A 127,131-nucleotide genomic window follows, 5' to 3' on the forward strand; every position below is an offset into this window, starting at 1 on the left:
GCGACCGGTTAATACAGTGGGCATTCCGGTTTCCTCCACGGATAAACATATCCCTGATCTTTGTAACTGAAACGTTTTCGAGTTCAACCTTTTAAAACCACTCAAATAAATTAACAGTTTATTTTGCATGCACATCGCCTTGAGAGAATTATTATTAAATTATGGAAAAATGCTAGGACGTTTACTGTTTATATGATACCAGCAATTACATATTTGGAAGTAACGTGTTATATAATTATAAATGTTGTTTTCTTGATTAAAATAACCGCAGTACCGCCTGTAACCATCATGGTGAACATTTACTTTGTCTTCTATATCATGACCATGTGTAATATTTCCCTCATACACGCCAAAAGTTGTTTTGCTCTCTGAGTGGGCATTGGGTCGTGAGCCAGGGTTTGAGAATGGAATAGGATGGTTAAGGTTCCACGCATCGCCACCGGCTACTAGTCCTCTCCTTGGATGCCGCGCGATGTCTTCTCTTATCTTCAATATTTCCACCCGACTGATCAGCGCAGTATCGATCAACACTTGTGTAATAGCGATCCTCGGGGCCAATGTCATCATATCGCCAGACGCCTGCCATACTATCGCCATCGAGCTACGCTGGCTCTCTGCCGCAGACAACGTGCACCGGCTATGTATCCAGCCATCCAATTGGCTGTCCCTGTTATCGATTTTTCTTGCGGTCATAGATTCGTGTATAATAGAACAAGGCACGGTAGCGGTTGAATCAGTTTAGACGTATCTGACGGCGAGACAGAGTCTTCGATATGAGATTGTAAAACTCTAGTGTACGGCCAAGTCCGGCACTCCGTCCTGTAGCAAAGAGAAACCACCCGTCATCATGGCTGAGACTGTAGGGAAATCAGGCTGGGAAAACATGGGCGACGATAACCAATTCAGGGAAAACAACTATCCTGAAGTTCTGCGGACGTGGGCAGTGGCGATTCCGTTAATGTTCCTTGTTCTGGTAACTGTCACAGGTAACGGTACAGTTATCGTCATGTTCTTTCGGATGACGAAATTGCGTAATTTCAAGAACAGCTTCATCGCAAATTTGGCCATTGCCGATTTTCTGGTCGGGTGTACGGAACCCGTTTCCGTGTTGGAGACTGTGCGAGGAGAGTGGCCCAGTGGGATTGTCGGATGCCATGTTTTCTTGGTGGTTCGGTACTCGTTGTGTTACATGTCGCTGTGGAGCATCTTGTTCATTAGTCTCGATCGATGGTGGTCCATTCATCATCCATTCTCTTACCGCGTACGTCGCAGCAAGCGCCTAGCAATGTGGGCCATTGCCTGTGGATGGACATTAAGCTTCATTGTGCATATATTGCCCATCATTAGCTGGCATATACAAGGAAATCACAAAAACCTCAACCAGGACATTCCTACAAACTCCAACACTGACGCCCGAGAAGAGCTTGCCAGAGAGACTTTGTGTTTACATCCGTTCAGACAAGATTTTACATTCACTACCGTGGCTGTTAGCCTGGAATTCATTCTATTACTCCTAGCTCTAGTGTCTCTGAATGTGAGCGTTTTTGTGAAGATCCGAAGGCGAAAAGCTACCAAAATCCGGCGTTCTTTAAGCACATCGGAATATTGCTTTCACATGTCGAGAAAGTCATCTTCGGACTCCGAGAACACAATCGCCGAAGATGACCACGGTTTTTTCCGAAGACAGGAGAACAGGTTCCTCACGTATAAACAGTATAAGCCAATGGCTCGACGCCATACGTTGGCACAAGACATTCTCCACGCCGGCGTTTCGGCGTCACATTTGGCCCGCTTGGCATCGTCCAGGAAAGTGTCATTTGACGTCACTGTGTTGGCACAGCCGCTGGCGCTACGGAAATCGTCACACCACAGCGTGATTTCAAGGAACAGTCTTTCACCTTGCACAGGGTACACTCGACGGCAAAGCACGGGTGAAGAACTAGTTCGTGATTTGATGATTAGACAAGACAAGAAAGCAGCTTGCTCCCTGGGCCTTCTGGTATTTGTGTTGACAGTTTGTTGGGCTCCATTGTGTGTCTGTAGTATCATTTACTCTTTTGACAGCTCTTTCATACCTGCATGGGCTTTAGCCGTTACCCAGTGGCTCACCGCCTGTAATTCCGCTCTTAATCCGTTCCTGTATGCTATTGGGAACGCTGAGTTCCGGAAAGTGATCAAATCGTGGATAGGTTGTGTGGATACTGGCCCGTTTAAATACCATAAGGCGTTTCTGTATCATAGTATACAGTTACCTACCGACGGGGAAAACACTAGAGAACCTACAACGCCGAACTTGTCCAAAGACTGACTGTTTATCGCCTTTAAGTTAAAATTGAGGTCGAGCGAAAGACAATTGTACGGAAACAAATGTCATTTGATAGAGACTTTCAAGTCACTCAAAGACGACGACAACGCTTCGCGATGAAAGGTCCACGCTACACCAATGAACTCCAGTGTTAGACTGACTTAATATTAACCTGTATTATTTGCGATCATATTAATAACATTATGCACACACTGTATTTTCACAGTGTCTTGCATATTTTCTCAATGTGTTATTTTGAGTGTTGTATATCCGTGGTGAACGTATTACTGCTTTTGTTTCTATTTCTGATACATGAATTCATATTGATGCAGTTTGACTGAAATGATCACCAGTATTAAATGAGTATTAATCAATGGGTTTTATAACCAATGGATTTTAACAAAAAGGCTTTAAACAATGGGTTTTAAAACACACATCGAATCTCTTAAATGTAAATTTTAAGCATGGCGTTCTTCAAGTAATTCATTGTGTATGACAATAATTAGATACTGATTTTCTGTTATGACAGTATCATTCTGGGCTTATGAAACCTGATCTGCATAGTAGTCTGGCGGACTAAACCCCTCTATCCATTAATTCTTTGTTGTTCTACAGATCCTTAATGCTTTGGTATCATCAAAACATATCTGCGAAAAATTCGTGTCTACAATGTCAAATGTACTGGTTAATTTCTCGCTTTGAGCGTTGTTTTCTTTTCCTGAACTGTGCCAAAACAACTTGACATCATCAATATATTAGCGTTTAGATAAGATATCACGCATAAACTGGTGTCGGTTGAAACCATTTCCTGTCTGTGTGTATGTTACATTCTCACATTGTGATCCTTTTCACTGCCACCCAGCCATTTCTTTCCGGCCACCCTCAAACCACTGCCAATCACGTCATCAGTTATGTGTGTCTGAAGTTTAGAATGGCTGTGGTTTTGTTTGTTCACTGTGTATTCCAGGACACACGGCATTGCACTGAAATCGTTAATGTTGCAATACCATGATTGCTAAGCTCTCCGGGGATTCGCATAAAGCATAATGGCCATTATAGTTAATTGCCATCTATAGACTAAGGCGTTAAACCTGAGATAGAGGTGACTCTGTTGTAATATGTGTGTAAGCTCTAACAATGAATAATTATTTTATTGTAACAAAACTAATTATGTAAATAACTTGTCACAATTTTCGGATTTTTGGGGAGGGAGGCAGGTGGGGAATTCATGTTATTTGTAACATGTGAATATTGGATTTGCAGATGGAGCTGTAATTTAAAGACGGAACTGTGGTTGTTAAGGAAATGTGATAAAGGCCTGATAAATTGTCTCGTGTGATAAAACGAGATCTGCTTTGAAAGAATATACCCTAGTTTTTGTTGAAGTGTTCGGTGCAGTAGGGTCAATTTTATCTCAAGCACCTTGGAATGTGACGGTTTTGCTCATATTTTATGTGATTAAGTTTAACTATATATTACCTGTGTTATCTGTGACACTCAAATCTCTACTCATCTATACTTGTTGAAATGGTATTGAAATTATTGGCGTGATATTGATGTGATATTCATACATTCAACCTAATTTGTGCGATATCCTCTGTTTGCTAAAAACGAGAGGTGCTTGTGTCATGTTTTATATTGTAAGTGTGACCCGAAACTGTGATCTTAAACAGTGAATCAGTATTTATTGTAAAATTTGAGTTTTCCCACATTTTGCTGTTGTTATATAATGTCAAGGTTTTTTGGGGATTAATAACGCACCTGTGATCATCGATGACAAAGTGCTAAGCCCTATATCTATTTGCGATGCGCATTTTTTGTTGTATTATTTCCTCGTTTTGATGTTGCACCAAATAACATTTCCTGTTTGTAAACCCATTCGCACATTATTGCTATGAGTGATGATGTCTTTTGAAAGCTTCACCAATGAACTGACTTTGTACGATACCCACCCAGATGCTTATTTTGATAATAAAAATGAACACAATCGAGAATGTATGTCATTTGTTGGAATTTGTTTCGTTCGAATGAATGCCTCATCTCTATGTAGTATGCCAGAACCGTAGCCGTCGGCGGGTTTTGTTTGAAAAAAACTAAACAAAATGTACATTGTTTTTAATTGAGGTTTGAAATGTTCCATACAGTCGGAATAAGTAAATGACCAAGTGCACATGTTTCGACACGGGCTTACCGTTTGGATGAGCGCTACATATGAAAGAACACGAACTCTGAGGTTGCTGTTTTCCGGTTAAAATAGCACTTCCACAAAGAATGTCGCACCTAACTGGGTTCTCCAAAGAAAGGGAGTGTAATCAGATTTTTTAAAAGAAAACGCGAGCGTAAGCTGATTAAAATTTAAAATGTTTTCGCAGATACATCACGTGGGACGGTCATCAATAATCCTGAATATTGATGGGTTTTACTTTGATTGGAGTCATTTACCGATGGATTTTCATTTTATAATGATCTCTTCTGTTTTGTTTTAATATTATTATTATTTTCTTTTTTCTAATTATGTCTTTTCCCCCTTGTTTTAGTGAACTGAAGAATTGATTGAGTTTTTATGGTTTCCATTGCAAAGTTCAACTTAGTTTCACTCTTAAAGTGGCCACATCTGGCAGGAGACTCACTGGAAAGGAAACGTCTATGGAGGCGGTTAATGCCATAAAGCTCGAGACTACGATAGGGCGAAAAAAACGATGACGTCCTTAAATGGCTTCCATTAAACTGGCCCTATACTAGTGTAAAGAGAAGAAATTAAAAGTAGTGCTTCTTTAATAATAGCCTTTTAACTCTAACCTCAGGATGGCAATATTTACTTATCATCGTCAATACACATGTACATGTACTAACGTCGAAGAAGTGCACGCGTGTAACATAATGTTAAACTGGAAAGTAATACGTAATCGGCTTTCATGTTATCTTTATTTAATATGTTATGACAACACAGCATTTTGAGTAAATCTATACCAGTCATGTCTCCTGTACCGCTGTCAGAAATATTTTTTAACTAGTTCTGCTTACGACATGGTGCTATGGGTGATTATGTTAGAACTGTTTAGCAATGACATACATGAAAACCCCTCAGACTGACAGATGGGCCGGGTTACCACTGTAATGTTAATACAAATAAAAATTGCAGAAAGTTTACATTATGTCAAAAGGACAATAGCTTGAGAAACTTTGAATAAAGTTTGGAAAGAAATGCTTCAAAGAAAAACTATTACAACGTGAGCGACACGTTAATGTTTCTGTTACTGTTCTCAGTTTGAAAGTTTGAGATGAAATTAAATGTTTCTGTATTTTAAGCGGGATTAGAAAGATGTGGTACCACTGTGAACATTAACACTAGCCTGAAATTAGCACATAGGGATTTTTCGTCAAACACCATTCAAACGATTTGTTTGACCCCTATGACTTGCAAAACCTCTTCGTGAAGAGTGTCTGGCCCATTGCACTTAGGAGCTCTTCTCGTCTCAGACCATTAGTCCCTTGACCAGCACGGTCGCAAGTTCGAACCAACCACTTCCTCAGTTACCTGTAGCGTACAAAGTCAGAAAATAACTGCATCATTGACGAATATTGCTAGGTAGTTTACTTAAATTAGCCTGCTCCGGCTTCCTTCATGCCTTGCTGCCACCGTATACGTGAAAAATTCTTGCGATCAAGACATTGAACACCAGTCTAATAAATAATTAAATAAATAAAGCAGTCATTAATTTGAATTAAATGAATTAGTAAATAGGCATTTTATCTATTATTTCGTTGAAATTTAGCGCCACATTCAAAATTTTTTTCATTTATACCATAATAGAGATCAGATTATTGGATGTAGGTAGTGCCAGGCAAAAACCCGAAACCAATGGCAAATTACTAACGAACTTTCCTAGGTGTGACCCACAGCTATGCACGCCATACTGGTGGTAGGTATGTAAGGACGCCAAATGGCCGTACAAGCGTCGTCGACCGTTTATTGTCATCAAAGCCACCCCCGAACAGTGAGAGCTGGAATATGTAGAAATTCCCTGTCAAAGGCCAGAGATTGAATGAGTGAGTGAGTGCTTGGGGTTTAACGTCGTACTCAACAATTTTTCAGTCATATGACGACGAAGGAATCATTAGGGTGCATGTACGCGTAATGTGCCTCCTTGTTGCAGGACGGATTTCCACCGCTCTTTTATTTCGTCCTGCTTCACTGAGACGACTTACTGAAGGCAAGTAAGGCACCCCGCCCGAGCCATTATACTGATACGGGTCAACCAGTCGTTGTACTATCCCCTTCATGCTGAACGCCAAGCGAGGCAGTTACAACTTTTAAAGTCTTAGGTGTGACTCGATCAAGGATTGATCCTGGATCAACCGGTCCCGAAGCGGCCAGAGATTGAACCCGTACCGTGTGTTTCTTTTCGACTTAAACACAAGCGCCATTAACCTAAATAAAAAAATAAGCGACTGGGCCATTTTATTAGCATGTGATGACAACACAGCATTTTAGTTAACATAGATCAGCTGGGTCTACTGTTTTGCTAGATGTATTATTATTCTTTTACCTTATTGTGCTTACGCCATGGTGCAATGGTTTGCTACTGTTTAATTAACATGCACATAAAATCTCTTCGATATATTGACAAGAAGCAGAATTTCACCGGTAACCGGATTTGTGACCGTTTGCAAACTATCACGCTGATGTCGTTGCTATCTCACATGCGTAAAATAACACAACCCGGCAAGAATTACGTTCATATGAACCTGCATACGAGCTTTTCATTACGTGCATGTCTATATTTGAGTGAGCGATTGATAAGTGTAAAAGAGACCTAAGCGCCAGATAATTTATTTTTCCGCTCCTCTCGCTTCTTCTGGGGTAAAAGGCCAGCCAATTAAGGGCCTAATTACATGCCTTACAAGACTGTTAAACACTGTTGTCTTAATAGCTGTGTACGATCGCCTTCCTTGTGATGGTTAATGTAAAGATCACGCATTAAAGATACGTAGGTCAGTCGGATCTGCATGTGACAATGCCGGTGTTGTCGCGCAGAGTGGCTTGATGACATCATTGCGTCGATATCTGCGTTTATAGTGAGCCGTCAGAATTAATCCGCCAGGGCGCAGATGCACGTTAAGTCTAGTTTTGAAAGTAGTCCGTGCCAGTAGTCCTGGCACATTACTTAAGACAGTGGAGTGTTCCAGTGTTAACTTAAACCAGCTGGTAACGAGAAGGCAAGAAATGCTGTTTTTTTGTTTTATTTTCTTTTTTGCCTCAAAAAACAATCTTGTTCAACAGACCGAAAATTTTTTTTGGAAGTTTTCAATTCAAATCGCACTGGACGGCGAAAAAGCAAGAGATAACCAGCGCACTGCCTTGACCATTCATCGCGTTATAACAACGCACGTCCCCCGTCGCACGTCGCACTACACATCGCACAGAATATGTAGCCAACTCAAGTATTACCATTTAATACAACAGCAACGAGATGTAGACCCACGTCGTCATAGTTTGTATGAGCTTGACATCAAGAGTCGCCCGCCCGAAGGTGTGTACAACTGAGCTGTTGCTTATTATTAGTAAAGTGCATGACATATCTGTTACAGCTCATGAGATACCTGTTACAGCTCATGTTACATTTCGACAGTAATATCGAATTTATTGGAGACTTGAGCGTTAGCAAATTCGCAATGGCCATGATAGTTGCGGCATTCTCCAGGTGATCTTACAAACAACCTCAAAAGATCATGCAAAACCCCCAAATAAGCTTAAGTTATATTATCACAATTGCTTGTGTTATCTGCGGTAGGAGAGATAGGAGCAATGGCAAATTCGCAATGAAGTCATGTCCACTTGCCGAGGAGGTTGGCACTCCAGAACGGCGCAATGACTCAAATGCCTCCCACCAATGCAGTCTCTGTGAGTTCAACTCAACTTAGCTTCCCCTTGGCCTGACGTGGGAAGGTCTTCTAGCAACCTTCGGGTGGTCGTGGGTTTTCTTCTTGGCTCTGCCCGGTTTTCTCCCAACAAAATGCTGGCCGCCATCGTATAAGTGAAGTATTTTTGAGTACGGCGTAAAACACTGATTAAATAAATATACAAGTCAATGAATGGCTCATATTAAATGATAGGATAGTTGTTGGCTTGGCTGAAAACTGTCCAACTGACAGAAGGACAGACTTCTGTCGTGAAATCAATGTAAACCGAAATCTAGGTGTAGAGCGAGGTTTGCATATTATCAGATAGACTCATAATTACGTGTGGGTCCTATCATTTTAAACAAAAAATCATGCTGAGAAGCGAGATTTCGCAATACATAAACTAGCCCAGTACCCCGACATTTGTTACCTCCCCTGTTTCAACAACATAGGGTCTAGTACTGACTACCTCCATTGCTAAACTGTCCGATGTTTCATTGGCTGAGATATTCTCTCTTGTAACTCATACAAAGCAGTGCCCTCTACCTACCGGAGTACAATTTATGGTGGCATGTGTTATTGAATCACTGTTACTAGACACTGCTGTTTTATAAGATGCAAGATTTGCTTCCCTTTTTACAAACCAGGAAACCCCCATTCATTTGCCCCATATCAAGCCGCTTGTGGTCACTTCTAATGTCCCCATAACATTGTCAGCTTCTTAACGATATGCCATATGTTTGTATCGGCAGCACTGGTGAGTGAATAACATAGCCAATGTATATACTCCTGGGGCCTCCGTGGCTCAGTTGGTTAGCGCGCTAGCGCAGCGTAATGACCAAGGAGCCTCTCACCAATGTAGTCGCTGTGAGTTCAAGTCCAGCTCATGATGGCTTCCTCTCCGGCTCACGTGGAAATTTCTGTCAGCAACCTGTGGATTGTCGTGGGTTTCCCCCGGGCTGTGCCCGATTTCGTCCAATCATAATGCTGGCCGCCAAGATAAAAGTGAAATATACTATCCAAAAAAGAAACGCATAACCCGTTTTTTTGCGGAGGTGATGCAGTCTTTTTAATTATGCATAACTAAATAAGAATTGCTATCCTGCAAATATTTTTTACACAGATTAAGGAAGGGTCCATATCTAGACAACAAGGCCATCAACTTGAGGTAAGACACTCACAATGAGTCTCCCACTTGAGTGGAATGTCAGTATCTGTTGTGACCACCACGGGCACGAATAACAGTTCTGACACGCCTTGTCATGGACTGGATGAGACGCTGGATAGAGGCCTGGGGAATGTTCTGCCACTCCTCCTGCAAACATGCAACTTGCTCTTGAAGCGTTTGGGGTTGAGGTTGACGTTGGCGTAGACGTCGATCAAGTTCATCCCACAGATGCTCAACTGGGTTAAGATCCGGGGAACGGGACGGCCAGGGTAGCACATTTACATTGTTTTCGGCGAGGAAGTCCCTTGTGACACGTGCCGTGTGCAGTCTGGCGTTGTCCTGCTGGAACAACTCCCGCTGAACGTCAATGACAGGTAAGAGGTGTGGCTGCAGGATGGTGTCTCGGTAGCGTACGGTCGTAAGATTTCCCTGAACGTGGACAAGATTTGTACGACCAGTATACGATATTGCTGCCCACATCATCACACTCCCTCCACCAAATCTGTCCACTTGGCGTACGCAGTTAGGGGCATAACGTTCGTGAGCACGTCTGTAAACCCGGTTTGTACCATCACGCCTCTGCAATAGGAATCTGGACTCGTCACTGAACGAAATGCGTCGCCAGTTGCGTAGATTCCATGCAGTCACGTTGTTACACCATCGGAGGCGATTGGCGCGATGGTGAGGACGCAGCACGATCCCAACATAGGGCCTCCTGGCTCTCAGTCCATCTTCCCTCAGCCTGTTCCGCACTGCCTGACCTGATATCCTCCTCAGTCCTGGTATGCTGGCTGCTGTGCTTTCAGCTGTAGCACAACGGTCACGCAAATGGAGGACCCTTATGTAGCGATCTTGGGCTGCTGTAGTACACGTGGTCGACCTGAACGCCGACGGTCATTTGTTGTCCCAGTATTGTTGTAGCGGGCAGCAAGCCGTGAAATCGTGCTCTGGCTGACGTGTAGACGCCTAGAAATGGACGATTGGGCCTCTCCAGCTTGAAGTCTTCCAATGGCAATATTTCTTGTGACCGTGTCAAGACGTGGCATGTTGAATCAGCTTGAAAACACCACTTGAAAGACGCCGATTTCCGGCCCGAAGTTGCGGTTTTATAGTCACACACTGCATGCTTTCCATGCGTAAGTTCGGCGTGTAAGACTGCACGTGATGCAGTGTGGTGCTGTATTTTTTACTTCTTCCAAAAACAGCCTCCAAACTCAACATTTTCAACCAAGGAATGTTTTGAGGAATAAAATGTGTGCTAACTGTGACTATTAACAATATTAAAACACATTTTGCTCATGAAATGAAGACGACGTAAAACACCAATCAAATATATAAATAAATAAATATCTGTTTTTTTTTACAGGTACCTGTGTCTCTGTTGTCACTTGTACCTCTACCTGGGTTGTCACTTGCATCGGTTATAATTTCATGTGGACCTGTAGCTGTATTGTCACTTGCACATGACTTTCGCCTGGACCTGAATTGTCAATTGCACTTGTATGTATATTGTCACACATGTATATGCAACTTTATTGCCTTGCATTTGTAGCTGTAATGCCACTTACACCGGTAGTTCTGCAGTCATTTGCATCTGTTCCTATCCTATAGCCATTTGTAGCTATTTTGTCCTCTGTACATGTACCTGTATTGCTGTATGTAGCTGTACATGTATTGTCACTTTGACCTGTACATGTATTGTCACTTGGACCTGTGCCTGTATTGGTATTTGTACCAGTGCCTGTAATGACATCTACACCTGTAACTGCATTGTTATTTGTACCTGTAGCTGTACCTTTATTGCCATTTGCACCGGTAACTGTATTGGTTTTTTGTACCCGTATTTTCACTTGCACCTCTGTCTGTGTTGTCATTTTGCACTTGTACCTGTGTTTTTACTTTTACTTGTTGTTTGTATCTGTAGCTGTACCTTTATTGTCATTTGGACCTGTAGCTGTATTGTTACTTGTACCTGTACCTCTATTGTCCTTTGTACCTGTACCTGTATTGCCATACCGTGCTCGTGTGACCCTTTGCACAGGCTGACTTTCGTCGAATGCCACTCGTCTTCCAACAATACGGCGTGAGTATCTGAATGCCGCATATATGAAAGCCTGACAGTAACTTGACATAGGTCTGTGATTCAAAAAAACCCCACTCCCTCCCTTGTCACTTACACCTTTGCCAGTGTTGCCATTTGCACCTGTACCTGTACCTGTATTTTTACTTGCACCTTTGCCTGTGTTTTTATTTGCACCTGTACCTGTATTTTCACTTGCACCTATGCCCATGATGTAACTTGCACCTGTACCTGTACTTTCACTTGCACCTTTACCTGTGTTGTCGTTTGCACCTTAACATGTGTTGTCATTTGCACCTGTACATGTATTTTCACTTGTACCTTTGCCTATTTGCACACGTGCGTATACTTTCACTTGCACCTTTACCTGTGTTGTTTGCACCTTTATTGTCCTATGTACCTGTACCTGTATTGCTAAAAGGTGCTCGTGTGACCGTTTGCGCAGCCTGACTTTCGTCGAATGCCACTTGTCTTCCAACAATATGGCGTGGGTATCTGAACCCCACATATACGAAAGCCTGTCAGTAATTTAACAAAGGTTTGTGATTCAAATCGGGCACCCCACTCCCTCCCTAATCTCCCCCACTTCCACTCCCCCATAAAAAAATGACCGCCATCGTCTAAGTGAAAATTTGTCAGTGCGGCGTTAAACATGCAACAGTTAAATAATAAAAAAAAAATTCTGCATAGGATAAATGCGTCGAGTCATTGTTAGAAGAGCTAGAATAATACACATTGCCCTTACAAAGAAAAGACAACAAATAATACAATCTTAGTTATTTGGGAAAACAGGTGGGAACATATACATCGGGCTGCCGTCATTTTTTGCATTGTAACTGTATAAATTTACTTTTAATTTGGAATGTTTACGAGACCATGGGATATGACATGTTAGAGAAACTGGAAACATCATGATGCGTGATTCACGCCTCACACTGGTATGGTTCAAAAACGTGTTCACGTGAAGTCAGCAAAACCTAGCGGTTTCGACTGAGAAAATTTCGAATTTCTCAATGTACGCAATTTTCTCTTTTTGATCTCCAATATCTCCATTATGCAACATCACAAAAATATAATGGTATATGTGTTTTAACTTTTTTGTGGAATACTTTATCGATGAACATACTAATTTTCTCTAGCGTTGTCTTTTCTTCTAACCAAGAAAAACTAGCAGGTACTATTTGTACTCTCCAAAAGCAATTGTGAAGAAAAAAATATCCAAGGTGTGTATCATAGGCACACGAGAACTGTAACAAATTAGCACAGGAATTTTAATCTGAACTTCGCTTTCTGTACATCATCTTTATGTACGTACATGTTTAATGTTTACCGAATTGTGTACCTGTGATACACATCTTGCTTACAACGTGGGCTACAAACACATGAGTACAAAACTACACCGTGCACATTTGCTTTTTTAGATAATTTAAAAGCGCACATGACTCTGAACGCTTTGTCTAACAGCTGCCTAAACACATCGTAGAATATAGCCTTCCAAATGAGCGCAACTGCAGTCAAGCAAACGTTTTTCCGGTATTAGTTTCTATGTCTGCTTCTTGTTTATCTTTGGTTTCAACCTGTCACCTTATGGCTGATTGGTACCAACGTAAACATCTGTGCCGCCTTTCTGGAACCACGCTAGAGACACCAGGTTTGTCAGTCATAGTAATGGATTTTGGTATGTGATAGATGTTTGGCATTTTTTTATTACATTGTTATAAACGTGCTAATACAAGAATAACATTTTTACTCTGATTAACGTGGTGATAATATTTTAAAGCTAAGTCTTTTTAACTGCGTGTCGCCGGCTTATATCTGGCGTGATTGATTGAGTGATTGCATAAACTTGAACCTTTTGGTTCTTTTAGTTGTGTATCTATGCACACTTTGCCTGTATATTTACGGCCTGTTATATTTCTTTTTTGCTGCGTGTACGTAGTTATCTTGCTGTCTTTTTATTTAGCATTTTTTGTTTCATTCACGACCTTGTATTATTTGTGGTGCACATCACTGAGTTGAACCGATCAATCAACTAACCATCCAGACTGGTCGGTTTTATGCTAGCCTTAGAGAGGAAATTTACAGAAACGTGTACTCATACTGTTTGTAGAAGACATGGTGACAATTAGCCTCGATGGCTTTCGCACAGAACCGTTTCAATATGACTCCAAAATGGCAGTCTTCTCACATGCATAGGAAAAAGTTCGTCAGTATCTTCCACCAAGGACGGTGGTCTACCACGGCTACATTCATTCCCTTTAGATATTGTTGGCCGTGTAAGTGTGTCCTTCAGTTGCTAGGACACACGGGATGTCCCTGGCCCCCCCCCCTCCCCCACCCCCCATTTCAGTATGGTGTTGGAAGTTTCGTTTGTCTCACTTCGTTATATGTTATTGGCGCACATCGCGTTTTAATAAGTAAACCATATATATATATATATATATATATATATATATATATATATATATATATATATATATATATATATATATATATATTATATATATATATATATATATATACTATATATATATATATATATATATATATATATATATATATATATATATATATATATGGTTTACTTATTAAAACGCGATGTGCGCCAAGATTCTCATATCGATTGATGCCCCTAGGATTGACCTTTAATGATGGCGAAATGGCCTAGAAGATTTTATAAGCCTACACATGTCAAGCCGACCCTTGATATCCATGTAAGATGGCAATAAACCGTAGGGTTTACGTATGCAAGATTTTAAGCCTATATAATAAGGGTGCAATGGGGCAGAGTATTAGCGTAATCCACATTCATGACATCTCCCACTTTTGATCACTTCAGAAAACAAATCCATTTGTATTATTTCCAAAAGACTTAAAGGCACTTATTGCTACACACGTTGGAGATTGCTACGACACCCTGGGTGCCCATGGTATCCCTTACTGCATCTATTCTGCATCTACTTATGCATATGTCCAGAAAACTGCAATTCTTTTGTATGTATAAAATAAACGCTTATTGTTCCTATGTGACATCATTTTATGCAAATGAGAAATTCATTTGTACTTGTACATGTGTGGGAATCTTTTTGTACATGTGCGGGAATACTTTTGCACATGTGTGCAAATATTTTTTTACATGTGTACAAATATTTTTTCACATATGTGCAAATAAAAATGTATTACATAAGCGCAAAAGATTTTCATAGATATCCAGAGAGACTAATTACTGAGACGGCTTTCCATACATAACCTCTTTTGTGCAACCGAGTTTTGGTCTTTCGCCAATTATACTTATGTGCATTAGATCTGGCCAGTATATTTGATTGGTGTTTTAAACAGTTCTCAAGATATACACATTTGTACAAAAGTATAGCGAAAATGGACAATAAACAGAAATGTTTACACATGCTTTATGTACCAATGACAAACCAGCTGCACATATGTACTTGTTTTTGTACAATAATTAGAAAATACACACTTAAACAGCTTGTATTCGACTAATGGCCCAAATTAAGTAAGTACGGCAACGTGAAACTGTTGTATTCGATTTTGAACAGAATTTTGACTCAAGTGGAAACAAGGCGTTTAATATATGACGGATTTGCTCTGACATACCTTTTATCATGTCATCACAGACCTAAGGATGTAAATACAAACATTAAAACCTCGTTTCAAAATTTGACTTTGGCTTCACTAAATTTGACAACTGGCCTTGATGAATCTACTTTCCACTTCTCATACTTACATGTAAGTTGACTTTGCTCAAGCTGAGATAAAAGGTCGAATTTTTTTTTGTTACGGGCCGTCTCTGTTTTCACATTTCTGTTTAAATCCAAAAAATTCTTTGGTATGAAGTAGAAAAGAGGGGCAAAATAGCAAAAAGGGGATCATGGAATGTATGAGTACTGCTTATCCCTGTACGAATTTGTGCGATAAATGTGCTTATTTTGATATTTTTTGCATACCCCATGAGCATAGACACGTTTCTATACCTAAAAGTGTCTTTTGACCTATTATTTCCCCCCTTGATATACAATAACTAAAAAATGGCGCGTGTTGGCGCCTCACTTGAAGGCGTTAGATCAAGGAAACATGACTGGAATATTGTGACTGGGTGAGGTGTTTTCGGTCCAACGGTCATCAATCACACCTTTGGAAAGAATACTGTACGTCTTTGACAAGAACAAAATGCATTTTTGTAACGTGTCCATCTGATAGTCTCTCGGCTACATCTAGAAGTGGGGCTTATATTGTCTGATCACCACTATGCCGTTGTACGGCGTTCAACACCTTTCATCGACACCCAGGAGACAGAGTCATCACCAGAACGGTGACTTCAATGGCAGATTGATGTCTTCATGTATCCATCACTAGAATTTACATTAAAGGCCAAGAAAACGGAGACAAGACATACTTGTCTGATGAGGTACCACACGGGTACAAAAATACTAATTAGTAGCTAGATTTATTAATTTTTGTCAGATATTTTCCCATCCAGTGAAATGCCGTTGGGAGTTTGTATCGGTGAGGTCAAATCCATATGTTTCGCTTGAAGTAGCACATTTCAAGGTCTAATTGGAGAATATATTCATATGTTATCTTTCTATACATGCATCACTTATTTCAAAATGATCAAAACCGCCATTATGGCTATTGCAGAATGCAATATTTCGAACACATTTTACTCAGTTTTACTATTTCAGAACAGTGTTTAAAGGTGTCTGTTATAGACTTCACGTTAGTGTTTTGTTTGTCTTTGAATGCAATGTAGCCACTTACCCTTTGTGAAAAGTACTTGCTTGTGGGTTCAAAGCTTTTTTAGGATTCCTATCCTTCCTTTGTTATTGGAGCATGGTGTCAATGAGAAACAGTCGAAACAGACATTCATTTACCAGCCCACACCTAATTAGACGTTTCAGGTGAATAGTCCCAAAGCCAGTTCCCAAAATTACTTCTATCATATACCACCAAAGAACTCAGAGATTATATAAAGTACGAAACTAGCGAAGATGCAGTGAGCAGTTTTTAATGATGTTGGAAAGACGCAAGGAATGGTCTAGGCGAATGAGTGAAATCAGCATTCAAGTCGTGTACCATTCTAGTATGTAAGTTGTCGATAATCAAAAATGTATCTCAGTACCCCTTTGATTGCAACTGATGTGCTAATTCAGCCACAGGAATATACATCCACTCGACCCCGGTTAAGCACAATAAGACACAAATGTGAAGCAATTATTATGTCAAATATTCTGTCATTTCACACTGATGTTATTAATGAGGAATTCAAACAACTCGACAAACAGAGAAAACCCCCATGAGTTGTAGCCTTTGTATTTATTTATTTATTTATTTATTTATTTATTTATTTATTTTATTGTTGTTTTACTCCGAACTCAATAATATTCCACTTATACAACGGTGGCCAGCATTATGGCGGGAGGAAACCGGGTAGAGCTCGGGGAAACACACAACCTTGCTGGCAGACCTTCCCACGTACGGCCTGAGAGGAAGCCAGTGTGAGTTGGACTTGAACTCACAGCAAACGCATTGGTGGGAGGCTTCTGAGTTATTGCGCCGTGCTGGCGTGGTAACCCTCTCGGCCACAGAGGCCCCCTGTTACCCTTATATGTAGTGGAACTGACGAAGGCTTTGGTCGACGGTGTTCTGTCATGTTATTATGCATGAAATTCCCTGCTGACCACTTGTCTTCCATCAATATGGCATATGTCTGACGTAGAAAAGTTCCTCAGTGAACTTGACAAATGTATGTGGTTTATTCTGAGCACTTCTAAGGTTTCCTTTACCCATAACATACTGGTCACCATTGTATATGTCAAAATATATAAGGGTGAAAATAAAAAAAATAATAATAGGAGCCCACACTTGCTAAGTAAATTCTTAGCTGTGTCGAGAAGCTCCCAAACAATTTCTGGCTGCTGGTTTCTCAATCAGTAATGAATAGTCGAGAGTTCTGGGATTATAACCAAAACCCACTGCACAGGTTTCGCTCTTAGCTTTACGTAAGAATACACCAAATCGGTAATGTGCTACATAAAGGACGTTAGATGAACTGTTGCAGGAACTGGAACAAAACGTTGTCAGTAGTTAAAAGCATTTTGCACTTGTGGTAAGGGAAAAGCGCAGAAGAATTGAAGAGCCTGTTAATGGAAGAGCTTAAAAGCTGTGGGAAGAATTTAAAAGTGAAGGGAAGAGCTGAGTAGAAAACAGAAGAGCTCAAAAGTGAGAACACCTGGACCGACTCAATGTACCAATGTAGCAGTCAAACAGAAACACTCGTTCTTTTCCCTCATCAAAGAAGGGGCAGATAGTTTGTTTTTGTACCCTGGGATTTTTTGCTTGTTTCCTTGAACGTTTTCAGTATTATATCAGCCGTATCACGACGCTGTCTCCTTGAAGTAGGACGGGCTCAGTGTCGACATATATATAGTGCCGCTATTTCGAAAGTCATGCTAGTCTCATTAAATTGACACCAAGCCAGCCAGAATTTAGCCCGTTTCTCTTAAAATAAGCGCGATTACCACGATTACCATGTTAAAGATTTACGTAAAGCCCGATTAGGGACTGAACCCTGGAATACGAGATAGACGCTCTAGCCAGTGTGCTACTGCAGTAGGTCGTACTCATAGAAAATCAATACAAGTTGAATGGCACTTCGGTTTGGAAAACAACTGGCCGCTGTAGAGCTGCATTTTCGCCTCTTCCACAATTCTACTCTCGTTAGACTGACATTGTATTTCTAAATAATCATCTTACATGACTCCAATCTACAGAAGATAAAGATTTTTTCTGCTGTTGAACCGTTAAATGCAAAAATACCATAAATACACGTATAGGTGTTTCCAGGTGGTTGGCATGCTGACATTCATACGGTAATTCCAGGATGACTGTCTTGATCTCTCCGTACAACATACGTACGTTGAAGAGAATAAAAATCGCCTAGTTATAAATTAACATTTTCAAAGTTTCAAATGCACCCTTGTCGGAACGCTTTTCAATGTTATTCAACAACATGACATTATATTCTCTTTCAGACTTATAGTTCGTGCGTGGGTTCATTGATAGTAATGAAGAAACCAAGGCATCTCCAACTTTGAAATTTACGTGGAGGTGACGTCTCCTTTATGGTGAAATTTTATGTTTTCAGAGCAAAATATCATTCCTGTCAAAGAAAATAATGAAAAAAAAAACAAAGATGAAATAAAATAGCTTTCTAGTTGTTTGCACAGATCACATCACATCCTATCTAACGTAGCTTATTTTTTGACCTCTAACCTTTTAATACAAGGCCATCATGCTTGGGGATCTACATCATGTGCTCTTTAAATGATACTTTGGGCCTTCTAACGTGTTTGCATAAGTTGGATATGTCTAGCACACAGAAAACCGTGATACAGGAAAAGAAAACACAACAAAAGAAAACAGCTGGAGGTCCCAGTTCAGAAACAAGATGAACAACGCCCTTTGAAGATTCGCCATTTACACATCTACAATAACACAAATTCATCCACAGGGCTAAACGAAACTACTCGGTATAGACAATTGAGACCTACAATGGCGCAGGAGTCTGACATTTCATGACGAAAAAGCACTATCCATACATTCTTATTTTATCTCAGTCAATGTACAGGAAACTGTATATGTTGTGCTGTTTGATGCATGCAAACGTTTGCTTTTGCGAAGGATAGTTGGCTGATTAGAGTATCTATAGACAACTAGCCCCACACAATCTCGCGGAGGCACAGTTCCAAGTGGTTTCCAGTACACGGCATCAAAACTAGGACACCCGAAGATATATGTGCTTTAACTAACGACCCTCGAAGTTAACGTCAAATTGTGCCATTTTAACAAAACACCTGGCCAACTATAGTGTCCAGCATCGACGTCGTGTCGATTGACCAATTCTTAAGGTTGTGCTTCAGTTACCGACCCACAAATATAATGTGTTAGTGTTTAGAACCAACAACTTGTCGCTACTCAAATTGTTATGTCTTTTTATTGCTGTGTATTACTTTTCTTTATTACTTTTATTACTGTGTATTACTTTTCTTTATTACGTCTGAAGCCCCGGTTCCAAAGTGAGTTAGGTGCGCGTGTGAGTATAGACACCTATAATTAATTACTCCAGCAATTCCAGCTCAAGTAACGGGTCGGAAGCGCAGAGTGGGTCTCTTAGAGCACGTAGACAAGAACGAGACAAGTTGGGCTTGATATATGTGACACATAGACGTTATATCATCTAAATATAGGATCGAGACTTAAGCCTTTTGCATTTTCCACTACCACCTTGTGAACCTGTTTTAAGTGTCGCGTGTACATTGGTCCACGTCAAGAATACCCTATTTTTGCATCAAAGTCAATCGTTTTACTCTTTAGGCTTTTCTTCATTTACTTGAAAAGTTTACTATAGTTTTACACCCACAAGATACCCTTGTGCAGTACTCAAGGGTATTTCAATTATACGACGGCGGCCAGCATCATGATGGGGGGGGGGGATTGTGCAGAGGCCGGGGGAAATCCACGGCCATGCACTAACAGACCTTCCCACGTACGGCCGGAGAGAGGAAGCCAGCATGAGTTGAACTTGAACTCGACAGCAACCGAATTGGTGATCCTTCTGGGTCATTGCTCCACGCTGGCACCCTAACCACCTCGGCCATGGAGGCCCCCAAGAGGGAAGGGGTCATATCCACCATAACCACTATTTCAAGGAGGCCTCCAAAATAAAATAATTAAGTAAACCTAAGAATGATTATCGATTTATAAAACATGCAGGAATTCTTCCCAATAAGTAAAAAAAAAGAGAGTATGTAACTCTCCACTGCTCGTGGATAATGGATCGTGGTGATAATGAGTGGTCGACTACAGTTTGACGTACTGCTGGAAGACCAGCGATGATCAACGAACGTTTGCACGCTGCGAAAACTCCGATACGAGGGTCGTCGCTCCCTTTTTTGTCAACAAGGTCCCGAAGATCGGCTTTGAACTCTCTCCTCGTGTGGCACAGCGATTGAAAGGCAAGTACCCATAACTACTACACAACACTCGATTCAAAAACCAGAACGCAATGCCACATAATATGCATAAACTCCTCCAATCTGTCTGTGTATTCCCGTGTTATCAACATTCTGTGGCAATGATCGATTTAGCACACAACCGTGGATGTATTTGTGAAGAAAAAAAAAACAACAACAAATGATCAAAAGTACGTTACAATAAAGTGAAATATATACAGAAATATTAAAAAGACCATTACTCATGAAACTATCATAAATAACCAAAATTCAGTTTGGTGCCTCGGGTACACTCTTTCTTGTCAAAATACATATACATGTATGTATGCCTACGGTATAACCTGAACGCGATAAAAGCGTGTACTATTCTGTCCCGAGTTCTCATTCGTTCTAAAATTTGCTGATAGACCATGCTATATAGTGTGACTGCTGCTCGTCTGAACGGATGCCTTTAAAGGCGACGTCATGATGGCTTTTCACGATCTGTACTATTTTGGGGATATACCGGAAATCTGTGTAGGGGCTATAAATGCTACCAAAATTGGTTTGTACACAGGAAGTCAAGGCCGCGAGACACGACTTTAGAGCCGGAGAGTACTTGCCTGTGGCGGAGGTCTGACTTTCCCATTTTTGCCTCTCATTTGGTTACAGGTGATTACAAGACTACTGAACAACGTGTACAGTCGCGCGATAAGTGATTCTAACACACCACCAATAACTTTACATTAAAATCAATCGGGAGCTAAATTTTCCCAAATTGACAACACATGTACACCTGGCGTTCGTATGATCAGAACTCGGATGACGCCAATATAATATAGGGGTTTGACATTACACGGAATGAAGGATAATATGGATTGGTTTATACTGGTCGCGTGATCAAAGGATATTTAACCACGATCACGGATTTTGGTTTGTTTGCTTTTGTTTTTTTGTTTGTTTTTTTGGTATTTAGAGGTTTTAGGTGACAAGCAGTTAAAGGATTATTTCCATACCCGTTCCAATGACATGGCGTTGCCAAAAATCATATGAACACTACTCTAGAGATATACCTATAAACAAAAATGGGAGGGCGGTTATCTTCAGTCCGGCCGTTTTCATTTAATTTTGAAATCAAAAGGTTTCATTATGCTTTAGTGATGTTACCACCTGAATTAAGCACAGGAGATGGGAATTGTCCATCTGGGATCCAAGCGGGTTGGGTCGTGCCAAAGACTTTAAAAATAATACCTTGCTTGGCGCTCAACACCGAGAAGTTAGAGCCAGGGCTCAGGATTGGTGTCAGTATAATGTGACTGGATGAGGTGACAAGCCTGGTGTATTTGGGATGATACTTCAGTAGCCCGTAGAACTTTGCCGGCACAGACTCGCTCTGCCGCAAGAAGACACAGTATATTTACACACACCTTATGACTCCTCATTGTCATATGGCTGAAAAATTATTAAGTATACGACGTAAAGTTCCAGGCTTAAATACATATACTCAAAGCGTAATTAGCAAATAAACTGAAATCATATGCCCGGGGGAAAATGTCCGATGTATTTCAGGAAACACTCTTCATGTCATTCAGTATAATGTAAGTGCCTAAAGCGCGAATACACGATGGAATTTAACGTGTCTAGTTTCCTTTCCTATTCACTAAAATTTCTCTGAACAGTCGGCATTTCTGTCCTTAGAAAGCACTAAACTCAACGCATACTTGTATACGCCCTATCGGTCAGCGTGATTCGTCCTGAACACGGCGATTTCCGATATGTGAAAGATTTCTGAATTTCAATGAAAAAAATTCTAGTATATATTTTTAGATATCAGTTCCAAAAAATAGAATGCTTATCGATATAGTTAATGGAAAAGTGTCTCATGATAAAAATCAGTGAAGTGCAATCAATATTCGTCTGACAATGTGCCCCTTTTACCACTGCTATAATAGGATTGTTTTTATTCACCCGAGGCCGTGAATAAAATTGATTGTTGGTATAACACGAACGGTCAAAATAGAAAGAACTTTTCTAATATCAGCTCTTGTTGGGGAGGTAAATTTTCGCAGTGACCATTTATCATTGTGTTCATATCCCGTATGCAAAAGATGAATAGTTCTGTTTACAGCGAATAGTTCTCGTATTTATTTATTTATTTATTTGTTTGATTTGTGTTTTACGCCATACCCAGGAATATTTCACATTATTCGTTGGCGGTCAGCATTATGGTGGAAGGAAACCGGGCAAAGCCCAAAATAAACCCACAACCATTCGCAGGTTGCTGCAGAACTTCCCAAGTACGGCCTGAAAGGAAGACAACATGAGCTCACTGCGGCTGCATTGGTGAGAGCCTAACCACTCGGCCACGGAAGCCCCTTTCTGGTATGATGCATGTATATATAGGTAACACCACATATCCACGTCCCAATGCTCTGTCCTTACTTTTGTTGATCATTGGGGTTTTAGCACATGGCCGTAACACAGCTTGAATGTTCCCATGAACTTTGCTAGCTTTTAATGATCACTACCTTTTCAGAACGGCGTTAAATGAGTACATCTTTGCGATCAGGACAACTTTTGCAAGATTCACAGATCGTATTTATTTTTCCAACATCAAACATATTGTTGGTGAGAAGATGAAGGATTGTTTTTAGATAATCCTAGTTGTATGTTCGCTTGATAATGATGTTTGCTTTGATGATGACAATGACATTGATGATTGCATAGGTTTCATTGCCAAGATTGGAGTTTTACTACAAATTGTGATTTAGCGTCATCGTTTTATCAAAATAGAACATCCAAACTTACATTTGACACAATTTAGTAAGAAATTCTTTTGATTTATTTACTTGATTGGTGTTTTATGCCGTACTCAACAATATTTCGCTTGTACGACAGCGACCAGTATTATGGTGGGGGAAATTCACGACCATGGAGATTCTTTTGATGTGTAATTTCGGTGGTATCCTACGATTAAATAAACCACGTGTTGATTGCATTAATCAGCTAATACATGTGTAACAAAAAGCGTTTGTAATGCCCGCAATGCATAATAAACATCGAAAGACACCATCAAACACAAAAAAGACAATCCTCTTCAGCAGCCCCTGGTCAATAATTAACAGTTTATGGCAGTCATTTCTCAATAGATGGACCAAAAAAGGTAGATTTTACTGCCATCCAATTTTACTTTCCATCATATATCATCATTAAAATGATGGAATGAATCCGAAGAGAGCTTGTCTGAGAAAGTATCAGAAAAGATTGTCACTTGTCTATGGTGTCTTTATCCCAAGATCAATACACTGGAGTCAGCCACAGAGCACGGCGTCTTTGGTGGAACTGTCAGTGCCTGGACAAACAGTCTCCAGTCCTCTGTAAATCCACTGATGAAACGATATTACTTTTCGTCAACGGTTAATTTTTTAGCAGTACAGCGGACATACCCGACAATATAATCATGCGAGGGGAAGTATTCGGAAGGCTGGTACAATACCACGTAATGTTTCCTTTACACAAATTAGTTACTTATATTGCTTTTCATATATATTGTCTGGGTATTTATCAGAGAGGAGACAAATGGCCATGACAAGTACGTCGTATTTCAGATCGTTTAATTGAAAGAAGAGACACAGAACATGGTAGAAGGGCGCAATTCTCCACTTGCACAGTTAATTGGAACATCGAACTGAAATCGATTTTCTTCATCACGAACGAATCTCATTTCCTGGAAACGTTCTTCACCACTATTTATGTATTTATTTTTATATGATTGCCCTTTATGTGATTTAACACCTAACTCAAAAATCCTCTTAATGCAGTACGAAACGGCGGTCACTTGTCGGAGTAAACTGTCAGCCTTGGCCAAGATATTGTTGAACTTTCTTACGTGTGACGAACGAACTAGAGGGTCGTTCCGTTATGTTCGTCACCATTTGATAGGAAACGAGACCATATAAAAGACTACAGCATATAGCGTAAAATCACAGCGCACAATACACGACAGTGTGACAGTTGAAAAAATGGCGACACGCATTAGCCGTGAAATCCGATCATTTGTTAATTTACCTCATACAGTTAGGGTGTTATTTCAACGTCTTTTTACTGCACTGTACTTAATTCCAGTAGAGCATCTCTTCATTGCGTGTTGCTATCCATATAGAGAGATTTATTTAGGCTTATATCTGCGACTAATTCAGCATCTCTATACGGACGTGTATAGTGTACGTCGATCACATTCTTGACATCCTGTGTTTTGTAACCCGATCCGCCTGCATGTAAGACGACACGAAAGCTATACGGTGGATGAGGGCAAGTGCCGCACGTACTGTGAGTACGCTTGCTTCAATATTGTTTGCATGATTTCATGCAGACGTACGTGTCCTATATCAAAATAAGCAAACAAACATACCACACTAGTTATATATGCGTGCGTGTGTGGACATCTGTTGTGCTTCTCGCGTCAACACCTTGAGACATCGAGTGTAAATGACCTAATGACGGTAACACGCAGGAATGACACGTACCACAGATCACCTTCTGACTAAGGCATTTTCCAAGACTTTGATCTTGGCATGCACAGCCCAAAGGGCACGATGACCCACGTCTCCCGCTAGACTATTGGTTTGACGTGTCAACGCGAGTGTTCTTAGCAGCAGCCATTGTTGAAGTTATTAACTATATATCGACCTATCCTCTTGATGATCATAAAGCTGTAAAGGCGCTTCTGTTGTAAAGGAGTGGCTCATTAATCGGACGGACGGCTTATCTGGTGATAGCGATAATCTTAAGGAATTCACCTCGCTGGCTCTAATGGCTTGTGTTCTCGGTTCGACGCGATACCACGTTTACATGCTCACGTCTTCGCGGACACACCCGATAACCGCACCCTTCGCATCACTCACTCCTTTTATCCTACGTTCATTTTATGCTTTTTAAATAACGCCTTAATCAGTTTATCACGATGGGATAAGCGCACCACGTGGTTAAGAGCGAAGACACAATTTGCTTAATCATTTAGAATCTCCAGTTAATGCAATAATTACAACTGATAGCAAAAATATAGTTTCCATTTACCATCACTCTAATACAAAAAATACTTCTGACAACGACATATAGTAAGGGAGGGACCCAAAGCAAGCTTCTATCCTTTGACGTTTTCAGACTCTCTGTTTCACAAAGGGCTTTATTCAAAGAAACCAGAACCCAGTGAAGTCGGCCGTGTGTCTACTTCCGATGAGACTCAGCGAGCATAACCTTGTGAAAAGAGTACATGACAATACATTCACATGAAGACAAACGAGATAGCCTTAACCATTAATAACACCTGCTCACAGCTAACGGACCTGGCCGAGGTATCGCTAGGCATATATGGATTTGATGACCATCTTCATGTGGCTTTACTCACTTTCCTCCTGGTAGGAATGTTTAAACCCATAAAGGGGCAGGCGCAATTCTCTACGTCCGATTTATATCGCTGCATGCCACCACTAACAAATTTTGTACACAAATTTCTAACACCACGGTCATTTGGGTCATGGTGATGAGGGGGTAAGTGTTGTTAGAAAAGACAAAAACTGTAGTTAAGCTATGTTTCTAAAAATACTATATGCACATCGTGTATTCTCTTTATTTAAATTGTAAACAGGTGAAAGAAGTTTATTAATGAATGCTGATTCAATATTTCCGCGCGAGGATACCAGAAGTGAGGTTAGGCCTAAACAAGCCTATGTGCATCGCACGGGTTAAGTTTGCCTGGTGGTGGCAGTGATATAAAGCGAGCGAAAAAAGCGGTACATGCGCTGTACACGGGGTACGGGCTCAGTACTGCCTTTGACAGAGAAATTGCAGATATCCTGACTTTCATTGCTCGCGGGTCTTCGCTCATCATCTCAATCTATGCGTCCAGCTTCTCAGTTTTTATTTCTATTTAATAACGGCACAGCCAACAAAATATACAGCAGCTTGAAGAACGGGAATGTGGGTCATTCAACAGCCGTTTTGGCGAATTATCCGACTGACCGTATCTGTGTCAAGTTAAAGTAGCTAATGGCGTTAGGACTGATATCCATGTCTAAAGGAAGCCCGTGTGTTGCATCCAGTTACAAACAGAAGACACAGACGTTATAGACTTTCGCTATATCCCGAAATTGCAATGAAGATGTATTATACTGCCTTTAGGCGTGATAAAATTGCGGACGCAACATTAGCCCGATAGAATGGTCGATATTGGCGAAAATCTTTTTAAGTGCTTAGACTTGTAGTTGATAATGGTATCACGCCTCTTTTTAATGGACCCCTTGGTTTCGATATATCTCCAGAAATGTAACTTAATTAAGGTTTACTGTCGGTGTATCGGCAGCCCGCTGGCGAAGCTCTTTCCAATCAGCCGATCGCATGACGGAGGATAGCTGCAGGAACAGATACAAATAACTGACAATTTCGATTCTCCGAAAAATTTTTTGCACAAGTTCTCAGAAGAAGATGCCCCAATAAGTTATTCGTGGTTTAACAATGATCTACAACGATTTTGTTACATTAGATGCCAATAAATTTATGTTTACATTATTTTCCAAAGTATTTACTTTGGTCCGTCAGAATTTCTCGACTTTCCATACCTGAGAATTTAGACTTCCAAAAAGCTACGTTTGTACAGGAATCAGTTATACGTACCCCGCATACAACACGATATGACTGTCTGACTTTTCTTGTACCAAGGACATGCAAGTAAAACGATTGTTACCTATAATTAGAACCAATAAACGCCAAATGTTCTAATATATTCTTAAAGTTTTAAACTTCAAGGAAGTTGGAAATATTCTTTCTGATATATTTTTTACTGAGAGTCAAACTTAAGACACATTACTGTTAAATGCATGCATTATATGATGGGATCTGTGTTATCAATTGAAATTTTAGCTAAACAAGAAAAGCTTATTTAACGGAAATTGAAGCAGCATCAGTTGAAGGTACATTTATTTCCCTGACATTTAATATGATGCAAAGACAAATCAGTATTTATCTATTCATTCATTAAATTATTCATGAATGAACTGACTAACTTATTGATTTATTAGTTTGTTTATTTATTTATTTATTTATTTATTTATTTATTTATTTTATTGAATGATCAGTTGGAAAGCAATGGTGGTCGCCAGGTATAACGTAACACTGGTCTTTCATCGGTTCAGTGGCCTAATGGTTAGAGTGCCATTAGTCGAAAACGTGGTGTCAAATCCGGATTGAGTCACATCAAAGACTTTTAAAATGGTGCTTATTTCTGTCTCGCTTGGCCTTCAACAGTGACAGGTTAGAGCAAGGAGACAGGATTGGTTGGTCCGGTGTCAGTGTAATGTGACAAGGTGGGGTGTCATGCCCGATGTCGTTGACATAATACTTTAGTTTCGGCAGCACTGTGGAGACATTGTCTCTCCCTGCGACAAAGGACCCAGCATATGCATACACACTTAATGCCATTTCTTCGTCGTCACGTGATATAGGGTAAATTTCAAGCATACATACATACCATATTAAAACCACGATAAACTATAGATTCGAACTTGGTATGTCATCAGCCACGTACGTGGAAAAACACGCTCTTATTCAACTGAGGCAACCAGCAGGCGCATTTTACTTTTTCAGAATAAAACTTTCAATATCTTAGTATGTACGCATACTTGGGTATTTAGCAATTGTTCAGTCATACGACGGCGAGGATTCATTATGTGTGTATATATTGTGTCTTCTTGTGACAGTGTGATTTCATCCCGCCACAGTGCTGCCTAATGGTTAGCGTCGAATCTCAGCACAATGACTCGGAGGTTTCTCACCAATGCAGTCCTTCTGAATTCATGTGCAGCTCATCCTGGTATTCTCTCCGGTTGTACGTGATAAAGTCTACCAGCAACCTGCAGATGGTCGTGGATTTCCCCTGGGCTCTGCCCCGTTTCGTCCCATCATGATGCTAGCCGCCACCATCATAAAACTGAACTATTCGGTGATTAACAGAGTACAGCGTAAAATAGCAATCAAATAAACTGATAAATGAATTAATGAAATATCCAGATCAAAAACAATACGCCTGCGATGCATTCATCCTACGCCCGTGACGTCCGGGGAGACCTCATAATACAAATGGACTGACGTATTGGTAGACACATTTGGTTTTCATGGATTCTATTTTCAACTGTTTTATTTCTGTTGGTGGGAAAACGATAACCATCTTAAACACGCGATTTTTCAAGATGTTTCAGTCGCACATGAATGTATATTTCCTAATGAATATAAGACGTCAGTCGCTCATGAATATACATTTCCAAATGAATATTATATGTCGTGTTGAAATAAAAATTTAAACGTCATGTTACTGAAACAGCTGCTTTCATCCCGATGCAACGGTCAGCTTGATTTGAGTTGGGTCTTAAGCTCTCATGTACTGACGACTTAATCACTGCTCAGTCTACATACTCTTACGCTTAGCGTCACACAGGTAGGCTAACAATTTAAAAAAATAGAAAACAAATAATTTAACCATAGTTATTTTGAAAGTGGCGTAAAATAATGACCTGTTCCCGTTGAATAGCTAACCACCAACTACGAACCGCAGTCTAAGTTCACTCACTTCAAGTTTAGAGTATTAAGTAAACCGTAGACTCAACTCGGACTTGAATATAGATCTCCGCTCTTGATTGGTGTTTAACTTCCTCTTGTATTGACCGGCCCGGATAGCACAGTTGGTAGAGCGTCCGCTTCGGGACCGGTAGATCCAGGATCAATCCTTGGTCGAGTCACACCTAAGACTTTAAAAGAGGAAGTTGTAACTTCCTCGCTTGGCGTTCAGCATGAAGGGGATAGTGCAACGACTGGTTGACTCGTGTCAGTATAATGGCTCGGGCGGGGCGGCTTACTTGCCTTCGGTAAGTCGTCTCAGTGATGCAGCACTAAATAAAAGAGCGGTGGAAATCCGTCCTGCAACAAGGAGGCACATTACACGTGCATGCACCCTAATGATTCCTTCGTCGTCATATGACTGAAAAATTGTTGAGTACGACGTTAAACCCCAAGCACTCACACACTCACTCCGCTTGTATTGCAGAGGCCAGGCTCATAGGTGGAGAAAGCAAACCATAGACCATAACCTGAAAACCTGAAAAATGACCCAAAGTCGCATATATAGCACACAGAGATGGCTGGATTCGAACGCTCGACATCATCGTTCAAGGGCCTGTTAGTCACGGCGAGCCAGCGACTTAACCATTTGAACCAGAGAGGACACCCAGTGTTAAGTGATGACTCGCCTATGTACGTGACTTACATGACAAGTGTGTGATTTCGATGAGCCATATGCGACCGTCTCAACCTTCATGTTTTTGTCTGAGCTATCAACATTGTATTTGTTTCGGTGTGTATTTGCTCCATTGAGCTTTGCGAATGATTACACCATGTTAATCATGATCTTATAGGGAAATCTTGCTGGCAGACCTAACGAGGACGACAGCCTGCAGAAAGTACTTCATTTGATGAATACCAAAACTGTTTGGCGTGTAGAATCGCGACCTAATTGGTCTCAAGGTCATCGCCTTATCACCAAGTCTAAATTTAGAGAAATATCTACTAATTCAATGAGACTGTGTGTCTGTCCGTGGCATGGGGGAGGTTTAGCGTCGCTCGCGTGCAATTGAAATGTCACCATATAGCTTTAATGATGTTAATTCGAACACTTTGGCAATGGTGGAAGAAGGCGATCATTTAAAACATTGTACAAGTGTTTACACTTGGAAGTGCTGCGTTCCACACTATAAATGTTCTAAATGTTTGCAAGTTGTATGTTACAACTTGTATGTTACAACTTGCAAACGATCATCACACGTTGTAACACGTTGGAAGTGTCAGCTCTCACACTCTATAGGATGTAATATGTTGCCTCATTTTAACACTTGACTAATGCTGACATCACGACTTTGGCGTTTTAAGGGATTGCCATGTAGAGTTGGTATCCCGAGCAGGGTTTGTTCTGTTTTGACTGTCGTCGCTTAAAGGAAACCATCTTGGAGGTGCTGCGTTCCACACTATAAATGAGTGTATGAGTCTTCCATTTTGACATTGGCTATGAAATTATAGGGTTTTGTACGCCACTCTTCATGCGAATTATTTATCAAACTTTGTTATAAAACTAATCTGCTAAATTGACAAATTACTATTTTTCAGAGCGAGGGCAAAACAGATTGTATTATTGCCACGCATTAGTATGTTACAAGAGTCAGATTTGTTCTTTCATGTTAGGACAGAAACTTTCATTGGTATAGCTGGATATTGTGTTGTCTATGGCATAATGTTGTGCTAAAGCAACAGAATCTATTCTAGCTTTACTCAGGAAATGAAATATTATGTTAAATTCAACACTTCTTTTTAGCGTGTGTGGAAACCTTGGTAGAACAAAAAACTGATTAGATTCCTGCTTTCAAAGGCAGCCTCAAGAAAGAGCAAACGAAATCTTCTACCCAGTTGTGATATATTTATACACGTTGGTGTAATAGAGACCAAGGAATTCTTAGGAATGCAACTGTTTGGTAAGTTAACTTGAGCTGACCTTGAATTCGAATATAATGGCGATTCCCTGGCAAAAGGTTAATGAATCGACCGGGGATCATCTTTATGTACGCCTCAGTTAACGAGAGAAACGTGGTATTCAGGAGCAAACTCACGTATTTTACCGTTACTAAAACGTCATTAATGCCAGTGTTGGTCAAATGTGTGGCATCTGAAAACATTCTAGACCAGGAGGGTATAAAATGACAATAACGAAATGATTTTGTAAGAAATCACAGAGAACAAAAGCATAATTAACTTACATATTATTGGCAAATAGTACTCATGTTAAGAATTCCAAAGTTTTGGAATGTGAATAAAGCTTTGGAGTGTGAATAAAAACAAAAGGACATAAATTAGGATAATAGGGCATGGTGGCGGGGAGAAGTACCCTTCGGAGTGTAGAACAAGTTCAAAAATATGTAATGTCATGTGGTTGCTCAGTATGATGAATAATTTATGAAAAATGAAGCAAACTTTTCAACATCTCCAAGAATGTTCCACGGAGCTGCTCGTCGAAGATATATCGAATGTATAATTCTCAAGTTGTGTGTGGCTTGTGTTTATGGCGTGCTTGGGATGTACATGTAGCAGGTTGTTGTCGGAGAAAAGTTATGCATACGCGTTATGTGTCCACGGCGGTGTTATGGATAGAATGCTAAGTGTTGATTCTTATTTTCACTTATCTCTCCTGCTCTTTCATTGGTATCAAGCAAATACATACATCTGTACTGTATGGAGTGATATTAAACTTTTGCGCAGACATGACGCCTTGCTATGCTTTACTGTTGGTTGTAAACAATCAGTTAACATATTCAACATGACAGAGAACTTTTCAGATAAATTACACTGCATAAGCTTTTACCGATGCCAAACTATGTGATGTCAGTTATGTGATGTGGACATACTGTCAATCTAATTTAAAAGTTCAAATAGAATGCCAATACTTCAACTCATGCTGACTTCCCCTCCGGTCGTAAATGGGAAGGTCTGTCAGCAACCAGAGGATTGTCGTGTGTTTGCTCCCACCATATTGTTGGTTGCCGTCTTTTTACGACAGTTCATCTCCTTCCACCACTTTGGCAAAACTTTCATCTACCAGTTTTTACAAGGAGAACCCCTTCATTTAGAATTCTGTTATAACTTCACTGAAAGCTAAAAGGAAAATAATTCCTCTGTGACCATAACTTTGTGTGCAAAGTAGAAAAAATACAGAAATCCATTCAATAAGTTTGCTCACGGGAAGCAAAACGTCTTTTTTTAACTTTATCACAGGGATTTGAACACCGAGTGCTTAACACTGTGGTATTTATTTATTTATTTTATTAGTGTTTTACGCCAAACTCAAGAATATTTCACTTATACGACGACAGCCATCATTATTGTGGGAGCAAACCGTGCAGAGCCCGGGGGAAACCCACGACCATTCAAAGACCTTACGGCCGGACAGGAAGCCTGAGCTGGGCTTGAACTCACAACGACAGCATTGTTGAGGCCCATTATGGTATTTTGTCAAGCATGGGGTAAACCATGGATCTATGGAAAGGTTACAGACAAACATTTTCACATGTGGCGTACAGGTATGGACATCGTTTTGGTGGAAAACAAGTTGCTTTTTGGTTTTGTTGTTGTCGTCGTGTACAGGTCTCTCTTTTATGTATGTGTTTATGAGATTCAAGTCTAAAATAGTCAGACTTTGACGTTCAATTTCTTTGTTTTTCTTGGGAATACGCTTCATAAACATTGCAATCTTATAATGAGCTGTCATAGCCCACATACTCTGGTCGAAAAAATCGATCCTGTAAGAAGCAGTCATGAATTTTTGTACGTTGTGTGGATTCATTCAGATGTGACAAAAACTCCTCGCATGTTTATGTAATCGACCTAGTTCCCGGATTAGCTGAACTATAAAAACCGTCTGTTTTCAGATGATCGATACCTCCATCAATTACAATACACGTTTACAGAATTATCACACTCAGAAATCCAACGTTGAATAGCTCTCCATCTCGAAGAGACCGCGGACACCGCGTACTAAGGACAGGCGGTTTTATAGAGAAAGATGTCACTTGCAGCGTATATGGGATGCTGTGTACCGTTATTTGGGCAAGCATCCAGTCGTCCAGAGATCCAAAATCCCTGCTTCCGCTCAGAGTGAAAATGCTGGTCCGAAATAGTCGCGGATGTCCGGCCGTCTATACGAGCAGTCGCAGCAATGAAGAATGATCTGTGTACCGAAACGAAAATAATTTACAAAGTAGGCCTAAATTAAATACACGGGCAGAAAAAGAAAAGTAGGAAATCGTATCTGAAATGAAAGTAAATTTAGCCCAGTGTGGTTAAAAATAGCGTTTCACTTTACTGTCAATCCTAGTGCAACCTTTTTCATCCAGGCTTCTTGTCTTAGCGATTTTTCCTTGGTTATATTTATCTTTTTTGTTAAGTATTCGTCCACCAAATTAATCAAGCATTATAATCAACGAATCACACTAGTAAGGGCTAACTCGTAACACGTCATACACTGAAGACACTGTACACACATAATATGTTGTCAGCAAGGATCGCTTTTGGAATAAAACAGCTCTCCAGCCGATCAACACTGAAAAGGTTTATTTAAGCTTTGATCTTATATTATGCTACTGTACACGCAGATACGGTATATTTACTTATTTATTCAGTTGACCTTTTAAATCGCACTCCAAAATATTTCACTTATGGCATTATGGTGGGGGGAAGCTTCGCGAAACCAGGTGGAAATCCATAATCATTCACAGGTTTCTGTAAGACCTTCCCATGTGTGACCACAAAAGACTCCAGGCATTGACAGCCATTGTATTGGTGAAAGGTTTGTAACAACGCAATTTTTAATAAAAACTTTTTGTAATAATTTTTTGAGAGGAATGAGTTATTACAAAACAGCCACCCTGGGAGAGGCAATTTGTAATAATTATTACATATTACGTTTTCATAACAAATGGCTGTGAGTTCAAGTCCAGCTCATGCTGGCTTCCTCTCCGGCCGTACGTGGGAAGGTCTGCCAGCAACCTGCAACCTTCCGCCGGGCTTTCCGCCCCCTCTACTTACCAATAAATATGTTATGCATGAAGGATTGTAGCTTATATATTCTTGAGTATGGTGTAATGATACACACTAAAAGAAATTGTTTCATTTTTAAACACATTCTATTAGAATTTAGAAACGTTAAAATGTAGCAGGCATGTGTTCAAAACAAAACATATTTTTAGTGTGTAATCGTTTTCTTCATTATTTAGAATCGCAAAAAAAAAATGAAACTATGATAGATAACACTTAGAGTGAAGCTACAATCCTTCATACATAACATATTTATTGGTAAGTAGAGGGGGCGGAAGGCCCGGCGGAAGGTTGCAGGTTGCTGGCAGACCTTCCCACGTACGGCCGGAGAGGAAGCCAGCATGAGCTGGACTTGAACTCACAGCCATTTGTTATGAAAACGTAATATGTAATAATTATTACAAATTGCCTCTCCCAGGGTGGCTGTTTTGTAATAACTCATTCCTTTCAAAAAATTATTACAAAAAGTTTTTATTAAAACTTGCGTTGTTACAAACCTCTCACCAATACAATGGCTGTCAATGCCTGGAGTCTTTTGTGGTCACACATGGGAAGGTCTTACAGAAACCTGTGAATGATTATGGGTTTCCACCTGGTTTCGCGAGGCTTCCCCCCACCATAATGCCATAAGTGAAATATTTTGGAGTGCGACTTAAATAAATAAATAAATATACTGTCTCAGCGTGTACAGTAGCGTAATATAAGATCAAAGCTTAAATAAACCTTTTCAGTGTTGATCGGCTGGAGAGCTGTTTTATTCCAAAAGCGATCCTTGCTGACAACATATTATGCGCCTTTAAAATGCAAACAATACGTAGGTGATGTCAAACATATGCATGAAGGCCTATTACTCATGTCATGTAGTAGACTGTGGCTTGTTGAGGTGTTACATATGGTACGTACAAAATGTCTAATTAACATTTCACTTATAGCGCCATATGCTTCTCAGCCGCTTTACCATATTTTTTGTGAAATAACAAAAAATAAATCCAAGGCTGAAAATTGAAGAAATGAGAAAAATTAAAGAAGAAATATATTTCACTGGAAACTTATAATGACGAAATGTTACCAAGGGAAATTCTTGGCTGTTTGTTTGGGATTTTTTTGTCATATTCTCCACAAATTCACAACACTTGAGCCCACACAACGTCGCAATCATGGTATGGTGATTAGGAGACCTAATCTCCACACATGGGGGATTGCCGAGACACGGAAGTTCTCTGACACCTTTATTGATGTCTTGACTATACGGGAATCAAATGTCTTTGTTTGATTTGTAAAAATAGAAAGTACTTGCCCGATAATAGTGGGGTGTTGTGAATTCGTGCACATGTTTAAACCTTTGCAATCTGTGAACGCCTTTTAAGGCTTTAGCAGGTATTACATATAGTCATTAGCCCAGATCAAGCCTTTTAACTTCAATAGTAATAATCGAATGATTGAAGAAAAAAAAGAGAATTTGTAAACATAGCGCAGGAAATAATAGTTAGCGTTGGTCTTTTCTTCACGTCAAGATTGTTAAATGTTTCCGCGGAAGAAAAGTATTAGGTCAATTGTCACTCTTTAATCGATGTGTAGGCTAACTGCTTTGTCGTACTGAATATTGCTAGGGATCTCTGTGGCCGAGGTGGTTAGCAAACCAGTGTGACGATATGGCCCAGGAGCCTCCCACCAATGCTGTTGCTGTGAGTTCAAGTCCATCTCATGCTGGCTTTCCCTGGGGTCTGCCCTGTTTCCTCCCACCACAATCCTGTCCGCTGTCGTATAAGTGAAACATTCCTGAGAACGGCCCAAAGCATCAATCAAATAAATAAATCAAATAAATGAATGTTATTGCATAATGGTGGCAATCAAGTTGCTGATTTAACCGATTGTCTTTATTTTGATAACAGGTGTGATATAACTTATTTAGGAAACATAACCACAGTCTGATGAGAGGAGACGTGCAAACCACGGGCACACCAAACCTACATGTACCAACATTTTGCTTTTATGCAGTTGTATCAGTTTCTGTTTGGTTAGGAGAGTACTCCCCAGCTCTCCTGGCTCTCTTCTAAATAATGACGTCATGACGAGAAAATATAAGCTATGTGTGTCATGCCTTGCTTTGGTGGACTCATGTGAAAAATTATACTTGTTTATTTATTTGACATATTTAACGGCAGTCAAATTTTTGGGTGGTGGAAACGTGAAAGCCCGCAGTAAACCACTGAGCTTCGGCAGGTACCTTACAAACCCCTTGACTTAAAACCGCAGCCGAAACAGCGAGAGGTGGATTTGAAAACGCGAGATGATCGGTCAAGCCGTTTAGCTAATTCCATCAAGATCCTCAGGTTTCCAGTATAGCCTATAGCTATTTATATATAAATGTATATAAATCACCATAATTGGAAATGAAAGTAGGAACATCACAGGACGAAACTTGTTTTGAATAACGCGTGACAAATCCGCTGACCCAGAATTCTCAGTTTCAAACCAGATGTGGTTCAATTCTTCGCCATTTCTGTGTCACCGATTCGTTTGCACCATGTGAAGAAAAACTGCTGGACGTTGAAATTGTGCTAAAAGATTTAGGGCAAAGCTGATCACGAACGGACGCAGTCAAACACACAATTGTACTATAGACGATTAAGTAAACAAGAAGCACTCAACCTGTCTGTCAGCCTAGGCCTTCATTTCCGTTTTGTACCAAGGCATCTGAAATTGAATCAGTGACACAAACAATATTTTATCTTTATCGCACGTAACTACAAATTTACCAAGATATCTCTTTTCTCGACAAAATCAGATAAGAGAATATTGTTTTTCATCGTTTTCACGTTTTACTAATATAATACGAAGTCATTTTGGACAGGAAAATCCGTAGGCCTGTCTTTACAAAGAGGACAAGGTGAGGTTACGATTAAAGGTATATACGCAGAATCTAGTTTCATATCACAACCATTTTCCTGCACAAAGTATTGCTGGGCCATGGAGGTATGAAGGACCAAATTAATGATATCGATAAATTAATTACCGATATCGATAAATTAGTTACCGATATCGATAATTCAGTTACCGATATCGATAATACAGTATCGATAAACTTATTTATTGATATTGATAAATGAATTATTAACATCTTAAAAGAATTATTCGATATTGATAGATGCACCTATTTATCGATATCAATAATTTAGTTGTTTTTGCTGTTTGATGATTACTACACCCTCCTGACATCTCGCAATAGTTTTTATTGGAAGTTTCAAAATGATATAGGAGCTGAGTAAACTGAAACAAATGAAAATTGTCAAAGTGTTTACAGGTATTATACTAGTACTTGTGCATGTATCACCCGTGCGACAGAGGATCCATCATAAGTTATGAGGGTCCTCCGTGGCCCAGTTGGTTAGCGCGCTAGCGCAGCGTAATGACCCTAGAACCTCTCAACAATGCGGTCGTTGTGAGTTTAAGTCCAGCTCATGCTGGCTTCCCCTCCGGCCGTACGTGGGAAGGTCTCAGCAATCTGCGATTGGTCGTGGGTTTGCCCCGGGCTCTGCCCGATTTCCTCCCACCATAATGTTGGCGGCCGCCGTATAAGTGAAATATTCTCGAGGTACGGCGTAAAACACCAATCAAATAAATAAATAAGTTGTTAACAATCTGCTGCTTTAAAACACCGACATTGGTAAGGCGCCTCTGATTCCGCTGCCTTGCTTCCTATATACCTGGTTCTGCTGTTTCGGGCAGACAGACAAAAACAGACACTTTCTCACAAACTCTGTTTTCTAGCAATGTAGAACAGTAAATTCTATTTACCGACATCGCTAATTCATTTATTACTGTTTATAAATGATTTATCGGTATCAATATGTTATTTATGGATTTGGCGAATTTATTTCTCGATATCGAAAAATCATTTACTTATCAATCAGTTAACGTTATCAATAAATGGCTTGTCGAATTCGACAATCATGTATCGATATCTGTAAATATTTAAAACATTTTACATAAAAATATATGTATCAATATCGATAATTCTCGATTAAATTTTAATCTGGCCATCCCATATGGACTTTAACAGTTGGAAGTCAAAGAAACACCATCGCAAACTGCGCATAAAATTTAAAACTTAGCATGTTTTAAAGAGAAAGTACTCAAAACATAAGTAACGTCAGCGGAAAACCATTAAAAACTATATCCTAACCAACATTTCATTTTTATTCCTAAATGTATATTTTGGTGAAATTGTTGGAATGTTTACCAGTTTAATGTCTACTCATGCACAAAAATGAGCAGCATCAACTTGATCTCAACATTAAACAGGATATTTGGATGACAAAAAAGGTCAAAAAATTAAATTCAATTTCCATATCATTCAGTCATGTTTTCTTTAAATTAGATCAGTCGTTCGGTTATAGCTCTCAGTTACTTTTTTGGAGTATTCATTCTTTTTTACTAAAAAGGCCATGCCTGTTCATTACTTTTAACCTGTTTTTGGAGCACTGCCCTGAATTATAGTGTTCAGATCACAGTAAATATCCATCCTCTGAAAGCTCAGAACTTCTGTTCAGTCTGTTTTCTTTGCTTCCATTGTCATAAATTGTAACTTCAGCGCCGTCCAATATTGGTTTAGACTGATGAGATGTATCAGCCGGCCAACGGTAGATTTGCTAACATTTATTGCTCACTATTGCCCTTCTCGGAAGCCTCCAGGATAATATTCTGTGCAAAAAGATTATAATGCTTATAATTAAGACCATTAGCTAAATAAGGAAACTAATTTGAACAAGAATCAAGTGATCAGATATATAAACATTTCTTTCCCCACTGTAAATGGACATACATGGAACATAATTGTTCTTTCTTCTTTCATCTTTCTGTTTTGCGAAGTACATGTATATTTAGATCTTAGCCTACATATTCATTAGTCTCGAAGTTGTTAGTTTAACGCAGACGAATTTATCACTTAAAATGCTTTCATCAGAATACACAACAAGGAAATAATTGAGCATTTTAAAATAGCTTTTGATGACAGCTATTTTAGAAATCAGCAGTTTTAAATACCTCTGCAACGTCACATCTCTTTATGTAGTCTCAAACAGACTCGTAATAAAACTTATTTACAAACAATTTCGGCCTTTCAAATAATACTTAACCTCTAAGTGGCCTAATTATTGGAGACCTGGCATCAAACCCGGGTCGGATCATACCAAAGACTCTAGAAATGATATTGTTGCTGCTTCGCTTGACGCTCAGCACTGAAAGGTTAGAGCAAGGAAGCAGGACTGGTTGGCCCAGGCAGCGTCAGTATAATGTGACTGGGCGGGATGTCATGTCTGGTGCCTTCGGCATGATACTTCAGTGGCGGCAGAGCTTTGGCGGCATGGACATAGTCTGTCACAAGAGATCACAGTATATGTATATACACCAAATTACTTTTCGTTGTAATAATGACTGGAAAATTGTTAATTGCGACGTAAAACCCCAAACATAAGTACACCATTCCATCCACACACACACACACACACACACACACACACACACACACACACACACACACACACACTCACACACACACACACACACACACATACACACACACACACACACACACACACACACACACACACCCACCCACACACACACACACACACACACACACACACACACACCTACATACATCAAATGACGCTTAATTCATTCGATCTTAAAATGTTGACTTCAATAAAGATTTTGGTTTGATAAATGTTTCACTTTCAACATACTAGAACTTTTCATTTTTCCTATTTAATTTTTGTTTTATTCAAACCAATTAATCAGCCAATTATAATGCGTACTGTAGTGTAATCCGCACGTGGCCTTATATTTATTTACATATTTATTTATTTCTTTTGCTATTAACTTTATGCTCTAGATGTTTCACTTACACTGTGGCGGTCAGTTTTATGATTTTCCCTGAGTAAACCACTGAGTGAACTTCCTAACGCATGACAGGCAGGCTTACTGGAATTGCTTGTTGTTTTTCGAAAATGTCGTTCTAATGCGAATAGTGATAGTCACAATTTTTTTTTTTTGGAATAGAAGAGATATCTACATGTAGGCTACATCTAAACTTATTTATCTATTTATTTATTTCAGCTTATCGAAATATCCCATCATTTGTTTTTCACTTATACGAAAACCGGAGTGAGCAAAAATAACCACCGCCAGGTGATCTTCAGCGAACGTAAAATTAGACTGCGCTAACGGGCATCATCGACCGCGTATTGTCACCAAGGACCCACAAGCAGTGAATGTGGGTGAATTTACAATTTCTCTGACCAAGACTTAGATTGATGTCTTACTTTAAAATGGCCAATCATGATGACCCACTTTTCAAACTGCCGAGCGGGAACTAAAGACGACTGTTTCCGGTTTCAAGAAAGTGGGACCAACACTGTTTAATTCTCCATTAGGCTTTAATTGTGCATAACAGAGTTGTGGTCCATCGGGGATACCTATCACGCCATATGCCGACTTCTGTGACTTTCCAAGATTTAACATTTGTGTATGTGTTGTTTTCCTTTCAGGCAATGTTGCGTTCGAGATTTGAACACCATATCCCTTACTAAAGTTTAAGCATATCTTCAGCTGTGAGTAAGCAACATAGAACCATCTTTTATTACTCCGCCCATACACATGAACTGCCCCCATACAAGTAAAGATTCTTGAGAACTGCTTAAAATAAATAAAAAACAAAACAGATGAATTCCTCACTTTATCCGCCACATGCCACACACAAAGGCAAGGCCAAACATTTTGCTCCTATTCAAAGCTTCCAGCTCCAAATCCTTGAGGTCCTGTTTGCTCAGACATCCTTCGGGTTAAATAAGCTACGTAGACACCTGATTAGTTCTTGTACAAAAAGTTGCAAGACTGTACACAAGAAGGGGATCATAATGTAAAACACCCTTCGTGAATAAAGAGTTAAGATGCTTGTCTCTCAGTCAAAAAGCTAGTGAGATACAAGTACATATTTTGATTAATCACAGCTTACTAGCAGAGTATAAGACTTGGATAATGATTTCACTCATTGGCCTAGGACATTCATTACGTACTTCCATCACCACTGAAAATCGCTGACTGTTTCTCTTTGCATGCGTATGCTCTAATATCTTGCTATATATGCTTTCTTTGTTTTTATGACCAAGAAGTCTCTCACCAATGCGGTCACTGTGAGTTCAAGTCCAGCTCATGTTGGCTTCCTCTCCGGTCTTACGTGGGAATGTGTGTCAGCAACCTGCGGATGGTCGTGGGGTTTCCTCCGAAATATTCTTGAGTACGGCGTAAAACACCAATCAAATAAATTCTTTGTTTTTTTGTTGTGAATGTGTGTGAATGCAATAAGCAATCGGCCACATAGATCAGAAGGCCGTGTATAAAATTATACATGCATTATACACCAGTATGGTTCGAGGAAACCGAGCTGATCTCGGTGAAAGCCCACGAACATCCGCAGGTTGCTGACACACCTTCCCAAGTACAACCGGATAGAAAACTAGCATGACCTGAACTTGAACTCACAGCAGTTGTATGAGTGAGAGGCTCCCGAGTCTTTGTGGTTGATTAGCAATGGACCAGGTCTCAGAAACCTCCTGTTTTGTTTCACTGCGTATAAGGTTTTAAGAGCCACGTTTAGTAATTCTAATAATAAAAGCAAGTACGTATGTGTTTGACACTGGGCATGGATATGTAACTTTGAAACAAATTAACCACAAATTAAACTTGTGTCAGGAAAATAAATTTCGTCTGCATGCTCTGTGCGTGATTCTCAAGGCGAACCAGAGGAAAGACGACGGTGTGAGAACAACCGACATGTCCTGAGCACTCCAAGAAGGGAAAAAATCTATAAAGGTAATACTGAACAAAGTATAGATGTCATTCACAACCATGGAATGTTTGAACATGTTGTGATTTGTGCACAAACTTAACTTACTTTATTAATATTATTCACATTTTATTTGCAGTAACATTTATGAGTCTTTTTATGCTCTTATAAGTGTATAACTAATCTTTTAAAAAGCTTTCTGTTATGCCGTCAGATTTCTATATGAAGAGATCTCATGATGCTTTATATTCGTTTACTTATTTGGTTGTTGTTCAACGCCAAACTCAAGAAGTTTTGACTTATACCATGGCGGTCAATTTTATGAGTGGAGGAAACAGGTGTGTCCTGGGGAAAAGGAAATAAGCACACCGTATTGGTTGAAGACAAGTGGTCTTCAACAAAACTTAGATGCGCCAAAATTCGTAAGTGTGGCGTTAAACAATAAATAAATAAATTAGTCTCATTTATCTCGTTATATATATATTTATAAACGTCTTGTACACACATTTGAAGCAAACAATGTTATACGTAAGTAATGCATACAATCTCAGCCTCCAGTATATAGAATGTATTGGTCAGCCTCGGGCAGTCATAGAGTATTATCAGCAAATAATCGAAAAAAAAAACACAAGAAATATGTTCCTTGAAAAAAAGCCAAAAACTAAATCCATTTACGGTGACGGGTTTTCAGAATGGTTTGTATCAATTTATTTTATTTATTTCTTTAATTTGTATTTTACGCCGTACTCAAGAATATTTCACTTACACGGCTGCGGCCAGCATTATGGTGGGACGAAACCGGGCAGTGCCCGGGGGAAGCCCACAATCATCCGCAGGCTGCTAACAGACCTTTCCACTTATGGCCGGAAGGAAGCCAACATGAGATGGGCTTGAACTCACAGCGACAGCATGAGAGGCTCCTGTGTCATTGCGCGTGCTACTCACCTCGGCCACGGAGGTGTTATCATAGTAACGAGGTATGATAAGTTTAGATTAACACACACGTGTACATGAAAGAAGCAAGAAAAGAGCCGATATAAACTATTTAAAGAACAAACCAGCCTATGGGAATACCACTGGGTGTCAGAGAAAAAGTATGGTTTTTGCTAAAAATATCAGAATTTAAAAGAACATAACAGAAGAGAAAAATAACGAAAATAATATTTTACCGTCGCCGTTGTGCAATCTATGATTCCACCCTTCTCTGTTTTAGCTAAGATGATATCATTTGCCTAAATTTGAGAGGCGATAGAGAGGAAAGGGATATAACAGCGTTCTTGAAAATGCTCTAATCCCCAGAAAAAAAGTGTGTGAATCTCGCACTAACTTAACAAAATATCCCGCAGTGAACCCAAGCAAAGACAAATGTCCATTTTAAGAACTCATTATTGTGACATCTTTATGCTATTTTCAGCATAGTATGGACTTTACCACCCGGCCCCGTTTCATCACTCCCAATAACAAAAATAAAGAAATAAATGAAATGTGCAGTTTGCACAACTATATGTGAGATAAATATAGAGGCAGTAAACAATAATTGTATGCATCAATTATATTTCAGCGAAGAATAAATCAATATTATTGACGTCAATGCCGAACTAAATGGCCAAAATTAGATTTAAAATGTGTGTTGGGAAGAGATTGGGGCATTGTTTTCTTTGCCAACGTCTAATTCGGTAAAAACATACACAATTGTCCGGAATAAAAACAAACGTAAATTCGACATTCGATGTGTTTTCTTTTGTTTTAAAACGTAAACTTTTCTTCTCTAGGATAGCGGTAGAAGAAGCTGATTGGTTACTAAGGAAACCAGATATTCATGAACCAGCCGTTAACCATCATGGACGTTCAGGGCGAATATTCGCAAGACTAATTTCGAAAACAGCGCTCAACATAAAGCACCGAAGGGCTTGAAAAGTATATTATGCAAGAAATTATAAGACGAATTCATCCAAAAAGACGCAAACAACACTTTTCAATGATGACAGAGATACCCAAGGAATTTTCTTGTCGAATAACTTAACTCTGCATCAAAATTCTCTTTCTTGCCATGTTACACGTAGTTTACAATTAAATGTGATTTATAAATTTATAAATGTCAGTTGCGCTTTGATTGCAACTGTTCATATATCCAATAATTTACCTATAATTGCTGTCGCTGCTTTGTTTTGCCTAATGCCGCAATGGTGCCGTGGTGTGTACATTTTGCTGCTATTTAAGCATTTACATAAACAGATGGAATAAAACCATAACTGGGCTAACTTGCATTTCACCAGTTACGTGAGACCACTTGCCAATTATCACATTGTCCTTGCTGTTCTGGTTTTACTCTCAGTATGTCTTTTCTTACGCCATACCCCGAGTGAAATTGAAGAAACTTGGAGTAAATGAACTTGATGAAATATCCTTGACATCCGCTAACACGGCCTCTCCCAACAAGCGTTAATTTCCGAACAAAATAAAGACTGTCGTGAGAAATACTAGACAATGGAGAACATACACTCAGAAAATTAATCTGTTAACTTTAAAAGAGAGTCTGTTATCTTAATAATACTAGAATATATTCTGCTATAGCAAAAGATTATTCTGTCAAATATAACACACATATTCTGTTCAGTCAACATAAAGATTCTGTTAGATTTACAGGATGTTATGTTGAGTATGGCAGAATATTGTGTCATGATAACAGACAACATTCAGACAACAGACTTTCTGTTAAAATCAATAAAATTGATTTTTGTAGCATAACCCACCTTACAAAAGCCGATCGAAGCGGTGTACTATTTTGTTCTTTTCTATGATGCGTCACGGTTACTGTTTATGTGTCCCCGTATGGCCAAACATTTCTCACGCAATGTGCTGCACAGCAGCTAAGAATGATGTGTTTTCTCATGACATGGAAGCGACTTTATACGGCGGGAAGTGTTGTGCGTTAAACTGCCATAAATGTGAAAGCGGGAGAAAAGAAATGCAGGACTAGACAGTTTTGTTGTTTTGATTTTAATTTATAGTTTCAGCTTGGAATATTATTTGCACAACGAGATGCAGTGAACGCAAAATGAAGCGATTAAAAAAAGTGAAAGACGATAGAACGCTGTGTCAAATAAATAACAAAATAACAGATTGAAAGAGAACAAGAGCAGTAAGAGTGTCCTTGTTCACAGTACTTGGGCTTCATGATTTATATTTTGATAACATGACGGTGGAATTACTTTCCGTTCAATTACATTGTCCACAAATTGTGATTTTGTGCAACATTGTTCATAGCTTTATTCATAATCGTCTACCCGATATCCAAATATTCATTCTAAAACTGTCCCATTGTATTTATTCAACAGCATGTGTTTGTTGTCGATTTTATATCAAAAGGAAAACAAAAAAAAAACGCGTTAAGAAACGTAAATACATTTAAACGATAAAGTAACGAATAAAAACATGGCCTATAGTCGTAGAGCTAAAACGAGCCAAATCCAATTCTCTGCGGTTGGAACCTGCAAATGTATATGGTTATAAAAGGATTTTGGAGCGTTCGAGGCCAGCTATAGACAGGAGCCAAAATCAATTATTATTTGTCTCCCACTTCAATTTCAATCAGCATGTAAGCCTAAGCATGTGCATTGTATGCCAAAGGGGAATTAGCCAAGTCTTCGCAGCGCGAATGGTTCCTTTTCTTTCGCAGTCTTGACAGTTAAGGCCTACACATTGTGCGAGTGCGATGATGAGAGTTCAAAGTTTAAATCCGGAAATCCTTTGTCTGGAAACAACGAGATGGTTCCTTCTCAATTTCTTGGCTTCCAGCTAGATGGTTCGTGAATAAAAATCAAGAAAATCAAGCAGCTATTCAGCAAGTTTCGATTAACATGTCAGTCTTAATAAATGGAACTACGGCTAAACTCGCAGTATATGTTCGGAATCACACCATATCCGCTTGCTCAATAAAAACTCAGCAGAGCAAGACTGGCACCAGGCTGTAGCTTCCTGCACGGTGCCTGGACGGACCTGGGAGTATTGAACGTGTTCCAAAAAAGGACAAGGCCAAGTGCACTAGTTCCGGTCAACGCAGGCGATCTTATCTCAACTCAATATACTGAGCCGAAGGGAGCCTGGCCAAATCTTATCACTTCGCATTCTGCCCGTCTTCGAAAAGAAATAACATCTAGGGGCCAAAGTCGAAGCTTAAACCTCAACAGTTCAGAATGTCAAACGACGTCAAGAAGGAATGCTAGAGTATGATCTGAGGATTCAGTGCAGCCGGGCTTTTTCCCACAAACCGCAAATCGTTCTTAAGGGTTCTTAAGACAGCCGCGTTTGAATTTAGTCAGTGATTTCTCAAACTGTGCCCGGACCTGAGAAGCCTCTTGAACACGTCAAAAATAGCGGAAAGCTTACAAATGACAACACTGTGTAAATGTCGCACTGTACACTTTATCCTATACACTACAGAATTTGATACAGGGTGGCCATGAATGCCTGCTTAGAAATCGTAAATTCACTGCTGGAAATCGTACACTACAAGGGAGTGCGCTGTTGATTTTGGCTCCTATCTGATGCGTTTTATCCGTGTTTGCTTGTCATATATTCCATCAAAACATGGCTCGTTTTTCACACGCGTACGTCTGAACTTGCATCTAGATGAGCATTGTATTTTTCCTTGGCTTCATCGCCCTTGTCACAACTAGACAAAACTGTGGCCCTTTTCATTCATCACACATTACAGTGAGTGGAAAACGTAAATACAAGTGCGTGTTGAAAACCTGCTAAATGAGGTATATATATAGCATTAAATGAGCTATTTTACGAGTGTCAATCAGTTTAGACAAGCTGTGGACGACAATCGTGGATTGCTTTGAAAAACACAGATACTGAACCAGTTACATGCTAGACAATATAATAAAATGGGCATATACACTAAAACATTTGTGTTGAAATTTAACACAACCGGTGTTGTTTCGTGTAATACAGAAATGTGTTACCCCAGCACAAACATGGGTTAAATAGATGTGAGGTACACGTGTTTGTCTCACAATAAAAGAACTAAAACACAAACAAGACCTTGTGTTAATTCAACACGAGAAAGAGTTGTTCAAATATGCCGCAAGGCTTTTGTTGGAAAGAACACAAGTGTGCCATCATACAACACAAGTGCTTTTGGAGTGTATTGAAAACCAAGATAAAACAACCGTTTCCAGTCACACGTTAGGAGTGTGCATACATTATGACTACTCATGTGTGATGTATCTTGTTTATAATACAACCAAAAATTATCAGCCTATATATACATATAGTTTAACTGAACACGATTAATACGTGGAATATGCTTTGAAAGAAACTAGCAAAACTCGTGCCGGTTTGAACATGCAGAATATGGATGATTCTGCTAGCCATGGGAAAGGAAACCAGTGCGAATTAAAAAAAAAATACATACCATGGTCATGAACAAGAAGAAAATCCCAAACATGATTCGCTACGTATAATGATACCGTGCTTTTATGAAGACCGTAAACCTGCGGATGGTCGTGGGTTTCCCCAGTGTTTTGTCCACTTTCCTCCCACCATAATGCTGACCGCCGTCATATAAGTGAAATATTCCTGAGTACGGCGTAAAACACCAATCAAATAAATAAATGAAGATCGCAAAACGGGTTTGTGGTAGATCTCACTCCAGTCAAGCAAGATGCACCAATGGAATTCCATGAGCACCAGACTGGGCTATATGACCAACAGACAAGCGGGTGTGACTCGTTGGGGCAACATACATGTATATGACACACCAGGGGCTATGATTCGGTGCGTATGACCAACAGGCAAGAGTCTGGAATCTGGTGGGCAACAATAGAATTTCAATAAAAACAATAGAAACCAAGCAAACAAGACCCTCTGATTTGGTGGGCAGACAAGGGACTGGAATTTGCTGGATAGCAAAGGTTGGCAAAGGTTTGGCAAAGAGACAAGGGGCTATTACTCCGTGGGCAATTCATATGGCGTACAGACAAGGGGATGTTATTCAATGTACGATGTATATAACGTACGAAATTAGGACGGAATCATGCCAAGAAATGCAGTCAACAGTTTTCAAGGATGTTGGAAACACGGACCGAATGTTGTTGGCGAATGATTAAAATCAGACCGTGTATCACGCTATTATATGCTAGTCGATAAGAAAATATGTATCTCATTTGCGTTTTCATTTCAACTTTTCACATATCTAACGTGGCGATCTTATTCAACCACGATGAAATAAACGGCCCTAGCCCCTGCTTCAGCGGAATTAGACACAACCTTGAAGCAGAACAAAAGACTTATAACTGGTATTCGGAACTCCGGTTGGACGCTGTTATCCGGGCACATGAACGCTACAATCACAATTGAACTGTTGTCTTTCAAAGTATTTGAAGGACAACAGTTCAATTGTGCTTGTAGCGTTCATGTGCCCGGATAACAGCGTCCAACCGGAGTTATTACACAATCATTTATACCTGTCCCAGCCATATGAACTCAGTGTAGTTCTATACTTACAAGGCACATTGTGATTGGGTGTAAACTACCCTTCAATGCTTGTGCGTCTCTATAATGATTTAATTCTAAAAAAAACACTGGTTTCTGTGGTGTTTTCTTACTATATTTACATGCATAACAAGTCAAATTTTTTCCAGGCCAGTTATTTCATAGCAACAGTCATGCCATTTGTCGTCGCATGTGAGTTTCAACAATTTTTCTAAGGTGGAATATTCCTGAGCACTGGGCAAAAGATGGCTGTGCACAGTTCCAGCAGAAAATTCTCTGATCTGCGATCGTTTAAGTAGACCAAAATCATACTGACTGGTTCCGTACATACTGCACCGAGCCAAACACGCTACAGATATTAGCATAAGCGAACAGTGTCCACGTTGGCTCCGTCGTGCTTTTCTATTACACGCCAATCTATTAGGGTCAACCAAATAGTTCGAGAAGACGCAGGTGTAAATTTAGGTATCCGAGTTCGTTAAATAGTTGTAGTGTCGTTACCGTAACACTCGAATAGTTCCAGTATTCGCATTAAGAAATTCCACTACCTTACATTGAAATGCCTGTAAACAGGCCGTTCTATCATTAGCCCACAACGACACCTGCCTGATCCATGGTATCAATTTCCCCTCAATCAGCACAGTTATGTTCAACAACAAATCTTAATTAAATCTCGACTTTCATTATTAAACAGCTTAATTACTGTGTCAGTGATAGCACCGAATAGGTCAACAATGAACTTCAAGTAAAGTCAAAAACAGCACCTGACTAATGTTTCTTGCCCACTGAAAGACTATACCATTCAAAGTATCTTAAACCGGCATTAATTTTTTTTTTATTTTGTTCAACCCAGTAAAAGTTTAGTGAAACTTGGTCTTGACACAACTTCAGCATGTCTCCATTATCGAGGGCAAGATGACGTCACGTTTACTTCAGCTCTCTAACGTCGAAGGTATTTTCGGCATAATAGTCAAAGCAGTCTAAGCAGTAGACTGTGGCAGATAAAAGTTGTGACGCTGAAGGCTAATCTAGCCATTCGACTGTCGCTGGATAATCTAGCCATTCGACTGTCGCTGGACTTTATGCTTCCGTTTTATAGGGCTGGCTTGTAAGATGAAAGCAGTGCTGATCTAGTTATTGCCGACGTCAAAGAAAGCACCTTGGCATGAATACGGCGTTTCAATACGTTTACTGTATTTTATAAAAGAAAACAGAAAAAAAAATTCCCTTGTATGCGAAGAAAGGCGAAGGGGCGAAATTTAAATTCTTCAGATGTGATAAATTCAGAGAAAAAACTATCATAAGATTTATTTAATTTTAAGAATTGTCTGGTCAGATTCTCATCAGTTCCATAAACCTTCGGCATCCCTAATGAATTTTGCACTGACTCTGATATTTGTTATTTAGAAATTGCTGACTAGGCCTAATAAAGTTAAAATCAACGACAAAAATGTATTTTCTGAGATGAATACTGTTTGAGCCGAGACAGTATGCGACTGTCGGACATAGTTTGTAATACTGTCATTGAATATTACACGGCTTGTAAATCAACTAATTTTATGTCTGTGGTGGTGAGTAAATGATACAGACCTGCCCCACAACACTTTGTGAAATGGCCCGTCGGCTGCACATAATGATGTCTTATGCAGTAGTTGCATGCATTATCATATCTCACTTCATGGAGTGAATGGGTAAAGGCAACGTCACAACTTAGGACGCGCAATCTGATAGCAACGTGTTTGATTGGATAAAATTCCCAAGATGGCTGTCTCGAATCATACCAGCTCGAGCATCCTGCTGTCAATTGAAATGTGTTATAGCTAGGTGCTGTGTTGTCCTATAAATCTGTTTTCCTTACAACAGCCCTCAATTATCGCCGATATTGTCTTTTCGCCATATTTTATGGACAGTTCTCGCTCTTCAACTTTGAAATTGACCGATTGATTCCTCAGTTCATCAATTATTCACTCTATGATTTTTAACACAGTATATATTTTGAGTGATATTTATGGCTATGACGGAAATGGCAGGAGACCTATGTGGCACGAAGTCCACTGCTTGTCTTCCACCAGAGTGGTGGGGATATCAGTATGTCACGCACGAGAAAGCCTGTCAGTAACACGCCAAAAGTCAATTATTTATCCCGCCGGTCACTTGGGTTTAGTACGCCTATTAACTGACCGACATCGCATAAGTGAAATATTATTGAGTATTGCGTTGGACAATCACATAAATAAATAAATGAATTCATTATAGTGGCATCCAAGAGATGACTTCATATACTTTTGTCGTCCTTCGGTAGTTGAGTTAAACGTCGTTTTGGGAATTGGCCTTACGATTATTGACCTCAAGCATCCATTTTGGTTGACGGCTGGTACATGAATGTCTGTTTCGACTCATATATGACAAAGATTCCAGTGCTTACATCGTTTGTATTCAATGGATTTATTCTGTTTATCTTGCTAAATCTATTAATACAGAATATGATTTAACATTTTCATTGCAGCATACAGATATTAACGTCTATGAACTTTTATGCAATATTATACAGTCGCTGGTTTGGATTCAATATTTGCAAGAAATGCTGATTCGGTAGAAGTGAAAATCATGTCAAATGCATAAATGCATATAGCTTAATATTCCAGTTAACCGTCTACTTAACATATATAATATAGATGGTAAAAGGCCCTCGTTAGTACAGTGCAACCTCGCAATAACAACCATTGCACAGGTGTAATATTTTTTTATTATTGCGATGAACAACAATAAAAAAAACAAAAAAAATCCAAAACCACGATTTTTAAACAGGTACAGAAACAGTGTTGACAAAAACTGCACGCTGGTTATCAAGCCACTCCGTACCCACCCACGCCACCCAAGATTTTTTGTTTGCAATGCGTTGCGATCTTAGCTGCGCACGAACACCATTCATGAAGAGGGGCCTAATGACAAGCGCAGACTGCAAACGCAAGAAAGAAACGCTAAGAAATAACTTGCTTTCACATCAAATATCAATCAATATCTTGTTTGTTCGGTAAGTGAAGGTCATTTAGTTGTTTGACTCCTCTGTCTAGTAGTGCACATTGTGCATAAATCCCTTTCACAGTGATTCCAGGCTCTATATAACGCCATACTGAGATCGCTTGGTCTTGAAACAAAGAACTTGTGCTCTGACTCGCTTTGTTCATGGGGTAATAAGTGTTCAACGTTGCACGTTGGCTGTTGGACGCAGTCCAGCCTTCACTGAAGACCCTTTGTCTTCCACAATTGTATACATACAGAGTGCACATCTTCAGTACAGTGCAACCGCCCAAATAACAACGATTGCACAAGTGTAATATTTTTTATTATTGCGTTGAACAACAATAAAAAAACCCCAAAAATCCAAAACGACGATTTTAAAGAGGTACAGAATCAGAATAATTACTATTTCTCGTTGTAGTTTTCTCTCGTTTTTTCTTACTTCTTGTAGCAATCCAAGGATATTCAGCATTAGACCTACATGTAAACTGTCTCCACATTTGAAGGATTTTTTGCTACACACAATGCACTAAAAAACTAGTGTTAATTTAACAGAACGAATGAAGACAAAATGCATTGTCACTATGGAAAGTACCGTCATATTCAACATAATATCCAGAATAATCGGCTGCATTAACAGAATAATCGGCTGCAAAAGCAGAATAATCCGCTGCAATAAAAGAATAATCTGTGGCAATAGCAGAATAATCCCTTGCAATAACAGAATAATCCGCTACAGTAACAGAATAATCCGCTGCAATAAAATAATCCGCTGCAATAACAGAATAATCGCTGCTATAAGCATAATAACCCGCTGCTATAGCAGAATAACCCGCTGCAATAACAGAATATTCAGCTGCAATAACAGAATAATCCGCTGCCATTGCAAAATATTCCGCTGTAATAACAGAATATCCCACTGCAGTAACAGAATAATCCGATGCAATAACAGAACAATCCGCTGTAATAACAGAATATCCCACTGCAGTAACAGAATAATCCGCTGCAATAACAGAATACATTGCAGCATCACTCAGACGACACTTTCTATTAAATTACAGCTATTTTTAGAGTAGTTTTCGCTTTCAATTCTACTTACTTTGGCCAAGTTGCCACAATCACTAATTTATTGAAGAAATATTCTTGATTAGGTGTGACAACAAAGAGCCAACGTGACTTTCCCGTCTGGTCATGATTTTAACTTCAGTGTCACTGACTGGAGACAATTTAGTAGCGAGTTCGACTGATTATAAAGACAGCTGAATGTGGGCGACACTCTAAAAGAAAGAGACTGTAACACAATATAACCAGTATTTATAAGAGTTACGCATGAGTTACAACTTTTAATAGGGTTGAATTACAGGCCCCAGAGCTGTATCATTGAGGCAATACACATAGCGTTCCATTCCGCCATTCATGCTTTACCCTATATATACCATTATTTCTTCTAACTAGTGTGCCACTTTGTCTGCTCTTTCTAACCAACTTTCATGTAATTGTAACATGAATACGCACTTTCCTTTTTTCACGTGGTTAGTCCATCTAATAAAGAATATATAATATATTTACTTTTTCTTAAAAACGCCTCGTTATATACGAGACGAGAAATCTTAGACCGGACGAGCATTTCGGATATATTGGTTCAAATAATTGGTTTCCAACGTTGCAGTTTATTTACCTGATAGGTATCTAACGCCATGCACAAGAATGTTTCTCATACATGACGGTGGTCAGTTTTATGGATGGAAAACATCGGAGTGCTTGGAATAAACCACTGCCCTTTTGCAAGTTACTGACGAACCTTCCCACATGCGACGCACAGACACGCACGTCATATTTAGTGAGAGACGTGGTCTTGAAGGCAAACGGCCAAAAGCACGTCGTCGACCAGGGCCACAGAAGCTGTGATAACGGGGAAACTACAAAATTCCCTCTGCAGGACCGGGTTTTGAGGGCGTACGTCCTGCCCTATAGCGCTTGAATCACCAGAACATAGCTTGCTCCCCGTCCGCATTGTTCAATCTTACTGCGGTCTGAACAGGCCCATTTTCTCTCCTGCCTGGGCACTTCCGCAATATTGCAACGATATCTTGGGAGAACATCCAAAATCCTAGACAAAGCTGTGCAGAATCTGTCTCCTGAATGTTCCCCTGCTCATATGTTACAATGGCATCCACATCGGCATTCTCCGTGATAAAGGCATGTCTACATATATCGACGTCATTCATAGATATGTCCAAACTATTCCAGGCATGACGGATATTATTAAGTACTCTGTCAGGTTGCACGCAGCCACTTGAAGCTTTGCGCAGAAGGAAAAGATAAAAAACTATGATTAGATTTGAGGTAGCAAGGCTAGCAAAGAACTCGCCAGCAGGATACACAAGAACGCACAATTTCAACTTAATACATAAAGTATTTCAAACCTGTATAGCTTAAAATGAATTCTAATGCACAGAAGTGACATGAAGGCCGGGAATTTTAGAATTTATGGTAATTGACACACATACAAGGGCGTCAACGATGGAACAAAACATCCACCTTGTGCTTTTGGGCATTGGATGTATGCAAACTTTGAGCTCAGCACATACGGTATCAGTACTGATTATGACACTAATCTTAACACTTACACTAAAACTGCTTTAACTGTTATTGAACGCCGATGCCAAGGCCATGGGTATAGGACAGACGATTTGCCTTCACTTTGTACGGACGAGATAAGAGAATGAAGTAAGCTTATACCGTTCCTCAAAACATCCCAAAAGATCTAGAATACTCTCAAACATTAATTCTAAAAGATCCTGTATACACTAAAACAGACCAAAAGAACTTCGCATATGGTAAATGTACATGTACCTCAAAACAGCCCAAAAGTCTCGTATACGTTTCATGTACCTCAAAACAACCCAAGACTTTGTATACGGTTCATTGATCTCAAAACAGCTGGTATACGGTTCATATACCTCAAAATTGCCCAAAAGACCTCGTATACGGGTCATGTACGTCAAAGTAGCCCAAAAGGCGTCGTATACGGTTCATGTACTCAAAACAGCCCAAAAGGCCTCGTATACGGTTCATTGACCTCAAACAACCCAAGACTTTGTATAAGGTTCATTGACCTCAAAACAACTCGTATGCGGTTCATATACCTCAAAATAGCCCAAAAGGCCTCGCATACAGTTCATGTACTAAAAACAGCCCAAGACTATGTATAAGGCTCACTGACCTCAAAACAACTCGTATACGGTTCATATACCTCAAAATAGCCCAAAAGGCCTCGCATACGGTTCATGTACCTCAAAACAACCCAAGACTTTGTATACGGTTCATTGACCTCAAAACAACTGGTACACGGAACGTATACCTCAAAATGGCCCAAAAGACCTCGTATACGGGTCATGTACCTCAAAATAGCCAAAAAGGCCTCGCATACGGTTCATGTACCTCAAAACAACTCGTATACAGTTCACGTACCTCAAAACAGCTCAAAAGGCCTCGTATACGGTGCATGTACCTCAAAACAACCCAAGACTTTGTATACGGTTCATGTACCTCAGAACAACTCCTATACGGTCCATACACCTCAAAATAGCTCAGAAGACCTCGTATACTGGTCACGTACCTCCAAAACAGCACAAAAGGTCTCATATACGGTCATGTACCTCAAACAGTCTAAAAACTTCGTATACAGTTCATGTGCCTCAAAACAGGCAAACAGATCTCGCATATGGTTCATGTGCCTCAAAACAGCCCAAAAGACCTCGTGCACGGCTCATGTGCCTCAAAATAGCCCAAAAGGCCTCGTATACGGCTCATGTACTTCATCACAGCGCGAAAGACCTCGTATAGGCCTACTCTTCACGTACATCAAAACAATCCAAAAGAACTATGTACCCCAAAACAGCGCGAAAGACCTCGTATACGGTTCATGTACCTAAAACAGCGTGAAAGGCCTCGTATACGGTTTACGTACCTCAAAATAGCCAAAAGGCCTCGTATATGTACGGTTCGTGTACCTCACAAGTCCAAAAGACCTTGCATACGGTTCATGGACCTCAAAACAGCCCAAAGGCCTCGTAGACGGTCCATGGACCTCAAAACAGCCCCAAAGACCTCGTAGACGGTTTATGTACCTCAAAATAGCCCAAAACGCCTCGTATATGTACGGTTCATGTACCTCAAAACAGCCCAAAAGGCCTCGTATACGATTCATGTACCTCAAAACAGCCCAAAAGACTAGTATACCCTGAAACAGCTCAAAAGACCTAGTATATGGTACACGAAAACTTCCGAAGACCACATACCAAAACATTCGAAAAGACCTTGTCTACCCTCATAACACCTCGTAAACGATACATCAAAAACATCCCGAAATACCCCTGTATACAGCCTATAAGACGTTGTATACCACAAAACAGGTCAAAACATCTCGTATAACCATGTAACATCCCAGGAGACCCCACATACCCGACAACAGCTTATAAGGCCTTGTATATCCCCAAACAGCTTACAAGACGTTGTACACCGCAAAACAGCTCAAATGATCTCGTATAACCCCAAAACATTCCAGAAGACCCCGCATACCCGACAACAGCCTATAAGATCTTGTATACCCTAAACAACCTATGAGACGTTGCATAGCGCAAAACAGCCCAAAAGATCTCGTATAGGCCCCAACATTCCAAAAGGCCCCGCATACCTGACAACAGCCTATAAGATCTTGTATAGCCCAAAAAGCCTATAAGACGCTGCATAGCGCAAAACAGCCCAAAAGATCTCGTATAGCCCAAAACATTCTAAAAGGCCCCGTATATCATACAACAGCTTATAAGATCTTGTATACCCCCAAACAGCTTAGGCATATAACAGAATGAAACCCAAGTTCATCACTCAGATAATGTATATATGGTGCAATTGTGCCGTTATTATTTACATTCTACAGAAAAGCCCTTTTGGGTGTAGCGTAACTGTTAGAGACGATTTCGTGTGAAAGAGTCCTTCTTTCAACGACAAAATAACTTTTCACAACACACATTTGTACGTACATATGTTTGCTTGGGGTTTTACTTCGTAATGAACAATATTTCAGTTATATGACAATCAGAAGTCATTAGATGTGTGTACATATCCTGTGTCTTTCTGTCGAAGGGCGAATCGGTGGCGCCAAAGTGCTGCCATCCGTGAAGTATCATGCCAAAGACACCAGGCATGACACCCCACCCAGTCACATTATACTGACATCGGGCCAACCAGCCATGTTTCCTTGCTGTAACCTCTCAGAGCTGTGCGCCAGGCGAAGTAGCGACAAGACCCATTTTCAACAGCTTTGGTATGACCCGACCCGGTTTGATCCCAAGTTTAGGCCAGTTGTCAAGATATAGGCCAACATGTACGTCCGAGATTGTAGACAACAAACTACAATACACTGAAACGCGTTAAAAAAGGCACCAGAGGTGAAAAATGAATTGACCCTATATCAAAGTCTATTTGGAGTTGGCCGTGCATACATTCACACTCAAATATGTCAGTCACGCATTACCAATGAGAAGTGTCATTGGAAAGTACACAATTTTAATGTAGAGAAAATGGAACGCAGAAGAGGTCCAAAGACAAAGTCAGTAAGGGGTAGGACCACCCCTGTTTGTACGACGGGCACGTAAACCAAAGGCGCCAAATCGCCGGCGTACAGTATCAGCGCTGATAACCCACGATGGTAGCTGCTGCTCTGGACATCGGAAGTGTTCCATCACGCAGGTAAGCGCGCACAATATGTCGGTTTTCCCTTGCTGTCGTCACGCGTGGTTGCCCTGGTCGTTACCCGTCTATGGTAGGTTCCGTCTCCTGAAATCGCTGGTTCAGTTTGTGATGGTACTGTGTGACGTACAAACCTTGCTGCTATGGCCGTTGTAATCAAGCCAACTTCAATCAAGGCAACGACGCTCTCCGGTTCCTCAGGTGACAATTTCGGAATTACGTCCTCACTGCTATTCTGCTGCCACAGCGATTGTGCGGATAGCCTTTGAAATGCCTTCCCTTTATACCAAATTTCTGGACCCACAAGAAATGACACTTCGAATTTTGCGTACTTTTCAGGAGCAAAATCGTATTTTCAGTCCTGTTTCCCGTTGTGTTTTGGTGACGACTCACACGAACGCTATAAAAACCTGACATTTATGGAGCTTCCACAATCTGTAACCATGGAGATTTCCGTTGTTATTCTTAAACTATCATGACATTTTATTGGATTCATGTTAGTGCGTTTTTAAAGTGAGTCAATATATATATGCAGTAATACATTTCAGTATATGGTATAGCCATCCCCAGGTTTGCAAGACGATACTGCTACTTCAATGACCACTTCGTAATAAGCTAATAATGTCTACTTCACTGTTATTTTTGCACGCAATTAGAGAATATTTCAATAGCACTTCCTTTACATTAATTCAGTTTCATTATATGTTAATTTAATTTCTTACTTTCCTTCATTATGTGTTCATTTACGTTCATTTTGTTTTCACTTACCATCATCCATGGTAATTATTTATCACACAGGCCCAAAAGAAAAATACCTCAAAGAAAAATACTGTACCTCAAAGAAAACAAGACCTGTTGGTGTTAAAAATATTTTATTTATTTCATTTGTGTTTTATGCCGTACTCAAAAATATTTCACTTATACTTATACTTATAGGAAGCCAGCATGTGCTGGACTTCAATACGAAGTGATCACATTGAGTTCAAAATACTTATTCATTTCATTGTTGTTTAATGCCTTAATCCATTTTAATTTATACCATAGCTGTCAGTTCATGGGTAAAGGAAACCAGAGAGGCCATGGAAAACCACAGATCTTTGGCAAGTTACTAACAAACTTTTAAACATATGACATACTGATATGTGTATTTAAATCATGTTGGTAGAGTACAAGTGGTCTTCAACTAACAATTCACAGCACAAATGGCTATACCAGCTCCATCGACTGCTTATTGTCACTAAGGCCTCACAAATAAGGTGAGCAGGGAAATCTACAAATTCTTTGTTACGGTGCTCAAAGTAAACTCCTAACACTTTATGATTTCTTGAGGACAAATTATCAATAATTAAATCATAGTTTAGACCATGAAACTTGGACCATTTCTCAAACGACCCAGCAAAGACTATTAAAACATGCCCAAAAGAATGTATTGTGTCATTAAAGATTGAAAACTGGGATGGTTGATTATAAAGCTACGTATTCTCCTACATCCTATTTTGAGGAAAGACCAAAAGAAAACATTAGGGTAAGTCCAAATCCTTAAAAATAGGCCACAATGACTGTACCCAACCTTTGCAAGTAGTGCGATGTGATGTGCAGGCTTGATAAGCTTAATGGTCCAGACCTGTTCTGACCTGCAGATTTGTATACTCTTCTTTGTCCCTAATACAATTATTGTTGACCACACACTCTTGTTATCTGTTTCCAGATGACTCAACGTCAGATATAAGGTGTTTCACTGTTAGCTTCCACAAAGTCTCCATGAACCTGACAAACTGCTTCTCCTTCCAGTGGTCTGTCCAAATCTGACGCAAACTGTCCACGTCAACGGGATCCAGCTTATGACACGAGAAGGAAACATTAACAAGGGGAGATAACCCCGTCAGTTTGTCGCTGAGAATATCAAGAAAATCAGATGAGAGAGGGGAGACCACTCCACAACCACTGAACTCGAAATGTTCCAGAGCAGTGTTCACCTCACTGGCTCTATGGAAGACCTCTGCAACTAATTCATTGTCTATTTTAGGGTTGTTGTTCAAGATAAGGTGCCTGAGGAATTTGCCATTAACAGACAGTCTGTAAGGAAAAAGTATAGAGTAGAGGTTAAAATAGTTATATCCGTGATTGTGGCCAAAATTCTATCACTGCAAACCAATCAAGTTTCTGCTGCCAGTTAAGAATAGTCCCAATTATTACTTTTCACAAAATATCATATTTCTCTGTGCATTTGTTGCCATTTAAAGACTGTAATAAAGTTCCTAAAATTTCAAATTTCACACTCATAAATTTTTCAAACTAAAGGATCATTTTAACTCTGATACTTATTAAAGGATATTATTTGAGCTTTTCTTGGTGAATACAAGAGTTTGATGTGTGTTTGAGAACATGGATTTGCCAGTATATTATAGCCTCTTCAAAGAAGTGGCCAGGATCTTTAAAACATTTACTCCAATGTGTCTGAAATATCCAGGTGACTAGTGGAAATACACCACCAACTGAACAACTTCTGGTTGAATTTAACTTCAAAATCAACCATTTCTAGTGGAAATAAACATTTTAATGAACCAATCTACTATCTGGCAAAACAAGGGTAATACTGTTTCCATCCAAGGTGTAGTGTAGCAATGTGCTTTCAAGTGTATAAAGAGTAAGAGTACAATACTATTTCCATCCAAGGTGTAGTGTAGCAATGTGCTTTCAAGTGTATAAAGAGTAAGAGTACAATACTATTTCCATTCAAGGTGTAGTGTAGCAATGTGCTTTCAAGTGTATAAAGACTAAGAGTACAATACTATTTCCATCCAAGGTGTAGTGTAGCAATGTGCTTTCAAGTGTATAAGGCGTAAGAGTACAATACTATTTCCATCCAAGGTGTAGTGTAGCAATGTGCTTTCAAGTGTATAAAGAGTAAGGGTACAATACTATTTCCTTCCAAAGTGTAGTGTAGCAAAGTGCTTTCAAAGGGTTAAAAAAGAGTATCCATGTGTTTACCTGGCTAGATGGAAAGTAATCTTCTCTTGTAAAGTGGCAATCAGAGATGTCCAACCTTTCCAGTACACACCCAGTCTGTCAACACAAAAACATACATCAGTAGATATGTCTGCTGACCACAAAACATACTAAGGTGTTCCAGGTATTCAATGACTACAGCTTGGATTGTTCTTTAACATCATACTCAAGAATTTCCCACTTATCTAACAAAAGACAGAGTGTCCAAATGCGTCAACAAGTGTGTGTCATCAACCATTGACAATTTATTCATTTATTTATTTGATCGGTGTTTTGCGCCATATTCAAGAATATTTCACTTGTACGACGGCGGCCAACATTATGGTGGGGGGAAACCGGCCACAGCCCCAGGGAAACTCACGACCATCCGCAAGTTGCTGGAAGACCTTCCACTTACGGTCAGAGAGGAAGCCAGCATGAGCTGGTCAACCACAAAACATATCCGAGTGTTGTAATTTTCTATATGTTCACAAAAAATACCTAAGTGTTGTAATTTTCTATATGTTCACAAAACATACCCGAGTGTTGTAATTTTCTATATGTTCACAAAACATAGCCCAGTGTTGTAATTTTCTATATGTTCACAAAACATGCCTGAGTGTTGTAATTTTCTACATGTTCACAAAACATACCTGAGTGTTGTAATTTTCTATATGTTCACAAAACATACCCGAGTGTTGTAATTTTCTATATGTTCACAAAACATATCTGAGTGTTGTAATTTTCTATATGTTCACAAAACATACCTGAGTTTTGTAATTTTCTAGATGCTCACAAAAAATACCCGAGTGTTGTAATTTTCTATATGTTCACAAAACATACCCGAGTGTTGTAATTTTCTATATGTTCACAAAAATTACCTGAGTGTTGTAATTTTCTATATGTTCACAAAACATACCTGAGTATTGTAATTTTCCTATATGTTCACGACAAATACCTGATTGTTGTGAGTGAGTGAGTGAGTGCGTGGGGTTTAACGTCGTACTCAACAATTTTTCAATCATATGACGACAAAGGAATCATTAGGGTGCATGTACGTGTAATGTGCCTCCTTGTTGCAGGACGGATTTCCACTGCTCTTTTATTTAGTGCTGCTTCACTGAGACGACTTACCGAAGGCAAGTAAGCCGCCCCGCCCAAGCCATTATACTGATACGGGTCAACCAGTCGTTGCACTATCCCCTTCATGCTGAACGCCAAGCGAGGAAGTTACAACTTCCTCTTTTAAAGTCTTAGGTGTGACTCGATCAAGAATGGATCCTGGATCTACCAGTCCCGAAGCGGGCGCTCTACCAACTGTGCTATCCGGGCCGGTCCCTGAGTGTTGTAATTTTCTATATGTTCACAAAAAATACCTGAATGTTGTAGTTTTCTATATGTTCACAAAACATACCTGGGTGTTGTAATTTTCTATATGTTCACAAAACATACCCGAGTGTTGTAATTTTCTATATGTTCACAAAAAATACCTGAGTGTTGTAATTTTCTATATGTTCACAAAACATACCCTAGTGTTGTAATTTTCTACATGCTCACAAAACATACCTGAGTGTTGTAATTTTCTATATGTTCACAAAACATACCCGAGTGTTGTAATTTTCTATATGTTCACAAAAAATACCTGAGTGTTGTAATTTTCTATATGTTCACAAAACATACCCTACTGTTGTAATTTTCTATATGTTCACAAAACATACCTGAGTGTTGTAATTTTCTATATGTTCACAAAACATACCTGAGTGTTGTAATTTTCTACATTCTCACAAAAAATACCTGAGTGTTGTAATTTTCTATATGTTCACAAAACATACCTGAGTGTTGTAATTTTCTAACATTCTCACAAAACATACCTGAGTGTTGTAATTTTCTATATGTTCACAAAACATACCTGAGTGTTGTAATTTTCTACATTCTCACAAAACATACCTGAGTGTTGTAATTTTCTATATGTTCACAAAACATACCTGAGTGTTGTAATTTTCTATATGTTCACAAAACATACCTGAGTGTTGTAATTTTCTATATGTTCACAAAACATACCTGAGTGTTGTAATTTTCTACATTCTCACAAAACATACCTGAGTGTTGTAATTTTCTATATGTTCACAACAAATACCCGAGTGTTGTAATTTTCTACATGTTCACAAAACATACCTGAGTGTTGTAATTTTCTATATGTTCACAAAACATACCTGAGTGTTGTAATTTTCTACATTCTCACAAAACATACCTGAGTGTTGTAATTTTCTATATGTTCACAAAACATACCTGAGTGTTGTAATTTTCTACATTCTCACAAAACATACCTGAGTGTTGTAATTTTCTACATGTTCACAAAACATACCTGAGTGTTGTAATTTTCTATATGTTCACAAAACATACCTGAGTGTTGTAATTTTCTACATGTTCACAAAACATACCTGAGTGTTGTAATTTTCTATATGTTCACAAAACATACCTGAGTGTTGTAATTTTCTATATGTTCACAAAACATACCTGAGTGTTGTAATTTTCTACATTCTCACAAAACATACCTGAGTGTTGTAATTTTCTATATGTTCACAAAACATACCTGAGTGTTGTAATTTTCTACATTCTCACAAAACATACCTGAGTGTTGTAATTTTCTATATGTTCACAAAACATACCTGAGTGTTGTAATTTTCTACATTCTCACAAAACATACCTGAGTGTTGTAATTTTCTACATTCTCACAAAACATACCTGAGTGTTGTAATTTTCTATATGTTCACAAAACATACCTGAGTGTTGTAATTTTCTATATGTTCACAAAACATACCTGAGTGTTGTAATTTTCTATATGTTCACAAAACATACCTGAGTGTTGTAATTTTCTATATGTTCACAAAACATATCTGAGTGTTGTAATTTTCTATATGTTCACAAAAAATACCTGAGTGTTGTAATTTTCTATATGTTCACAAAACATACCTGAGTGTTGTAATTTTCTATATGTTCACAAAAAATACCTGAGTGTTGTAATTTTCTACATGCTCACAAAACATACCTGAGTGTTGTAATTTTCTATATGTTCACAAAACATACTGCAGTGTTGTAATTTTCTATATGTTCACAAAACATACCTGATTGTTTTAATTTTCTACATGCTCACAAAACATACCTGAGTGTTGTAATTTTCTATATGTTCACAAAATCTATCTAAGTATTTTCTAGGAGTTCATGAGTCCCAGACCATATGCAAGTGTTACAATTTTCTATTTGTTTATTACCCAACTACATGTACCTGGATGTTGTAATTTTCTGTTTGTTCAAAAGATCCCAGAGTTGTGAATTTCAACTGTGTTCTGTTCAAATCACAAAGTATAAACTTTTCCCGATATTAAACTCGGCACAACATACCTGAGCTGTATAGTTTTCGAGGTATTTACTGATGTGATTGGCTGTTGACGAGGACACTGTAGCCCTGAGACCGATCTCAGTCAGCCTGGTGGGTAGTAAACATTTCAACAACAGTTCAACTCCTGTGGGTCCCAGGTGGTTGTGAGACACCTCTAACTTAGTCAGGGGAGAGGCTGGAAATAAAGCATAATAGGCAGGCTCAGTTAACAAGCAGAAGAATAAAGTCACATCTAAAGTGTACATAAAATAAAAAGCAACATGTGCCTCAAACAAAAAGTAACAGAAAACTTGAATGAAACCCTGTGCAGCTATACTTATTTATTCCAATGGCACTTAATTTATTTATTTATTTGATTGGTGTTTTACGCCGTACTCAAGAATATTTCCCTTATATGAGGACGGCCAGCATTAGGGAGCATACCAGGCAGATCCCGGGGGAAACCTATGACCATCCGCAGGTTGCTGGAAGACCTTCAATGGCATTTAATGTTGTGCACAAGAAAACTTATTAGTACACGTATATGGAAGCAGTTAGGTTAATGGATGCAGAAACAAAGCTCTGATGTCTTATCACCACATCCAACTCAGCTGCCTCCAGTTTAATAACGCAATGTGATTCATATATTTATCTGATTGATCACCATACAAGACATTTTATAAGTGAAAGAACACTGCATTGAACCAAAGCTCTTCAGTAGGTGCTGGACACAGCTCCTCTAACACCTAAAAGAAAAGACAACAAATAATATAACCTTAGTTATTGTGGAAGAGGGATGGGAACAGACCTAATGCGCCATGGCCATTTCGTTCTGCTGTGCTTGGAAACTGTTCAAATCGGCTTTCAGTCAGGAATTCTTACTGCGCCATGGGAAAGACCATGTTGTGTCGCCTGTACCCCACCCTCATGTGGCTAAAAACCAGGACAGTGTCTGTGTCACATCAGTGTGTTCTTAGGTTACGTAAATAACATGTGTTTGACTCGTTGAACTGACAACATGGGTCACTTTCAATTTTCTCAATGTCTGTGATATCTAGGTTTTGCCACATCGTAAAAACAAAAAGGTATGCTTTTAAACAGGGACAGTTCATAGATGCATATTGGGTTAACTGTTGTCTTTCTTTTTAACAAGCAGAAGTCAGTAATATCTAAACTAAATCCTCAAATGAGGATTACTGACACCATATATTTGCGCATCTTATCACTGAGTAACCATGAAACGAATTTATCCTGCAAAGACCAAATCAATTCAGTGCAGAATATCGATGTATAGGTGAATCACTCCAGCAACGTGACCACTGCATTCACAACCCAACAAAGGGAGATAACCTACTCAGCAGACACATTTGACGATGTCTTCAGGATTTGAGAAAATATCTGTACCCCATGTGACCATTGTTGACCGACGAAAAGCGGATTATTTTGTCTGATGCAGGAAAGATGTATGTATTTTAGTTCTGTCTACAAATAGGTTTACAAACACCAGATCTCAGACCTGCGGAGCGGAGCTCGGACCGGCAGACCAGAGTTCAAACCGGCAGAGCGGAGCTCAGACCGGCAGACCAGATCTCAGACCGACAGACTGGATCTCAGACTGACAGACTGCGTCTCAGATCGGCAGATCAGAGCTTTTGGGCTGAGCACAGGAAGGTACACTATATATACATGTACACACACTGACATATGATTTAAAAATTTTAAGAACGATGTTAAAACCAAATATATATACATTCAGACTATCAACATTAAAGATCACCATATCAAATTCAACAAACCTTTCAACACATCAGCCAGCAGAACCCTGTGATTCTGGAAGAGGTTCTTAGATAGCTGACAACTGATCAGCCCCAATCTCTCCAGTAATGGCAGTTGTTTGATAAGAGACACAAGAAACTGTGCACAGCCATCTCCAAGTGGATTATAATCGAAACGTAGACACCTCAAAACCTTGATGAACGCAAACAAGTATGTATATATTTATGATTATACTATTCCAAATTTGAACCATTACAAATATGAACCATTACTACGCATTTTCTGTATTTTAAGAGAAAAGATATGCCCATCTGTATACAAGATTGTAAAAAATAAATAACTTTAATATTATTTTTTTCTTAAAAATACTAAAAATTAAATTTTAGCACATTTAAGTTTTCTGTGGTAAGAAACTGTTTAATTTTGCTACCTGAAGTGCCTGCTGTCCAGACACCTGATTGGTCGATTTCTCAACAGCCTCAGCGAGATGCCTCAGTCCAGTAGCTGTGATCTGATTGGTTGATAAATCCACCTGTGACAAGTTAGGCAGAGACTCCAACACCTGAGCCAGACTCTTTATGCCAATGTCACCAATCTTGTTACCTGAAATTTAAAGAAAGTTTCAACAGAGGAACAACAAAGACAAATATAATGTTTTTGCTTAGTCTAAAATTATGCCAATGTATTCATTAAATGGTTCCTCCTTCACTTAGTTTGGAGAATGGCTGATATAAACAAGAAAACAATCAGACATTGCAAAGATGTATATACCCTTCCTGCCAGAAAAATAAATACAGCACAATCAGCCACTGCAAAGTATTAATATATTTTTAAGTGTACTTTGTTAAATTTATGCGATTTAAAAAAAACATGCCATATGATACCATATGTCCAGCACAAATTTGTAAATCAATGGAGCAGACAATGTGCCCAACGCCAGGTAACTTCTAAAACTGATTGAAATGTGAAAAAATAACCATTGTTCTCACAAATTTCCTTTGAAATATCAATGGCTAGAAAAATATGTGCAAGGGCAGACAACTTTAAAAAACAGATCGAAATGTGAGAAAACTAAACTGACAGCGCACACCATCATTTTGCACATTTCGCACAGAGATTGGTGTCTACCTTCCTAAATTTATAGTTTTGTGATTTTTCTGGTAAATCAATTTGTTTTGACACCTGAATACAAGTTGTACCTGGACTGGACTACTCAGTGTGACTGTACCTAAACTTAAAGGTGGAGCTCAGTGAAGTTTTCTGACAATGAAGAGCCCTGAATACAAAGTGTACCTGAACTGGACTACACAGTATGTGACTGTATCTAACCTTGAAGGTGGAGCTCAGTGAGGTTGTTTTGACACTGAAGAGCCCTGAATACAGGCTGTATATGGACTGGACTACACAGTGTGTGACTGTATCCAACCTTGAAGGTGGAGCTCAGTGAGGTTGCTCCGACACTGAAGAGCCCTGAATACAGGCTGTGTCTGGACTGAACAACACAGTGTGTGACTGTATCTAACTTTGAAACTTGAGCTCAGTGAGGTTGCTCCGACACTGAAGAGCCCTGAATACAGGCTGTGTCTGGACTGAACTACACTATGTGACTGTATCTAACCTTGAAGGTGGAGCTCAGTGAGGTTGTTCTGACACTGAAGAGCCCTGAATACAGGCTGTGTCTGGACTGAACTACACAGTGTGTGACTGTATCCAACCTTGAAGGTGGAGCTCAGTGAGGTTGCTCCAACACTGAAGAGCCCTGAATACAGGCTGTGTCTGGACTGAACTACACAGTATGTGACTGTATCTAACCTTGAAGGTGGAGCTCAGTGAGGTTGCTCTGACACTGAAGAGCCCTGAATACAGGCTGTGTCTGGACTGAACTACACAGTATGTGACTGTATCCAACCTTGAAGGTGGAGCTCAGTGAGGTTGCTCCGACACTGAAGAGCCCTGAATACAGGCTGTGTCTGGACTGAACTACACAGTATGTGACTGTATCTAACTTTGAAGGTGGAGCTCAGTGAGGTTGTTCTGACACTGAAGAGCCCTGAATACAGGCTGTGTCTGGACTGAACAACACAGTATGTGACTGTATCTAACCTTGAAGGTGGAGCTCAGTGAGGTTGCTCCGACACTGAAGAGCCCTGAATACAGGCTGTGTCTGAACTGAACAACACAGTGTTTGACTGTATCCAACCTTGAAGGTGGAGCTCAGTGAGGTTGTTCTGACACTGAAGAGCCCTGAATACAGGCTGAATCTGGACTGGAATACACAGTGTGTGACTGTACTTAACCTTGAAGGTGGAGCTCAGTGAGGTTGTTCTAACACCGAATAGCTCTGAATACAGGATATGTCTGGACTGAACTACACAGTATGTGACTGTATCTAACTTTGAAACTTGAGCTCAGTGAGGTTGTTCTGACACTGAAGAGCCCTGAATACAGGCTGTGTCTGGACTGAACTACACAGTGTGTGACTGTATCCAACCTTGAAGGTGGAGCTCAGTGAGGTTGCTCCGACACTGAAGAGCCCTGAATACAGGCTGTGTCTGGACTGAACTACACAGTATGTGACTGTATCTAACCTTGAAGGTGGAGCTCAGTGAGGTTGTTCTGACACTGAAGAGCCCTGAATACAGGCTGTACCTGGACTGGACGGAGGGACAAGTCTGTCAATGTTAACCGGCCTGTCTGGTTAGTTTGTCTCAGGAGAGTCTGAATATTCCTGTACACCACTGAAATAAAATTAAATGCATTTAAGTGACTTACTTCTGACGCATCATGGCAGCTACAAGAAAAGTACCTAAAGCAACAACAAAAAAAAAACAACCTGACAGACTAAACTGGAATTGTAATATTATATTTTACTGATTGTTACCAACGAGGAGTTTAACTGTAAAGCCAAATATTTGCCAACGAAAATCTAGTTTTTCAACATTAATGGTTATATGTAATAAACTTATACAAACTACGTTTTAATTTTGTTGTTGATCAGGATTTTTTTTCTTCATATTTGTTATATATTGCTATTCAAAAAAGTGTTAGAATGTATATAATAATATATGTAATGTGAAGTAGAGACCAGTTTTATGAGCTGCACAAGCCTGAGTGTATCTCTGCTGCAGAGGAGGAAGGTCCCAGCTCTCCACTACTGATCCCACCTAAAACATAGAGTACAGCATGATACCCAATGGCTTCAATCATGAATTAAACTGAAGATTGAAAACATTTCCTGACAGGTGTCAATTTTATTGGGGAAAAGAGAACACAAGGTACCTGAAATTTCTCTTGATATAAAGTTGCAACTGAGCTAGGAAGAGCTTGGTTTACAAGAGATAACCACCTTAATTGGCGAAAGGTGATTTTGTTGTGAAAATCACATGTATAACAATACTGGCTTCTTTTTTAAATCTAAGGCGATCCATAGTTAACCATGTAGATCAGTGAAAAGCAAATTCCCCAATACTGGCATAACAGCATAAAACTAAAGGCAATCCTGCTACTGGTTTTCCAAATGTAACGTTCGCAGCATAGACAATCTGTGCGTCAAAACAGACATCCATATACCAGCTGTCAACTAACATGGACTTTTGGGTCACTAGCAGCAAAGGCCACTTCTCAAAATGAAGCCTTACACAAACCATCTTGGAACGATGAGTTTTGAATAGTTAAATCAAGTTAAATCCATTCTCTTGTGCCCTCAATGCCCCCAAATTCATTCATCATCTGGGACAACTGCCTGCCAATTTTAGAAATATTTTTACATTGCCAATCTGATATACACAATTACTCAGCTAGAACCCTTAACCACAATCTTCACAAACCAATTTATCGCTCCACATCATCACTTCACACATGAAAAACCAAATGTCTGAGGGAGTGGAACAAATTTATATCCTTGTGTTTAAAGTCGATTCTACATCATTCTTTAAATCTAAACTGATATAACATTTACTCGTCATCTAATGGTTTGTTGCATAACAGAATGTCACTATCAATGTTTCCTGATTTTGGGGTAAAACAATTTCTTCAGAGCTTTACTCCCGCCAAATGCTAATACAGGTATAAATATGTCTGCTTACCATGATCCTGTACTATGTTAGCATATAAGTTGTCAATAATCAAAGTTTATATCTCAGTAGTACATATACAGAGATCAATGGAACTTATTGATGGATGACGTCTGATCAACTAAGTGTAAACTACTCTACTTCATGTATAAGTGTCAGACCTCCTCTCCCGTGGTCAGCACCAGGCTGATGGTGTCATCAGGGGAGAGCACTGCGCCATCCTGTGTACAAAGCTGTACCAGCGGCCTTGCACCATACAGGTTGTAGTATCTCTGAGAGGTCTGCTGGGCCAGCCAGGAAATTGGGCGCTCCACGTCACTGAAAACAGCACAAAAGACATTTATGCATTTCTAAACTACATGTAAACCATAACCACCTAGATGTTGGATGCTTGATACATGTACATTTGTAAATACTAACATACAACACTTAAAGTAACCCAAAAAGATATGATGATGTCATTCACAGTGTGAAGTCTACTTCCATTTATTCTTTTATCATTTTTACTGTGGCATAAAAGGCATTTAAAGTATGATAAACCATCTTATGCGGTCTTTTGGGACCACATCTTTATAATAGTCATATGACATCACATCAATTATAAGAATATCATCTATTTTTATTTCTACAAATTCCTTAAAAGTGGAGAAAACAAAAAAATGACAAAGTTCAGACAAAAGAGTGTGAAAAGTTATTCCTAAATGTGGTCCTCAATATTTTTTCTGATTTTTCCTTAAGGAGAAAAAGACACTTGAAAATAATTTTTGTATGGTGGGTATTTGGGACCACCTTTTGGTATTTATAGTCTTTGTTTAATAATGTCATAAATGAAGATGTAACACAGGTTTAATAAATATTTTTGCACTAGAATTTGTTCTTTTCTGCTAACAAATGTATTAAACCTCAATTTGGAACATATTTATTTTTTTAACATGTTCATAAATATTATGATAATTTAGGTTAAATACATATGTTTCGATATAAAAAACAAATTTACATTCAAATAAATTTATCAGACAATCATCACATCCTCATTTGGAGCATTACTATGCAACAACGATAAATACCAAAACTTGGTCCCAAATACCCACTATGCAAAATTATTTTCAAATATCCCTTTCCCTCGAAAAACAAAATCAAAAACAATATTAAAGATTATATTTGCAACTAAGTTTTGACGCTCTTTCATCTGATTTTGGAATCATTTTCATGTTTCCTTCTCTTTTAAGGTCAGGTTTGAACTCACTCCGCATCAGTGTACACACCTGGCAGGTACTGGAATCAAGAGCAGTTTATCCTTTACACGAACTTTGACCTTCATGGCAGCTGGTTGTGACACAGTTGACAACCTGCTGTCTGCAGGGGTGGGAATTGATGAAGGAACCGTGGGTTCTGACTGACTCATACTGCCTCTCTTGCTCGTAGAAACCTCGCAATTTCTAGCCAGTAAACGTGTGAGCTTAAGTTGTCTTGGTTTTTGTCTCCTTGTGGGCCTACCGCTGCCCACCACGGACGGACTTCTGCATACAACTGACCGGACTACTTGGCTGAAAAACTGGCCGATGTCAGGGTCATTGGAGTCATTCGAATCTTCAGCAGTGACCACCATCAAATCACCATCACCACCATCTTCAACATCACTGGGTTCCACACATTCTGGATCCAGATTTTCCGTATCAGACAAAACCTCATCTGAACGCTTTTGTCTCTTAACACATTCAGAACCCTCCCTTAAACCTGTTGTCATCAGCTTTTCTATCTCAGGATTCTTTCTTTTCTTGCTCAAGGGCCTCACATCATCAATCAGCCAATCATCTCCCACTATCTCATCGTCGTTAACAAGTGCTGGTCTGCTGTTGGAGGCCTTGTTGGAATTTATGCTAGAAGTCCTCTGACTGGTCATTTGAGAGTTACGTCTGAGGGCTGAGGAGCCAACCGCTGCTATTGCTGTCTTGTATGAATCTTTTGCAGATTCTGATTGGTTCACCGATGATGAAGGAATGTAAACCTCACTGTCAGAGTCACTGCTATCATCATCCATTTGCCTGAATTTATTGAGAATAAAAAAATGATCACTGTCAAAAAAAACTTTGTTTTCTCATGTGTCTACCTTTTAGTATACAGTAACAAAATTACAATGAAGATTTAACATAATTTTCATTTTGCAAGCACTTTCTATGATTTATCAGAAGCAAAATTGCTGAATTTAATATGGCTTTAATGTTTCACACTTTTACAATAAATCGATGATACTATTCGGTGACACTATTTACACAGTCATACACAAAAATACATTACACATCTTCATCTTCGGTAACATTTATGTTTTCTACTCAGCACTTTTCTGGATGATAATTTTGCATATATCAAATGCAAAAGGGGCCTCCGTGGCTCAGTCGGTTAGCGCGCTAGCGCAGCGTAATGACCCAGGAGCCTCTCACCAATGCAGTGGCTGTGAGTTCAAGTCCAGCCCATGCTGGCTTCCTCTCCGGCCGTAAGTGGGAAGGTCTGCCAGCAGCCTGCGGATGGTTGTGGTTTTCCCCCGGGCTGCGCCCGGTTTCCACCCACCATAATGCTGGCCGCCATTGTATAAGTGAAATATTCTTGAGTACGGCGTAAAACACCAATCAAATAAATAAATAAATCAAATGCAAAATATCTCAAATGACCACATTGAGTCATGCACACAGAAATACTTCAGGAAAATCAAAAAAAAAAAAAGAAAAAAGAATACAATCAGCTGATAAGTGTAAACAAAACCTTGATTAATACTGCACGGTATCAATTCAAACTAACCATGTGAGCAATCCCACCCATCATTTATCAAGAATTAGTTGACAACTATCAATTTGGCATAAATGTGTCAAACCTTGAACCTGTTCTCTTGCTGGACAAGCTGGGTGTATGCTGATGGCTGCTGGACTGTATGTCAGGTAACTCCGAATCAAGGGAGCTAACTTCTGCTTCCTCTGATTTGTTCTTTCTCAGAGATGTCAGATGATTCGACAACTTTTTTTTCACTGATGAACACAAAGCAAGATTTTAAGAATTTTCATTTAACTGTTGGCATATACAAAACTGAAGTCAAAATACCAGTCTACTCTCTTTATGCAGAGCCCAGTGTACTGCCGTCTACTACCTCTGCCGAAAAAGCTCACAAATCTGACCCAGATAGCCAATTAACACAATACAGAATGAATTAACATAATCCAGAATGCTTCCACATCCGGAAGCACAAACACTATTCTGTGCTACTTATAGATACATTTTCTTTTGCTCCTTTGGGCTGCCTTTTTTTTCCTGCTTATTGGGCAATATCAATTTGTAGGGCACACTTCAAAGTTCCATTCTTGGTATAAATTTGTGTGCTTTTCATCAACTGGACATGAGATGGACACAAGGCTTAAGTAGTGAATAGCCCCAGCATATCGAACTCTGACTGGGTGGATTTGACCGCAGTTTGGCAATTTTGTGAAAATTTCATTGGTCAAGCCCTGTCAGGAATTTGAGTGGAATTGTCTCTGGAGGCGGGGGTTATCTGACCCGTCACAGGTTTAGGGGCAGTGATATGAGGCCCAGCACTAACATGTAGATAATCTGTGGCCTGTGGTCTAAATTGTTAGGTGCTAGTTCAGTGAAATGCCATGCTGAAGACTTGGAAATCACACACCCAGTGTATTGACACCAGTTCCAACAGTGCTCGGCTGAAAGAAATCTTGCTTATAGGTTATGCCATGAAGGAATACACTGATACACAAAATCATGGAAACTGCAAATCAAGTCAAACAGCACTGGCGGCATAAAAATTCACCATTTACAGCAAAATTTCAGCACAACACAATGCATGAAGGCAGTGAATATGGCCAACATTGAAAGGCAACACCAATATGAATTTGTATTTCACAGGCAGAATAAACTCTTTTCCAATCTTGGAACAGGGTATGAAAATAAAACAAAAAGTTGACTATTATTTATGTGGATAACCCTGGCAATTTTTCCTCTTGAGGACATGTTTATATGATCAGAAAGCCCAGAAAAGCAGGGAAATCATTAAAAGACATGGAGACTGGTCAAAAAAACCCCCCAAAAACGGACTTTCAATATTCTGAGTTGGCTTGCCCGTAAAACTCAAAATAAAGAATGTGTTGCAGAAAGAGGTTGATGTTAAGAAAATTTGTCACGTCATACCTCCCAATTTGCTAAGAAGTCTGTTCTCCATCTCGCCACTTTTTTGTCTGTCCTCAGCACTCAGGGTGTCCTCAGTGCGCTCACGCCAAGATCGCAGGCAATCCAAGGCTGTGGAACCCTACGTTTGATAAACGATAAAGCACATAGAATGAATGAAGGTGTGAATGTATTTCAGCAATATCATGGTAGAAACATATTAGAACCAGGAAAGTTACAGCTTTGGACATCCGAATATCCGAATGATAGCATCCAAAATGTAAAAGAGCGAAGTCATAAATCACTTTGCATATATTTTAAATATGTTTGATTGGTGTTTTACGCTGTCTTCAAGAATATTTCACTTATATGACGGCGGCCAGCATTATGGTGGGTGGAAACCAGGCATAGCCCGGAGGAAACCCACGACTATCCCCAGGTTGCTGACAGACTAAATATGTTTAATATAGCTTTGCTAGCGACACTGAAGGAGCTACACATATTCTTTTTATCTGGCCCATCTATAAAAAAGTAACTGCACATGAAAAAATGATGTTCGACATAAATCAACAGGGGAAAGACAACGGAAAATTATATCATAAATCAGCGTTTGACAGCACTTAATTCCTTTCATTTTCTTTCACCTTACAAGAAAATCCACCTCAATAAGAAATGTTTTTTACAACTCACATCATCATCTTTAGCATGGAGATTTGCCCCATGGTCTATGAGGATGGTCATGACGTCTAGGTTCCCACAGTTGGCTGCGTCTAGTAAGGGTGTGACCCCTCCGCAGTGCTCCCCACCTCTGTCATTAATCCAGGCCCCGTGTGTTAACAGGTACTCCACAATCTCAGGGAAGTCATGATTGGCTGCCTCATGCAGAGGTAACCAGCCGCAGAAGTCACGAGGGTTCAGAGGATGGCCCTGGGAATAGCCCAAAAAACAGCCATAATCTTGTTGAAAACGAACAAAATGGCGCCAAACTGTAACTAGAACTCTAAATTATCAGGGCAAAACAATGTACGAAGTTTCAATTCAACATGATTGGTGAAAGGTGAATGGTCTCCAGTCAACAGCACCTAAGACTACATAAAAAACCACTGTAAACCTCTTATTGCATGCAAGGCCCTGAAAACAATGGAAACTGTTAAATCCAGAAAATTCTCTGTCTGAGAATGGCATGGGAGACATCTTCAGTTTCATGGTCAAGGAAATTATTCCATTATTTTTAATGGCAAAATATGAAATAAAGCAGTTGGTCAGAGGAAAGTCAAAGTATCATTCTTCCACTACATGTAAGCCTTGTCTCAAATTTATGATGAACAGAAAATTATAACTACAAAACATTTAAATGCGAAAAACTTGGACCCATAAAAATCAGTCAGATTCAAACTGACAAACTTGTAAATTTGAGACTATACACCCTTAATATCTTTTCATTCACATCTACAGATGTATCATAAGAAAAACATTCACCTGTTCCACAAGTTTCTTCACCTTCCGCAGGTTTCCCTCGATGCAGGCTCGGTGCAGCGGAGTCTCACCTTTTTCATTTCTCTGACAAAACAGCATAATTAGAATTTCTGTGTAAGCATTTGTTTACTTCACAACTAAGGATGTGACTGTTTTTTGAGCCTGGTATCAATTAAGCTCTAATCCACACACATGTACATACTATAAATTAATGATAATGTATCTTTGATATGATTGGATAAAACTGAACCTAGAAAAGACTTGCATTTTCTAAATAAGATCCCTTTTAAAAAGTGCATCTATCACAAGCAAGTATAAGATCATAAAATACTACTTTTTTGGTGCTGAAACCCACATTCTCCCAGTAAGATATCATCTTCCAAACAGACCTCAGGATACCTTTCTATTAAAGATCAACAAAACCCTATGAATCAGGCAAACTGAGTAACTTTGTCATTAATGAAATTTGAGGTCAAAAACGCATACAGTAATGCTGACATGAAAGAATAAACCATTACCATTATACGATAAGACGTTACCTTTGTGCTAAGAGCTGTAAAACGTCGCCCCACCCCGCGTTTGACCTGTGTTACTCCTCCAGCAGGTCGACCAGTCTCGTCACAACTGTCTGTACACAGGTAGAACGGAGACAACGGATAAAAGAAATTTTCTCACATGCCTGTACCAGACATTAGGGCAGGATACACTATAAGTGTGTAACATGAATCAATGAACTATTTATGAGTGGTGAAAAGTTGAGTGCTCGCAGTAAATCACCAAACATTGGCTAGTAAACTTTGTCTTTCCAAAATCTGATGCACAGCTTTCCATTCACAACGCAAGCTCAATGCATACAGGTTATGTCAAATTGCTGAAGAGCAAGTAATCTCCAGTGAACTTCATGTAAGGCAACATGGATAGGCACAATATGGATAGGCACAACACCACTGCCTATTTCCGTGAAGGCTCCCTAGAACAAACAGCTTAGATTCAATACTGTGTCTGTTCACAGAAATAATACAAATCAAATGTTATTATTTTCGTATGGGTTAACTCTGATTTCAGCTAACTTTCATGTACGAGGCAAGATCAAATCCCCACAATCTCTACAAAACCATTTGTTACACAGCCTTAGCCAGTCACACACTAAAACACAGATGTTCTCCAGAATGGAATAAACTTTCACCTTCGCTTAAATCCATTACTTCAACATCACTATTTAAAAGTAAATAAAAAATCATCTGCTAGAAAATAACTGAACTCTTGTGTATCCCTGCTTCTCCTAACTAATGTTGTTATCTGTTAAGATGTATTTATAAATCTTTTTATACATACTTTTGTAGATATATATTTGTGTTTGTCTATACCTTAACAACAGTCTAGTACACATACAGGTATATCTTTTATTTACTTTATTTAGCCTGAGATAGAACAAGCTCACTGGGCTTTCATCCCGCCAGCATGTTATATTATCCAGATTATATTCTGTATACGTAAATGAAACGTAATAAAAAAGTAAAAGAAAATTAGAAAAAAATTTAGAGGTTCGTTTTTCATGACTGAACTAGTATCTCCTTCATTATACATACAGAAGGTGGACAAAACAAGATAAAAATATAGGTGATGCAGCTTGATGAGTATTACATTAGTACAATGTTGCTGTAAAACTTCAGCGAGTGAGTAAGTGAGTGCTTCGGGTATAACGTCTTACTTAACAATTTTTCATCTAAGGACGAAGGAATCTTTAGCGTGCATGTAATCTGCCTCCCTGTCGCAGGACAGATTTCCACCGCTCTTTTATCTAATGCTGCTTCACTGAGACGTCTTACCAGAGGCATGTAAGGCGCCCCGTCCGAACCATTATACTGATACAAGTCAACCAGTCATTGCACTATTCCCTTTATTTGAACACCAAGCGAAGAAGTTAGAACTTCCTCTTTTAAGGTCTTAGGTGTGACTCGACCCAGGATTGACCCTGAACCTACCGCTCCCGAAGCGGGCGGTAAAACTTCAGACTGACTTAGCCACTTTAATTGTAGAAATATTATTGAGAGCATGTTCAGAATACCTGGAACATGTCAGGCTGGGTAAAACAAACTTCTTGCGGAGTCTTGGCTGGAAAGAACAATGGCATAATGATACAAACTGATTGATATGAGATAGCATAATAGTGTTACCGTCCGTCTCTGAGAGATCAGATATGGGAATATCATCCTCCTGGTCTTGGCTCCCCCCCTCTGAGCCCTCCCCATCTTCCTCATCTTCAGACTGCTCCCCATACTTCTCTATGATCTTCTCCAGTTTAGCCTCAGTCTGCCTTCTATGGTCATCCCGCTTAGCAGTTTCTTGAACTACTAGTAATGATCTCAGAGACTGGACCTGGTAAACCGTGAACAATGTATTAATGAGTCATACCCATTAATTAAACAACTTACAGCTTTAAAGTTACGTCATTATTGACAACACAGTAAGGTCCCGAACAATGTGACATCACCACCTTGCAGTGTCTTTTAACATGAAAGTAGTCATGCAAAGAAAAATCTACATTTATTTGTTTTATTGGTGTTTTATGTCATTTTCAAGAATATTTCACTTATACGACGGCGGTCAGCATTATGGTGGAAGGAAAACAGGCAGAGCCCAGGGGAAACCCCCAGAGCTGACAGAGCTTCCCATGTGTGGAAAAATCTACTGATAGATTACCACTATTTTTGCACTATTTACACTCAAACCCATATGGTTATTTATTTATTTATTTATTTGATTTGTGTTTTACGCCGTACTCAAGAATATTTCACTTATACGATGGTGGCCAGCATTATGGTGGGTGGAAACCGGGCACAGCCCGGGGGAAATCCATGACCATCCACAGGTTGCTGGCAGACCTTCCCACGTACGGCCGGAGAGGAAGCCAGCATGAGCTGGACTTGAACTCAGAGCGACCGCATTGGTGAGAGACTCCTGGGTCATTACGCTGCGATAGCGTGCTAACCAACTGAGCCACGGAGGCCCCCAAACCCATATGGGGTGAGTAACAAATTTATACACAACTTGCACGTATGGCCATGTTGGATCTCTTATAAAAGAAAGTTCCAATCCATCTGTTACTTACCTGAAGTTTACGATGTTTGGCCAGCCTGGCGTGTTCAAATGCTGCCAGGTAGGATTTCATGACATCACTGTATCCCAGACCACTCATTTCCTCCGCTTCTGCTATGTTTAACATAGTGCGACACATCTGGCACAAAAACAGTTTAAGATGAACATACAATGTTCAGAAAAGATCTACCAGACAGCACAATCATATTCATATTTTTCAAGTTTGATTCCATCTAAATACTGAATTATTTTATTTACTTATTTGTCGCCACGGCTTTGCTGCAAAATTGCTGAGATTACGTTATGACAAAATCATTTGTTTACTTACACAATGTATTTTCATTGGTATTTAAAGGGGTACAGAATCGATGCTGATTGGCTGACAGTGGAGATAGGAGATCACACCAGCCAATCAGAATCGATTCTATATCCCTTTGACATCATACTCAAAGAGTTAATACAGATACTTGACAGCAGTCATGTTAATGAATGCAAGAAGTCGTGGTACCCAGAGTCCTTTTTGGCTGGAACCTCACATATTTCCAGACTTAAAGCTGCAGCCGCAGCACTAGAGCTGGAGCAAATTTCATAAAGCCATTTCTGACTAAGGCAAAATTTAGGGACTGTTTTGGAAACTAAGAAAGCGAAGTTTTGACCATATCATGAACGTGTTCTTGAGACAAATGTGTCAAGATTACAACTTCCAACACCAAAAACTGAACTCTGTGACGAGGTTTTAAATTTTGACTTCAGCCAGAAATGACTTTGTGGAATCTACCCCAGGATTCAAGGTTGTAACTTCATTAATCAGGGTCTAATCAGCAGACAGGATAATAACTACAAGGATATGTTAACATGCAAATCTCATCCTAACTATGAATTCTCAACCTCTGTCTTTATAAAAAGGCAAAGTTAGATACCTTTGTCCTTATAAAAAAAGCAAAATTACATATCTTTGTCTTTACAAAAAGGCAAAGTTAGATACCTTTGCCTTAAGAAAAAGAAAAAGTTAGATACCTCAGTCTTTACAAAAAGGCAAAGTTAGATACCTTTTCTTTATAAAAAGGCAAAGTTAGATACCTTTGTCTTTACAAAAAGGCAAAAGTTAGATACCTTTCTATTTACATAAAGGTAAAGTTAGATACAGTTTATTCATTTAGCAATTAAACATGATATACAAAACAACATCCAATTAATGAATAAAAGATTTCTATGTATGAGCTCAGAATATAATTTTGTTCAGAATGTGCCAAATTACTCACGTTAACAAACCATGACAAAATTCACAGCTTTGTTGTTTAAATTACATGCACTATTGTAACACAGAATCTAGAACTAATAGTCTCACACAATTTACTGAATTACCACCACTGCAGCAATATAATGACTTTTTGATCTGATAATAAGATCTATAATCAAACAAAAATGTACAAAACATTTTTTGAAACCAGTTAAAATAACACAATAATTTAAAATTTAAAAATCACATTCAAATTTTGTAATACAGTAGGTACAAAATGAACTAGAACATTTCCTGTTTATTGAAATGGTTAGTGGATGCTTTCCATGATCAGATATCGCAAGCCCTCACTTGTTCATTGTCTCCTTGCCGACACTTCAGTTCTTTGTTGTAATATTCGATGGCCTTATCATATTGTTTGTCATCAGCATAGGTCTGAGCCAGTGACACATACACGGGTATCATATCCTTATCGCACCTCTGCTGTTTGACAGAGCAATCCAGCTGAAAATATATCATTACACAAACTGATATCATTATGTTTGCATTTGGGGTCTCAGTGCGGTGGGGTGGGGTCTCAATGAAGGGTAGATGGGTCTAAGTGAAGGGATGGTGGGTGGATCAGTGCACGCGGATGGGGTCTCAATGAAGCATAGAGGGGTTTAAGTGAAGAGATGGTGGGCAGATCAGTGCACACGGATGGGGTCTCAATGAAGGGTAGAGGGGTCTAAGAGAAGGGATGGTTGGCGGATCAGTGCACATGGATGGGATCTCAATGAAGGGTAGAGGGGTCTAAGTGAAGGGATGGTGGGCAGATCAGTGCATGCGGATGGGATCTTAATGAAGGGTAGAGGGGTCTAAGTGAAGGGATGGTGGGCAGATCGGTGCACACGGATGAGGTCTCCATGAAGGGTAGAGGGGTCTAAGTGAAGGGATGGTGGGTGGATCAGTGCATGCGGATGGGGTCTCAATGAAGCATAGAGAGGTTTAAGTGAAGAGATGGTGGGCGGATCAGTGCACACAGATGGGATCTCAGTCAAGGGTAGAGGGGTTTAAGTGAAGGGACAGTGGGCGGATCAGTGCACAAGGATGGGGTCTCAGTCAAGGGTAGAGAGGTCTAAGAGAAGGGATGGTGGGCAGATCAGTGCACACGGATGGGGTCTAAATGAAGGGTAGAGGGGTCTTAAGTGAAGGGATGGTGGGCTGATCAGTGCACATGGATGGGGTCTCAATGAAGGGTGGAGGGGTCTAAGTGAAGGTGGAGGAGGTTTAATTAATCAGGGTGGGGGTGATGGTGGAGGTGAGGGTAGGATTCTGTTCAAGCAGTCCAAGAGAACTTAGTAGTCTTGTTTTTCAGCAGTTGCTTAAAGAACTTATCAAACATTAGGATACCCTGGATAAAATGTCACTTCATCAAATAATGACCATTACACAACAGTTACCAGATTTAGGTAGAAGTGAATGGCCTGTTTGTAGCTTGCAATTCCTGCTGCCAGATCGCCAAGTTTCTCGTACAGGCGAGCCCTCTCTGCAAGATCATCAGGTGCGACAGTGTCAAGGTCATCTGTTAATTCTTCCATCCTAACAACTGAAAAAGACAAAAGCAATGTTTAGAAAAACTTTAAAATATAGAGTAACGAAAAATTAGAACAGCTTGAAATGTCCCTACTGAAATACTTCAACATCTACACATGTACATGCGCCGAATGTTATAAATATACTATCAAATGCTGTCTTGATGAGGCATCATTCTTAACATCTGATTAACATTTAATTGACTGTCTGTCGTGAAAACTGGAATGCCAAAAGTATACCACCAAATTTTTGCAAGTTACAGATAAACTTTCAAATCTATCAATGAGCATACCACACCTTATTGGTGAAAAAGACAACTCAATGATTGGCCACATGAGCGTCGTCAATCCTTACTGTCACCAGGAATCAGAACAACAAAATTTCCTGTCCGCAACTGTGTTTGAACCCGCACCTCCTGTGTCTTATAGGAAACAAGAACAGCTGGACATGTTAGAAGGAGAAGTCCACAAACTCCCTACCCGTGAGAGGATTTGAACGTGCACCTCATCTTCTCTGGTCATTGAAAGGCAAGCATCCTAATTAACCATTCAGCCAAGAATATTTTCTGACAGTCATAACAGGTATAACTCTGATCTAACCTGTATTGTATGATTTCTGGATTTGTTTTCCATCCAGGACAGTTGCAGCACCCAGTTTATGAGCGTGTTTTAATGTGCGTCGTGAACTGCTGTAGTCTCCCAGCTGGCTGTATAACTGAAACCAGTACAAATCAGTTGTGTCGGTCTAACATCTTTCACTCAGGATTGTTTTCAAAATTGAAATTTTCAAGTGAAATCATTCACAAACAAATAATATTAAAAAAGAAATGAGATACTTTTCTGTCTAATAAGTATTTAACATGCATCCATAAGGCGAAATTTCCACTCTTTTAGGCCATACACAACCAAATTAGATATCAGACATGTAAAAATGCAAAAAATGCTTAATGTGACTTGCATTGTAAATTTTAAGACATGCATTGACAAGGCTGATATTTTGTGCAAGGTAGTTACTTGGTTATTCCAAAATAGAAGCAAAGATTTGAATGCGTTGGCGCTGATCGTTTTTGTGCCCAAAAGCTCTAGCATAACCCTTTAAAGCTTGATTTTAGTGTTTAGAAGTCTAGACGGACTATTTGAAAGTTTCAATGGTCAGTGTTTTACAGCTGCTATGTTCTAACATGTTGCGAAAAAACTTTTTTATAAATATGACATCCACACTAAAAATAACTTTGAGGATATGACTCTAAAACGAAGACTAAGTTCAAAGTGATCACTTTAATACCCAATACCCAGATAATCATTTTTAACCGTCCAAATAAGAGCCCTACTTATTTATTTATCTGATTGGTTTTTTATGCCGTATTCAAGAGATATTTCACTTATACGGCGGCAGTCAGCATTATGGTGGGTGGAAACCCGGCAGAGCCCGGGGGAAACCCATGACCATTAACAGGTTGCTGCCAGACCTTCCCACTTACGGCCGGAGAGGAAGCCAGCATGAGCTGGACTTGAACTCACAGCAACCGCATTGGTGAGAGACTCCTGGGTCATTACACTGCGCTAGCGCGAAGAGCCCTACTTAAACTGGGACTATGTTAGATGTTTTCCCTTCATATTGTTCATTCTTGTTAATCTAAAATTCCTATATCTTTCATCAGGCAGAATAAAAAAAAGCATATTTCCCTTTCAAGGTTACCCCCAATGAAAGAAATGACAAAGATCATCTGTTCATACCAGAGATTTCTGTGTCAGAGCCTCACTCTCCAGCTGCTTATCTTTAAGTTTCTTTGCGCATTTCTGAGCCTCATCAATTTGTCGCAGAGCTTGACTGAGGTTGCCATGGCGCTGGTACATACATGACAAGGCAAACTGACAGCGGTATAAGTCATCAAACAGCTGGAATTTTCTGTGTAAAGTATAAAAAAAATTCCTCCTCTTACAAAAAACAAACAAGTGACAGCTACATTTACACTGAATATTCTCATAATGACAGAAAAAAAAGTGAACTACAATAAAATAAAACATCTTCTTAACAATTCAGACTAAACAGTACAACAAAATGTCTTTTAACAATTCAGTTTTAAATTTTAGTCCAAATTTCTTCATTCTTCTTTATAAAAGTAACATGATCTTTTTAGAGCATTAGTTTTTGATGGTCCACCATCAATGATCAATTTCCTAATTACAGCAATTAGCAGTCCATGTGACCCAAAAGCCACTAATGGTTATGCAGGGATGAGACAGACACTAGGATGAAGAGAAAACTATACAGCATAAACCATAATTTTGTCATTTTTAGCATTTCTGCATAAATTCTGAACATTTTTTGTAAAAAAATAAAGAGGAATTTCTCCAAATAGGAGGACAAATCTCATGCTTGTTATGGTAGGTGGATAATTACTGATGTAGGTTCAATAAATACAGTCTCACCAATGCGGTGGCTGTGAGTTCAAGTCCAGCTCATGCTGGCTTCCTCTCCGGCCGTAAGTGGGAAGGTCTGCCAGCAACCTGCGGATGGTCGTGGGTTTCCCCCGGGCTCTGCCCGGTTTCCACCCACCATAATGCTGGCCGCCGTCGTATAAGTGAAATATTCTTGAGTACGGCGTAAAACACCAATCAAATAAATAAATAAATAAATCAATAAATACAGCCTAATGTCCACACAAAACCATTTTGTTACAATCATTAACATCTCATTTTATGTGTATGAGCAAAACAGAAATGTCATATTTTGTAGCTGTTAACCGCAGACAAGCTGCATATCCAAAATAGTAAATGTGGAATCATATGTTTGGATTTCACAGTGACAATAAGAACAGGGGAGTTTCGAGTTAGATCTCTTTTATCGTTTAAGTAAAAAAACAGTCCATCTGTATCATGTGACCTGTGAAAATATAAGGCAACTATTTTTGATCACATTTACTATAACATGGGCATCTGAAAAAGTTGGACAAAAAGTAAGTATGACTACACAAATGTTCAGGAGCTGAACATTTGTGAACTAGAGAAATGAGAAATCAAGAAAGAGGTGCCAATTGTGCCTCTGGAACATGGTGAAGCTGTCACGACCATCCGCAGGTTACTGAAAGACCTTCCCATGTATGGCCTGAGAGGAAGCCAGCACGAGCTGGACTTGAACTCACAATACATTTAAACGATGCTAGCTGAATACAACATGATCTCAAAACAAAGTCAGAATCAGATAGTTCATTTTACAAAACACCTGTACACACTTACTCATTTTTGTCAATAGCCTGCTTTATGTAGTCTGCTGCTAGCTTCAATTCTCCCCGCCCATCATATATCAGACCTGTCAAAATAAATAGTACTTTTGATCAAACACATTCAACATTAAACTGTTGTTAAATCACTGGATCAGAAATAATGCCCAAACATTATATTTGTAACCAGGTAAGATCATCATTAAAAATATGATCACTGGGTGTAAAGATTTTACTGACATTTTCATAGAAGTCTATTTTCTCAAAGTGTGAATTTCTCTAAAATCTTAATATATTTCATTCTCCAGAATAAGAAAAATTTGTTCCCTACCAACCAATCTTCTTTTTCTTGACATTTTCTGTATAAACACTTAAGATCATTGTTTAACAACATGTTTGTTGCATGTACCCTGACTGACTCTTCCACAACTCTAAAGTTTTTATAGGGGTTTAATATGAGATTTTTCAAAATAATTTTCTCTTTAGTCATGTTAATTTTCTATCTCTGTCCTATCTTTATCATAAACCAAGATAAAAAAAGAACTCAGTGCTGCTTGATCCTATTTTTCTGGTAATAAGTTACGCCAAACAAAATATTTTTTAAGGATTGACTAAACTACAGTCTTGAAAATTGTCTATTTCCAAAATGGTCATGTTCCATCCAACAAACATTTTTTAAGAATGGCCTGAGTTGCTGTAAAAGACCCCATAAGATACTGTACAATTACCTAGATTCAACAGAAGGCGGGCTTTCATCTGCATGTGTTCATCTCTCTTGATGGACCCCTTCAGCTTTTCGCACACCTCCAAGCTGTGGATGAAGGCCTTCTCCGCCTGCTGGGATGCCTTGTTCACAGCGGGTCTCTCTCGTACTCCCTCAGATTTCAGCAAATAAGTCCGCCCTAAAGTTGCCCATGCCCGCTGCTCTTCTAATGTATCACCACACACTTTTGCTAATTCCAAGTAACGATTCTGATGACTCAAGGCTTTCTCAAAGTCACCGATCTCTGAGAAGCATTCACCGATTTTGCGACATGCTATGGCAGAACCTATTCTATCATCCAATGCTTCGCTCAACGCAAGTTCTGAATAATGCTCGGCAATCGCGTCTTGGTATAGTCCTGAAAAGTGAAATAAATGTGACAAAATAATTGACAGCAGAAGTTAAGTTGAGTAAGAAGGAAATGTCAGGTGTATATACCTTCCAAGTTACAGTTAGAACTGTGCACAATTTCGTGTGACAGATATATCCGTTTAACAGTTCTATGGAAAATCAGATGACATATACATGTATCTAATAAAGATTTATATATTTATTTGGTTTGTGTTTTATGCCATACTCAAGAGTATTTCACTTATTCAGCAACGGCCAGCATTATGGTGGGCAGAAACTGAGCAGAGAATGGGGGCAAAACTCACGACTATGTACTAAAGAATGTGTAAAATAGGTAAAATGCCAGGTGAATTACTCAGAGAAAAGAATCACTATTTGTAAGCAATGGTATCCTAAAAGTTAATTACTTTATCTTTTTGCATATTAATGAGCAACTTTCAGTGCAATTTATGCACCTTATTTATTTAATGTTGGACCGCACTGATTGAAGTTGATCCATTTCAGGGCTGCATGAAAAGTACAATTTTACCTGTCACTATTTACACAAAGTAATGTCTTTAGAATATCCCTGAATAAATACCTTACAAGCATATGGAAAAGTTAAAGGATTCAGTATCAAGGCATATCTACCTTTGCTCCAGGGGCCGATATTTAACCCCATTCCCAGTGATCTGTGATCCCCAAAATATATTGTTTTGCAATAAAATTTTCAAACTTGTAACCCCACAGGACCTTTCCCAAAATTTGTGGATATGCCCTCAGTATTTGAAGATGACACACAATCAACAGCTTACCATTTTTGGCCAGCAGTTCACCAATGACATTACACAGCTTAGCCACTTCTTTCAGGTTGTCTTTTCTTTCCGCTCTCTTCTTTTCCTTTCTTAGTCCTGGTACATACATGAAAAAAACATACACACACAAATTAACACAGTAAAAACCATTTCCCATATTTATTAAACTTATGTTCAAAAATGTAAGACTAACAGAAGGCTTACATTTCCTTTTTGTGCAAAAGACTACCATTGAAAATTAGCCCACTACAGTGTACCAGGTAAAGAAGTAATTGAAGTGAAATAGGAACTTTGGCCAAAGCAAGAGGCTCAATTTTTATAGAAGTAACAAGCTGCTGTTATATGGCAACCAACATGTAATAAACCGCCCGTAATATAAACAAATCATGAAAGGGAAACATCAAGGCTGAATTTGCTGTTCCAGTCTGTCCGTTATACACATTCCAGTCCTTATGATGCACAGCTGTAAGATGTCAAATAACTGGATGAAACAAGGCTTAGGCAATATGGATTAGTTGCGGAATGTAACTCTAAAATCGAGCACCCCAGTTGCGAGAGTTACGGCGAGAAACAGCTCCAAATGTGCTGAACTGGGAGTAAGAAACATTTGAAGCTCTTCACACAGGCATTAAATCTTCCCTAGGATAAATTGGCAACCATGTGGTCTCTGCAATTAACTAAACTGTTGTGAGACTCACAAAACCAAAAGGGTCCGCAGCAAAAAATAAAATAGTCACATTTTCCGAGCCTATTCCTAATGAGTTATCAAGATTATAGGGAGAGTTACATTACGTAGCTAGCGGTGGATAACCTTCAGTCTGTTAGACCCAATGGAGTACCACTGCTTCCTATAAAATCATTCTAGATTGGACCTACACTGTACTTCAATTTAAAACTTCATGCAAACTAGAAACTTTTCCAAATGACACTGCGAAGAAGAAACTGGAAAGGCAAGGGGATTAGTAATCAACTGTTTTCCAAACTTTATTACCAAGGGACCCTACAACCATGACTTTTGTCAATTTGCAATCCCCAGCCAAGGGGACCACACTTTTCTTGGACCAAAATCACCTCCTGTTTTGCTCATACTGATCATCTCCAGTGTATGACCCAGTAAAACTTCAAACAGATTCTTCTATAATCAAGACAGAAATGCTCATCCTGGCCAGATGCAGAGATGCCAACCTCAACTTAAGCCAATTTGTAGTCTGGAAAACAAAATCTGTAGTTTACTGTCATTAACACCCACATAGTGGGAGTGGGCGAGTGACTGATGTTTCACGTCGTGTTTAACAGTATTTCAGCCATGACGACAGTCCGACACGGACAGCATGGGGGTGAGTGGATATGCCAACTCTGGAGGAAGTGAAAAATAAATAAAAAATCAAAGCAATTTCTTTAATGCTTCAAGCTTTATTTTTCCAATACAAAAAGTCCTTTGCCACAAAAACACTTTCTGTAGACTTCTCTCATGTGTGTATTTGTGTTGTATCGCCTTGAAGATTAACACTGCTGGAAAACTTAAGATATTAACAATTAGTATCCAACACTGTGACTGTTTCTATTCAATTGAATTAAGTCCCCTGTAAGTGGCACTCTTGGCCATTGATTAAAAGTCTGCAGTAAACTCTTGTTGAAAACAGGGTTTGTCTCTGGCTTGCATGTCAGTTTTTGTGATCATTAGACTCTGAAGCAGGGGAACACCCATACTGGGATGGAATTCTGTCTGGTTCTTACGCACAGTGGAGAAAATTCTCTCAGAATCAGCATTGCTGTGAGGGATTACCAGTATTCCCAACATCACATGTGACAACACTTTGTACTTTGGCTGTGTGGTATCCAGTTGCTTTAACTGTCCTAACAAATGCCAAGACTGGTCAATTCTCATGTCTGGGTCCACTGAAGGCAGCAGATCTACCTTTTACATAAGAAACTCCATCTGCAAGTCATCTTCTGTGGCATCATCTGGCATTATACAGGGAAACCTACGCACAAAGTATAGTAGGTCAGAGAACTTTGCCTCTGTTCTCCTCAACATTATTGGCGTTTTGCAGCACAGGGTCATTGAGAGGGAACTTTTGAGTGATGTAAGTGGCAGCAGTTGCATAGTATTTCCTCACACAGTCAAAGAACAGGTTTCTGTCCTTAGGGGTCATCAGGCCCTGTTCCTTGCACTGCTCCATGTAACACCTGGCATTTTGTCTGATGACGATATCTTCTCTGGACCTGCAATTTTCTCTCATGGAAGTCAAGAGTCTGCAAGTTTTCAGCTTTGGTGATGGCATCTGGAGTAATAAACCTAACCAGCAACTTGGTTAGAAATGTGACACACTTAGAGTGAACCAAGTGGATCATGGGTTCCTCTCTCTGTAGCACTAGGTTCCTGGTGTTGAATGTTGGAATAGCTGCTAATAGGAAAAGGCAGTAGAGCTTGGTGTTTGGATCTGTCAAGGCATGCGGAACTCTCTCAGGTCTTGACTTTAAGTTGCCACTGGAAGTGTCTTTCTGCAATTGTAAAAGAAAAGAAAATTGGTTTAAAAACAAATAAAAAGCATAAAAAATTTATATTAAACAGTGGTGATATGGCTGCTTGGGTGTCTAATGCCCTATCCACTGTGCACAACTAATGCATCATTGAGGGCTGTACATTACTGTGTGTGACAGTATTTATCATATACATGTACAATACATATCTACTCTAAACATTAACAATTGTTTTTTTTTATTGAAGTGGAGGAATGTACATATCATACGTACATTCCTCCACTTCAATACATGTTAGGGGAGACAATTTGCTAAGGGAAAGATATCTCTATCTCCAATGTTGGCCTAAATTAATGTATGTAGAAAAAAATAACAACACGTATTCAGATATGTGATTCCTTATAATTTATTTACACATATCATATGTGTAAATACATTATAAGGAATCACATATCTGAATTAGGCCAACATGGGAGATAGAGGTATCTTTCCCTTAGCAAATTGTCTCCCATAACATGTATGAAAATTATGAAAGGCATTAACACTATGTTTCTTAATTGTTGATGGGATAAAAAAACATGCCAATCAGCCATGCCTCATAACTTTAGACATGTTAGAGGGCAGGAAAGCTGTTTGCAAACTTTATGGAGTCTGTATATATAAGAAGCTACAGAAAACAATTGTGGTTACTAAATATAAAAAATATGAATTTCATATTCTTGATTTGCAACTGAACTACAGCTTTATGTAACAGATTACCTCAGTTAGCTTCCATTTGCGACCGGTTTTCACTGAAGTAGCACACTCCTGCTCAAAGAATTGAGAAAGTGGTGCCCACATCTTCAACAGCCTGTCAATTGAAGCGGCTAGTGACAGCCAACGTGTGTTTGTATGCTTTAGAATTCCTAAAGTGTCACTTCCACATTGTTCTTGAAACTCCATCAAGCTCTTGGTTCTGTTGGAGCTTTTCTCAATGTAGAAGTATACATCAACAAGCAACTCCTCAATGTTTGATACATGATTGATCTCACTGGCTGCTTTGGATGCAGCAAGGTGGCACAGATGACATGCACAACCAGCCACAAAGATATCTGGATGCTCCTGAATGACAAACCCTGCCACACCTTTATTTCGTCCCATCATCACATTTGCATTGTCACTACAAAAAGCCACACACTTTCTCCATTCTGAGTGTTCCTTCACTTCATTATCCAATAGTTTGAAAATATTTTCACCTGTACTATGCCCGTCACATGCTGAGAGGCTTTAAAGTCCAGTCTATACTCTACCGACAGCTGGATCATAGTATCTAATGACAACTGGATATATTTGATTAGAATACCCTCTATCATTGCTACCATCAGTAGCGATGCCAAAGACATTGTCCACAATCACTTGTGACAATTTTTGAACACAATCCTTAGACATCTCATGAATGATGTGAGTAGTTTTGGTTCGTTTACAAGAGAATGACTTGGCGATTTTGCTGTCTGGAAACATCTTATACATTAGTGGCGAAAGTTTGTCAGCAGTGGCGACAGGTACGTTGCATTCAACTAGAAAACTAGTCATCAGACATTCTGCCTTGATAACAGAGTTGTCAGAGCCACTCGACCGTGTGACTGTGTTGAAGTTCTCGATCGAATGGGTCTAACTTGCTGTGTTGATGTTGTCTCTGTGTTTCGGCGAAGCGATGTGAGTTTTTATATCGTACTGGCCACTGTGTTGGACCGAAATGTCACTTTTGCAAACTGTACACGTCGCGTAATGTACTCCCTTCCTCGATGGTCGAATACAGGGCCACATGGATGTATATTTATCATTGAACCGCTGATTATTCTTTCCCTGAAGTTGCTGAACGCCTTCCATCTTCCTTCTGGCTTCGGTCATGGCGGAAAACCTAACACACCTAGGAACAAGAACTTATGCATCTAGTTTACTCATTGGCCAGGTGTCCGAAAAAGCGCGAAAATCCAACCAATCAACGTTCGCGTTACACGCACTGACAAGGTTCATTCTCCCAGGATCGGCAGTTTTGGAAGCAACAAGGCCTCTCATGGAGACTGGGACAGGGTTGTGTGAAAATACGGATTTCAACATCCGAAATATATATTTTTTGTACTTTCGACATTTTTGTAGTAGCATAATATATTTTTTTCGTAGTTTCATGGTAACTGGTCGTAGTGTTGTTTTAAAATGGAAAATTCGTATAAAATACGAAAAATTCTTATGTGTTGGCATCTCTGCAGATGTCGCCTCTTCAAATTGCTAGTAAATCCAACAGAGCCGAAAACTACATGACCATCTCTGCTAGGCACAAAACACAACTGCCATATTCATCTCACAAGTTTTTGACAGCCCGCGTTACCTTGCAAGAAAATCATTTGGTTGCTTTCGTGTCCTTCCAACGTCAGAGCCGATGTTTTCGTGGGTTTATTGTTGTTGACTTTGGAAGGACCCGAGAGCAACTGAATGATTTTCTCGCGATGTAATGTGGGTTATCAAGAACATACGTGATCAACATGATGGTTGTGTTATGTGCCTAGCGGTAATGGTCATGTAGTTTTTGGCTCTGTTGTATTTACTAGCGACTGGAAGAGAGGACATCTGCCCGAGATGACCATTTCGGTCAACTACGAGTACGGGCAGACAGTTTTCTCTGCCCTAACATCGAGGTGTGACAGACAGCATGTAGAGCAGGTACGGTTATATCACAGGTAGCATTGTTGGCATCTGGGCCGTTATCCTTTAGGACGAAGAGACCGCCGTCAAAGCTACCTTAGACTAGGTCTAAGCTAAGGCTAAGCTGATCCCTCTCAAAGCTGGTCTTTATACCCATCAGGCCTGTGATTCTGGTCTTTAGGCCTATCCTGATAACGTTTACATTTAGCTTACGATAGGCCTGATGTCCGACCGCTACAAATTAGACATCATAATGCCCTAGTGTTGCATGTACGTTTAACATTATGTTGTTGTTGTACTGACTAGATCGTCAGATTTATATTAAGTTATGGACGAGCTAACATCACCACTTACTCTCCAGCTCCAAACTGTCGTCTGCATTCATTGTTAGGTTCTTCTAAAACACACCGACCTTCGGTCAATCACGCTCCTAAAGCCTTAAAAAATAAACATTCCATTCATATGATGTTCTCCGCCCTGAGAGCAGCCATTTTGTTTTTTCGCGGGTGATTGTTCAGCGCATGCGCACCTTCGTCCTTCGTCTTAAGTAAGCTGTCAAAGCACATCGACATTTGCTGTGGAAGGGTTCGGATAAGAACGTGGTATGTGACTAACATATCCCCCGTTCGTAACACGAACATGGCTTGAACTGCTATGAAAAGAGCAGCTGTGTGTGACTTGTATGTCTATATTTTCGTGCCGGGTACACGTACACGATCCGGTGTGTTATTGACTAGCATTACTGTAATGATTGGGGCCTCCATGGCCGAAGGGGTTAGCACGTCAGCAAGGCTCACCAATGCGTCGCTGTGAGTTCAAGTCCAGCTTATGTGGCTTCCTCTCTGGACGTCAGTGGGAAGGTGTGCCAGGCGTTGGTTTCCCCCTTGGACTCCCCCCTTCCATAAAACTGGCTACCACGGTGTAAGTGAAATATTCTTCAGTACCGATACGGCATAAAACACCAATAAAATATTTATTTATTTATTTGATTGGTGTTTTCCGCCGTACTCAAGAATATTTCACTTATACGACGGCGAGCAGTATTATGGTGGGAGGAAACCGGGCAGAGCCCGATGAAAACCCGTTATCATCCGCAGGTTACTGGCAGACCTTCCCACGTACCCAATCAAATAAATACATAGTCGTGACTGTATGTAGAATGCATACATATAGTAGACTTGGTACTGGTAGAGCTTCAGTTGACAGTATCCATAGCATCATGTTCAGGCCTGTGTGATTTATGTGGAATTTCAGGTTTGATGTGTAAACTAAAAATCATAATAAGTTTGCAAACAAAACAGACTACGTGATGCACTGATACTGTTTTCCTTGCAATATATTGCAGAAACAGTACAGTAGTAGGCACGCTCGCTATTCTTTATTACCACACGAGAGTGCCTTGTGGTGCTCTGGGCATCTGTGGTTGTGAGGAGGTTGAAGTACATAAAGTGAAGTGGGATGTGTGGTGTTCGACTTCAACCACAAGACACAAAAGATGCAGGTTCAACCTGGATTTCACTGCTCATCTCACAATTGGGCAAGCAATTGTGGTGAATTGATATAACCAGGCAACAGTGACAGTGATCTTTTGAGAACTTGTCTTCAACCAGTATGGGTTATTTATCTACATATGTCCATATATATGTTACATGTTGGACAGTTCGGAAGTATAATCAAGGCAACAGTTGGTGGTTTACCCCAGGCACTCTAGTCCCTTACTTCCACAAAGCTTACCACAGTTGCATATGTATATGAAATTCCAGCAGAGAAAATATTGCTTTCAAACATTATTAAACCAACTACAAGTTATGTGCTAAAATGAAATTATAAGGAAACTGTTAGTTGAATGTAAAATTTAACATCAGGTGATATTTTTTCTTACTTTGAGATTTTTGTATAATAACAAGTGTATAATCAATTTTGTTTTGTAGTTTGGGTAAATCAAGAACATATGCGACATATTCAAAGAATCACAATGGACATGGAGTTAGAGACATCACTTTCTATCAGCAGAACTCTATGTCGGGTTGTAGAAGAAGCGTTTGGTCCCCATGGTGGAAAGTCTATGATAACCTCTGCGACTGGCAAAGTCCTCGTGACAACAAACGGAGGAACAATTCTGAAGGCTCTAAACCTAAGTCATCCTGTGGCTAAACTGATAGTTACATCGGCCATCCGTCATTCGGATGTGAATGGCTGTGGCAGTAAAACTTTTGTTCTATATGTGACAGGTGCTTTGGAAACAGTTCATAATATAACCAACAAACATTGTCACTCACAAAACAATAGTTTTGTCAGAAAGGCGTTTATTTTGAGGCTGTCTGAGAATTTGAAAAGGTTAACATACAGGCATATTGCCACAGAACTAGAAAAGTATTTAATAAGTTCAAAAATAATAGAACGTCTCAGCAGCTCTAGGTTGCGAGAGGTTGCCACCAATCTGATCCATACACAGTTATCTCCCTTGTTCTTCCCAGGCGTTGCAGAGCACCTCACAAAGTTGATGACTGAATTTTTAAACCAAGGTGGCAGTGGTCCAACTGACTTCATTAGGAATGCAAGACTAGTTGCTGAGAATTTTCATGAGTTGTGTATAAAGGTTGACTGCCAGAGTTACATGGAATCGGTGTGCTCAGAGGGAATTTTGATAAGAAGAGAATTCACAGTTCAACCCCCTGCTGAAAGCCATGGGTCTGTTAGACTTCTCATTTTAAAGTGTTCGCTGGATGACCATAACAGGGGACATTCAGATTCTCACAGGATTCGAATAAACCATGTAGATGTGCTGCACGATTCACTTGACCAAAAGCAGCGTCAAGCGGACAATTTCTTAGCATTTTGTCTAAAACATAAAATTGGTTTAATTTTGAGTACGGAAAAGTTGCTTCTGTCTGTCGTGCACAAATGCAGGTTGAGTAACATTGCTCTTGTGGAGTATGTTCCAGATTCTGATGCAGATAAACTGGCACGGTTGTGTCATATACAGCCGGTACACAGACTGACAGAGCTTTGCAGTGATGACTTTTGTGAAGTGTCTTCATTGAAAAGTGCAGTCTTTGGAGGAAGACATTTTGTTGAAATCCGTGTTGGTAATGCCATGTCAAGCGTGTTGGCAAAGCAGCTTGTGCTCTGTGGACCAACTGAAGGACTTTGCGATCAGGTGTCTCAGGCTCTACACAAAGCGTCAAAAGTCTTAACGTGGGTGCAGAATACTGGGTGCCAGTTTCGTGAGGATAAAAATTCAGAAGTGGCAGTGGAACACGACACAACAAGCAAGTGCAATGAGGATAATATTAACAGTGAAAACTATGCCTTTGGGAATACAGCAGACATGAATACTGCCTACCCACACCAAAATCTAGACTGGTTATTAATTCAAGGTGGAGGAACTTTTGAAATGTTTGTGGAGACATTTCTCAACAAGATTTGTGTCAATGACGATACGCATAAGCTAGCCTGTGAAGTTGTCAGAGGAGCAGTTTTTGAAGTGTTGCATACGCTGTATGGTAATATTCAACGAAGTTCAGACCAGTTGGCTAACAGATGTTACCTTAAATTGTACAAAGACTTTGGCCTCAAGGTAGACAAAGGTGAAGTTGTAGGCTTAGACAGTGGGACAGTTGAACTGGGAAGATTGTCAGACATTTTGGAGCCGCTTTCATGTAAAATTGCCTCTTTGGTAAAGGCACTGGAGTTAGTCTGCCAAATTTTAAGGATTGATTCCATTGTCAGTGTAAGAAAACTTCAAAATGTGTCTCCTGGTAGTCCATAAACATATTTAAAATGAAAAGTTTTTGCCTTCTTAATTTTTCATTTGATGATCTCTGCACTTCCTTGAATGACAACCTTCAAGTATGAGATTCTGAAGACAGATATGTGTACAAATAAATTTATTTATTATGTAGGCCATCATTAAAAAAATTCTTTGTTGTTAAAAAAAATAGCTTGGGTCAGTAGAGAATTCTTTGTAATTAAGCAAATGTTGAGAGAAAAATCTTAAAAAATATATCAAAATCCCAATAGAATATGTCACTTTTCTGGAGTGTGGATTGGGTTTCGACAATGAACATATTTTTAATGATGGCCTTAGCACCATATACATTGAAAAAGTTTTCAATGGTACAGTGATGATAAGTTTTGGTTGAAGGAAACCAAGAGTGCCCAAGATAAATCACCAACCTTTGGCAAAGTTACTGACAAACTTCCACACAAAATTTCTTACAGCAATACAGAGTGTTGGTGAAAGACAAGGGGCCTTCTACCAACATCAGACTGTATATCAGGGTTGTTCACAGCTTATCATCACCATGGCTCCAGAGATATTGGAAGCATTGGCTCGAATCAGATTATGTCTTCAGTTTGTGATAAATATTCTCTTCTTTGTGTCTGTGATAATGTTTGTTCTGAAGTTAAAAGGTAGGACATGTTTTATTTGTTTTGCCTGTTTTACTTTTAGGGTGGGTCATGATCGCATGGTAAAGATGCTGCCTCACAAGGTGTTGGACAAGGAATCTCAGAGATTTTCTCTAAGATCACTTGTTAAATCCAGGAAGTCTAATTTCCTGCTTTAAGATCTGACCTGTTGTATGAATGAAATGCATGTATTCTTGTGTAAGATAAAACTGAAATCAATCAGGTCAAGGTGTTGACGTTATTATAATTCTCTCTCAAAGATGTTCAAACTTCAAATCTACCTGATGTTACATTCATCAATAGCTTGTAAAGATCAGCAGAAAACAGAAAGTATATCCTTCACGTAAGCAAAATAGTTTTTGTATTTTCCTTTTTCGGTTGTGTGACAAAAAACAAGAATTAAAAGACTACATCTGCAGTTCCTGGGAGAATAATGTTCATGTTAATCGAAAAAATAAACATTTAACAAATTCAAATTTATTACGTCCGGTTTTTTTTTTTTCTCCAGCATTTTACTGTGAAAATGAAACATTCCTGAATTTAATGCACTTGATTTACGCATACAGGGAATCAGATTTACCCTTCTGTTTGAAGCGGGTTAAATGGTTACAGATTCATGGGTATAGTATGGTGTGTCTGTGCAAGTCCTGTTTTCAAATATTCTCACCCTTCGATCATGGGGATTCCATCCAGCCTCGCTTTCATTCCTTACGACTGCTTGGGGGTTCCCTAGTTCAAGATGGCAGCGATCGAAGGTTTCGATTTCTCAAGTAGATAGTTTTATAGGCTTTTGTACACCGGTGTGGTGCTGACAACTGGTAAAACAGGACGTACGTGAATGTGTTAACGTTTTTAAGTGTTCTTAACCCAGAGAATGGCATTTTGCTACGTCTGGAGAAATGGGCGCGTAGCTTTATTGTCGCTTTACCGGTCCACAGGTACAACAACAACGCGATCGCTGGCATCGGTGAATGAGTTTAGCTACGAGTGCTCACTTCGATCGCCTTTATCACCTCTTATACATGATACCAGGTTAGCACGTGTCAGGAAAGAATGTCAAAATAGTTATGATACTATATCACCTAGTACCATTATGGTTCTCCGTGGATGTTTGCATACCGGTATGATGAATACCTGCATGACGTATAGGTCCTTCTCGACCGACAATACGGACAGTACAGACGTACATGATGAACTCTTGGCACCAAACCTGAAAATAGAAAAACAGTTAATGAAGTTTATGGATATGTGGGAAATGCATAAAGCTATCAAACTTCTCCGTTTGTCAGTCCAAAACAACATAATACCGCACCAGACGGTTATTTTGAATTTATTACAGCAGCTGGCGAATTTGGGAGAAGTTGATTTCTTAGTAGAGATGCATCAGTTTCTGTTGGACGAGAAGCTTTGCTCCAATACGGCTTTTTACATGTGCTTGCAACAGGCATACTTTAACAGCGGAAGAATTGATGAAGGTGTTGATTTCCTGAGAAAGATTTACCACCTAACCAGAAAATACCAGGATATCGACACATATTTTGTCCTTCTGACCGTGATGATTTTGAGACACTTTCCTGACAAGGAGCCCATGATTAAAAGCGTTGTCACCGATTTAGCTCAGCGTGTTCCGTCTGATCATGAAGTAAGAGCTGGACTCTGGAAATGTTATATGTTGATGGGAAACTTCACCAAAGCAGATGACCTTGTTCAAGAATTTGGGAAAGACATGAAGCCATTCTTACCAATAATGGTAAATGATATCTGTTTGCAGAGAAATAAAGTGGATCAGGTAGACAGAAAGGAGGTTTTGGCTAATCTATTGGATTTTCCTGGATTGGGAAGAAAGCAGCAAGCTCTTCTCTATCAAACTTACATCTTTCTGTTGGGTAAGACTGTCATAATGACACTTTGTCAATTTTTTTTTTAAACCTATGCACAAAATCAATTTCTTAAAAGAGATTTGACTAGAATAATGTTATTCGAAGCAAAAGAAAAAAATAATAGCAAGATAGAGTAATGGAGAATGCAGAGACCACAAATAAGACCATATCATTAGTCTTAATATTAATGATACTGGGAAAACTTTTACTTTTTCTCTTTCAATATTAATTTCTTTAAAATCTGTTTTTTTATTATCCAGAATAAGAAAGAATTTCCCCACCAACCTAAACTACCTTTTTCTGATAGGGTTGGGTTACTCCAGCAAAGATTTTTTTATGAATGGCTTAATGCATCGAATTACAGTAACGATCTTTCAGTATGCTGTTCATGCATACTGAAATATTCTTGCTGTTTTATGGTGTAATTCGATCATTCACTTTAGAAATCTGTTCTGAAACTTACATGTACCATACCCAGAAGAACCTATGACTGCCATTTAAACTTAAAAATAGAAGAAAATGAGAATTAGAAAAATAAATCCATGTTTTTGTTCAAAACTAACTTGTCTGATTTAAGTTTTGTTTTACCTACAGAATGATTCTGTTTGTATTATCAGAGAAAAGGATAAAATTTTTAATTAATCTTGAAAATCATCCAATTTATGTCAAACGTACACTATCCTGTCAAAGACATATTTATATTGATTGGAAAGCATTGGAAAAACAAAAAACTTGATACGTGTAAAACCCCTCTAAATTGGATGATCTACTCGTTTTATTTTTATGCTATTTATTGATTTTGCTGTGTAAGCTCGCCGGTAAAACACAACATAAAATTTCTTTCACTAAAATAATAAATAAATATTAAAGCACAAAACTGAAACATGTTCATATAAATATTTACCAGCGATTCCCTTCTGATGTCTGATTGTTGTAGTTGAAGAAGCCAAGTATAAAGCAAGCCTGTTAGCTCTGAATAAAGCCAGACAGCAAGATGTTGTACTCAAGAAAGAAGCTTTCCTTCCTGTGATACAAGTGTTAAAAACACATGTGGCTGAATCCAGTGAAGGAGATGAACAAGAAAGCCTAGAGTCAGTCCTGACAGCTGTTAAAACCTGGCTAGAAGGAAGTGATAACTAAGGGAGAAATTTAGATCCATCATTAAAAATTGATGAGATATATGATTTTTTTTTTTTTGATTAATGTCACCATGAGAAAGGAAGCTCCATGATTTCACAGCTGTGAATACCGTAAATCTTCAAGCTTTTCAACCTCTTTAGCACTTTTTTCTGTGGAATTTATCACCACATGTATGTGACTGTTGTGAAAATGACATCAAAAAATGATTTGTTTGGGTCAATAAAGATGCAAGTTGCGTAAAACTGTGCAGATTATTTCTCTACACCCCAATGTTCTCTCAGAATGTTTACTGATTAAAATTAAACATTTGTCTCCCTTGTACAGGTGTCTCACATTTATTAGTTCTGTGAAGATATGCATGTATATATTTATTTAATAAAGAAATGATATTTACCCTGTACAGAAGAAGTTTTCATTTACAGTAAGAGGGGCCTCTGTGGTCGAGAGAGCGACCCCAGTGATTCAGTAAATGGTAGAGCGTCGGATGCAAGAGCGGTTGATCCGGGGTCAATCCTGGGTTGGGTCACACCTCAGACCTTAAAAGAGGAAGCTTTAGCTTCTTTGCTTGGCGTTCAGCATTAAGGGGATAGTGCAACAACTGGTTGACCCATATCAGCATAATGGCTCGGGTGGCGTCGGTCTCAGTGAAGCAGCACTAGATAAAAAGAGTGGTGGAAATCTTTCCTGCAACAAGGAGGCCCATTACAAGGATTCCTTTGTCGTCAAGTGACTAAAAAATTGTTAAATACGACGTTAAACCCTAATCACTTACGCACTCTATGGTTGAGATGTTTAGCTTGCCAGCTGGAGTCTCACCAATGTGATTGCTGTGAGGAAGCCAGCATGAGCTGTCCAGCCATACATGTATATGGGAAGGTCTTCCAGCAAGTTGCGGATGGTTGTGGGTTTCCCCCGGGCTTTGTCCAGTTTCCTCCCACCATATTGCTGGCTGTGGTCATAGCGAAATGACATGATAATGTTCAGGCTTATGATTGCATGGAGGAAACCAAAGTGCCCATACAGTAGTTACATGTACATGGAAGAAACCGAAGTGCCCATACAGTAGCTACATGTACATGGAGGAAACCGAAGTGTCCATTTAGTACCTACATTTACATTGAGGAAACCATTGTCCTGTGAAAGATACGCCTGACAAACTTCTTGAAAAAGGTTCTTCTCAAACAAGCAGGGCCTGGGTTTGAATCTTGGGGATTATGAGTCTTTGGCATATTTCACCTGACTGCTTCAGTGGCCTAATTGTTAGTGCATCCACCCTGAAGTCAGGAGACCCGGTATCAAACCCAGGTCAGGTCATGCCAAAGACTTCGGCATTTTGCTTCAGTGGCTCTGGCGGCATGCACTCACCTTGTCACAAGAAAGCACAGTGTATGTACACTCATCTATTGACGATTCACCAAATCACTGAAAAACTAAGTACAACATAAAATCCAAAGCATACATCCATAGAGCTGTTGGGTTTTGGAGAAGATTCACCAGTGACAACTCCTAATGTAAGGCACACAAGGTGCAGGTTCAATACCGGCCTTGGACGAAGCATATATAGATTTCTCGTGCTCTCACTGTTGTAGACACTGAGCTCACACTGTTTGTAGACACTGAGACACTGCGCGCACACTGTTTGTAGAGACTGAGCTCTCACTGTTTGTAGAGACTGAGCTCTCACTGTTTGTAGAGATTGAGCTCACACTGTTTGTAGGCACTGAGCTCTCACTGTTTGTAGACACTGAGCGTTCATTGTTTGTAGACACTGAGCTCTGTTTGTAGACATTGAGCTCTCACTGTTTGTAGACACTGAGCTTTCACTGTTTGTAGACATTGAGCTCACATGACTGACCATTTGTCTTACACCTATTCAGCAGGAAAGTATATGTCACATGTAGGAAAGTTTGTCAGTAACAGGTCAAAGGTGGCGGCCGTCGACAGTTTCCTCCGGCTATCCAGAACACTGATGACCATGTTTACATGTGAGTGAAAGATTCATAAGCATAGAGTTATAAACAATAAATCAATTAATCATTACTGTTAAGCCACAGGTTCAGTCTGTTGTATTATCAAACATCACACATCTAACACTATGTGGTCAGACTATATCGACAGGGGTCAAATGAAACTAATTTAAATAGACTCCACAAACTTTTTTAAAAACAGAATAATAAATGCATTTCTGAACAGAATAATCAAAAACTTGCAAATGACTGTGGGTTTCCCTTGGATTCTGCCAGTTTTTCTCCCATATAATACTGGTTGCTGTCCTATAAGTCAAATATTCTTAAGTATGGTGTAAAACACCAATAAAATAGTAGTAAGTAAATAAGAATGGTTAAGGAACCTAGATAAACTATAAACTGAAATAATTCACTTAAAGCTAACAGCTGTCTAAAGCAATCTCCTTTATTTTTTTCATTTAGAACAGTTTGGCAAATGTATACACGTAGATTTACATACATAAGGAAAATACTGTAATCAATAAAAAAGTTGACACTTTTGTCTAGTTCTGTAATGAAAAAAGGAATTCATTCACAACACAACAACAGTAAGCTTCACACAACAACATTTAAAGACGTTTTTTTATCAATATGAACATTGCCTATGGACGAACAGCCCACTGTTAGGCCTACAAACCAAACAGTACAATTTATTCCACATGTTCTATAAAGAGTTGTGCGTATTATATATATATAAAAGGTGAATACTACGTGCAACATGACACCAAATACAGCAGTAGGCCTATACCTTTTAAATTAATGTTTACATACAAGAAATAGGAGAAGTAAAAGTTCTACTTCTTTGCTTTAAAGTCTACAAGACTGTAAAACATAATCATTACATACTTGTACATCTGTAATCACAATAGAGGTTAACAGGAAGTAATTAACGCACAAGTACTCTAACCCGTACAAGACAGATAAACCAAACATAGCATGACTGAAACAGTGCTAATATACATAACCCAACAAGTTGTTGTTTGAACATTCAGGCAAGCACTTAATACATTTGCACGTACATGCATCTATATTTACACATAAAACACACAATAATTATATTCGCATTATGTATATAGATCTGCATTAACAAAATCGACCTTAAAACCTATATGTATTAGAAACAGCCATCAAGGCCTCATTCAGCCAATCAAAAAGAAACTTCCACTTTGTTTTACTGCTGGTCTTGTGAAACAGGTAAACTGATTGGTCGATTGTCAGGATATTAATGCCTTTAACAAGTCTGAAACCAGACTTCATCGTGCAGACTATGCTACAGATGTGCATGAAATCACAGTTTGCATAGTCATTTACACCTGATTTGTTGTTAAGTAGACGTACGTAAATCAAAATGATGACACATTTGTGCAAACAAACATGAAGTGTAACCAGGATAATGGTGATCAGTGAAAAAAAAAACAATGCTCATGATATATTTATAACAAATTAACCAAATTTCAGCAAATAATTTGTGCAAAAAGCACCTGAAAAAGCCATAGCTGCATAAGTAAAGATTCTCCTTATTAAGTAGAGACAATTAAGTATACAACCATATTCAAAAGCAACAAAATTTAATTGCCCCCTGAGTAACATCATCTAAAATTTGTGCCAAAAAGTGCACATTTGGAGGCAAAAAACTTGCATGTTTGCAGCAAGATACCACTTACTTTCCATACAAGGCCAATACATTTTAAGTTTCGAAAGTGTGCAACTTTGTCATGGAGAAAATTTTAAGTTATTTACCGCACATGTATATAACATAGATTCACATGCATCTCATAGACACCTAACAAAGAACATTTTTTTTTTTTAATTTAAACTAAAGACCAACAGTCCTTTGTCATTTTATTGGGGACTGGACAACCCTTGTTCTTCAGAATCACAACACAATGAATAGAACAAATTAACTATCTCCTGTGCCACGCACGTATACCTGTGCATGTATGTGTAAAGACTTCAAAAACACCATCCATAAACGTCACATGTAAGTGATCAACAGGTTGCCCAATCATCATGGAAAAAATCACACGCTGTCAGTGATGCTGGTTACATAAAGTTATCGTTGTTAAAATTACATAATATGTACAAGGAAATAAAATAAACTTCATCTCTAACACATTCCCATTCAGATCTTTAACCCAATTGAAATAGCCATCAGGCGGTAAAAAATGCTTTGGCATATATATATATACATTTATGTATGTATTGATGAAATATAGTGAGTCATCCTGTGATCAAAGGCTATATGACTACATCGAGAATAATGTTTGACATGTCTGATACACAGTTGTTTGACGGGGGCGAGAGGAGAGTTATCCCCCCTTATTGAAACATCTTATTGTTTTAAAAAATTCTCCACGATGCTGTTGAATTCAGTGTTATGGGTGAGATGTAACTTGTGGCGACCACCCTCAACGATTTCCAAACTGCAACGAAAAGTATACAGGATACATTACATTTAACTTTCATAGGATTATTCTCAGTACAGCATACACAATGTGACATTATCTTAGGGCTTCCAGAAATCAATCTGATTTGAATGTCGCTTAGCACCATGAAAAAAACGATATTGTTGCAATTTTGACAATACTTAAACACTACAGATGACCATGTTACAAAACTTCATTTCTTTAGCAATATGTATTAAAGACTTATGTTGTTACCAATCCATTTGTCTATTATACGGATAATCACTATTTCATTACTGTTCCTGTAACTCATGGCCCCAGTCACAAGAAGCTTTAATTATATTTTCCCACAAATTTTCCCACAGCTGACATAGAGACTTGCCCACCATCTTGATGGAAAGACATGTGATCTCCCCGATGGACGATAAAATTGTAAAGTTAAGAAAACTAGAGGTTCACTCTCTGAGGCTCGGATTGAAATGCATGTAATGTGGCAGGCTGTTTGGAGTTGCACGCAATATACTGGGCCCAGTTCCACTTCCTATCATAGAATTTTTTCTGCTGGATGACTAAGGCAGCTGTTTTGATTTCTGTTCTACAAAGTTGTCATAATGCTGCACTGAGTGACTGGGCTAAGATACAGATGTACTGTACTTACTGTGATGCTGGCTTCCTCTCCGCCCGTAGGTGGGAAGGTCTGTCAGCAACCTGCGGATAATTGTGGGTTTCCCCCCGGGGTTCTGCCCAGTTACCTTCCACCATAATACTGGCCACCGTCGTAGTGAAAATAGTGAAATATTCTTGAGTATGGCGTAAAACACCAATCAAATAAATGAATAAATAGATGTACTTACTGTGAGTTGCTGATGTTGTTGTGAAGAAATCGTGGGTGCTGTGTGTGAATGACGGGGGTCCTTACTGCCGTGAAGAATCAGCGTGTCACAGGTCACCTTCTGAAGGTCGTCCACACAGATGTTACCTGAAAGTTGTTCATCCAAATACTGTATTACATTAACAAACTGAACATCACAGTTTATTTATTTGATTCTAGTTCAACATCATACTTTAGAATTTTCACTGATACAAAGGCTAGTTAGTTTCTTTCATCACTATGATCTTTATTTATTTCTCTGATTCTTGTTTAACATACTATCACAAATTGTATAACTGATATGACTGCTTGTTTGATCAGCATCAATCTTTAATTATGTATTTGATACTTGTTAAACATAATATCTTTCCATGTTTCACTGATAGGACTGTTTGTTTGATCAGCATCATCTTTATTTATCTGGCTCATGTTTAACATGATATCTTACAATTTTGCACTGACATGACTGTTTGTTTGATCAGCATTGTCTTCATTTATCTGACCCATATTTAACACGATATCTTACAATTTTGAACTGATATGAATGTTTGTTTAATTAGCATTGTCTTTATTTATCTGACTCATGTGTAACATGACATCTTACTATTTCGCACTGACAGGACTGTTTGTTTGATCAGCATTAACTTTATTTATCTGACTCATGTTTAACATATCTTGCAGTTTTGCACTGATATGACTGTCTATTTGATCAGCATTATCTTTATTTATCTGACTCATGTTTAACATGACATCTTAGTATTTTGCACTGATAGGACTGTTTGCCTGATCAGCATTATCTTTATTTATCTGACTCATGTTTAACATATCTTGCAGTTTTGCACTGATATGACTGTTTGTTTGATCAGCATTATCTGACTCATGTTTATCATGATATCTTACTATTTTGCACAGATATGACATGTTTCTTTGATTGTTGTTTTACACCTTACTGAAGAATAATACTGCACTTATACTATGGGGGTCCATTTCATGGGTGGCGGAAACCAAGCACGTGGAGAAAAGCTCAGGCTGCACTTTCATAAAGCTGTTAGTCACATTTCTTGTAAATTTTTCATAAATGTTTAAGTTATAGCTCCATAAGACAACCTCATTTCCAAGGAAAGTTATACAAAACTGATTTACAAAGTTTCATAAAAGTGGCCCCAGACCTAAGCAATTTACTGACAGACTTTCTCACTTCTGTAAAGGTACAGATATGCACACTACTCTGGTGGAAGACAAGTAGTCACATGGGGACCATCAAAAAAAAACTGGCTCAGTGTAAGTATAATGCAGCTGGGTAGGGTGTCATGTCTGGTGTCAAGTCGGCATGATACTTCAGTGGCGGCAGCACTTTGGTGACATGGAATCGCCCCGCCCCAAGAGGACACAGTATATGTACACACACCTAATGACTCCTCGTCCTCATATGACTGAAAAATTGTTAAGTACGACTTTAAATCTCAAGCATTCATTCATTCATTCATTCAACCAAAATACCACGAATGCTAGGGGGAATGTAAAAATACCCTGTTCAAGGCAAGCCTTGAATCCGCACGACATGTGCCTATTCACTTGAAAGACAAGCTCCTTAACCGCTTAACCATGTCGGGCTCTTTGATGATTCACTTGTGATCAGTTTAATATACCTGTGGAGGAAACTTAAGTGAGGAATTTCAGAGACTGAATAAGTGATGACTGAATGTACCTTTACGCTCAGTCCAGTACTGTCTCAGAGTGTTCATGCGAAGATTCCAGTTTGTTTTGAAGTAGTCTTCACCATAGTGATCTAATACAGGTAGCTTCATCCCATCTGTCCACTTGTCTAAAACAGAAACATAATTATCATATAACACAAGGATTGTTATAGCAGTTACATGATCACGTAGGACTCATTACATACAATTACATATCTGAAACAGAAACATAATTGTCCTATAACACTAGGATTGTTACCACAGTTACACGACCACGTAGGGCTCCTCACATACAACTGTATATCTGAAACAGAAACATAATTATCATATAACACTAGGATTGCTACAACAGTTACATGACCACATAGGCCTTATCACATACAATTACATATCTGAAACAGAAACATAATTATCATATAACACAAGGATTGCTGCAGCAGTTACACGACCACGTAGGACTCATCACATACAATTACATATTTGAAACAGAAACATAATTATCCTGTAACACTAGGATTGTTACCACAGTTACACGACTGTGGACTCCTCACATACAATTGCATATCTGAAACAGAAACATTATTATCCAAGTAAAACTCATCATGTTACATGCACACATGTCGGATGTCCTAACACATTTTTCAGAAAAAATGACTCAATCTGGGTGTCCCAAAGCTCTATAAACGAAATTTTTGGAAACTCAAGACATGCCAATTATTATCATAATCAATAGGCTCCTTGGGCTATGGTAGGTAAATAAGAATCTTTAGTTTAAAACCTTAAAGTGAAGTGATTCTGTCAAAGCTGTGTTAATCACATTAAAACCAATATATACATAAAGGCCAAAACTGTATCAACTGTTATTGGGATACATGTTCAATAGACACCAGACATACCTTACATGACCCTAAATTTCATCCATAACTAACTTACCCATTTTTCCTAATTCTGAGAGTTGTATTGCTTTCAGAAAGGTGTTTTAAGATTTGTTTGGAACATGGGATGATATTCTACTGGAAAATTGAAAGTTTCAGCACCAAAAATAATATCTGGTGACATTTACTCGCCTAGAGTAAGCATCTCAAGTTTAAAAGATCTACCCTAACTCTTCTACCTCTTTAACCCTCTCTGCAACCAATATTTTGAAACATTCTAAGAGAACTATGGAATGTAAAGAAATAATCTGCACTGCTTTATGAAGTCTGCATCTTTAATGAACAAAACACATTTTTAGCATCATTGTCATAAAAATTTTATCCATAAATTCCACTGAAAAAAAGTGATTTAGCGGCTGAAAATGTTGAAGATTTATAGTATATGTAGTAGGTCTCCAGTTATAACGTTTACCCTGGAAAATTAACAGATTGACGGACAGACAACATTATCCCATAATGCAATCTGTCACTGACGATGGGCATATCAAAACACTTGTACAAGGGGCATGCAATCAGAGGGCACTCAAGCTCTATATGAGTTTGCATGTACGTACTTGTCCTCCAGGCTGATTAGGACGTGTAAGGTGTGAGATACCCCAAAATATCTAGTTACAGCTACAATGATACCCTCAGGTATATATGTATATGTGGTTACAGCTGCAAAGACAACCCGTAATTAATTTATTTATGTATTTGATAGGTGTTACATGCCGTACTCAAGGATATTTCACTTACAGAACGGCAGCCTGCATAATGGTGATAGGATACTGAGGGGAAGCTCATGACTATCCACAGGTTGCTGGCAAACCTTGCCACATACGTGAGCTGGACCTGAACTCTAAAGCACTAAGCACTTTAAACCACCTCATACTAAAATGACTTGCAACTGACTCCTAACTAAACTTTGCAGGCTTATATTTTTCCTTTCGAATTCCCATCACTGGTGTGAACTGTCTGCCTGACGAGATAACATGCAAATGAGACAGCACAGAGATTTCCACAACGTAACATTCGCTCGTGGATCGCACATATACCAGCGTAAACTATAGGATAGGATATAAACGTGATCCTCCTTTCTATCGACCATGTATCATAAAATATCCATAACTCCCACCAATCTGCATAGCAGAACTAATGGTACATGTACATGGTAGCATAATTATGACACAATACCGTGTCTGACATCTGAAGTTCACTGAACGTCCCCTGTATACTATACAGGTGATGCTAAATCTGTCAACAGAGTTATGTTTCTAATATTTGAGCGAGTAAATGGGTCAAAGGGAAACCTAAGACAAAACTGAACATTTGATTGTCCACTTGTCAGTAGACATCCTAGTGTCTTAACTGTAGATGACCTTTAAAATTTTTTCTCGTCAGTAATATGCCCCTAAAAGGCTCAGTTCATCATAATGTGCCCTGGTACTTACTGCTGGTCAGACTTAAATCATGTTCTGTGATGAAGGCACTTGTCCCCCACACCACCAGCTTGTTCACGAATTCCGGGAACCTGGCTGCTAACTTCACAGCCACTGTACCCCCGTCTTCATAACCTAACACATCAAACTTTTTTGCACGCATCATCTGAGAACAAAAAAACACAAAGGTTTTCTTGAGAAATTATATTCTTCCAACTTGTACTGAAATTACATCTCGGAAAACAATTTCACATTGTGTGCCATTAAAAGCTCAATCATCTTAGATTAATTAAGATAAATACAGAGCTTGAAAGCTAATGATAACTTATTTATTAATTTGATTTCTTTTAGTGAAGCTGTGTTGAAGAATTTAACACCTATACAATGGCAATCAATTTAGATTTATTTATTTATTTGATTGGTGTTTTATGCTGTACTCAAAGATATATCCCTCTTATGACAGCAGCCAGCATTATGGTGGGAGGAAACTGGGCAGAGCCACGACTATGCGCAGGGTGCAATCAGTTTAGAGGTGGCGGAAACCAAAGTACCCAGGGTAAACTAACCAGATGCTAAAAATCACCCTTGGTCTTGGCATGTGTTTGGCAAGATGACATCCAAATACTGTGTATTTACTTTTGTAAATAAAGTACTCTGACCAATTTCATAAAATAAGTTCAACTGAAATCAATGATGCCACTGCAGCAGTGTTCCCCATCATGAGTAACAACAGCAAACACTGAGTCATATTTTGTTCTGTTTCACTGTATATAGATGAACTGATACACATACCTTCATCAGTCCTACGGCATCCTCTACGTCCTTGTCAAAGAACTCCAGTGCCCATTTCCTCTGAGGGGGGATACTCTTCCCATATCCCCTGGGGTCCAGAGCCACCAGAGTAAATTTGTCTTTGTCCAAACCCCGGAGCTGTGGCCCAAAGTCTATCCTGGTGGAGCCTGAAACCAAAATTCAGTACTCATTTATTTGACTGAATGCGTATACCCCAGAATTTTTTCACTGACACAATGAGAGGAGTTTTAAGGGTGGAGGAAACCAGCGTGCTGAGGGAAACTATCTACCTTTGGCAAGTTACTGATGAGGTTTTCCATATGTGACATACAGAGTACCAGTATCTCAAGTGACTGAATATTTACCAATTTATTTTATTGATATGCAAATGCATTTCAGGCACTAATTACTGTTATTTCATTTACATGTACATAACAAACGCCAAGCTTAGAGATAGTGAAAGGCTTCCATCTTAAAACATCATTCATAACCCTTACACCTATGATCAAATTATTTATAAAGGTGAAATATCCTCCAGTACACAGTATCATATAATGAAAAAACATCAATAAATAAACAATTTTTTTTATTCCTTAAAAGTGTATTGTTCTACTGTCCAATTCTGATCAAACATATGCCCTCTGTAGTGATTCTAGAATGGTGTACTAAATGACTCAAGTGCATGTCACATGACCTCAAAACTGAATACACTAATTCATTAACTTCCTGTGGTTTTCATATTTTAACCTTTTTTGATTTTCTACTTAATGTAAATGTGATCTGATTAAAGATGCAATCATTTTCACATAATTAAGACATAACTGTTTCCTGGTTATAACTGCCAAGGTGTCATAAAGCCATACTCTTTCATTTCCTAGACACTATCCTTCCTTTCTTTATTCATTCATTAAATTACTTAATATTCCAGAGATCTGGAAGCTTTATATGGATGAAAATTATTTGCTGTTCTACACTAACCCAGAGAGCCTGGCAGCAGCAAGACAAAGTTTTCTCCCGTGCCTGTCTCTTCATAGTGAAGATCAGCCCCATTGATAATCAGTCTGCGAGACTCTACAATTCTGTAACAAAGATGCAGACTCTTTATCACACCTCGTGTCACGTCGCAGGGATGAATCGCATTAGACTATCTCTTTATCTATATAAAAATATCTATATCAAAACTATTTTAACGTTTCACTCAATCTCTCTTATAAGTGACATTACCAATGCCATAACCACTTTAAACATCAATAGATATATTACTTCTCATTCCAAGGGTACACAGGGTGCCTTCTATAGCTCTCAGATCATGAACAAGTAGCTTCCACATACATTATTAACCTCTCAGAATCGTTACATTCACCAACCTGGAACTTCCAGTCCTGTCGCCTGCACTGTCCTGAAAGTGTCAATGCTGTACCTCACAAAAAGTGGTGCCCCATGATCTTAAAGTAATTCTGAATTTATATCACCTCATTATGCAGAAATAATAAAGACCATAACATCACAATTAACGGAAATGTAATCACCTCTGCTCATTTTCAAAGAACTAGATCCTTTACTTTTTTTTTTTTTCAACAGTTGATAATATAGTTCCTTCTGTTCAGTATTAGCACAGAAATATTAGAGATTATAAACTTAACAGTTCCAAATAAGTTGTCAGTCACCATTTTAATGGTGTACACATGCTTGGTTTTAATCCAATAGTATGAGTTTATCTATATTATTGTGATGATGTTGACGCCATGGCCATTATTACTGACTAGGACATGATTTGAACACAGAATTACTGCAGGATTTGAAGAAAACATGTTTTAGTAGGGTACAGATTTGACATATTGAGAACAGCACACTTGAAAAGATCGAGTTCCCGGTTAGTCAATAGTAGAGTACAAATCTGTCATGTCTGTATTTCTGAAAGCAAAGCTGAGAAGAATGGAACGGATCTCAGATGGACACATGTAGATGCTGCCTCACTGCAGTACTGGTCCAGACATGACATCCACTCAAATATGACAAAAACTTTCATGCAAAATGCAAAGATTCATGATACTCTACAAAAGGCCTATGATATTATGATAACAGTTCTCAACAAGCTAATTCAGACACATATATGTTCACATGGTCATGTGCAATGGCAACATCATGGTTTTTACATTAACCTTAAAAGATGCCCACAATCTCTCCCTGACAAAACCAGCATGACTTTAGCTTGAACTCAGTTAATGCATTTAGGTAATTAGAGGCTCATGAGGAAGTTGTGAAGACTAGGGTGACACCTACATGTAACTTTCTACATCACTACTTAGGTCAATCCATTCATGCTTCCCTGAATGAGGCTGGCCAAATATCGAGGAGACCCTTTTCAGATGTAGTCCATGTGACAAAAGCATGTGACACACTCACATGTACATTCAACCCTAACCATGTGCATCTGTCTTAAAGACGTCTAAACACCACATGCTAGCACAACAGCTTGAGTTGTGTAGTGGTACAAGCAATTGGCTACAAACCTCACAGGCCATCTGAAACCACAGTGTTTCAAGACAAACTATGGAAATCCTTTCAAAAATGTATGTACCACAAATAATCTCATATGTAACACTAACACATAACACTATGTAAAATGATCAAAATCATATTTACACTGTTTTTCTTCGTATGCAAACTGAACATCACCCCATTCAATTTTAATCAATCAAAAATCTGTCAAAGTACCGTGACCGTGAGAGAAAAAACATTACGTCAGAACGCATCTGGAAATCAACATGTAAATATTACTCTAGTCTTTACAACTTCAGCTTGTGAGTCAATGTGCTGCACTAGCAGGCTAACAACCAAGCCACAAAGGCCTACACACATACTTACCCTTTCCTCCAGTCAGAAGGTGGAGTAGCCAGGCACTGGTTGGCTTGTGTCATCAGAGTGAAGTAACTGTAAGAACATAACAACATTGATCAATAAATCAGGAATATTAATGCGATTGTGCGACTGGAAAACTTCTTGAACTATGTATAACTAGGCGTGAATATTGTCCGAAAGTCTTCGCAGTTTGCATCGTTGACTTGCCTGTTTGTAGTGTCAATGTGATTTTTACGACATGTTAGCGCAAAAATCTTGTCCTTCGCCGCTGCAACAACAACAGCTCCGACGTTTGAGAATTTTCCTCCACCAAAAGCACTGACCAATGCCATCTTAAACACATAGACCTTTCAGTTACTTCATACACGGATGCACGCTGTTTCCACACTTCGGTATGTTTGAAGTGTTTAATTCGCCGACGCAGCAAGACAGGAATCTAGAGTTATTGAACTTGGCCTACTGAACTTCTACATGTTTACTGACACAAAAACTAGGCCGGAAGACAATTTAGGCCGAGGGACCGCCCATTATTTACAACTACGCTGTAGCCGTTTCTCAAATTCTTTCTTCGTAGATTTGAACTATTTCACAGCTGTTAGTATTGCCTGATAAATACCATCACATACAACAACAATGCTGCAGTAAGTTTGTTTAAAATCTGGCCTAACATATATTGTTGAATTTGGCGTTCAACCGTGCAACGAAGACTCCCCTTCCACAACATTCTCCGACCCCTTTGCCTGTTTAGTTGAAACTGTCACGTGTCAATATTTACAAGCTATGCACACAACTGCGTAATTCATTAAGAGAGAACGAGTGTGCAGTACTCATAGTATTTCAATGCAAAACTGCATAAATGGTATAATTCAAATATATTGGAATGAAAAGACAGAATGATTACACATTAAATTTTGTAAGATCAACAGTAGGCCTAAATTACATGCATGCATTGGCAACTCTAAATAGATTTGGAATCATGTAGGCCCTATGTATGTCTACTCGATAGATATGATCGATGGAACGGTAACTAAGTAATTACTTTACCTATTACAATTATTCGTTTTTTCCCCCTGAATAGTCCTAATTAAGTCTATATTAGGAACTGCGTGGTGTCCTAGCTGCGATCCGAATGCAATGTATTATGTGAACAGAGTAAGTAAGCCTACGTGTAACACCTCTAATTATTATAAAGTGGAATTTTGTCGCCAATTTTCTGGTTAATAAAATAACATAATAATTCTTTTGACTGTGTAAATTTTGCTTAATATTAGTATGGAATTCAGTCTTATATTTTTGAAACTGTGTTTTGTTAAAACATTTAGTTTTTCATTTATATGACGGTGGTTACTTTTGTCGATGGAGAACCGAAGTGTACTTAGTAAATCACCGCCAATCGCTAAGTATTGAGTATACTAACAAACTTCCTGACCTAAAAATCCTGCCGATCGAACTAGCGACAGCGGGAATCGAACACACGGTCGACCCCATCGGTTAGATCCGATTCGACAGTAGGCAGAAGAAGCTGTTACACCTTCTGAGTTACACTATTCGTTTTAGTGGTTTTCATGACACATAATGCCTATAATGCTGGTCGCCATCGTATAAGTGAAATATTTTTGAGTATCGGTATGCTGTAGTACGTATTCCAATCGAATAAATAAATAAATATGATAACCAGTCATTGCTTAATTTCAAGGAGTAAATTACTACACAAGGATAGATAGTGTTAATTTCCATCATTACGATGGAAGTTTTGACGGGGCTTTAATCAATCCTATATACAAAGATATACTCGATAATTTTGTATGAAAGAAGATACAGGTATATGGAACATCCATAACTTCTAGCTTGTAGCTGCTTAAAAATTCTCTTTTGGAATGGATAATTTGTTATTATTTGTAATATAATTGGGAGCCAATAAGAATAAGATTTGAAAAATATTTTATTTTGGGGGATATATGTAATAAATGGATATTCCATATTGAATAACGTATATTCCATATTCACAATGAACTGTTCAATACTGTAAGTAGATTTTATATCAATGCCCATATTCTCCCCTCGAATATAGTCTCGATGGAAAAGTTCAGATTTGTTTCAACTGACATTGAGTAATTTACATGCATGTTATTCGGTTTTCACGCGATGCTTTTATCTGGTCGGATTGTTTACAGTCTTGACGGATGTCAAACCAACACTGTATGACAGTTTTGTACCCAAACCCTCCATATTATGCAACTCTATATACAATGATAACTACAATGATGCGCGTACTTTTGAAGCTTTTACTATGTATATTGTCCTGTTATTAACAAGTGTTTTGGGGGATATTGCATATTAGTCTCGACTGGCTATTCGTTAAATATCCAATATCTTTCATCAAATAAACAGTTTATCACTAGCACTGAGACCTAAATGTATGATCATCACGGTGGGAACGATCTGGACAAGTTTTATCGACATCGTTAGTCAAACGTATGGAAACTGATAGTCCAAGATTACTTTAGCTTTAGGAAATATCCTCAATCCTTGATTGAAGAGCATTATACCAAACCCAACGCCATAGCAATCTGGGACAATGGGAAACTGACAGGAAGTTAAGTTTGACTGCAAATTTTAAAATGTGTGTGCACCTTAGCCAGATTCAAGTGCATGTCATGCAAAACGCATGCTTGGTATTTATGCGTCTTAACAATTCTTATGACACATCGTGAATAGACTAATGTTTATATTACCTTATTCAGTCATATTTACAAAGTAGGCGGGCAATCGTAGTTTTGAGAAATATCAACAAGGACTGAAGGAATACTTACCATGTACTTTTGAAATGAATAGTACCATCATATTACTGTATATATTGAGAGAGTAAATACATGTATGTTCTGCATGCACAACTTTCTGCATGAAACCAGTTAAGACAAGTTTTCGGGGCCTCCGTGGCTCAGTTGGTTAGCGCGCTAGCGCAGCGTAATGACCCAGGAGTCTCTCAACAATGCGGTCGCTGTGAGTTCAAGTCCAGCTCATGCTGGCTTCCTCTCCGGCCGTTCGTGGGAAGGTCTGGCAGCAACCTGTGGATGTTCGTGGGTTTCCCCGAGGGCTCTGCCCGATTTCCACCCACCATAATGCTGGCCGTCATCGTATAAGTGAAATATTCTTGAGTATGGCGTAAAACACCAATCAAATAAATAAATATAATAAATAGACAAGTTTTCTTGATCCTTACCTACAGGTACATGGTTGCAGTTCTAAACTTGTCAATTCGTCATTTGCAAGGATATATAATCATATCGTAAACCAATGTATACATGTAAATTAGTGGTTGTCTTCATGGCTGCCATGACTTGTTTATTCAAAAGAGGTTTGTAGTAAAGCTCAATGCACAAAAATATAACGAAGTAAAACGAGTTCATCTTGCTTGCGTGGCGTTATTGACACATGTTCTGCCTCCAATCGACGGGGTCGGGAGCGGTAGGTCGAGGGTCAATCGATGGTCAATCCCGGGTCGAGTCACACATAAGACGTTAAAACAGGAAGCTGTAACTTCCTCGCTTGGCGTTCAGCGTGAAGGGGATAGTGCAACGACTGGTTGACCCGTATCAGTAAAATGGCTCGGGCGGGGCGTCTTACTTGCCTTCGGTAAGGTGTTTCAGTGAAGCAGCACAAGATAAAAGAGCGGTGGAAATCCGCCCTGCAACAAGGAGGCATATTACATGTACATGCACTCTAAGGATTCCTTCATCGTCATATGACTGAAAAATTGTTGAGTACGACGTTAAACCCCAAACACTCACTCACTCCAATAGACGGATTACAATAACAATGTGTTGAAATCCAACGTAGCGCATTCCAGAAATTCAACTTTCGTCCATTTAATTGCACATTCTTGCGCGCTGACATTTGGAAAGACATCCACGATTCTTTGCCCAATTTCCGCTTCCGAATCACAAACAGACAATTTGAGTGACCTTCGTATGAAAAGTTACTTGGAGTGATTTTTTTTTTTATTGACATGTGATATAATGGCATCTCTGGATATGAATTTAGTCACTTATGCCATTGCCAATGTCTGTATGAAGTCTCTCTTCCTCACATCTTCATCTTGATATTGTTCGAGTGTCTAAATTAATCTGACACGTTAATTTGGTGTATAAGTTTAAGACGACCAGCAACCTACCAACGAAAGCCAAAATACACACTCGGATGGACTCTTGGCTTTAGGTGACAGTAACTCACTTCACATGTTCTTAATTAATTAATCCACATCCGGAGATGAGAGGAACATCGGATCGAACTTATACCGAATTTGCACATTGCACTAAATGTGCCTCAAGTTATTATTTTTGTTAACCCGTTATACAGACCCCATATACTGATTTATGAACGTCACATATATAGACAGATCTTTAGAAGTTTTCTGTAAAACTTGTCCGCTTTAATTTTATAAATCAAGAAAAAATTCTGAATACAATCTCGGGGTCCAAATCTTTGAAGATTTGACCTACACGTACTTTACTGAACGATTTGACCCGTAGTTCAAGTGCGTCTAACTGTCTGTTTGCATACCTGTATGTTTATCTGTATATCTATTCGGTTTGTAGATCGGCCGGCTTGCCTGTCTGTCGGACAATCGCGGTCGGTCGTGAGAGCGACTGTCAACATTTTGGGAGCTGCTCTCAAATAACACGCATGGGTCATTCACTTAATAACAAGTGCATGACATCGATCGAAGACATCGACAAATTTGCGAGATGTCACAACTATTGTAAATTCCAGTTTTTAATTTGCCAAGATAATTTGTGTATAGGCGTGCTTAATTTCGCTTCCCGATTGTCCATATTATAGCTGCTGCAGAGTAGACTATACTTTTTTAGTCTTCTTGATGCGCTTACATGAAACTTACTTGTATCGGAATCGGAAAAATTCTTATTCTTATCGCAAGCGTTGCACAGTTTGTGCCATAGAGCCACGCTACTACAGCTGCGATAGTGCAGACACCTCGATATGTAGCTTTGTCGGTGTGTATGTCTGTCGGTCAGTCAAATGACTGACATGCTATATACCTTTTTTGAAAAGTCCTTCACTTTACGAGGAACCCGGGTGTGAGATGACGTCGGCTTTTCGGGGAATGTTCCATATTTTGCAAATTTGCACTTGTTATCTTTTTACATTTTGATTTGTTTATTCGAAAGTTACTGAATTTCTAGGCATACAGGTATTATTTGTTTTGAAAATACAATTTAAAACACTACAGCAACATTTTATGTTAAGCATTATTTAAAACAGTGGCACGCTTTCAAGAAACTTGAACGGCGACGAGCCAGAGCGAAAAATCAAAGACATGTGAACACAGTGGTACACTTAGTTGAAAGAATTTACAAATTAGAAGTAAATAACATATTTTCCCTGGATAATTTTACTGTGATGAGCAAATGAAAAGCAAAATTTATAGCACTAGGCTTATACAAAAACATTTCATATTAAGCCAAATTTTAAAACCAAAGGAACACTTTTTTAAAAACCTGTATGTTGACAAGCCAGAGCGAAAAAAAAAAACTCAGACATTTATCTATTTATTTATTTATTTGATTGGTGTTTTACGCCGTACTCAAGAATATTTCACTTGTACGACACCGACCAGTATTATTGTGAGAAAACCAAGCAGAGCCCGGGGGAACCTCAAACATTTGAACACGATGGTATAATGTGAAACAATTTAGAGTTTAGTGGTAAGTAAAATATGTTATCAGAAAAATTGGATAGTGAAGTGTAAAACAGAACTTTATGTGTAAATACTAACTTATTTCATCACATGGCGCTGATCATCTGTATGAGGGCGACAAATGAGTATTATGTATTTATTCAAAAATATTTTTGTCGAGAAGTGTGAGTATATTGATTAAAAGTAACTGGTAGGAGTTGTGGGTTTGAGCTATACAACTAAGGCTACAGGCTACATCTACAAACTGATATATAGGTGATATATGATAGCATGCAGATGGTACAGTCAACACATTGTATACCGTAACGCGGCAGACAATAGGTCTGTGTACATGTAATGATATAATAATTTAGACCACACTTGTGCTATGTAAAGGGTCATAAGTTAGCATTAACTATAAGCATTTACATGAACGGTTAGAAAATAACCCAAGTGGGGTAAACCGACAAGAGACCGGATTTTACCGGTTACGTTTGACCGCTTGCCTACAATCACAGTGTCGTCGCTGCTCTGGGTTTTATTGTTCAAGCGGTACTGTCTTTTATATTATGAAAGTTGGTTGTTTAAAATACTTACCCATTCATACCCTGACCATAGTTTTGGTAGCTGTTGAATGGCATATCGCTCAGTCGCCTTACACACGGCTTGTTTGAAACGAAACATCTCGAAACTGCTTTCAATGCGTTAGTACGAAGGGCACGAGACGCCATGCCGAGGCATGAAATATCCATGTTCACTACGATTTACTCAGCTGAAAGTTTGACCGCAGTTGTTTTTCGATCCCAGATACGTTCGGATCAATAGTGCCAAGTTGTTGGCAAACAGAGCATGCTGGATGTTAGCAACCCGTGAGGTGCCGATAGTTTTTAACGTCCAGTGCTCATCAACGCGTGCATGCGCTAACTTGTCGGACGTAGGACTGCTTTGCAGCGGAGAGCTTGCCTATATAGGTTTTTGTTTTCCTCTTATCTACAGAGCGCGTGCAGAGGCTTAGATATACATGTAGGCCAACACAGCTGAGAGAAAAGAGATTATTGCGTCAACAGATTTGTTGAAAGTAGGCCATATCATAGCGTATACAGGGGAGGGGGGTAAATGAGTCGTTCTAAGGTCATGTAAGGTACATCGAGCGTTCAATAAGTTACCCATGCGGTATTTATAGGTCGAAACAATAGCCAAGTATAAAGATTAAATATTACCTCGTTATGGATTTCTTGATTTATTTAACGGAAATTCTAGTTTGTCATTGTAAGTAGATATGTAGGAGGCGTATACTCAAAAAAAGTCTGAGTGATACCAGAATATTGGTTATAAGACATTATTGTGCCATAGTCAACATAATATTTTTTTAATTAAATCGAATCGTTACATTTATTTATTTATTTATTTATTATTTGGTTGGTGTTTTACGCCGTACTCAAGAATATTTAACTTATACGACGGCGGCCAGCATTATGGTGGGAGGAAACCGGGCAGAAACCACGACCATTCCCAGGTTGCTGTCAGACCTTCCCACGTACGGTGTTATATTGAACTAACAGAATATAATATGTATATTTAACAGAATAATCTGCTGCAATGACAGAATACATTCTAGCGTCAGTCAGACAACGTTTTATGTTAAAATTAACAGATTCATTTTTCGAGTGTGCATCTTATCCGATCTGTATAACCTCATCGAGTATCAACAGCTTACAGTTAATTGTATACATTAACGGATACATTAAACGATGGGTTTGTATTTCATTATGTATAGGATTTAGGATGTGTCCTAAAATGTACAGTGTTAGATCTAGGAATGTATGAAAAATTTCGCCCACCGCAGTGAGGTAAAACGGACCAAACTCGTAGGGATATGGAGGACACATATTTCGGTACATGCTTCTGTGAAATCCATTTTCGGCCATTTTACACTATTTCTATGCATGACATGTACATTACTGGCATCTAACGTCAGTCCTACAAATTCTTGAACTGGAACAACCGTACATGTCTTTATGAATAGTATACGTTTCGTCCATCTCTCGGTTGAATTTCTAGAAGGTCTGAAGTAGTTTAGATATTTTTTGCTATGAAATTAATCTATCAGTGACATCTTAAATATTGAGCACAAATTTAATAATATATGTTTTGGACAGATATCATTTGATTTTTTCAACTTTTGCCCATTTGGTTTTTTAGAAGAGCCCCTTTGACGAACGCAATGAGACCCAGTATCCATCCCTCATATACAAGTACTAAAAAGCTCTTGACCTTTTCTTCTTGGTGCGTAAAATGGCTTGAAACAAGAATTTTCGTCAGGCTCGAGCGCCCAGTCTGAAAGTTAAATAGGATGGATGTTCTGGTGACATCAACGGTGTTAGCTGTCAAAACAAAAAACCGAATTGGGGAAAAAAACCGAATTGTGGCCGCAAAGCTGGTGAAAGTGTGTTCATCGATGACTTCATTTCCGAATATTCCCGACTATTGAGGGAAAATTTACATAAATTAAATGTGGTTACTTAAAAAAAAATCCGATGTGCCTTAAATGCCCCTTAGAAACGAAAAGAGAATTCTTAATTTTTGGCATGTCTGTAGGATACATGGGGGAAAATTCGTGAGTAAGGCTGAGTGAGGAATCCAGTTTTCTCCACCCAGAAAACAGACAAATATCGTATAATATAATTAAGTTCTAAACTTTACCCCCCCCCCCCCCCCTCGAAATAGTGGAGGATCTGCAGTATCCATATTATAGTAGCCCAAATTCACGCCATTGCACGACACGTTCTCTGTCAGTTCCTTGTTTGTACTAGTCTAAGTGCTTAACTTGTCTCCAAGCTGAACAGAAAATTCCCATTCAGGTCACCTCGCTCAAGAACATTTCACTTAAACGAAGGTGGCCAGCATTATGGTAGAAGGAATCCGGGCAGATCCCGGAGAAAACCCATGATCGACTGCGTGTTGTTGTCCGACGTTCCAAAGTACGTATTTCCGAAAACGAGGCCGGAATGAAGATTCTTCCACGTGGATTTGACCAGCTAGAGGTAACTGGATTGCTTATTCGGACCACCATCTGTTCTTCACAATTTAACCAACTACGATTTATCTCTGACTGTAGGTTGAGCAACCATGTTTATGGCGTCTCCAAATATTCTTCAACCAATAGTCTTTGTATTCGAACAATGTTATAGAATTAGTTAATGTATTAATATTACATGAATAATATCAAAACAAAAATGTGAGGTAAGAAAAACGCCTTCACATCATTATACGTACATTATACGCCTACTAATCTCACCTTATACAATCTGAACTGAGTCATGAAACCATTATTACAAGTAACACAGTAAAACAGATGGAATGATCAAAGACATCGGTACTTGTGGCCACAGAGAAACACGGGAGGTTACTCTAACGGTACAAAGGTACATCGACCATGCACTGCGCTCAGTTCTCGATGTCGGCTCAAGGCAGGGTTTCCTGCATAAACCAGGATTTTGCTGGTAGACAAGGCATCCTCAAGGCCTGGCATCTTTGCGTTGTTTTCATTTTAATGTTTCTTAAATGTGATAACAACACAGCATTTAGAGTAGACTAGTGAGGTTTAATATATTGTAATTAACATCACTGCATTTTTTTTTACCTTGTGTTTAAGCCATGGTGCTAGGGGGTGTGTCGTTAAAATCATTCTTAAGAATTACATGAACGCCTTTTGTTTACCTCAAGTTCTGAAGCCAGGCACACTTCAGCAAATGCAAGGAAATTAGCCCGTCACATCAATCTTGAACACAAGGTTGATTCGTGCGTAAGTTTTGCATATTAAACATCTCCGGGTTAAATTGGTCAGCCATTTATCGTTTAGCTACTGAGAGCTCTTTCCCATATGCATGTATACACTGAGCTAACGACACAAGAAAAACAACAGTATAGCGGTAGTTTACTTCATATCCTTACATCAGTTATTCGGTTCAAGGCTTGAATTTTACTAGCTCAAGATAAAAAGTGAAAAAAGGTTGACGTCATTTAAAGTCAAGTACATGTATGTGGGTGGAAAGCGAGTCTAAACAGATAACCAAAGGCATTTTCACATAGTTTTCAATAGCCTTTCTGTACAGGAGCTTACCTGATTTTGTACGTTTTCCCCCGTCGGAGTGAAATCTGGGTTTTTAAAATTGTAAGGTAACTTCACCATCTACTTATGACCATTTGCCAACTGTTAAGCAGCGTCGCTGCTCTGGTTTTACTTTCTATGCTGTAAGACTTTCACTTTAAATGCCTGTGAAAACCAGGATTCTCTGCCTGAGGACTAAACATCGCCAAGTCATGGTCCATTTGCATAAGTATTTTCATGTAACCAGGATTCTCTGCCTGAGGACTAAACATCACCAAGTCATGGTCCATTTGCATAAGTATTTTCATGTCATCACAAAAATGTTTCCTTTTATCTAGTTCTGCTTCAGCCATGTTGTTTGGCGCATGTAATTTGATACTATATAAGCACTTATATGAACAGTTAGAATAAAACCCTGACTAAGGTAAATTTACATGAGGCTGTATTTCACCAGTTACATGTGACCATTTGCCAACTAACACTCTGTCGTCTCTGCCCTGGTTTTACTCTCTATTATGTAAGCCTTTCATAATGTAAGTTTGTTGTTTGTTTATTTATTTGATTGATGTTTTACGCCGCATTTAAGAATTTAATTCTTAAAAGTAGGAGGAAGCCGGACAGACCCCGGGCGAAACCCCACGATTATGCTCAGGTTGTTGACAGAGAAACAAATGACAAACTTCATCACTTGATATTTCGTACTTACTGTCTTATGTGACTTGCCTAAGGGCACCATCAGCTGTGTTGACATGTCGTGCTAGGCGGATTAAGCCAAAAAATCGCCTTGGGGTTCTACCTTATACCCTATATCTTCCTAAAAAACCAACGAAAAATGGAGAGAAAAAAACGGCAAAAGAAGGAGACTTCCGTCGACAGGTAAAGAAGATAGAAGAGACTTAATGTCCGTTTTCAACGTGTAACGGTGAGTCTCCAAAGGCATACGTCAGACACCTAATACCATTTTATTGTGGAAGTAATCTGTATTATACGCGAGTCAATGAATAGAACACTGCTTTTTAAGCCAGGATGCTGTCAAGCTATGCAACCTGGAATCAAATGGATTTTACGAGGACACTGACCTGCCTGAAAGATGTGCCAGAACAGTTTATGGGTAAAAACAAGTTGCCAGATCGGCCGGCACCAGCGCTTCTATGAGACATTCATTTGCAACCTCAACTTCATTTAGACATTACGCATTTTAGTATACGACCCAGTGATGGTCGTCGGAATTTAAGAGCTTCCGGGAAGCTCCCAGAGATGTCTTTCCCACATTAATTTTTGATCCGAACTTGTAAATTCCTCCGCTATCTCGCTTGTTGGGTCTTAGTGTCAATTAGCCGTCATTGACGCTCGTGTGGTTGCTTGCACAGTCTAACATGTTGAGGACCACTTTTTTATTTATTTATTCATTTGATTGGTGTTTTACGCCTTCTCATTTCACTTATACGACGGCGGTCAACATTTTGGTGGAAGGAAACTGGGTTGAACCCGGGGAAGGCCCACGATCAACTTATGATGTATAATAAATATAAGGTCGGTGGTTTACACCGGTGGCTTACCCTAAGCACTGTTGAGTATGGTGATAATCAACAATACTTGCAATAAATAAATAAATAAAAACCGCGTTTATGTAATCAGTAGAGTATTTATTTGATGCACTGGTGAATAGAAAATGGCGTCAGAGGTACCAGTTGCTAGGGAGCAGGCCGTCAGCAACTGTACACAAATGGAGAGAGAAATAATGTTAGAGGCACCAGCGCGTATATCAAGAGAATAGGCCATTGAGATTTGCAAGGTTCGAAGGCACCAAGTGTTTGGCAACAGAATATGTAATCAAGAGCAATGTATACACAAGCATTAGAGTGTAACTCCACTAGTAGCACGGAGAATGGTGTCAAAGGCACAAGCTTGTAGCAGGCGATCAAGAACACTGTCTGGACATATTAGTGAACCATCAAAAGTACCCAAGTGTTAACGTTGCCCCACAATATAACATAATCGGATGTAACTTCAGAGATACAGTGAACAGAAATGACAGTCCATCGAAAACAGCACAAAATGCAACATGGCAAATTTTAAAATTCCACTCCTCAAGAATCTCTGGCATTTTAGTGGGTAAAGCGAGTATTATGTTCATGGCTAACACTTTGTGATCTTCATGCACAAGAGAAGTATTCACATGTCACGTGATAAATAAATCCTAATAATTACTACTGCTTAAACCGGGGTACTAGGATGTGTTTAAGTTGCTACTTTTCAAGCATTTACACGAACAATAAAAAAAAACCCTAACTGAAATAAAATGACAAGAGGCCAGAACTCGACGGTTATGGTTGACTTTTTCAAAATACCACCCTGTCGTCGCAACTCTGGCATTACTCTTTGTGTCGGAGTATTCAGATATCGAAATTCCTCTCTGTTTGTAGGAGTGACTTAAATCATGATGACTGTGTTCTACTTATAAATGAGTGGCCAATGCCCGCATCGTGGAGCAAGGCAATGAGAACGCAAATCGCTAAATTACTTCCACCAATAACTGTACATAACGTCTTCACTTCCCTGTGGACTTATCGGTGAATTAACTTTACCTCGGCATTTACCCTTTGACCTTGGCCTGGTCAATCCAACTCAGGTACTTTGAATTTTTGGTGTTATTTTCACCTGCTGGTCTTACTGGGAGAAAAGAATTGTGCGCTACGTATATGTAGTCTTAGAGACGGCATTTGTGGATTCCACCTCTCTCGCCGCTCATGACTGAAAACGGTTGACGGCTGTCTTGTGCATGGTGGTTTGCACAGTCTGTCTTTCATGCCTGGAATATCCACCGTCTGCCCGGAATCATTGAAAACTGATGACCGTCTCTCTGTTTACCGGCTTTGTATAATTTCTTACATACCTTTGTCTTTGGGAGCTAGTGTTAAAGGTTGATTTGGAAATGGATAATGCGATGATCGACTTGGAACGCCCTTTACGGACTACGAATGGTATATGAATGTCGGACATGACGCTTATATTTTGTTAGAGGTCACTTCTTTTCCACCAGCATGGGTTTGTCAGTACAATACCAACGTCTTAGTGGATTACACCGAGGTTTCCTCAGGTTTCCTTCACACATAAAAGTGATCATAAGAATAAAATACGGCGTTGAAAAAACAATCAAATAAGTAAATAAATGTTCATTCGGAAAGCTGTTGTTTTTCAATATTGTTCTAAAATCTGATAAGACTTTTCCCTGTTGTTGTTGTTTTATTCTTTTAGAACAAAACTGACCGATGGGCAGTCACAAGCTGCGAGGTATGCGCATTATAAACATTCAGCCAATCATCAACAACATTACACAACAAGAACACTACAACAGGAACAAGAAGAAAATCAAGAAAAACATTAAAAAAAAAATGATGTTCATTCTTAAAATTCAATCTGTCGTGACTATCAAAACCGTCATGCCCTTGGCTGTTTCCATTCCTCTTTGCGAAGTTTAAAAAATATCTCCCATGATTATGAAACCTGCCCTTATCTATTTCCTTTTCGCCTTGTCCGACCGTATAACAAGATCTTGCCGCAGATGCCGTGTTACTGTCACGGGTTACTGCTTACGCGTTGTGTCAGTAACATAAAGGAATCAGATTACATAGGTGTACAGCTGTGGACATTGTTTATTTATTTATTTATTTGATTGGTATTTTGCGCCGTACTCAAGAATATTTTACTTATACGACGGCGGCCAGCATTATGGTGGGAAGAAGCCGGGCAAAGCCAGGGGGAAACCCACGACCATCCGCAGGTTGCTGCCAGACCTTCCCACTTACGGCCGGAGAGAAAGCCAGCATGAGCTGGACTTGAACTCACAGCGACCGCATAGGTGAGAGACTCCTGGGTCATTACGCTGCACTAGCGCGCTAACCAACTGAGCCACGGAGGTCCCGACATTGTTTATAACTAAACACGTCGTATTTTCGCTGAACATTGCAGATGTATGAAAAAATGAAACAACCGCTGTGAAAGAAATTAAAGGTTGCTTAGGTCTAAAATAGAGTTTACCTTTCTTATCCGCTTCCCCGCAGTTTGTCTACGTCTCATTTGAATTTGTTGGATTAACACGAAAATATACGGAAATACATGTACATATACAGTATGTTAATATATAACATTAGAATCGGTCGTTTAGAACACATCTAAAGTCTCAGTGTAAATAGCGCGATGATATTCAGTCAATCCATGAAATGATTTCAAGTTTCATAACTTATCTAAGGCTTTTGGCTGGCACATACATATGTGTATTTAGTGAAGTTCGCTGTTTCAACAGGAATCTTGGCACCAAAACAGATATTCGTATATTAGCCGTCACAAAATTGGACTTTCTAATTAAGGCCAGTTCCCAAGACAACGTTCAATACAAATCAACAAAGAACTAAGAATATAAAGTACGAAATTAGGATGGACTCATGCACTGGGAAGCAGCCGGCAGTTGTCAGTAATGTTGGAAAGATGTAAGGAATGTTCTAGCCGACTGAATGAAACCAGTGTCAAAATGGTGTACCACACCAGTTGTCCATAATAAAAGCGCGTACCCGACGACTTTCCAGTTGTCCAAAGAGCTGATTTACTTCAACACGACGAATACCCAGCCTCTAGCCCCGATTTTAGCTATATTAGACACAGCTACGACGCTGAGTGGCAAAGATTCTGTGTCCATATTCACTCCTAATGCTCATAGTAAAACTTAAGAAACTTAAAGTGAAGATGTTTGATAGAATAAATATGTGATGTTGGTCGATATAGTCACATACCATAGAAGATCTAACAAATGCTACAAGGCGAGATATGAACACGAAATACATGTAGATGACTTAGTATAGGATTGGCTGACCCAAAACTTGGAAGTACACATATCTTTGGAGTGATAAGAATCTCCATGTTGGTCTATGAAATGCCTGTACGACTATAATACAAACTAACGTATATACTTTGCCCAATCTGTGTGTCAGAGTGACTCAGCGATCGTCACTAAAGCGTACAACCCTAAACCTTATCCCTAACCCTAAAAGTCATGAGACCGAAATATTCCTTAGCATCCCGTTCTGCCCTTAGCAATAACGGATTTCCACGGGTAGGTGTGACCACTTGTCAGATATCACATTGTTGTCAATGCCTTGGTTTTTACTTTTCTTTTTTCTCTTTATATTGTTTAAATAAGGATTCTGATGGTTAATTAAGCATCCCCGAGAAATTTATTTGTCCTTTTGCATTGCTTTCATGTAATTGTGCATCATATTTGATGACAAGACAGCATTTCTAAACCTGTGGCGTTTAATAAATTGCAATCAGCATGACTGTTCTTTTTGAGCATTTACATGAAGGGGTAGAATAAAACCCTTACCTGAAGTAAATTAAGAGGAAGCTAAATTTCACCTGTTAGAGGTGACACCTTGCCAACTATTATAATTTCATATAATAATTATCTGAGCCAATAATCGTTTCGCGGTGAGAGTCCCAGTAAGTTAATTAACCCGAAATACGTATCTCTCACTATACAAGAACTGGTTCTATAACTTATTCG

General features: G+C 39.1%; 5 protein-coding genes across 6 annotated transcripts; 3 read left to right on the forward strand and 2 right to left on the reverse strand.

Annotated features, from left to right (window-relative positions):
• The first annotated feature begins 847 nt into the window (after positions 1 to 847).
• Positions 848 to 2,308, forward strand: LOC135465985 (5-hydroxytryptamine receptor 1A-alpha-like). Its single transcript, XM_064743368.1, has one exon. It carries the CDS (start codon positions 848 to 850, stop codon positions 2,306 to 2,308), a length of 1,461 nt encoding a protein of 486 aa, XP_064599438.1.
• Positions 2,309 to 59,223: 56,915 nt separating this feature from the next.
• On the reverse strand, positions 59,224 to 91,811 carry LOC135465739 (tonsoku-like protein). The gene is made up of 24 exons (XM_064743064.1): positions 91,698 to 91,811; positions 86,178 to 86,273; positions 84,998 to 85,390; positions 84,286 to 84,358; positions 82,783 to 82,954; positions 81,646 to 81,760; positions 80,914 to 81,059; positions 79,823 to 79,975; positions 78,245 to 78,370; positions 77,310 to 77,511; positions 75,672 to 75,760; positions 75,136 to 75,216; positions 74,347 to 74,583; positions 73,681 to 73,798; positions 72,362 to 72,512; positions 70,758 to 71,537; positions 69,654 to 69,810; positions 68,505 to 68,583; positions 68,008 to 68,157; positions 65,850 to 66,022; positions 65,440 to 65,611; positions 63,667 to 63,839; positions 60,268 to 60,342; positions 59,224 to 59,352 (listed from the first exon to the last, which is right to left on the reverse strand). The coding sequence occupies exons 1-24, from the start codon at positions 91,726 to 91,728 to the stop codon at positions 59,341 to 59,343; spliced, it is 3,954 nt and encodes a 1,317-aa protein (XP_064599134.1). The 5' UTR covers positions 91,729 to 91,811; the 3' UTR covers positions 59,224 to 59,340.
• Positions 91,812 to 91,906: 95 nt separating this feature from the next.
• On the forward strand, positions 91,907 to 96,179 carry LOC135465671 (Bardet-Biedl syndrome 10 protein homolog). The gene is made up of 2 exons (XM_064742977.1): positions 91,907 to 91,945; positions 93,275 to 96,179. The coding sequence occupies exon 2, from the start codon at positions 93,295 to 93,297 to the stop codon at positions 95,113 to 95,115; it is 1,821 nt and encodes a 606-aa protein (XP_064599047.1). The 5' UTR covers positions 91,907 to 91,945; positions 93,275 to 93,294; the 3' UTR covers positions 95,116 to 96,179.
• Positions 96,180 to 96,279: 100 nt separating this feature from the next.
• On the forward strand, positions 96,280 to 99,119 carry LOC135465673 (uncharacterized). Its single transcript, XM_064742978.1, has 2 exons — positions 96,280 to 97,642; positions 98,574 to 99,119. The coding sequence occupies exons 1-2, from the start codon at positions 96,631 to 96,633 to the stop codon at positions 98,774 to 98,776; spliced, it is 1,215 nt and encodes a 404-aa protein (XP_064599048.1). The 5' UTR covers positions 96,280 to 96,630; the 3' UTR covers positions 98,777 to 99,119.
• Positions 99,120 to 101,172: 2,053 nt separating this feature from the next.
• On the reverse strand, positions 101,173 to 118,405 carry LOC135465657 (valacyclovir hydrolase-like). Of its 2 annotated transcripts, none has more exons than XM_064742950.1 (8): positions 118,058 to 118,405; positions 111,769 to 111,834; positions 109,879 to 109,979; positions 108,901 to 109,067; positions 108,121 to 108,274; positions 105,767 to 105,883; positions 104,042 to 104,166; positions 101,173 to 103,205 (listed from the first exon to the last, which is right to left on the reverse strand). In XM_064742950.1, exons 1-8 carry the CDS (start codon positions 118,210 to 118,212, stop codon positions 103,191 to 103,193), a joined length of 900 nt encoding a protein of 299 aa, XP_064599020.1. In that variant the 5' UTR covers positions 118,213 to 118,405; the 3' UTR covers positions 101,173 to 103,190. The 2 variants fall into 2 exon arrangements, with proteins under 2 accessions (XP_064599020.1, XP_064599021.1); XM_064742951.1 differs by lacking the exon at positions 118,058 to 118,405 and adding an exon at positions 111,970 to 112,419.
• Between the last annotated feature and the right edge of the window lie 8,726 nt (positions 118,406 to 127,131).

This window comes from Liolophura sinensis, chromosome 5 (assembly GCF_032854445.1).
Source record: "Liolophura sinensis isolate JHLJ2023 chromosome 5, CUHK_Ljap_v2, whole genome shotgun sequence".
In the NCBI taxonomy this organism is placed as follows: Eukaryota; Metazoa; Mollusca; class Polyplacophora; order Chitonida; family Chitonidae; genus Liolophura; species Liolophura sinensis.

Excerpts from the sequence above, each read along its gene's own strand:
- LOC135465671 (XM_064742977.1), top strand. The coding sequence starts at position 93,295 with ATGCGACATATTCAAAGAATCACAATGGACATGGAGTTAGAGACATCA.
- LOC135465673 (XM_064742978.1), top strand. The coding sequence starts at position 96,631 with ATGGCATTTTGCTACGTCTGGAGAAATGGGCGCGTAGCTTTATTGTCG. Across the intron at positions 97,643-98,573 it reads AACTTACATCTTTCTGTTGG|TTGAAGAAGCCAAGTATAAA; the intron begins GTAAGACTGTCA and ends TGATTGTTGTAG.
- LOC135465985 (XM_064743368.1), top strand. The coding sequence starts at position 848 with ATGGCTGAGACTGTAGGGAAATCAGGCTGGGAAAACATGGGCGACGAT.
- LOC135465657 (XM_064742950.1), bottom strand. The coding sequence starts at position 118,212 with ATGGATATTTCATGCCTCGGCATGGCGTCTCGTGCCCTTCGTACTAAC. Across the intron at positions 109,068-109,878 it reads GCTGCTGCCAGGCTCTCTGG|GCTCCACCAGGATAGACTTT; the intron begins GTTAGTGTAGAA and ends TTTTGGTTTCAG. Across the intron at positions 105,884-108,120 it reads TGATTTAAGTCTGACCAGCA|ACAAGTGGACAGATGGGATG; the intron begins GTAAGTACCAGG and ends TTTCTGTTTTAG.
- LOC135465739 (XM_064743064.1), bottom strand. The coding sequence starts at position 91,728 with ATGAATGCAGACGACAGTTTGGAGCTGGAGA. Across the intron at positions 81,060-81,645 it reads CCAGAAATCATACAATACAG|TTGTTAGGATGGAAGAATTA; the intron begins GTTAGATCAGAG and ends TGTCTTTTTCAG. Across the intron at positions 77,512-78,244 it reads CCAAACATCGTAAACTTCAG|GTCCAGTCTCTGAGATCATT; the intron begins GTAAGTAACAGA and ends ACGGTTTACCAG.